This window comes from Mesoplodon densirostris, chromosome X, assembly GCF_025265405.1.
Source record: "Mesoplodon densirostris isolate mMesDen1 chromosome X, mMesDen1 primary haplotype, whole genome shotgun sequence".
NCBI classification, from domain to species: Eukaryota; Metazoa; Chordata; class Mammalia; order Artiodactyla; family Ziphiidae; genus Mesoplodon; species Mesoplodon densirostris.
In genome coordinates this window covers 88,031,267-88,175,445 of record NC_082681.1, presented here as the reverse complement: position 1 = coordinate 88,175,445, position 144,179 = coordinate 88,031,267, and the positions used below count along the sequence as shown (strand labels likewise).

The 144,179-nt window shown below is 40.5% G+C and overlaps 1 protein-coding gene across 1 annotated transcript in view; it reads right to left on the bottom strand.

The window, feature by feature from the left end:
• The window catches only part of ZXDB (zinc finger X-linked duplicated B), a 5,575-nt gene extending 347 nt beyond the window's left edge, over positions 1–5,228 (bottom strand). The window contains exon 1 of the mRNA XM_060087789.1: positions 1–5,228. This exon is cut by the window's left edge and continues 347 nt beyond it. Coding sequence (XP_059943772.1) covers positions 2,611–5,163 — 2,553 coding nt within the window. The 5' untranslated portion in view covers positions 5,164–5,228 and the 3' untranslated portion in view covers positions 1–2,610.
• Positions 5,229–144,179: the final 138,951 nt, after the last annotated feature.

Here is a 144,179-nt window from a genome sequence, read left to right as displayed (position 1 = left end):
CCCCATACACACAGTACATAAACATTTCAAAGTGACAAGTTTTTAGTGCACTGCCAAAGAGCTACAATAACTGTCATCCATAGGCATTCACATGCAAACACTACTGGGCTAGTACACTACAGCAAACACGAGTTTTAGCTTAACTCCTTGGCAAAAACTTTTAAAAAATGGAAATAATAAAACAGAAATCTACTTCTCATCTGAACAATATAGAAAATAATGTCTTTTACCATCTGAGTCATATATACACACAGTATTATCTAAGCTCAGAAAATAACTTCTTACTATACACACAACTGCAGTGTACACTCAGCAAATGTTATCATTGGAAGAAAATGGGCTATGAGGAGATCTGAGGAATAGTAGCAGGAAGAGATCTATCCATTAAAAAATAAAAAGTAAGGCATGGTAAGGGCTGGAATGCACATACATGGGAGTGGACTGGGGAGAAAGTAAACAGAAAGTAACAGAAACCAATTAAAGTAGAAAACAGCAGCTAGTTATGACACAGGGATAAATCATGAAATTTGGATGGGTGGGACGTGAGAGGTGAAAATAATTTATCTTCTTTGTTTTAAGCTATTGATATATATAGAACTGTCAGTCACTAGCCAAAGTCCATTTAGAATGTGCATTTGCTAAAATGCCATGAGCCACAGAACAAATCTTGCCAAAACTACCACATAGGGTTGCTCTGAACAACAGTTGTGAAGATGTTCCACAAAATTCAAAATGCTACACTCATATAAGACAGACATTTCACACAATATTCAACTCTGGGAAAATGCAAACAATGAGCTCTCCAGACCACAGAGAGTAGGAAACTTTCTCTGCTCCATTATCAGCTTGCTGCAACAGCAGGCTCTGCAGTTACAGCAAAGTCTAACTCTGGAATCAGAGCAAAGACGGTGACAAATTGGTCTAATGAACAGGGATGCAGATATACCTGTGAGCAATGTTTCCACTCCTGGCATTAGGCACAGAAATTCCTGGGGGGAAATAATTCAGCGGATGGAATAAAGAGATTCCCTATCTTGCTACACTCTAACTCTCACAAACCTTGTCTGGACATGAACAGGATTAAATTATCCCAATTTCTTCTTTACAGTAGGAAGGATTGAGATGGTAAAAGGATTATATAAATTTACCAAAATATGTCAAAGCACATAGTATTTTTCTTTACATATTAAAAACTGGAAAAGATTAAAAGTCTCAGGTGTGTTAGTTATGTGTGTGCATTGCTATGATCCTTTGACAGCTAAGAAACTGAGGCTTAGTGAAATTAATGTATTCAAGGCCACTTATCCAACATGAATTTGACCGTGGGTCTGTTTCATGTCAAAGTCCTGGTTGACAATTTCTACAACAGCAAAGCCTCTCATCATCAAAAGAGGTGAGGAAGATAAATGGGGAGCAGTGTCAAAACATTTTTTGCTACTTTTTTCTTTTCTTGTTAGTTCTACCTTTAAGAAACTATTTTGGCATTGAATAATATTTCTAACAAACTTTTATACATGCCTTCAACAGCATTTCTTCCTCCACTAATAGTAACTCTACAAGAAAAATTCATGATATCAGAAGCACAGGTAATCATGAATTAATGCACCAGTCACCAGCAGCTGCAAATATCACAAGAGAGAAAACCAGACATTATGTGCCACCTGCTAAAATAACACAACACGACATATGAAACATTCCTACCCCCCAAATCATATTTCCATTCTGATCAAGTCTCTAGATCCAACTACCAAATTAAGGAAACAAAGGATAGGGGAACTTAACACCACAGGGATGTAATTACCAAAATTTAAGACTGTGGCAAATGCTACATGTGAAACAACTTCCTTTCTTCAATGAGTAAAATTGAAAGAAAAGAGACAACAGGGTAACATACAGATTAAAAAGACAGTTAAGAGGCTTACTGGGACTCTAATTGTTAAAAATATTAAAACAAATAGCATTTATGAGACAATTATAAGTTGGAACCCTGACAGTGTCAAAGAACTACTGTTAACTTTAAGTATGATAATGGAACTGAAGATTTTTCCAAAAGAACCCATGCTTTATAGAAATATATACTGCATATTTATGGTTGAAATGATGTGATATCTGGTATTTATTTCAAAATAATACTGGGAGAGAGTGAGAATGGAGATTATATAAACAAAAATGTTCATGAATTGACAATAGCTGAAGTTGGGTGTCAAATACATGAATGTTCATTCTACTATTATGTGTATTTTATGCAGGTTTGAAAAAAAGCACATGCAACATCACTGAAAAATGTCCTAATTTTTTTCAAGGAAAGAAGCATATTATCAACGAATCATAGAGTTGAAAAGACCTTAGAAACAATCTATTCAAACCACCTCATTTTATAAATAAGGAAATTAAGGCTCAGATAGGATAAGTGACTTGCTCAAGGTCACACAACCTGTCAGTTCCAGACTCAAGATCAGAATTTAAATCTCCAAACTTGTAGCCCAGGGCTCTGTTCTTTTTCAAACCTATAAGAAATGACTGCATTTAAACATTTAGTCCAGAATACTCTTAAAATTGAGTGTCATCAATAAAAGTAAGCCATGTGGCAAGGAATGAATAGAGTTTAGTTCATACCAAAAATGAGCTGCCAGTCACTGTGATAAGTTCTGTTTCTTTCTGAGACCCATGGTTTCCTGCTGGACTGGAGAATGCAAACTGGGTTTCTTCCTCCTGTCCAAAGAAGTCAGAGTCAGGATGTACATTCCATTCCGTTTTGGTTGGCGGCAGTAGTTCCGAGACACTGTTTTCACAAAGGGTGCTCGAAGGAGTCAGAGCATCTGTGTCTACTGTTAGCTTACTGCTGGGGGTCAAAGCTTGGGGCTCTTGACTCGAGGTTTTCATAGCCAAAGAGCTCAGAGATCCCAATGGCCCCGCACTTAGACTTGAGACATCATCCGTATCTAAGGGACTCTGCTGAAAACCAGCGGCTGTCGTTCCAAAGAAGAGTGAGGTATCCAGACTTTGAGGAAGGTCACTGGTGGCCATCAAGGCCTGAGGGTCCACCGCCTGCCCTAAGGAATTATTATTATTATTAGCAGGGAGGTTCCCTGCCAGAGTTGAGTTCACAGAAGCCACATCAATAGTCAAGATCCCAGAGTTCACCAATGCGGTGTCCAATACTGCAGCAGAACTATTACCGGGCACATCAGAGAAGAGAGACACAAGCTCCGCATCACCGAGGTCATTCTGCCCCTGGCTGGTAAGTTCACTGCTGGGCGTAAGAGAATTTGCAGCTCCTAGCTGAGCTAAGAGATCCTGGCGAAGGTTGTGCCTTTTGGCCATGTGGGTCTTCATGCTGTGCTTGGATGTGAAGAGTTTATTACAAGTGGAGACTGGGCATCGGCTTTTCCCAGTGTCCACATCCTGCAAGTGTTTCTTGGAGTGAATGTAGAGACTACTTCGAGCAGAGAACCTGGCACAGCAGCCTTCCACAGGGCACACAAAAGGCTTTGTGCCCAGGTGGGTTATGCTGTGGCCTTTCAGATGTTCAGCCCTCGTGAAAGATTTCCCACAGCCTTCTACAGGACACATGAACCTCCGGTCATCGTCGTGCTTCCTTTTGTGCCTAAGGAGTTTGGACATGCTGGTGAAGTTCCAGCCACAGCCCTCAAAGTCACAAAGGAAAGGTCTCTCACCAGTGTGGCTCCGAAGGTGAATTTTCAACCTACAAGCCTTGTCGTACTGTTTGCTGCAGCCAGGAAAGGAGCAGGAAAAGAGTTCCTGTTCCCTGAAGTGGGCGCGGTTATGGGAAAACAGGGCACTCACTGTGATAAACGTCTTCTTGCAGCCCGAAAACGCGCACTGGTAGGGTCTCTCAGGCTCGAAGTGGCTGCGCTGGTGGGCGCTGAGTTTGGCCTGCGTGGGGAAGGTCTCCTCACACACTTCGCATTTGAATGAGTTCTCCTGCTCATGGCCCTTCATGTGTGCTTTGAGGTTATACACCGTGGTGAAGCTCTTGCCACAGCCCTCTGCCGGGCAGCCAAAGGGCCTCAGTTTGTCGTGTGACTGCAGGTGCCTCTTGAGCTTGTACGAGGTGGTGAAGGTCCAGCCGCAACCACCCAGGGGGCACTTGAAGGGCCGCTGGCCCTGGCTGCTGCTGTGCGTCAGCAGGTGCACCTTCAGCTGGTGCTTCTTGGCAAAGGTTTGTCCGCACTGCGCCTCAGGACACAGGTACAGCACCACGCCCTGGCCCGGGCCTAGCGGCCCGCGGGGGCTCTCAGCAGCAACCGGGCCCTCCGCCTCCTCCTCGGGCGCTGGGGCGGGCGCGGGTTCAGCCCGCTCGGCCAGCAGGAGGTCGGGCGGCAGCTCGGGACAGTCGCCAGGCTGCGCGGCGTGCGGGATCCCCGCTTGCGGGGCGATCAGACCCCCGGGCTGCGGGGCAGGGGCGACCCCAGGCGCCCAGGCTGGCGGCGGGGGCGTGGCCAGGGTGAGGACGCCGTTCTCGAAGCGCAACAGCAGGTTTTGGTTGTGAATGGTGACGGTGCCCGCGAAGGCCGCGGCGGGGCCCAGGCCTGGGGCGGGGATCGGGGCCAGGGCCGGGACTGGGGCGCGGAGAGCGGACAGGCAGCTGGGGCCCAGCGCAGGGCGGCCCTCGGGGTTCGCGCCGCTTTCGTGCCCCTGGAACCGTGGGCCCAGCCCGGCCTCCTCCCTCCATAGGGGCCCTGCGGCCTGGCTGGCGCCCGTGGAATCTACGTCTCCACCCACCGGGTCCAGCAGCACCAGGAAGAAGTCATCGCCATCGCCGCCGCCGCCGCCGCCGCCGCCGCCGCCGCCGCCGCCGCCGCCGCCGCCGCCGCCGCCATCGCCGCCTCCGCCGCCTCCGCCGCCTCCGCCGCCTCTGCCGCCTCCGCCGACTCCGCCGACTCCGCCAGCGTTATCGGGCCTCGGCACCAACGGGCTAGGGCCCGAGCCCGGGGAGGCCGCACGGGCCACCTCACGCTGCCGCCCGGGCCCGCCATCTTGAGGGCCCCGGAGCAGCAGGAGGCGGCGCGCGGGGGCCTGGCCGGCCCGCGGGTCAGGACCTCTGTGGATCCGGCCGCCGCCCCCGGGGCTGCCAGCGCCGCCGCCCTGTCGCGACCCGCGAGCCGGGAGCAGCCTCGGGATTTCCATCTCCGCGTCCATGAGGCCCCGCTGGAACCAGAGTCGCGGAGGAGGCGCGACCCCGCCCCCTGCCGCGGGCCCGAACACGTTCCTGAAAGGAAAAAAAAAAAATGTGCAATGCGCAGAAACTGGCCCTATCAGATATTAAAACGTGTTTAACGCCACCGTGATTTAAATATTCTGGTACTGGGTCTCTAGAACAGAATAGAAAGCCCAGGGGCAGAGCCTCGTATACATAAATAAATTCCACAGTTAATATTAGTAGGAAATCAAGGAGGTCTTCCCAGATACAGGGGAAATGGTGCTGGAATGAATACCTTAGGTATCTATCTGCTAAATGCAACATAAATCGGTACCTCACTACCGATTTATGTACCAAAATAAACACACCCCCAGCCCCTCCCAGTGCTAAACATGGTGGTTAGCACTTATCCTGTATTAAACATTGTTTTCTGGATGGATGGCTGGATTAATGGATGACAGAAAATTCCTGAGAGAATACGCTATGTGTCGAGATTAAACAACCATAGTGCTACTAATTCCTACTGAAAAGGTTGTCTTTTAAAAAAAATTCCTGGAAAGCTTCCATATCCAGAACTGTCTTGAGCAATGTCTTCAGGAAAATTTGTCGCATAGTTAAATTTTTTGCCCTGCTGGTGCAGAGACTAGATTGAATAAGAGGTGGGGCCAAAGCAGATTAGCACTGTTCAGCGTAGAAATGCAAAGCCTGGAGGATGAAACAATTTATATTGAAATCTGGAGAACCCAACCCACTCCTGGGTTCTCCCTATAAGGTACACAACCTAAACCAACTCTTTGCTCTTCCACCATTGGTTGCACCATGGTAAATTTTATGTCCAGTCTCACAGCATGATGAGGACATTCCTCAGCTTACTCTAGATTCTCCAGCACATAGCGGTCTCTGGATAAGAGTACTAGTTAAATGTGATAAGGTTAAATCCTAAATTACTGCAGTGGACTCTCCCGAGAACAAGGCACAGATGCCTTTTGCATGCCCAATAGCCCCAATGTGCCTGCTTGCATTTAAGTGTGGTGGCCTAGTCTCACTGTAATGGATTTGGCCTGAGATGCCTAATGATCTTATTAATGTTGATGATGATCCTTCAATTTGTCTGTCATCAGTGAGTTGGGAATTGATATAAATACAGGGTGAATTAATCTGGCAAGAGAAAGGTTTAGAGTGATGACTGGATTATGGGATACCTATAGTTAAAGTAATCCCTTCTTTCCCCTCTTTTAATGATAATGGATACTTGCTTATCTCTTGATTAAAAGATCAAGTTTTTCATCCATAACAATTCAAACCTCATCAAAATTTCTACATCACATATTTTTCTTTCTATTACATTTTTTGGAGGAAACATCTTTTTTCAAATATGAGGTATAGAGGAATGCATCAAACATATCTTCCAGGTTTAGATAATTTATAAAAGCAAACACCCCTGTAACCAGGACGAAGGTCAAGAAATAGACCATTGCCAGCCTTCCAGAATACATCCACCGTATTCCTCCCAATTACAAACCATACCCTCCCCTATGGATATAGTCGTTATCTTGACTTTGTGATAATCATTTCAGTGCTTTTTTTTAAAATATGACTTTACAACTTTTGTATGCATCCCTAAGCAATACAGTTTATATGAAGTTATATGAGCAGAATCATGCTGCATGCTCCCTTTTATGGCCTGCTTCTTTCACTGTGTATCATATTTATTTGAGAGACTCATCCATGTTGTTCCTAGTAGCCGTAGATCTTTTGTCTCCATTGTTGACTAGCATTCCAGTGCATGATTTTAGCAAAGTGATTATGATATGATTATTTCATTCTACACTGGATGAACACTGGGTTCATCCAGGGTTGTTTTTAGCTTTTTATTATGAACAATGGTGCAAAGAACATTCTTGGGCATTTTTCATGGGACTCATCTTTAAAAGTCTGTTGGGTATACATGCAAGAACAGAAGCACTGGCCCACAGAGTATGCGTATCTTCAGCTTTTCTACACGATGCCAAATTGTTTTCTATAGTGGTTGTACCAATTTACAATCCCACCAATAACACAGAGAGTTCCTGCTCCTGCACATCTTCATCTACACCAAGTATTGCCAGAATTTAATTTACTGGTTTTTTTTTACCACTACTATTAAGTTTGGGCACATTCTCATGTTTATGAACCTCTTGGATTTTCTCTTCTGTGAAAAGCCTGTTCATGTTCAACTCTTTCACCATTTTTCTGTTCTATTTTACATCTTTTCCTTACTGATCCAATGAGTTTTTTATGTGTTTTAAATACCAGTCCATTGGTAGTTATATGTGTGGCCAAAATAGTCCTTTGCTTTGTTGTTTGTTTTTTCTCTTGCTTTATGCTGTGCTTTGTGAACAAATCTTAATTATAACATAGTCAAATTTATCATTCTTTTCCTTGTGGTTAGTGCTTTTCTGTTTCAAGAAACCTGTCCCTGCCCTGGGGCCATGAAAATATTCTCTATATTTCCTTCTGAAATATGTGTGGTTTTGCCTTTTACAGTTAGGTCATAATCCACCTACAAGTGATGTTTGTGTATAGTGTTGAGTAGGGTTTCATTTTTTTTCTTCATGTGGATATCTGATTGTCTCAGTGAACCACTTATTGAAAAGTCTGCCCTTTTACTCTTGATTTGCAGTGCCACATGTGTCATAAATCAAGCATCTACCTATGTATGGGCTAGTTTGTGTACTCTTTATTAAGTACCATGGCTCTATTTATCTGTCCATTTTAAATACCACATATCAATATTAATTACTACAGATCTATAAACAATTCTGACCTTTGGATAAGGCCACTCAATTCTGCCTTGTTCTTCAAGAATGTCTAGGTTATTTTTGGCCTGTCTCAACTCCACTTAAATTATCAATTCATCAGAAAAGGTTCAACCAAAATCTTGTTTGAGGTTCTAATTAGGATTGCATTGAACTTTTAGATTTGACTCCTTGTCAATAATATGGAATGCTATTGAATAGATATGGTCTATTTATCCTTTTAATAAGAACTTCCTTAATGTGTCCCAATAATACTTCATATTTTTCCTATAAGAGGACATTTTATCCTAGGTACTTCATATTTTGCAAATACTGCCTTTGAAACTTTCATTTTGTAAATTTGTTGCTGGTAAATAGAATACAGTTGGCTTCTGTATGTTGATATTTTATCCTACAAACAGCTATCTAAACTCTTTTATTGATTCTACCAATTTGTAAATACCTGTAGAATATGGTGTACACAATCATGTCATCTGCAAACAATTCCAGTCTTACTTTTTCCTTTCCGAGCATTTTATTCCTTCTTTTTCCCCTTACTACTCTTTCTGGGTGTTAGTGGACATTCTTACTTGATGCAGCTCTCAAAAGAAGGCTTTCAGTAATTCCAGGAATGGTATTTGCTGTAGGAGTTGTGTTCTGTAGCAATCTGGATCCAATCAGGAGATGGAAAGTACACAGTGGACAGGGGAATTTTAACATAAAGTGAAGCATAATGTTTAACATAAAGAATTGTTAAACTATAACAAATCTAGAATATATAAGATATAGGAAAACTCTATATGGTATCCTGGGCCTGAGGGAGCGTACCCAAGGAAAGACAAACTTGGAATGCGGGTCCCTCCCCAAGACTGGAGGTCACACCTCATTGGAGAAGGTGTAGGAGAACCTACTGCATGGCAGAGAAGTTTGCTGGTTTGCCAGCACCAGAACAGGTCTGCAGAACCAGAGCTGGTCTACAGTTGCAAGGTAAGCAGGAAGGTACCCTCTGGAGCACATCAGTGTGGACAAGCCACTGCTGGTGCCCAGCATGTAGACGTGTAGTAGGAGCAAGGGTCTTGGTGGAGTTGGAGGACTGGAGCTAACAATGGCCTATACAGAGGATCCGGAGGGCCTTGGTGTTGTAAGGGCTGCAGCCTTGGGAGAAGTACAGGAGGTAACGTTAGCGGTGAGGTGGGGTGGGTCGGGAGAGCAATCAAGTAGAGGAAATCAGCGGGTAGGTGGCTGGCTTGGAGCACAGGATGTCCCTATGAAGAGGGTCACAGAAAGCCAATGACCAGGCCACACGGGGATGGCACACTCGATAGGACAGTTGTTCTGGTTACATGCTTGGGGCCGAGCACCTAGGATATCCTTACACCCACACTCCTGACAGCCAGAAGTCACAGGAGAGCCACTTTCTCCTTCAGTAACATTGTGATCACTTTTTTTTAATTTTTTTATTACTTTCTGCTTTATAACAAAGTGAATCAGTCATACATATACATCTGTTCCCACATCCCTTCCCTCATGCATCTCCCTCCCTCCCACCCTCCCCATCCCACCCCTCCAGGCGGTCGCAAAGCACCGAGCTGATCTCCCTGTGCTCTGCGGCTGCTTCCCACTATCTATCTACCTTACGTTTGGTAGTGTATATATGTCCATGCCTCTCTTTCGCTTTGTCACAGCTTACACTTCCCCCTCCCCATATCCTCAAGTCCATTCTCAAGTAGGTCTGTGTCTTTATTCCCGTTTTACCCCTAGGTTCTTCATGACATTTTTTTTAATTCCATATATATGTGTTAGCATATGGTATTTGTCTTTCTCTTTCTGACTTACTTCACTCTGTATGACAGACTCTAGGTCTATCCACCTCATTACAAATAGCTCAGTTTCGTTTCTTTTTATGGCTGAGTAATATTCCATTGTACATATGTGCCACATCTTCTTTATCCATTCATCCAATGATGGACACTTAGGTTGTTTCCAGCTCCGGGCCATTGTGAATAGAGCTGCAATGAACATTTTGGTACATGTCTCTTTTTGAATTATGGTTTTCTCTGGGTATATGCCTAGTAGTGGGATTGCTGGGTCATATGGTAGTTCTATTTTTAGTTTTTTAAGGAACCTCCATACTGTTCTCCATAGTGGCTGTACCAATTCACATTCCCACCAGCAGTGCAAGAGTGTTCCCATTTTTCCACACCCTCTCCAGCATTTATTGTTTCTAGATTTCTTGATGGCCATTCTGACTGGTGTGAGATGATATCTCATTGTAGTTTTGATTTGCATTTCTCTAATGATTAATGATGTTGAGCATTCTTTCATGTGTTTGTTGGCAGTCTGTATATCTTCTTTGGAGAAATGCCTATTTAAGTCTTCTGCCCATTTTTGGATTGGGCTGTTTGTTTTTTTGCTATTGAGCTGCACAAGCTGCTTATAAATTTTGGAGATTAATCCTTTGTCAGTTGCTTCATTTGCAAATATTTTCTCCCATTCTGAGGGTTGTCTTTTGGTCTTGTTTATGGTTTCCTTTGCTGTGCAAAAGATTTGAAGTTTCATTAGGTCCCATTTGTTTATCTTTGTTTTTATTTCCATTTCTCTAGGAGGTGGGTCCAAAAGGATCTTGCTGTGATTTATGTCATAGAGTGTTCTGCCTATGTTTTCCTCTAAGAGTTTGATAGTGTCTGGTCTTACATTTAGGTCTTTAATCCATTTTGAGCTTATTTTTGTGTATGGCGTTAGGGAATGATCTAATCTCAAACTTTTACATGTCCCTGTCCAGTTTTCCCAGCACCATTTACTGAAGAGGCTGTCCTTTCTCCACTGTACATTCCTGCCTCCTTTATCAAAGATAAGTTGGCCATATGTGCGTGTGTTTATCTCTGGGCTTTCTATCCTGATCCACTGATCTATCTTTCTGTTTTTATGCCAGTACCACACTGTCTTAATTACTGTAGCTTTGTAGTATAGTCTGAAGTCAGGGAGCCTGATTCCTCCAGCTCCTTTTTTCGTTCTCAAGATTGCTTTGGCTATTCGGGGTCTTTTGTTTTTCCAAACAAATTTTGAAATTTTTTTTCTAGTTCTGTGAAAAATGCCAGTGGTAGTTTGATAGGGATTGCATTGAATCTGTAGATTGCTTTGGGTAGTAGAGTCATTTTCACAATATTGATTCTTCCAATCCAGGAGCATGGGATATCTCTCCATCGATTTCTATCATCTTTAATTTCTTTCATCAGTGTCTTATAATTTTCTGCATACAGGTCTTTTGTCTCCTTAGGTAGGTTTATTCCTGGATATTTTATTCTTTTTGTTGCAATGGTAAATGGGAGTGTTTTCTTGATTCGATTTTCAGATTTTTCATCATTAGTTTACAGGAATGCCAGAGATTTCTGTGCATTAATTTTGTATCCTGCTACTTTACCAAATTCATTGATTAGCTCTAGTAGTTTTTCGGTAGCATCTTTAGGATTCTCTATGTACAGTATCATGTCATCTGCAAACAGTGACAGCTTTACTCCTTCTTTTCCAATTTGGATTCCTTTTATTTCCTTTTCTTCTCTGATTGCTGTGGCTAAAACTTCCAAAGCTACGTTGAAGAAGAGTGGTGAGAGTGGGCAGCCTCGTCTTGTTCCTGATCTTAGTGGAAATGCTTTCAGTTTTTCACCATTGAGGACAATGTTGGCTGTGGGTTTGTCATATATGGCCTTTATTATGTTGAGGAAAGTTCCCTCTATGCCTACTTTCTGCAGGGTTTTTATCATAAATGGGTGTTAAATTTTGTCGAAAGCTTTCTCTGCATCTATTGAGATGATCATATGGTTTTTCTCCTTCAGTTTGTTAATATGGTGTATCACGTTGATTGATTTGCGTATATTGAAGTATCCTTGCATTCCTGGAATAAACGCCACTTGATCATGGTGTATGATCCTTTTAATGTGCTGTTGGATTCTGTTTGCTAGTATTTTGTTGAGGATTTTTGCATCTATGTTCATCAGTGATATTGGCCTGTAGTTTTCTTTCTTTGTGACATCCTTGCCTGGTTTTGGTATCAAGGTGATGGTGGCCTCGTAAAATGAGTCTGGGAGTGTTCCTTCCTCTGATATTGTTTGGAAGAGTTTGAGAAGGATGGGTGTTAGCTCTTCTCTAAATGTTTGATAAAATTCGCCTGTGAAGCCATCTGGTCCTGGGCTTTTGTTTGATGGAAGATTTTTAATCACAGTTTCAATTTCAGTGCTTGTGATTGGTCTATTCAAATTTTCTATTTCTTCCTGAGTCAGTCTTGGCAGGTTGTGCATTTCTAAGAATTTGTGCATTTCTTCCAGGTTGTCCATTTTATTGGCATAGAGTTGCTTGTAGTAATCTCTCATGATCTTTTGTATTTCTGCAGTGTCAGTTGTTACTTCTCCTTTTTCATTTCTAATTCTTTTGATTTGAGTCTTCTCCCTTCTTTTCTTGATGAGTGTGGCTAATGGTTTGTCAATTTTGTTTATCTTCTCACAGAACCAGCTTTTAGTTTGGTTGATCTTTGCTATCGTTTCCTTCATTTCTTTTTCATTTATTTCTGATCTGATCTTTATGGTTTCTTTCCTTCTGCTAGCTTTGGGGTTTTTTTGTTCTTCTTTCTCTAATTGCTTTAGGTGCAGGGTCAGGTTGTTTACTCGAAATGTTTCCTGTTTCTTAAGGTGGGATTGTATTGCTATAAACTTCCCCCTTAGAACTGCTTTTGCTGCGTCCCATAGGTTTTGGGTCGTCGTGTCTCCATTGTCATTTGTTTCTAGGTATTTTAAAATTTCCTCTTTGATTTCTTCAGTGATCACTTCGTTATTGAGTAGTGTATTGTTTAGCCTCCATGTGTTTGTATTTTTTACAGATCTTTTCCTGTATTTGATGTCTAGTCTCATAGCATTGTGGTCGGAAAAGATACTTGATACAATTTCAATTTTCTTAAATTTACCAAGGCTTGATTTGTGACCCAAGATATGATCTATCCTGGAGAATGTTCCATGAGCACTTGAGAAAAATGTGTATTCTGTTGTTTTTGGATGGAATGTCCTATAAATATCAACTAAGTCCATCTTGTTTGATGTATCATTTAAAGCTTGTGTTTCCTTATTTATTTTCATTTTGGATGATCTGTCCATTGGTGAAAGTGGGGTGTTAAAGTCCCCTACTATGATTGTGTTACTGTCGATTTCCCCTTTTATGGCTGTTAGTATTTGCCTTATGTATTGAGGTGCTCCTATGTTGGGTGCAGAAATATTTACAATTGTTATATCTTCTTCTTGGATCGATCCCTTTATCGTTATGTAGTGTCCTTCTTTGTCTCTTCTAATAGTCTTTATTTTAAAGTCTATTTTGTCTGATATAATAATTGCTACTCCAGCTTTCTTTTGATTTCCATTTGCATGGAATATCTTTTTCCATCCCCTTACTTTCAATCTGTATGTGTCTCTAGGTCTGATGTGGGTCTCTTGTAGACAGCATATATATGGGTCATGTTTTTGTATCCATTCAGCCACTCTGTGTCTTTTGGTGGGAGCATTTAGTCCGTTTACATTTAAGGTAATTATGGATATGTATGTTCCTGTTCCCATTTCCTTAATTGCTTTGGGTTCGTTATTGTAGGTCTTTTCCTTCTGTTGTGTTTCTTGCCTAGAGAAGTTCCTTTAGCATTTGTTGTAAAGCTGGTTTGGTGGTGCTGAACTCTCTCAGCTTTTGCTTGTCTGTAAAGGTTTTAATTTCTCCATCAAATCTGAATGAGATCCTTGCTGGGTAGAGTAATCTTGGTTGCAGGTTTCTTTCCTTCATCACTTTAATTATGTCCTGCCCCTCCCTTCTGGCTTGTAGTGTTTCTGCTGAGAGGTCATCTGTTAACCTGATGGGGATTCCCTTGTGTGTTATTTGTTGTTTTTCCCTTGCTGCTTTTAATATGATTTCTTTGTGTTTAATTTTTGACAGTTTGATTAATATGTGTCTTGGTGTATTTCTCCTTGGATTTATTCTGTATGGGAGTCTCTGTGCCTCCTGGACTTGATTAACTATTTCCTTTCCCATATTAGGGAAGTTTTCAAGTATAATCTCCTCAAATATTTTCTCAGTCCCTTTCTTTTTCTCTTCTTCTTCTGGAACCCCTATAATTCGAATGTTGGTGCGTTTAATGTTGTCCCAGAGGTCTCTGAGACTGTCCTCTGTTCTTTTCATTCTTTTTTATTTATTTTGCTCTGCATCAGTTATTTCCACTATTTTATCTTCCACCTCACTTATCTGTTCTTCTGCCTCAGTTATTCTGCTATTGATCCCATCTAGAGTATTTTTCATTTCATTTATTGTGTTTTTAATCAATGCTTGATTCATCTTTAGTTCTTCTAGGTCCTTGTTAACTGTTTCTTGCATTTTGTGTATTCTATTTCCAAGATTATGGATCTTGGAAATAGAATCTTGGATCAGCTTTACTATCATTATTCTGAATTCTTTTTCAGGTAGACTGCCTATTACCTCTTCATTTGTTAGGTCTGGTAGGTTTTTATCTTGCTCCTTCACCTGCTGTGTGTTTTTCTGTCTTCTCATTTTGCTTATGTTACTGTGTTTGGGGTCTTCTTTTTGCAGGCTGCAGATTCGTAGTTCCCGTTGTTTTTGGTGTCTGTCCCCAGTGGCTAAGGTTGTTTCAGTAGGTTGTGTAGGCTTCCTGGTGGGGTGGACTAATGCCTGTGTTCTGGTGGTTGAGGCTCGATCTTGTCTTTCTGGTGGACAGGTCCACGTCTGGTGGTGTGTTTGGGGGTGCCTATGGCCTTATTATGTTTTTAGGTAGCCTCTCTGCTAATGGGTGGGGTTGTGTTCCTGCCTTGCTAGTTGCTTGGCATAGGGTGACCAGCACTGTAGCTTGCTGGTCGTTGAGTGAAGCTGGGTGCTGGTGTTGAGATGGAGATCTCTGGGAGATTTTCGCTGCTTGATATTATGTGGAGCTGGGAGGTCTCTTGTGGACCCGTGTCCTGAAGTTGGCTCTCCCACTTCAGAGGCGCAGCACTGACTCCTGGCTGCAGCACTCAGAGCCTTTCATCCACCCGGCGCAGAATAACAGGGAGAAAAAGCAGAAAGAAAGAATTAGTAGAAGAAAGAAAGAGAGAGGGAAAGCAAGGAAGAAGGGAAGAAAGGAAGGAAGGAAGGAAAAAAGAAAGAAAGGAGGGAGGGAGGGAGGAATGAAAGCAAAAGGAAGAGTGAATGGAAGAAGGGAGAGAGGGAGGGAGGAAGGAAAGAAAGAAAGAAAGACAGGAGGGAGGGAGGGAGGAAGGAAAGAAAAAGAAAGTGGAAAGAAGAAGGGTGGGAGGGAGGGAGGGAGGAAAGAAAAAGAAAGAAGGAAAGGAGGAGCGGAGGGAGGGAGGGAGGAAGGGAAAGTAGGAAAAAAAGAAAGAGCAGGTAAAGTAAAATAGAATAAAGTATGAAATATAGTAGCGTTATTAAAATTAAAAAGTAATTATTGAAAAAAAAAACGGACCGATAGAACCCTGGGACATATGGTGGAAGCAAAGCTATACAGAGAGAATCTTACACAGAAGATTACACATACACATTCACAAAAAGAGAGCAGGGGGGAAAATCAAAAATCTTGCTCTCCAAGTCCACCTCCTCAATGTGGGATAATTCGTTGTAAAAAGAGGAAAAGGGGGGAACGTCTTAAATCTTGTCCTCAAAGTCCACTTCCTCAATTTGGGATGATTCGCTGTCCATTCATGCACTCCACAGACGCAGGGCACATCAAATGGACCGTGGAGCTTTAATCCGCTGCCTCCGAGGCTGCACAGAGAGATTTCCCTGTCTCTGCTCTCACAGCTCCCGGGTCTCAGCCTTGGACCTGGCCCCGCCTCTGCACGTAGGTCGCCCGAGGGCGTCCGTTCTTCGTTCAGACAGGACGGGTTTAAAGGAGCCGCTGATTCGGGGGCTCTGGCTCTCTCGGGCAGAGGGGAGGGAGGGGCGCGCAGTGTGGGGCGGGCCTGCAGCGGCAGAGGCCGGCGTGACGTTGCAGCAGCCCGTGGCGCTCCGTGCGCTTTCCCGGGAAAGTTGTCCCCGGGTCCCGGGACCCCGGCAGTGGCGGGGTACACAGGCCCCCCGGAAGGCGGGGCGGACAGTGACCCACGCTCGCACACAGGCCCCACGGCGGCGGCGGCGGCGGCGGCAGCAGCCCCAGCGTCCCACGCCCGTCTCCGAGGTCCGCGCCTTACCCGCGGCTCGCGCCTGTCTCCTGCACTTCCCCAAGCAGCCCTCTTAATGCCGGAATCTCTCCACTTTGCCCTCCGCACCCCTGTTGCTGTGCTCTCCTCCGCTACTCCGAAGCTTTCCCCCTCCGCCACCTGCAGTCTCCGCCCGCGAAGGGGCTTGTAGTGTGTAGAAACCTTCCCTCCTTCACGGCTCCCTCCCACTGGTGCAGGTCCCGTCCCTATCCTATTGTCTCTGTTTATTCTTTTTTTCTTTTGCCCTACCCAGGTATGTGGGGAGTTTCTTGCCTTTTGGGGGGTCTGAGGTCTTCTGTCAGCGTTCAGTAGGTGTTCTGTAGGAGTTGTTCCACGTGTAGATGAATTTCTGATGTATCTGTGGGGAGGAAGGTGATCTCCGCGTCTTACTCTTCCGCCATCTTCCTCCGGGGCCCGATCACTTTTTTTTTTATTGGAGTATAATTGCTTTACAATGGTGTGTTAGTTTCTGCTTTATAGCAAAGTGAATCAGTTATACATATACATATGTTCCCATATCTCTTCCCTCTTGCATCTCCCTCCCTCCCACCCTCCCTATCCCACCCCGTTGTGATCACTTTGAAGGAGAGATGCTTAAAGTAATTCATCCATTATCAGAGAGAATATATTAAAGGGTGAATTTAGAACAGGGAGAACATTAACAACTGGCTTCATATCCTTTATCAGTTTGGGGGGGTCCCTTCTATTATTACCTTGCATGAATAGTAGTTACCCTATCTATCATCATAGTGTTTCTCTGGTGAATTAATGATTAAAGCAGCAGGACTGGCCACTTCCAGAGTTTTAATAGACTGCTTACAATTCTTGTTGGACCCACGGTTCCCTGGTCGGAAATGAGTTTTGCTGCAAAACCCAGGCTCTGGCACAAAAGGGTGTCATGGGGGTAGGACAGAGAGCCTGTGAACTCTGCCTTCTAGTCCTACCCAGGGCTTGTCTACTCTACCTGCAAGGAGAGCCTTGGTGTGTGGTGAGATTGCCTCTTCCACCATGAGTGTGAATATCACATGTTCTCCTCAGGAATCTTCCACCATGAGTGTGAATATCACATGATCTCCTCAAGAATAGACTACTTTATACCTGAAATGTTGCCCTACTCTCTTGGTAGCTGTACCTACCAAGATGAAGATGCTTGGATTCCATATAAAGCCATGCTCATCAGAGCCCTGTCCATGGAGGAGCAGGGCAAAAGATTCCTGTGTTAGTCTTACAAAGTGTACGTGTTTACCAGTGTTGGCAATTTGAGTGCTTTAATTGCACTTTTCTCGATTGCCTTTAGGCTCCAAAATGGATGAAAATTGTTGGGGGAAAATGGCACATAATTTTGCTATTCCTGAGTGACAAATGATCTATTCTTTAGTGGTTGAACTGGCATCTTATACTGGGAAGGAGAGACAATTTAATTTTTTAAAAAACTTTTTTCTTTCAGTGTGTCCATATTCAATAGATAGAATAAGACACCACTAAATCCAGAGGAAAAACTACCTTTTTAATAATAATTATTTTTTCTAATAATAGTTGCTCATCCTTGGAATCTTGTTCTCACTTCCTAGTACTTCCAATGTAAAAAGCTTACTCACTTCTGTTCAGAAGCCACACAAGACAAATTAACCCACAGCCTTCTGTTCTGGGCTGGCCTCCTATCCCCAGCACCCTGAGATCTTGAACAGGAGGACCTGAATATGAACAGCAAGTTTATCCTTTAAATGCTGGTTGGACCTGCTGCCCGGGCTCTCTTAACTGCCACCCTGACAATGATGAGACACAAATGTGAAATCTGAAACCTGCTCACTAACAAGAGGAGCAGCTCTCTAGGCCTGCCCCTTGGGAAACTGTCACCACCAGGCATCCAAGCAGGCACTCTCACTTGGTAGAAATCACTGAGAACCAGGTTTTGTGGAGATACACACCTCTAGTCTGTGGTTTCTGAAGGTGGGCTGTGTAGCTGCAGCTGCTGTGTCTCTCCCTGCAGGAGGAAGGTGAACTTGGGAGCTCCCCACGAGGCATAGGCTGGGAGGGACCCATCAAGGCTCACACCTTCCCACTGACAACCAGAATAACCCCACCCCTGAACCCCAGCAAAAGAGTAAAAGTCCCCCTGCTGTGTAACCGTTCAAGGATACATTCTTATTCGCTTTGTCCCTTGATTCAACCTGCCATGCTCTGGCTGAGGATGCAGAGCGAGAGCTGAGTTTTAGTAGTTCCTGAAAATTCACGTAGTTGTTTCTCCCTGGTTCAACTGAGAGAAGAGAGGACGGTGCCAGGGTAAACTCTGTGTTTACTCCTGGGGGCCAGCTGTGCTTTGGGCGAACTTGACAACTACTTAACCACAGAAACCTTCCCCATGCCCTGCATCTGCTCTCAGAATATAATACAGTTTCTGAGGATGCCCAGGCTCCCTTACATTAAGCTCCAGTTTCCCCTCAAGAATTGTATGGGTGAGAGAGTTTTCATTCACTCTCCCTTTCTTCTTACTACAAACACCCCAAACCACACTCAGGGATTGCACGGCCACTCCAAGACTTCGCCCAGGTCCCGATTCTCTGCCATCTGCAAGCTTGGCGCATTCTGACTAGCTCAGAGGAATTTGATCTCAAGAAAAGTACTCATGGGGGCAATCCTCTCCCTAGAGAGGATCTCCCTGGGACCAGAAAATGAACCAGGGACTGATGGCCTGAGTGCTCCTCTGAAAAAATTTTCACTGTCTGCCAACAGAGGACATGGCTGAGAGGGACTGTCCTAGTTATCTACTCAGCAGGGAACATTGAGGACCTGACCCTCTGTCTTCCTTATCTGTTGGAAGTTTAACCCTCTTCATATCCTGACGATGATTTAGCTTCTCAGAACGATACATGTTATATTTCACTCGTGATCTAGTGACGATAGGAAAAAAAAAAAAGAAATCGCCATCTATCCACATTTATTTTCAACTTCTGTTCATTTCACTGTTGTCCTCACCTCCCTCATCCCTCTTTTAGGAGTTTGTTCCCCAGGGCCCCACGCCACAGTTAGACAGCCTCACATGGGTCTGGGCTTTGGCTTTGAGTTCTCTGTGAGGTAAACTTTGGACTCAGGCTCAGCACAGAGGGCAGGGCCTAGAGTGAAAAGAGGTTCACAAGCCAGATTACTACTTTGGTCAAAGGAATTCTTTTCCTTGTAGTCTGCTCAGCAGGAGGGTCACTGGTTTCCGCATCATTTATCCCTCACATGCAGACGTAACGTGCTTGCTCCAAAGCCCAGTGGACTCATATAGTGAATCTCCAGAGTAACATATGACAATTTTACTGAGGCTAGAGCTGCCACTGACCATCTTTGACACAACAGGGAGCAAACCTGTCTTACCATATATAGGTGTACCTTGGAGGTATTGCAGGTTCTGTTCCAGACTACCACAATAAAGCAAATATTGATAAAGTGAGTCACACGAATTTGTTGGTTTCCCTGTGCTTATAAAAGTTATGTTTACGCTATACTGTAGTCTATTAGGCGTGCAATAGCATTATGCCTTAAAAAATATACATACCTTAAATAAAAAGTACTTTATTGCTAAAAAAAAATGCTAAAATAAATGTTTTATTTCTCCCAGGCTCTCCATGCCCAGGCCGAGGATTGTTCCCAACCGCTGGCTGCATCTTGCCTCAGCAAGTCTTGCACATGACTTACCTTTCCAAGAAAGAAGCACTTCCCCAAAGTCTACTCTGGGCTGCTATGCAACCTTAGAGTGGAATCTCAAGGGATGAAGAAGTATTGGGAAAAAGAACTGAGGACAGGAATTGGTTGAAATTTTCTGGTAACAGAACCCAGTTAGTGTGTTTGAGTAGTTGACTTATCAAGTGATATTTGCAATAACTGCTCATCGCTTTTACATTTTCCCAACAGCAGGTTCCTAGTCCAGAGTGTTCCTTAAATATCAGACTTCTGACCCATAATTGTGCCTAGAAGTGGTTCACATCAGAATCGAACAGGCTCCTGGGCCATCAAACTGAAAAGCAGGACCGTACTCGAGATGCACATTACTAATAGTGAAAAAAACGTGTATTTGTAGTGTATTTATTTATTTATATTTGTCAAATTTGACTGAGAATGCAAAAAAAAAATCACATTAATACAAATAGAAAAAAAATCTTGAATATTTTGATTTTTTATTCACTTTAGAGGAAAGCTAATTGGCTAAAAATTTGACAAGCGCTTTGCAGGCCTTAAATTATTTGAAGGTTCTTTGACTCCAAACATGATTTTACATTCCTTAAGTTTGAAAATAATCCCTAAAGGATTTGAGGAAATATGGCAGAATCAAAGGACCTTGAGCTCACCTCCTCTCATAAGAACACCAAAATCAAAACTAACTGCTGACCAACCATCAATAAAAAGACTGGAACCTACCAAAAATTATCTTCTACAACCAAAGACATAAAGAAGATACCCAATGAGATGGTAGGAGGGGTGCACTCGCAATATAATCAAATACCATACCCCCTGGATAGGTGACCCCCAAAACAGGAAAATGATTATATCACAGAAATTCTCTCAGTCTTCCCAGGCTGGTGGGACTGGCATCAAGAAGAGAAGCTCCCAGAGCATTTGCCTTTGAAGGCCAGTATTGCCTCATTGCAGGACCTCCATAGGAATGGGAGAAACAGAGACTCCACTCTTGGAGGGTGCACACAAGGTCTCATGTGCACTGGGACTCAGGGCAAATGCAGTGACTTCATAGGTCCCTGGGCCAGACCTACCTACTGGTCTTGGAGGGGCTCCTGGGGAGACAGTGGGTAGCTGTGGTTCTCTCTAGGGTCATAAATGCTGGTGGTGGAAGTATTGGGGAGTGTTCATCTACTTGAACTCTGCTGGAGGCAGACATCTTGCTTGGATAATTAACACCTAGACCTGGCCCCACCCAATGGCCTGTAAGTGCCACTGCTGGGACTCCTCAGACCAAACAACTGACAGGACAGGAACACAACCCCACCCATCAGAAGACAGGCTGCCGAAGGACTTACTGAGCCTACAGCCACCTTTAGACACACCCCTTGACAAAGCCCTGCCCACCAGAGGGCCAAGAACCAACTCCACCCACCTGTGTGCAGGCACCGGACCCTTCCACCAAGAAACCTGCACAAGCCTCCAGACACACCTCACCCACCAGGGGGCAGACACCAAAAGCACGAAAACTATGATCCAGCAGCCTGCAGAACCAAGGACACAAATGTATGTCAGAACCTAACCTCAGGCCATCTGGTCCCTGGCCCTTGGGTGACGAGGGGGCAGTGTACTGCTGGGACACATAGGGCATCTCCTATATAGGGCCACTTCACCAATGTCAAGAAACATAACTAATCTTCCACATACATAAAAATACAAATAGAAATTTAGACAAAATGAGACAGCAGGTGAAGATGTTCAAGATGGAGGAGCAAGATAAAACCCCAGAAGAACAGCCAAGTGACATGGAGATAGGCAATCTACTGGAGAAACAGTCCAGAGTAATGATCATAATGATGATCCAAGAACTTGGGAAAAGAATGGATGCACAGAGAGAGAAGTTACAAGAAGTTTTCAACAAAGAGTTACAAGATATAAAGAACAAGCAAACAAAATTGATGAATACAATAACTGAAATGAAAAATACACCAGAAGGAATCAATAGCAGTATAAACGAGGCAGAAGAACAGATAAGTGAGCTGGAAGACAGAGTGGTGGAAATCACTGCCGCAACACAGAATAAATGAAAAAAAGATGATGAGAAATGAGAACAGTTTAAGAGACCTCTGGAACAATGTCAAATCCTCCAACATTCGCATTATAGGGGTCCCAGGAAGAGAAGAGATAGAGAAAGGTCCTGAGAAAACGTATTTGAAATGATAATAGACGAAAACTTCCATAACATGGGAAAGGAAATAGTCATCCAAGTCCAAGAAGCACAGAGAGTCCCAGGCAGCATTAACCCAAGGAGTAAAACACTGAGACATATAGTAATCAAATTGACAAAAATTAAAGACAAAGAGAAAATATTAAAAGCAGCAAGGGAAAAGCAATGAATAATATACAATGGAATCCCCATAACGTTATCAGCTGATTTTTCAGCAGTAACTCTGCAGGCCAGAAGGGGGTGGCACAATATATTTAAAGTGATAAGAGGAAAAAAAAACCTACAACCAAGAAATATAGATGAATGGAACAGGATAGAAAGCACAGAAATACACCCACACACCTGTGGTCAATTAATCTATGACAAAGGAGGCAAGGATATACAGTGGAGAAAAGACAGTCTCTTCAATAAGTGGTACTGGGAAAACTAGACCGCTACAAGTAAAAGAATGAAATTAGAACATCTTCTAACACCATACACAAAAGTAAACTCAAAATGGATTAATGACCTAAATGTAAGACCAGATACTATAAAACTCCTGGAGGAAAACATAGTCAGAACACTCTTTGACATCAATCACAGTGATATCTTTTTGAATCCATCTCCTTGAGTAATGGAAATAAAAACAAAAGTAAACAAATGGGACCTAATTAAACTTAAAAGCTTCTTGCACAGCAAAGGAAACCATAAACAAAATGAAAAGACAACCTGCAGAATGAGAGAAAATATTTGCAAATGATGTGACTGGCAAGGGATTAATCTCCAAAATATAAAAACAGCTCATGCAGATCAATAGGAAAAAAACTAATCAAATAAAATGGGCAGGGGGCTTCCCTAGTGGCGCAGTGGTTGAGAGTCTGACTGCTGATGCAGGGGACACGGGTTCGTGCCCCAGTCCGGGAAGATCCCATGTGCCGTGGGGTGGCTGGGCCCGTGAGCCATGGCTGCTGAGCCTGCGCGTCCGGAGCCTGTGCTCTGCAACGGGAGAGGCCACAACAGTGAGAGGCCCTCATACCGCAAAAAAAAAAAAAAAAAAAAAAAAAAAAAAATGGGCAGAAGACCTAAATAGGCATTCCTCCAAGGAAGACATACAGATGGCCAAGAGACAAATAAACAGGTGCTCAATACCACTAATAATTAGACAAATGCAAATCAAAACTACAACGAGGTATTACGTCACACTGGTTAGAATGGCCATTATGAAAAATTCTACAAATAATAAATGCTGTAGAGGGTGTTCAGAAAAAGGAACCTTCCTGCACTGTTGATGGGAATGTAAATTGGTACAGCCACTATGGAGAACAGCATGTAAGTTCCTTAAAAATTCTAAAAATAGAGCTACCATATGATCCTGCAATCCCACTCCTGGGCATATATCCAGAGAAAACAAAAGTATCATGTGCCCCAATGTTCATTGCAGCAATATTTACCATAGCCAAGGCATGGAAGCAACCTAAATGTCCACCAACAGATAAATGGCTAAAGAAGATGTGGTACATATATATGATGGAATATTACTCCGCCATATAAAAGAATGAAATAATGCCATTTGCAGCAACATGGATGAACCCAGAGATAATCATACTGAGTGAAGTAAGCCAGACAAAGACAAATATCATTTGACATCACATATGTGGAATCTACAAAAAAAATGATACAAATGTACTTATGTACAAAACAGAAATAGACCCACAGACATAGAAAACAAACTTATGGTTACCAAAGAGGAAAGGGGGAAGAGAAAAATTAGGGGTTTCACAGTAACATATGCACACTACTATATATGAAATAACCAACAAGGACCTACTGTGTAGCACAGGGAACTATACTCAATATTTTGTAATAACCTATAAGGGAAAAGAATCTGAAAAGTAATATATATACATATACATATATATATGTATATATATATGTATATATATATATATCTATATATAACTGAATCACTTTTCTATACACCTGAAATTAACACAACTTTGTAAATCAACTATACTTCACTTTTAAAAATTAAATAAACAAATACATATATAAATAAATAAAATAAAGACAATCCTTATGTAAATTTTCATGAAGCCCTAACCACAATCATAAGAGTGACCATATCTATCACCTCCAAAAGTTTCTTTATACCCCTTTTTATTGCTTTCCTCTCTACACCTCCCCATCTCTATACCTAGGCAACCACTGATCTGCTTTCTCTCACTATAAAGTAGTTTGAATTTTATTGAACTTTATATAAATAGAATCATACACCATACACTCGTTTTGTCTTTTTTAACTCAGCATAATTATTTTGAGATATTTTTCATGCTGTTATTTAAAGCAACGAACATGTTTTTTTCTTGTTGTGTAGTGTTTCTTTGTATGGCTATTTGGGATGTTTTCAGTTCTTGACTATTACATATAAAACTGCTATTAATAGTGATATACAAGTCTTTGTGTGAAGCTATGCTTTCATGTCTCTTAGTTAAAATCTTAAGAGTAGCAATATGGTAAGTATATGTTTAACGTTAAAAGAAACTGCCCAACTGTTTCCAAATATCTGTAACCAAATGTACTCCCATCACATGTTCAGGAAGCCTTCATATTGTCAGTCTTTTAAATATGTTTTAACGTTTATTTTTAATAGGAATATAGATGATTTAAATATTATATTAGTTTCAGGTATACAGCACAGTAATTCAGTATTTTGCAGATTATACTCCATTATAGGTAATTAGAAGATAATGGCTATAATTCCTTGTGCTATACAGTGTATCCTTCTTGCTTATCAATTTTATATTATACATTTTAGTTTATATCTGTAATCCCATATTCGTGATTTGTCCCTCCCACCTCCACTCACCCCTTGGATGACCACAAGTTTGTTTCCTATGTCTGTGAGTCTCTTTCTGTTTTGCATATACATTCACTTGTGTTATCTTTTAGATTCCACATGTAAGTGATACATACAGTTTTTGCTTTACTTTGACTTATTTCAGTAAGCATAATCTCTAGTTCCATCCAGGTTGCTGCAAATCGCAGAATTTCATTCTTTTTTTTTTTTTTTTTTTCGATACATGGGCCTCTCACTGTTGTGGCCTCTCCCGTTGCTGAGCACAGGCTCTGGACGCACAGGCACAGCAGCCATGGCTCATGGGCCTAGCCGCTCCGCGGCATGTGGTATCTTCCCGGACCGGGGCACGAACCCACGTCCCCTGCATCGGGAGGTGGAATCTCAACCACTTCGCCACCAGGGAAACCCTTCATTCTATTTTTATGGTTGAATAATATTCCATTGTGTGTATGCATGTGTGTGTGTGTATATATATATATACATATATATATATATATATATATATATATATATCAACAGATGTTTGGATTAAGAAATGTGGTATATATATATACCACATTATATACATATATATTTAATTTATATATCACATCATATCTATATATAATATATCTACCACATTATATATATATATATATATATATATATATATATATATATATATATATATATATATATATATATATATATATATACCACATTTCTTAATCCAAACATCTGTTGATAGGCACTTGGGTTGTTTGCAGTCTTGGTTATTTTAAATAGTGCTGTTATGAACACTGGGGGTCATGTAACTTTTCAAAGTAGTTTTTTCATTTTTTCAAAGTATGTACACAGGAGTGGAATTGTTGGATCATATGGTAGTTCTATTTTTAGTTTTTTGAGGAACCTCCATACTGTTTTCCATAGTGTCTGCACCAATTTGCATTACCACCAACAGTGTGCAAGTATGGTTTTTTCTCCACGTCCTCTCTGACATTTGCTATTTGTAGACATTTTGATGATAGCCATTCTGAAAGGTATGAGATGATATCTCATTTGTTGTTTTGATTTGCATTTATCTAATCATTAGTGATACTGAGCATCTTTTCATGTGCCTCTTAGCCATCTGTACAACTTACTGGAAAAAAAATGTCTACTCAGGTCTTTTGCCCATTGTTTTATCATTTTTGTTTTGTTTTGTTTTGTTTTTTACATTGAGTTGTAGGAGCTATTTGTATATTTTGGATATTAACCACTTGTTGGTCACATCATTTGCAAACATTTTCTCCCAGTCTGTAGGTTTTCTTTTTTTTTTTTTTGTCAATGGGTTCCTTTGATGTACAAAAGTTTTTTAATTTTCATTATATCTGGCATGTTTATTTTTGATTTTGGTTCTTGATGGCAGTGCTTTTTCCTTCCTTTCAGCACTTTGAATATATCACCACACTCTTGGCTTGCGAGATTTCTGCTGAGAAGTATACTTATGGCTTATGGGGTTATCTATATGTAAACATTTTTTTTCTTGCTGCTTTCACAATTCTTTTTATATTACGCAGTTTTTGTATAGTTTGTCCTGGAAAATATTGCTTTGGGTTGAAATTTTGAGAGGACCTATTGGCTGCATGAACTTGGATGTTCACATCTTTCCCTAGATTTAGGAAGGTCTTAGCCATTTTTTTTTAATAAGCTTTCTGTCCCATTCCCCCTCTCTTCTCCTTCTGGGACTCCAAAAATGAGCAGATTGTTCCTTTTTATGGTGTCCCATAATTCACATAAGTTTCCTTTACTCTTTTCATTCTTTTATTTTCTTTCTTTTTGCTCCTAAGACTGGATAATTCCAGTGACCCATCCGCTACTTCACTAATTCTTTTCCTTCTTTGATTGAGCCTGCTGTTGAAGTTCTCTATTGAATTCTTCCATCCTTTTATTCTTCAACTTTAGTATTTAATTATTTTTAACGTTTTACTATTTCTGTTTTGAACACTAAGTTTTTTTCATGCATTGTTTTTCTAATTTTATTTAATTGCCAGAGTTTTCTGGTAATTAACTGAATTTTTTAAAGACGATTATTATGAATTCTTTTTCTCACAGTTCATAGATCTCCATTTCTTTAAGACTTCGTCATTGGAGTTTTACTATTTTCCTTTGGTGATGTCACGTGTCATTGATTATCCATGATCTGTTTGGCCCTTTGTAGATATCTGCACACTTGAGAAAGTAGGCACTTCTTCCAGTCTTTACACACTGGTTTGGCAGGCAAAGCCCTTCACCAGTCAGCCTGTCCAGAAATCCTGAGAGGACCATCTAATGGTGTCTTCAAGCAAAAATACTGCCAGTCTTTTGATGGGGAGGCCTGGTGCTTGGGCACATGAGGATCAACCTGCTGCTTATGTCCACAAGGTTGGGCCTGTAGCCTTGGTTCACTGGAGGTGAGCCTGGCACTTGGTCTGCATTAATGAGCCTAGGACCTGGTTCTGCATGGGCAAACCTGGATCCTGAGTCTACAGAGGCCAACCCAGTGCCACAGACCACTGGAGTGGGCCTGGCATCTGGTTCTTAAAGCTTAAAGGGCCAGTCTGTTAGTGGGATGGGACAGGAGCCTGATTTGGTAGGAGCAGGCCTGGATGCTGGGCCTATGGGAGTTGGTGGTAGGGTGAGCCTGGAGGCTGGAGCTACAGAAGTTAACTTGTAACCTGGGGCCTCAGGGGACAGCCTAGAGGTTGGATCTCTTGAGGCTGGTCTGATGCCATGGCAGGTTGAGAACCTGGTTATTTGGGATCTAGCCTCAAGTCTGGGGCCTTGGAAGCTAGCTTAATGCTGGGGCATGATGGGAGCCTGATTCCATGGGAGCTAGTCTGGAGTCTTGGCCCACAGTGGCCAGCTTGGTACTGGAGTGTACTAGGGTCCCAGGGTTGCCTGGTACTGAGATAGGTCAAAAGATTGGGTCTGTGGTAGTCATCTTGTTGCTGGGCTCAGCTAGGAGCCTGGATTCAAGGGTTTCCACCTAGAGTCTACTGCCATAAGAGTACCTAATGGCCATGGGAGCTTACAGGAAATAGGTTGAACCAAAAACCTGGGTTCTTGAGAGCCTTCCTTGAGCCTGGTGCCTTGGGAACTGCCCAGGGCTGTGAGAGCCAGCAAGCATCAGGGTGGGTCCAGAGCCTGGGGCTGTGGGAATCCACTAAGAGACTGGTCCCACAGGAGTTGCCTGGTGCCATGAGAGCCATCTGGAGCTGTAGGAGATGCCTGGGACTGCCAGAGTCAGCAGGTACCAAACTCAGCTGAGAGGCTGCGTTCATAGAGACTACCAGGAGCCTGGTGCTGCAGTAGCCAGGTAGGGCCATGGAACTGCTTAGAGCTGCTGAAGCCAGAGGGTGCTGAGGTGAGCTAGGAACCTTGTTTAACAGGAACCCACAGGGAGCTACCTAGGATTGCAGGAATTAACAAAGTGTTGTGGCAGATGGGCTCCGTCATCCATGGTGAAGCTGGGTGCTCACTTCCCTCTCCTCCCATAGGGAAGGTGCCTCTCTCTGCACTGGATTGCTGGGGCTTGGGGCAGGGCTAAAGGGGGACAGTGAATCTATATTTCTTACTCTCTTCTATGCATCTTTTATTTTCTTATTTCTGTGCCTCACCCAGGTACTGTAACCTGTCGAGTCTTTTAAAGGTATTGTTATGCATGGATAGTTGTTCAAATTGATGTTTCTTGGAAGGGGGCAAAGAGAGCTAGAAATTCCTATGTCACCATTTTGCTCTACTGTGCAAATTTTAAATATCAGCCAGGTTTTGCTAAAATGATGCTGCTATCCTGGTTGCCCCTCCCCAGGAGTATCCATTTTCTTATTATTTGGATGGACTTCCTCAATAGGAGGTAAATTCATGGAGCAAAATTAAGGCTTTTATACTACTGGTGAGCACTTCCTGTTGGGAACCAGTTAACCTTCCTCTACTAGTACTGGTGATAAATACACCACAGTACCAGCTAAGGCAAGTCACTAAAAATGTACAGTCTGTCATAGGAGACTTAGATAAAGAAGGAGTACTGATTCCCACCATCTCACCTTTCAACTCCCCTCTACGGCCTGTGCTAAAAGTCACCAATAATAAGTGAAACCTAACTACAGACTATAGAGACTTCAGTAATGCTGTTCCCTTTGTTAGAACACCTTTATCAGATATTGTTGCCTTAATGGATGCCATTAAAAACAGCAATAAAATTTTATTAAATCCAGGGCATCTATGGCCTCTTGAATTTGGAGTTATAAACTTAGCTAGCATATGCTATTCTGTAAAATGTGTCGGTGACTAAACCACACATTGTCTTCACCTTTGAGCATCAATAATACTCCTTTACCCAATTGCTTTTTAGATACTTCAATAGCCCTCCAATTGCACATGGGCTTTGTGGACAGACAAAGACAGCTGCCCTGCAATTTCATCAGAAACTAGGTTTTGGAATTATGTCAGTGACCTCCTCCTCATTAGACCTGACCAAGAATATTTCAGAGGCTATCACTAATGTGTTGGAGAGCCCTGAGATGGTATCTTAAGAATATGTAGATTACATGAAGCTGTTCAAAATGTTGATATAGGAAGATTTTGAACTCACTGCCTCCCATGTACATACCAAATCTACAGATACACATGGAACAATTTCTTCTGAGAAAGAGCTGAAAAGTAGCTGAGCGGCTCCTTCACATGAGCAAATGAGAAAAGTGCCACATTGAGATGGGTAGGGGAGGCTGGGTGTTTTCTTGCCATAAACCCCATCCCCAGTGTAACAATCCCCAATTAGGAGGGAATTCACAAATTCTAAGGATCTCTGAAGACTGAAGGGTTTGTGTCCCACATCAGACACCCCAAATGTGAAGACCTGCACCTGAAAGACAAGCACCCAAAACATTTGACTTTGAAAACCAATGAGGATCCTGTCCAAGAGACCCGGAGAGTTGTAGGGAACTGGAAAACAGCTCTTAAAAAGCTTGCATGTAGACTAACTCACCCCAGGCCCCAAAACTGAAGCAACCTTTTGAAAAGATCCCTGACTTTATGTGAAGATATTTATTCGCTAGTATTAAATCATCACCTGGAAGGGCAGGGGCTGTAGGGATACTCTCTGAGGGTGGAAGTGATGGCAGACTCAATTTTTTCTGCCCTCCCTCTGCCTTCCAACAGCTTTCTTTAATTCTACATTTTTCCACCCTGGGTGGGTGACATCTTCACACTCTCCTTCTGCCATGTTTCACGTTGCCAGTATCTCCCAGAGGAAAGGTCTTACACACATCTGCTGCTTTGGTTTTTTTATTTATTTTTTATTTATTTTTTTATTAGTCTCTGTTTTACAACAAAGTGAATCAGTCATACATATACATCTGTTCCCACATCCCCTCCCTCCTGCGTCTCCCTCCCTCCCACCCTCCCCATCCCACCCCTCCAGGCGGCCACAAAGCACTGAGCCAATCCCCCCGCGCCACGCGGCCACCCCCCACCATCCATCCACCCCACGTCCGGCAGTATACACACGTCCATGCCTCTCCCCCGCCCCGTCACAGCCCCCCCCCAATGTCCCCAAGCCCACCCCCAGTAGGTCTGTGTCTCTATTCCTGTTTTACCCCTAAGTTCTTCATGACATTGCTGCTTTGGTTTTTAATGACTGGTGCCCTGGTTTTTGTGACTGCTACCCAAGGTACACATCCTTAATGCCTGGGTCTGATGGTCAGTGCGGCTTGTGTTCCTGTGTCCCACAGTACTCTAACAATTGAAGAGACAGTTCTTGTCAGGTTACTACCCCCAGGGTACTACACAGACAACAGACTGAAATACACCCCACAGTTTTTCTGTGACAGAGGCCTATTTGCTTGTCCTGATGTTTTTGGCCTGAGGGGCAGGCTTCAGAATTAGCACAAATCTAGAGTCCTAAAGATATGCTCTTCGGGAATGAAAGTCAGAGGACACTGTCTCTGCACTATACATATGCCTAGCTATAACTCATTGGTATCTCCCAGAAAGGAGCTTATACACTCATCTGCAGCCACAGATGACACGTACCGATCACCTGGTCTGGTGGTCAGCAGAACTTGTGCTTGTGGTCTCAGAGGACTATATATATTTTCATACTTTAAAAGTTGCCTCATGAGAGTCTAGCTTCCATAAAGCCTGAAATTAAGTTTTGACAGAAATCCCTCCCTTTGGGACTCTGACAGTCTTGGAACACCCTCAACAGCTGAGATATACTAAAAACAAAATAGGCTACTTGGACAAGCACCAAGGTTTGAAAGACAACAAATACTTGGGCAAGGTTGAATGATACATTTTATATCCTATACAAGGTCACCCTTCCAATACTGGGAGAAGTAGCTCTTTTATCTAACACATAGAGACAAACACAGAGAGTCAAGAAAAATGAGAAAACCTAGGGATATGTCCCCAAAAAAGAACATGATAAAACCTCATAAAAAAACTTAATTCCATAGAGGAAAGTAATTATCTGATAAAAAGTTTAAAGTAATGGTCATAAAAATGTTCATCGAACTTGAGAGTAGAATGGATGAACACAGGGAGAACTTCAAGAACGAGAAAGAAAATATAAGAAAGTACCAAATAGAAGTCACAGAGCTGGAGAATATAGTAACTGAACTGAAAAATATACAATACGGAGAAGACCTTCAAGATGGCAAAGATTGAGAAGTGGAGATCACCTTCCTCCCCACAAATACATCTGAAATACATCTTCATGTGGAATAACTCCTACAGAACACCTACTGAACGCTGGCAGAAGACCTCAGACTTCACTAAAGGCAAGAAACTCCCCATGTACCTGGGTAGGGCAAAAGAAAGAAGAAAAAAAAAACAAAGACAAAAGAATACGGACGGGACCTGCACATTGGGGAGGGAGCTGTGAAGGAGGAAATGTTTCCACACACTAGAAAGCTCCTTCACTGGAGGAGACTGGGGTGACGGGGGAAGTTTCGGAGCCACAGAGTAGAGGACAGCAATACGGGTGCAGAGGGCAAAGCGGAGAGATTCCCGCAGAGAGGATCAGGCCGACCAGCACTCACCAGCCCAAGAGGCTTGTCTGCTCATCCGCCGGGGTGGGTGTGGACTGTGGGCTGAGACTCGGGGTTCAGAGTTCAGAACCCAGGGAGAGGACCAGGGTTGGCTGCGTGAACACAGCCTGAAGGGGGTTAATGCACCACAGCTAGCTGGGAGGGAGACCAGGAAAAAGTCTGGAACTGCCAAAGAGGCAGGAGAACGTTGTTTCGGGGTGCGTGAGGAGAGGCGATTCAGAGAAAAGTCTAAAGGAGCTCCACAGACGGGCGTGAGCCTCAGATATCAGCGGAGACACCAGAGTCATCCATGAAACACTAAGGTTACTGTTGCAGACACCAAGAAACCTGTTTGCAAACAAAGGTCACTGTCCACACCTCCACGCCTGGGACCCTGTGCAGCCCACCACTGCCAGGGTCCCGTGGTCCAGGGACACCTTCCGCGGGAGAACACAAGGCCCACCACAGGCTGGTGCAACGTCATTCCAGCCTCTGCTGTCGCACGCTACCCCTGCATTCCGTACCCCTCCCTCCCCAAACGTGAGCGAGCCAGAGCCACCTATTCAGCTGCTACTTTAACCACGTCATGTCTAAGTGAAGAACAGACACCCTCAGGCAACCTACATGCAGAGGAGTGCCAAATCCAAAGCTGAACTCCAGGAATGGTACAAACAAAGAAGAGAAAGGGAAATTTCTCCCAGCAGGCTCAGAAGCAGCAGATTATATCTCCACAGTCAACTTGATGTACCATGAATCTGTGGAATACCTGAATAGGCAAGAAATCATCCCAAAACTGAGGTGGTGGACTTTGGAAGCAAATATATATATATAATTTCCTTTTTCTCTTTTTGTGAGTGTGTATGTGTATGTTCCTTTGTGTACTTTTGTCTGTAGAGCATTGCTTTTACCATTTGTCCTAGGTTTCTTTCTGTCCTTTTTTTTTTTTTTTTTGCATTTTTTACTTTTTTTTTTTTTTAGTATACATATTGGAACCTGTTATCTTTCCTGGATTTGTTTTTTGGGTTGGCTGCTCCCTTTTTCCTTTCTTTCTTTCTTTCTTTCTGTTCCATTTTTTCTTTTTTATTACTTTTTAATTTTTTTCATTTTTAATTACTTTACTTTATTTATTGATTGAGTGAGTGAGTGAGTGAGTGAGTGATTTTCTCACTGTTCTCCTGAGCTGTGTGGCTGACAGGGTCTTGGTGCTCCAGCCAGTTTTCAGACCTGTGCTTCTGATGTGGGAGAGTTGATATCAGGACATTGGTCCACCAGAGACCTCCAAGCTCCACATAATATCAAAGAGCAAAAGCTCTCCCAGAGATCTGATCTCAACGCTAAGACCCAGGTCCACTCAATGACGAGCAAGTTACAGTGCTGGACACCCTATCCCAAACAACTAGCAAGACACTAACACAATGCCACCCATTAACAGAGAGGCTGCCTAAAATCATAAAAAGATCACAGAAACCGTAGAGCACACCACCAGAGGTGCTCATGCTCAAAAGAAAGAAAAGATCCAGCCTCATCCACCAGAACAGAGACACCAGTCCCCTCAACCAGGAAGCCTATACAACCCAATGAACCAATCTTAGCTACTGGGGGCAGACACCAGAAGCAACAGGAACTACAAACCTGCAGCCTGCAAAAAGGAGACCCCAAACACAGTAAGTTAAGAAAAATGAGAAGATGGAGAAATGCACAACAGAAGAAGGAGCAAGATAAAAAGACACCAGACCAAACAAATGAAGTGGAAATAGACAGTCTACTTGAAAAAGAATTCAGAGTAATGATAGTAAAGACGATCGAAACCTTGGGAACAGAATAGAGAAAATACAAGAAACATTTAACAAGGACCTAGAAGAACTAAACTGCAAACAAAGAGTGATGAACAACACAATAAATGAAATTAAAATTTCTCTAGAAGGAATCAAAAGCAGAAAAACTGAGGCAGAAGAACGGATAAATGACCTGGAAGATAAAATAGTGGAAATTACTGCAGTGCAGAATAAAGAAAGAAAAATGAAAAAAACGGAGGACAGTCTCAGAGAGCTCTGGGACAACATTAAACGCACCAACATTCAAATTATAGGGGTCCCAGAAGAAGAAGAGAAAAAGAAACGGACTGAGAAAATATTCAAAGAGATTATAGTTGAAAACTTCCCTAATATGGCAAAGGAAATAGTTAATCAAATCCAGGAGGCACAGAGAGTCCCATACAGGAAGAATCCAAGGAGAAAACGGCAAGACACATATTAATCAAACTATCAAAAATTAAATACAAAGAAAAATATTAAAAACAGCAAGGGGAAAGCAACAAATAATATACAAGGGAATACCCATAAGGTTAAGTGCTTATCTTTCAGCAGAAACTCTTCAAGCCAGAAGGAAGTGGCAGGACATATTTAAAGTGATGAAAGGGAAAAATGTACAATGAAGATTACTCTACCTGGCAAGGATCTCATTCAGATTCGATGGAGAAATTAAAATATTTACACACAAACAAAAGCTAAGGTAATTGAACACCACCAAAACAGCTTTACAACAAATGCTAAAGGAACTTCTCTGGTAAGGAAACACAATGGAAGGTAAAGACCTAAAATATCAAACCCAAAACAATTAAGAAAATGGTATTAGGAACATATATGTCAATAATTATCTTAAATATAAATGGTTAAATTAATTATCTTAAATATAAATGGATTAAATGCTCCAACAAAAAGACATAGACTGGCTGAATGGATACAAGAAGAAGACCCATATATATGCTGTCTACAAGATCCACTTCATACCTAGTGACACATAGAGTCTGAAAGTGAAGCGATGGAAAAAGATATTCCAGGCAAATGGAAATCAAAAGAAAGCTGGAGTAGTAAATCTAATATCAGAAAAATTAGACTTCAAAATAAAGACTATTACAAGAGACAAAGAAGGACACTACATAATGATCAAGGGATCAATCTAAGAAGGAGATATAACAATTGTAAATATTTATGCAACCTCCATAAGAGCCCCACAATACATAAGGCAAATGCTAACAGCCATACAAGGGGAAGTCTATCATAACACAAAAATAGTAGGGAATTTTAACACTCCAATTTCACCAATGGACAGATCATCCAAAATTAAAATAAATAAAGAAACACAAGTTTTAAATGATACATTAAAGAAGATGGACTTACTTAATATTTATAGGACATTCCATCCAAAAACAACAGAATACACTATTTTCTCAAGTGCTCCTGGAACATTCTGCAGGATAGATCATATATTGGGCCACAAATCAAGCCTTGGTAAATTTAAGAACATTGAAATTGTATCAAGTATCTTTTCTGATCACAACGCTATCAGACTCCATATCAATTACAGGAAAACATCTGTAAAAAATACAAACACATGGAGGCTAAACAGTACACTGCTAAATAACCAAGAGATCTCTGAAGAAATCAAAGAGGAAATCAAAAAGTACCTATCGATCAATGAAAGAGGATCAAAAGCCCAGAGATAAACCCATGCACATATGGTCACCTTATTTTTGGTAAAGGCGGCAAGAATATACAATGGAGACAGCCTCTTCAGTAAGTGGGCTGGGAAAACTGGGCAGCTACATGGAAAATAATGAAATTATAACACTCCCTAGCACCATACACACACAAAAAAACCCCTCAAAATGGATTAAAGCCCTAAATATAATGCCAGGCAGTATAAGACTCTTAGAGGAAATCATTGGCAGAACACTCTATGACATAAATCACAGCAAGATCATTTTTGACCCACCTCCTAGAGAACTTGAAATTAACACAAAAAAAAACCCAAATGGGATGGTAATGAAACTTAAAAACTTTTGCACAGCAAAGGAAACCTTAAAAAAGATGAAATGACAGTACTCAGAATGGGAGAAAATATTTGCAAATGTAGCAAATGACAAAGGATTAATCTCCAAAATTTACAAGCAGCTCATGCAGATCAATACAAAAAAAAACAAACAACCCAATCCAAAAAGGGGCATAAGACCTAAATAGACATTTCTCCAAAGAAGATATGCAGATTGCCAGGAAACACATGATAGGATGCTCAGCATCACTTTTCATTAGGGAAATGCAAAGCAAATCTACAATGAGCTCCTCTAGGAAGATGGTGGAAGAGTAAGATGCAGAGATCACCTTCCTCCCAACAGATACATCAGAAATACATCTACACGTGGAACTTCTTCTATAGAATACCCACTGAATGCTGGCAGAAGACCTCAGACCTCCCAAAAGGCAAGAAACTCCCCACATACCAGGGTAGGGAAAAAGAAAAAAGAAAAAACAGAGACAGAAAGATAGGGATGGGACCTGCACCAGTGGGAGGGAGCTGTGAAGCAAGAAAAGTTTCCACACACTAGGAAGCCTCTTCATGGGAGGAGACTGCAGGTGGTGCAGGGTGGGGGAGCTTCTGAACCACGGAGGAGAGCACAGCAACAGGAGTGCAGAGGGCAAAGCGGAGAGATTCCTGCACAGTGGATCAGTGCAGACCAGCACTCACCAGCCGGAGAGGCTTGTCTGCTCACCTGCAGGGGCGGGCCGGGGCTGGGAGCTGAGGCTCAGGCTTCAGTCGGATTGCAGGGAGAGGACTGTTGGTGTGAACACAGCCTGCAGGGGGTTAGTGCACCATGGCTAGCCGGGAGGGAGTCTGAAAAAATGTCTGGACCTGCCGAAGAGTCAAGAGACTTTTTCTTCCCTCTTTGTTCCCTGGTGCATGAGGAGAGGGGATTAAGAGTGCTCCTTAAAGGAGCTCCAGAGACGGCCGTGAGCCGTGGCTAACAGCACAGACCCCAGAGACGGACATGAGTCGCTAAGGCTGCTGATGCCACCACCAAGAAGCCTGTGTGTGAGTACAGGTCACTATCCACACCTCCCATCCCGGGAGCCTGTGAAGCCTGCCAATGCCAGGGTCCGGTGATCCAGAGACAACTTTAGAGGGAGAAAACATGGCACACCTCAGGGTGGTGCAACATCATGTTGGCCTCTGCTGCCGCAGGCTTGCATGAACTCCGTGCCTTTCCCTCCCCCCTGCCTGAGTGATCAAGAGCCCCTGAATCAGCTCCTCCTTTAACCCTGTCCTGTCTGAGCGAACAACAGATGCCCTCAGGCGACCTACACGCGTAGGCGGGGACAAATCCAAAGCTGAACCCCTGGATCTGTGTGAACAAAGAAGAGAAAGGGAAATTTCTCCCAGCAGCCTCAGGGGCAGTGGATTAAATCTCCACAATCAACTTGATGTACCCTGCATCTGTGGAATACCTGAATAGACAATGAATCATCTCAAATTGAGGAGGTGGACTTTGAGAGCAAGGCATATTATTTTTTCCTCTTTTCATCTTTTTTGAGTGCGTACATGTATGTTTCTGATGAGACTTTGTCTGTATAGCTTTGCTTTCACCATTTAGCATAGGGTTGTGTCCGTCCATTTCCTTTTATGTTTTTTTTTTACTTATTAAAAAACTTTTTTCTTAATAACTAGTTTTTATTTCTTATTTTAATAAATTTAATTTATTTTATTTTATCCCATTTCTTTCTTTCTTTCTTTCTTTTTCTTTCTTTCTTTCTTTCTTTTTCTTTTTTCTTTCTTTCTTCCTTTCTTACTTTCTTTCTTTCTCCTTTTTCTCTCTTTCATTCTAAGCCATGTGGATGAAAGGCTCTTGGTGCTCCGGCCAGGAGTCAGTGCTGTGCCTATGATGTGTGAGAGCCAACTTCAAGTCACTGGTGCACAAGAGACCTCCAAGCTCCATGTAATATCAAATGGCGAAAATCTCCCAGAGATCTCCATCTCAACACCAGGACCCAGTTTCACCCAACGACCAGCAAGCTACAGTGCGGCACACCCCATGCCAAACAACTAACAAGACAGGAACACAACCCCACCCATTAGCAGAGAGGCTGCCTAAAATCATAATAAGGCCACAGACACCCCAAAACACACCACCAGACGGGGACCTGCCCACCAGAAGGACGAGATCCAGACTCATCCTCCAGAACACAGGCACTAGTCCCCTCCACCAGAAAGCATACACAACACACTGTACCAAACTTATCCACTGGGGACAGACACAAAAGAATCGGGAATTATGAAGCTGCAGCCTGCAAAAAGGAGACCCAAACACAATAAGGTAAGCAAAATGAGAAGACAGAAAACCACACAGCAGATAAAGCAGCAAGGTAAAAACTCACCAGATCTAACAAGTGGAAATACGCAGACTACCTGAAAAATAATTCAGAATAATAATAGTAAAGATGACCCAAAACCATGGAAATAGAACAGAGAAAATGTGAGAAACATTTAACAAGGATCTAGAAGAACTAAAGAGGAAACAAGCAACAATGAACGACAAAATAAATGAAATTAAAAATAATATAGAAGGGATCAATAGCAGAATAACTGAGGCAGAAGAACGGATAAGTGACCTGGAAGACAAAATAGTGGAAAATCTACTGCAGAGCAGAATAAAGAAAAAAGGATGAAAAGAACTGATGACAGTCTCAAAGACTTCTGGGACAACATTAAACGCACCAGCATTCGAATTATAGGGGTCCCAGGAAAAGAAGAGAAAAAGAAAGGGAATAAGAAAATATTTGAAGAGATTATAGTTGAAAACTTCTGTAATATGGGAAAGGAAATAGTTAATCACGTCCACGAGGCACAGATAGTCCCATACAGGATAAATCCAAGGAGAAACACGCCAAGACATACTTTAATCAAACTCTCAAAAATTAAATACAAAGAAAACATATTAAAAGCAGCAAGGGAAAAACAACAAATAACACACAAGGGAATCCCCATAAGGTTAACAGCTAATCTTTGAGCACAAACTCTGCAAGCCAGAAGTGAGGTGGCAGGACATATTTAAAGGGATGAAGGAGAAAATCCTACCACCAAGAATACTCTACTGAGCAAGGATCTCATTCAGATTTGAAGGAGAAATTAAAACCTTTACAGACAAGCAAAAGCTGACAGAGTTCAGCACCACCAAACCAGCTTTACAAAAAATGCTAAAGGACAGGGAGATCAGCTCGGTGCTTTGTGACTGCCTGGAGGGGAGGGATGGGGAGGGTGGGAGGGAGGGAGATGCATGAGGGAGGGGATGTGGGAACAGATGTATATGTATGACTGATTCACTTTGTTATAAAGCAGAAACTAATAAAAACAATGGAAAAAAAATGCTAAAGGAACTTCTCTAGGCAAGAAACAAAAGAGGAGGAAAAGACCGACAATAACAAACTCAAAACAATTAAGAAAATGGGAATAGTTACATATAGATAATTACCTTAAATGTAAATGGATTAAATGCTCCCACCAGAAGACACACACTGGCTGAATGGATACAAAAACAAGACCCATATATATGCTGTCTACAGGAGACACACATCAGACCTCGGGACACATACTGACTGAAAGTGAGGGGATGGAATAAGTTATTCCATGCAAATGGAAATCAAAAGAAAGATGGAGTATCAATTCTCATATTAGAAAAAATGGACTTTAAAATGAAGTCTATTACAAGAGACAAAGAAGGACACAACATAATGATGAAGGGGTCGGTCCAAGAAGAAGATATAACAGTTATAAATTTTTATGCACACAACATAGGAGCACCACAATACATAAGGCAAATACTAACAGCCATAAAAGGGGAAATCGAAAGTAACACCATCATAGTAGGGGTATTTAACACCCACTTTCACCAATGGACATATCATCCAAAATGAAAATAAACAAGGAAACACAAGCTTTAAATGATACATTAAACAAGATGGGCTTAATTGATATTTATAGGACATTCCATCCAAAAACATCAGAATACACATTTTTCTCAAGTGCTCATGGAACATTCTCCAGGATAGATCATATCTTGTGTCACAAGTCAAGCCTTGGTAAATTTAAGAAAATTGAAATTGTATCAAGTAGGTTTTCTGACCACAACACTATGAGACTAGATAGAAACTACAGGAAAAGATCTGTAAAAAGTACAAAGACATGGAGGCGAAACAGTACACTACTTAATAAGCAAGTGATCAATGAAGAAATCAAAGAGGAAATTAAAATATACCTAGAAACAAATGACAATGGAGACACGACGACCCAAAACCTATGGGATGCAGCAAAAGCAGTTCTAAGAGGGAAGTTTATAGCAATACAATCCTACCTTAAGAAATAGGAAACATCTCAAATAAACAACCTAACCTTGCCCCTAAAGCAATTACAGAAAGGAGAAAAAAAAAACCCCAAAGTTAGCAGAAAAGAAATCATAAAGATCAGATCAGAAATAAATGAAAAAGAAATGAAGGAAACGATAGCAAAGATCAATAAAACTAAAAGCTGGTCCTTTGAGAAGATAAACAAAATTGATAAACCATTAGCCAGACTCATCAAGAAAAAAAGGGAGAAGACTCAAATCAATAAAATTAGAAATGAAAAACGACAAGTAACAACTGACACTGCAGAAATACAAAGGGTCATGGGAGATTATTAAAAGCAACTCTACGTCAATGAAATGGACAACCTGGAAGAAATGGACAAATTTTTAGAAATGCAGAACCTGCCGAGACTGAACCAGGAAGAAATAGAAAATATGAACAGACCAATCACAAGCACTGAAATTGAAAGTTTGTTTAAAAATCTTCCAACAAACAAAAGCCCAGGACCAGATGGCTTCACAGGCGAATTCTATCAAAAATTTAGAGATAGCTAACACCTGTCTTTCTCAAAATCTTCCAAAATATATCAGAGGGAGGAACACCCCCAAACTCATTCTACGAGGCCACCATCACCCTGATACCAAAACCAGACAAAGATGTCAAAAAGAAAGAGAACTACAGGGCAATATCACTGATGAACATAGATGCAAAAACCCTCAACAAAATACTAGCAAACAGAATCCAACAGCACATCAAAAGGATCATACCCCATGATCAAGTGGGGTTTATTCCAGGAATGCAAGGATTCTTAAATATATGCAAATCAATCAACGTGATACACCATATTAACAAACTGAAGGAGAAGAATCATATGATCATCTCAATAGATGCAGAGAAAGCTTTCAACAAAATTCAACAACCATTTATGATAAAAACCCTGCAGGAAGTAGGCATAGAGGGAACTTTCCTCAACATAATAAAGGCCGTATATGAAAAACCTCAGCCAACATCGTCCTCAATGATGAAAAACTGAAATCATTTCCACTAAGATCAGCATCAAGACAAGCTTGCCCACTCTCACCACTCTTATTCAACATAGTTTTGGAAGTTTTAGCCACAGCCATCAGAGAAGAAAAGGAAATAAAAGGAATCCAAATCGGAAAAGAAGAAGTAAAGCTGTCACTGTTTGCAGATGACATGATACTATACATAGAGGATCCTAAAGATGCTACCAGAAAACTACTAGAGCTAATCAATGAATTTGGTAAAGTAGCAGGATACAAAGTTAATCCACAGAAATCTCTGGCATTCCTATACACTAACGATGAAAACTCTGAAAGTGAAATTAAGAAAACACTCCCATTTACCATTGCAACAAAAGGAATAAAATATCTAGGAATAAACCTACCTAAGGATAAAAATGATCTGTATGCAGAAAATTGTAAGACACTGATGAAAGAAATTAAAGATGATAGAAATCGATGTAGAGATATACCACGTTCTTGTATTGGAAGAATCAACATTGTGAAAATGACTCTAGTACCCAGAGCAATCTACAGATTCAATGGAATCCCTATGAAACTACGACTGGCATATTTCACAGAACTAGAACAAAAAATTTCACAATTTGCTTGGAAACACAAAAGACCCCGAATAGCCAAAGCAATCTTGAGAACAAGAAACAGAGCTGGAGGAATCAGGCTCTCTAACTTCAGACTATACTACAAAGCTACAGTAATCAAGACAGTATGGTACTGGCACAAAAACAGAAAGATAGATCAATGGAACAGGATAGAAAGCCCAGAGATAAACCCACGGACATATGGTCACCTTATCTTTGATAAAGGAGGCAGGAATGTACAGTGGAGAAAGGACAGTCTCTTCAATAAGTGGTGCTGGGAAAACTGGACAGGGACATGTAAAAGTATGAGATTAGATCACTCCCTAACACCATACACAAAAATTAGCTCAAAATGGATTAAAGACCTAAATGTAAGGCCAGACACTATCAAACTCCTAGAGGAAAACATAGGCAGAACACTCTATGAAATAAATCACAGCAAGATCCTTTTTGACCCACCTCCTAGAGAAATGGAAATAAAGACAAAAATAAACACATGGGACCTAATGAAACTTCAAAGCTTTTGCACAGCAAAGGAAACCATAAACAAGACCAAAAGACAACCCTCAGAATGGGAGAAAATATTTGCAAATGAAGCAACTGACAAAGGATTAATCTCCAAAATTTATAAGCAGCTCATGCAGCTCAATAGCAAAAAAACAAACAACCCAATCCTAAAATGGGCAGAAGACCTAAATAGACATTTCTCCACAGAAGATATACAGACAGCCAACAAACACATGAAAGGATGCTCAACATCTTTACTCATTAGAGAAATGCAAATCAAAACTACAATGAGATATCATCTCACACCAGTCAGAATGGCCATCATCAAAAAATCTAGAAACAATAAATGCTGGAGAGGGTGTGGAAAAAAGGGAACACTCTTGCACTGCTGGTGGGAATGTGAATTGGTACAGCCACTATGGAGAACAGTATGGAGGTTCCTTAAAAAACTACAAATAGAACTACCATATGACCCAGCAATCCCACTACTGGGCATATACCCTGAGAAAACCATAATTCAAAAAGAGACATGTACCAAAATGTTCATAGCAGCCCTATTTACAATAGCCCGGAGATGGAAACAACCTAAGTGTCCATCATCGGATGAATGGATAAAGAAGATGTGGCACATATATACAATGGAATATTACTCAGCCATAAAAAGAAATGAAATTGAGCTATTTGTAATGAGGTGGATGGACCTAGAGTCTGTCATACAGAGTGAAGTAAGTCAGAAAGAGAAAGACAAATACTGTATGCTGACACATATATATGGAATTTAAGAAAAAAATGTCATCAAGAACATAGGGGTAAGACAGGAATAAAGACACAGACCTACTAGAGCATGGACTTGAGGATATGGGGAGGCTGAAGGGTAAGCTGTGACAAAGTGAAAGAGCGGCATGGACATATATACACTACCAAATGTAAGGTAGATAGCTAGTGGGAAGCAGCCGCATAGCACAGGGAGATCAGCTCGGTTCTTTGTGACCGCCTGGAGGGGTGGGATAGGGAGGGTGGGAGGGAGACGCAAAAGGGAGGGGATATGGGAACATATGTATATGTATAACTGATTAAATTTGTAAAATAAAAAAAATTAAAAAAAATTAAAAAAAAAGATTAAAAAAAAAAAAAGACAGTATGGTACTGGCACAAAAACAGAAATATAGATCTATGGAACAAAATAGAAAGCCCAGAGATAAACCCATGCACATATGGTCACCTTATCTTTGATAAAGCATGCAGGAATGTACAGTGGAGAAAAGACAGCCTCTTCAATAAGTGGTGCTGGGAGAACTGGACAGGTACATGTTAAAGTATGAGATTAGAACACTCCCTAACACCATACACAAAAATAAGGTCAAAATGGATTAAGGACCTAAATGTGAGGCCAGAAACTATCAAACTCTTAGAGAAAAACATAGGCAGAGCACTCTGTTACATAAATCATAGCAAGATCCTTTTGGACCCACCTCCTAGAGAAATGGAAATAGAAACAAAACTAAACAAATGGGACCTAATGAATCTTAAAATGTTTTACACAGCAAAAGAAACCTTAAACAAGACGAAAAGACAACCCTCAGAATGGGAGAAAATATTTGCACATGAAGCAACTGACAAAGGTTTAATCTCCAAAATTTACAGGCAGCTCATGCAGCTCAATAACAACAACAACATAAAACAAACAACCCAATCCAAAAATGGGCAGAAGACCTAAATAGACATTTCTCCCTTGCTGCTTTTAATATTTTTTCTTTGAATTTAGTTTTTATTAGTTTGGTTAATATGTGTCTCAGCATGTTTCTCTTTGGGTTTGTCCTGTATGGGACACTCTGCTTCCTGTACTTGGGTGGCTATTTCTTTTCCCATGTTAGGGAGGTTTTTGACTATAATCTCTTGAAATATTATCTCAGGCTCTTTCTCTTTCTCTTCTTCTTCTGGGCCCTGTACAATTCAAATGTTGCTGCATTTAATGTTGTCCCAGAAGTGTCTGAATCTGTCCTCGTTTCTTTTCATTCTTTTTTCTTTATTCTGCTCCTCAGCAGTTATTTCCACCACTCTATCTTCCAGCTCACATATTCATTCTACTCTCCTGCTATTCTGCTATTGATTCCTTCTCTTGTATTTTTCATTTCAGTTATTGTGTTGTTCATCACTGTTTGTTCTTTAGTTCTTCTATGTCCTTGTTAAACATTTCTTGTATCTTCTTGATCCGTGCCTCAGTTCTATTTCTGAGATTTTGGATATCTTTACTATCACTACTCTGAGTTCTTTTTCATGTACATTGCTTATTTTCTCTTCATTTATTTGGTCTTCTTGGTTTTTACCTTGCTCCTTCACCTGTAACATATTTTTTGTCATATCATTTTTTTAATGTGTGGTGTTGTATTCCTGTTTTGCTGGTTATTTTGCCTGAGGCAACCAGCACTGTAGTTTGCAGTCAGTGGGTGGAGTCAGGTGTTGGTGATGAGACGAGCACCTCTGGGGAATTTCACACCGATTAATATTCCCTGGGACCTGAAGTTCTTTGTTAGTCTAACAGCTTTGACTTAGCGCTCCCACCACAGGAGCTCAGGCCCAGTCCCTGGCCTGGGAACCAAGACTCTGCAAGCTGCAAGTTGTGGCAAAAAAAAAAAAAAAAGCAACACACAGAACAGAGCAGAACAATAACAAAGAAGAAAAAATAAAATAAAATTAGAAAAATAAAAAATATATTAGAAAAAAATAACAGTAAAAATGAAATAACAAAACAACAGCAAAATAAAATAAAAATAAAAATTAAAATAAAGAAAAAAGAATACAAATAAAAGATAAATAAAAATTGAAAAAAATAATTAAGAAAATAAAAGAATAAATATTCCCTGGTGCCTCCTCTCTCAGTGTCTTTACCCCCAGTGGTGAGCTACAGCCTACCCCCACCTCCCCAGTAGGCATCCAAGACCTCTAGGTAGGTCTCTGGACTTGCTGTGTCAGCCCCACCTCTGCGTGATTTCCTCTCACCAGCATCTATTTCTTTAGCTGGCCTACAGCACACGTGCCCATGCAGGTCAGCTGGGGCAAAGGCCTCCACAAGTACAACCTCAGAGGCCAGCATAGCTGGAGGAGGTTTTGGAGAGGAGCAGCGCTCAGCCTGCCTGGACCCACATGGTCAGAAGTGGCCCTGTCTGGGACAGCACTCTGGCTGCCAAGACCCGTGTGGTCAGAGTAGGTTTTGGCAGAGGGAGAGTTCAGGGTAGGGACCCGGGTGGCCCACAGAGGCCTTGTGGTGTGTGGTACTCATGTCTGCTGGGACCTGCATGGTGGAGGAGGCCTTGACTGGGGCGGGGCTCAGGCCCAGGAACCATCTAGCTGGAAGAGGCCTTGGTGGGGTGGTGGAAGGTGGGTCTCAGGCCCTGGGACCCATGTGGCCGGAGAGGGCCCCAGGGGCTGTGTGTTCAGGTATGGGACCCCAGAAGACCCCCGAGGCCCAAGAAGGAGTGGGAGATGCTGGCTGTGCTCCCTTCTGATCCCCCAAGCTCCCCAAGGTCCCTCTCCATCCCCACTGATCCACCCAACATGTGTGGGCCCCTCTGAGCAAGGGAACCTCTCCCTTCCCCCACATCCCCTCAGGGTCCCTTGTCCCTTCCCACCTCCATTTTTTTTCCTCCCTCTTTCCCTCCCACATTCTACCAGGTCACTTGGGGATTCCTCCCATCTCACTAAGTGTCCAAGGACCCCCAACAAGGGTCCCAGTTGTGAGGAGACACCATCTCTGAATCCTCCTACTCCACCACCTTGACTCTGCCCCCCCCCCAGCTAATGTTTATCATAGATTTTTGGTTTGTGGTTACCATAAGGTTTATATATAGCAATCCATATACCTATGTGTTTAAGTTGCCGATTGCTTAATTTCAAATGCATTTCAACAACCCTGCATTTGCACTAACCTTCCCACATGATTTGAAATCATATTTTAAATCTAATTGTTTTGTGTATCCTTTAACTGCTTATTGTGGGTATAGGTGATTTTACTAATCTTGTCTTTTAATCTTCTGACTAGCTTTGTGTGTAGTTGATTTACTATTTTTGCTAAATATTTTCCTTTACTGATGAGTTTTATCCCTTCATAATTTTCATATATCTAGTTGTGGCCTTTTCATTTTCACTTAGACATTCCTTTAACATTTCTTGTAAAGGTGGGTTGATGGTGCTGAACTCTTTCAGCTTTTGTTTGTCTGTAAAATTTTGATACCTCCATCAACTCCAATTATGAGTTTTGCTGGATAGAGCATTCTTGATTGTAGATTTCTCCCTTTCATCACTTTAAATATATCCTACCAATCCCTTCTGGCCTGCAGAGTTTCTGCTGAAAAGACAGCTGATAGCCTTATGGGAGTTCCCTTGTATGTAACTTGTTGCTTTTCCCTTGCTGCTTTGAATATTCCCCCTTTATCCTTATTTTTTTCCATTTTAATAACAATGTGTCTTGGTGTGATCCTCTTTGGGTCAATCCTGATTGGTGCTATCTTATCTTCCTGAACTTGGATGTCCATTTCTTTCCCACCATAGGGAATTTTTTAGCTGTTATGGCTTCAAACATATTTTTCAGCAACTTTCTCTCTTCTCCATCTGTGAACTCTATCATGTGAATATTAATGCATTTGATGTTATCCCAGATGTCTCAAACTGTCATCATTTCTTTCCATTGTATTTTGGTTTTTTGTTCAGAATCAGTGATTTCTACCACTCTGTCTTCCAGCTCACTAATCTGTTCCTCTATACATTTAGTCTACTATTGATTCCTTCTAGTGTATAAAACTGTACTCAGAAAACAATGAGACACTGATGAAAGAAACTGAAGATGACACAAACAGATGGAAAGATTCACTGTGTTCATGAATTGGAAGAATTAATATTATTAAAATGACAATACTATTCAAAGCATTCAACAGATTCAACGCAATTCCTATCAAAATAGTAATGGCATTTTCCACAGAACTAGAAGAAATAATCCTAAAGTTTATATGAAAACACAAAGACCATGAATAGCCAAAACGATCTTGATAAAGAAGATCAGAGCTGGAGGAATCACACGTCCTGACTTCAGACTATACCACAAAGCTACAGTAAGCTAAACAGTATGGTACTGGCACAAAAATGGACACATAGATCAGTGGAACAAAATAGAGAGCCCAGAAAGAAATCCACACACTTATGGTCAATTAATCTATGACAAAGGAGACAAGAATATACAATAGAGAAATAACAGTCTCTAACAAGTGGTGCTAGGAAAACTGGACAGCTACATGTAAAAAAATAAATTAGAATATTTTCACACACCATATACAGAAATAAAGGCAAAATGGCTTAAAAACCTAAATGTACAACTGGTAACCATGAAAATCCTATTAGAAACATAACAGAACACCCTTTGACATAAATCATAGTAATATTTTGGGAGAATCTATCTCCTAAGTCAAAGGAAACAAAGGCAAAAATAATCAAATGGGGCTGAATTAAACTTAAAAGCTTTTTCACAGCAAAGGAAAACACTGACAGAATGAAAACACAATATAAGTACTGGGAGAAAATACTTTGCAAATGATATGACAAATAAGAGGTTAATATCCAAAATATATAAACAGGACATAAAACTCAACATGAAAAAAACTAACAACCTTATTAAAAATGAGCAGAAGACCTGAATAGATGTTTTTCCCAAGAAGACATAAGGATGGCTAACTGGCACATGTAAAGATGCTTAACATCTCTAATCAACAGGGAAATGCAATCACAACCACAATGAGATATACCTTCATACTTGCCAGAATGGCTACCATCAAAAAGGCCATAAATAACAAATTGTTGGCAAGGATATGGAGAAATCAAAATCCTTGTACACTGTTGGTGGGAATGTAAATTGGTGCAGTCACTCACTGTGGAAAAAAGTATGGTGGTCCTTAAAACACTAAAAATAAAATTATTATCCAGTAATTCCATTCTTGTGTATATATATATAAGAAAATAAAAACATTAACTGAAAAAGGAATATGCGCCCCAGTGTCATAGAAATATTATTCACAGTAGCCAAGATATGGAAGTAACCTAAGTGTCCATCAACAGATGAATGGGTAAAGGAGATGTGGTATATATATATATATATATATATATATATATATATATATATATATATATATATATATATATATATATATATATATATATATATATTAGAATATTACTCATCCATAAAAAGGGATGAAATATTGCCATTTGCGGCAACATGGATGGCCTTGGAGGGCATTATTCTAAATGAAACAAGTCATACAGAGAAAGACAAATACTGTATGGTATCACGTATACATGAAATCTAAGAAATATAACAAACTAGTGAATATTTTGAAAAGATGCAGACTCACAGATATGGAGAAAAACTAGTGGTTAGCAGAGGAAAGAGCGAAGTGGGGAGGGACAAAATAGAGGTAGGTGATAAAAGACACAAACTACTATGTATAAAATAATAAGTAACCTACAAGAATATATTGTAGAGTACAGGAAATATAGTCAATATTTTAAAATAACTATAAAAGGCGTATAGCCATTAAAAATTACCGTATGCTAACACATATATATGGAATTTTAAAAAAAATGTCATGAAGAACCTAGGGGTAAAACAGGAATAAAGACACAGACCTACTTGAGAATGGACTTGAGGATATGGGGAGGGGGAAAGGTAAGCTGTGACAAAGCGAAAGAGAGGCATGGACATATATACACTACCAAACGTAAGGTAGGTAGATAGTGGGAAGCAGCCGCAGAGCACAGGGAGATCAGCTCAGTGCTTTGTGACCGCCTGGAGGGGTGGGATGGGGAGGGTGGGAGGGAGGGAGATGCATGAGGGAAGGGATCTAGGAACAGATGTATATGTATGACTGATTCACTTTGTTATAAAGCAGAAACTAATTTTAAAAAATAAATAAAAAATAAAAAAAAAATTTAAAAATTGAAAAAAAAATGTCAATCAACAATAAAAAAAAACAATAAAGAAAGAAAGAAAAAAAGGGTTCTGGAGATGGATGATAGTCATAGTTGCCCAACAATGTGAATATACTTAGTGCTACTGAACTGTCCACTTAAAAATAGTTAAAATGGTAATTTTTATAAGTATATCTTACCACAATAAAATATCCATATATCCACATAGAATATTGCCACAACCCGCTATTTTTTACTCAAGAATCTATTGTGAAAATATTTTTTAAGACACACAAGAAGTTAAGATGGCGGAGGAGTAGGAAGACGTGGAGTTCAGCTCTCTCCACGGATGTATCAGGAATACATCTATAGATGCAACAATTCTCACAGAACACTGGCTGAACACTAGCAGGAGTCCTTGGACAGTGGAAAGAACTATAAAGTTCCCTGCATAACTGGGTAGGATGAAAAAAAAGAAGGGAAAAGGAGAAGGAGAGGAAGCAAGACAAGACCTGTACCCTGGGACAAGGGAGCTGAAACAGGAGAGATTCCCGAATCTGGGGAAACGCCCTCTCCAATGTGGAAATCACTTGGGACAGAAGTGAAGCATTTGAGGCTGTCAGAGGAGGGTGAAGTGGCCTATCTGTGGCAGATGGGACAGAGTGAGAACTACACAGATGGTCCGTACCACGGCCCTATATGCTCCGGACGGAGAGGTGTGTTCACAGGTGTGCAAGGAAGCTGGGAGCTGGAGTGTGGGGATTGGAGAACAGTCCCGGGCAAGAACTGCTACTGGCTGTGGGAAGACAGTCTGAGGTGACTGGGAGGAAATCCACAGCAAGGAATACCTACGGGGGAAGACAGGACTGTCATGGAAGCAAGGTGCTACTGCTGAGTTACTTGCAGTGGGTGGAGCCACTACTGTAGCCTCTCTCTCCCCACACACCAGCGCCTGCCGATGGACGATAAAGGAATCCCTCTCAGCGCTGACCCTCACACGCTGGTCGCTGGGCAATAAAAAATAAGCCCTCTCAGGGCTGGCTTTGCGTGCCTGCTGCCTGGCACCAGAAAAAGCCCAGCTAGGGCTGGCCCTCATGCGCCTTACGCCAGGCGCCAGAAAAGGCCCTCACTAGGGCCATATCTCTTGTGCCCGTGACCTCCAGCTTCCCTGCACATTTGGCACGACTGGGGCTCCTTCGATCCAAGCAGTCATACCACCTCTGCACCCTGTTCTCACTGGGGCAGACGCAACACCTCCAAGGCAGCCTCAGGACCAGACTCCTGTGGGAGGACCACATGTAGAGGTGGGTATAAAACCAAAGCTGAACCCCAGGGATGGGGCGACAAAGGAAGAGGATTAAAAATCTTTCCATCAGCTGCACAAGCTAGAAATTAAATCCCCATGATCAGCTAGGTAGACCCTGCGTCTATGGAATATCTGAGTAGACAATGAGTGTTCCCACAAATGAAAACAGTCTAGTTTAGCTCTGGCAGCTGTGGACTTTGGGGATAAGCACACGCAGGAATTGTGCCAGATCAGAGTCTGAGTGCTCCCCACAGGGCTCACACACGTCCAGAGACCAGCCCAGAGGCAGGGGAGGGCCTCTTGCGGAGGCAGAGGTGGGCTGTGGCTCAGGGCATGTGCAAGGACACTAACAACTGAGACCCCAGGAAAACATAATTATTGCTATTATTTTTATTATGTTTTGACTCATTCTGTTGTCGGTTACGGGTTTTTGCTGTTGTTGAAGTTTTAGTATTTTTCTTTTAATTCCAAAGACTAAAGTCTTTTGGAATCTTCGTGTTTTATAGTATATTTTTTATTTTTATTTTTTAAAGTATATTTCTATTTTTACTTTGTTTTTCTGTTGTTCTCTGTTCTTTTCCCAGCTACATCACTGCTGCTTTTATGCTTGCTTCCAGACATCCTTGGCTTGAAATAAAGGTACTTGACTACTGTACTCTATACACTACTGCACCATACACAAAAGCACAACCCCTTGTAGAGGCTGCACTCATGTGACAATATATGCCAGACACATGAACTAACTTATGTGATCGGACAAGCAAATGCACATTCACATCTTCGAAAGTTTGCAACTTAAAGGTTTTCTTGTAGGGGGTTTACCTTATATTTTGCCTGGTATGAGTTTTGTTACCCCAAGATTCCTTGCCATTTCCACTTGTATTAACTTTCTTTTTCATCTCCTCACTCTCAGTCTGTGTGTGTCATTAGCTCTGAAGTGCATTTCTTATAAGCAGCATATCAGTGGGTCTTTTTTAATCCTTTCAACTACCAGATATTTCCAATATCTGTCATATATGAGTCTGGTTCTGATGCTTGCTCAAGCTTTTAAAACTATATATTTTATCTTTTTATATATTTTAAATATTTTAAAACTATATATTTTATCTTTAATATGCCTTCCAATTTTTGTATAAAACAATGCACTACATACTAGGCAAAAGGAACTGAAGTAAATAGAATTTTAGTGTGAGGTTTTATGTTTATCTGGCTGGAAGTTAGTCTGTGTTTAGTGTTTGTAGTAGTGTTAGATATTAAAATTTCCTCTCATGTCTTATATATTTTTTGGCATTTGTTATTTTTACTTTTACCTAGAGATTTCTTCCTAAATAAGGCTTACAATGTGCAGTTCTATCAGTTTTAACTCCCTATGATTACACAGGAGTCCTGCTGATTTGGGGGAAGAGAAAAATATTCTATAGTTCTTTCATTTGGTGTCAATCTTTTAGTGCCCCTGGACTAAGAACTTTGCAGGTACTTAGTTTTTTTGTTTTGTTTTGTTTTGCTTTGTTTTTGTGGTACACGGGCCTCTCACTGTTGTGGCCTATCCCATTGCAGAGCACAGGCTCCAGACGTGCAGGCTCAGCAGCCATGGCTCACGGGCCCAGCCGCTCTGTGGCATGTGGGATCTTCCTGGACCGGGGCACGAACCCACGTCCCCTGCATCAGCAAGCGGACTCTCAACCACTATGTCACCAGGGAAGCATGGTACTTAGTTTTTTATAACTTTGATGACATAGGAAAGCTAGAGGGGCCTGGAATTTGGTACTTTTCTTATCCCATGTAGAAAGCCAGAAGGGGCTGGAGTTGGGTATTTCTCTTTAGGAAAATTAAACTCTGTTAAAACCTGAATAGGAAAATTAAACTCTGTTAATACCCCAGTATGCTAGGTTCTGGTAAAACAGTTCACTTGAGAGAAGGCTTAGGTAAAAAGAATGGAATATTCAGCATATACTTCAAAATGGCTGCTTTTCCCCTCACCTTGCCAGGAGCACAGGATTTGTTTCCTATTCTTCTCTGTGAGAACCTGATAGGGCTGCTGAAGGTGAAACCAACAAATGTGTGGGACCTCTCTAAAGCTGGACCCTGATGGAGTTTTGAAATCTCAAAATTGCCCACACTGAGCTTCCTTCAATTTGTCAACTGTAGCTTAAGTTTTGCTACCTTGGTACTGGTTTCTGCAGAGGTTTTTTCTCCTGGGTTTCTACCCTGGTAAGTTGTACTTCTGTGTGTCTGCCTGTCTCTCCTCCTAATTTGGAGGGCTATGATTATCCATACAAACACACTTCTCTGATGTATCAAAGGGTTGTCTATTTTCAGTTTGCTTAGCTTTTACTTTTTGTGAGGACAAGAGCAATGACATCAAAGTTCCTTACATGCTGGACTGGAACCTGGATGCCTTCTATTTGCCTATGTAGAGTTACCATCATTTCTTTCCTTTCCCCCCATATTTAACTCCTGGAAATCACTAATATGTTTATTTTCTGTTCATAGAATGTCCTTTGACCATTTTTATGGTAGGTCTACTGGTAACATATTCTCTTACTTTCCCTTCTTCTGAAAATGTATTGAATTCCTCTTCACTTATGAAGGATATAGGATTCTGGGTTGACAGTTATTTTCTTTTTGCTCATGAAATATATTGTGCCTTTTAATTCTAGCTTCCATGATTTCTCATGAGAAATCTTTCATTCAATATTTTTTTCCTCTAGGTCTGAGCAGATGAATGGATAAAGAAGATGTGGTATGTATTTTCAATGGAGTATTACTCAGCCATAAAAAATAATGAAATAATGCTATTTTCAGCAACATGGATGTACCTAGAGATTATCAGACTAAGTGACATAAGTCAGACAGAGAAAGGCAAATATCACATGATATCACTTATATGTGTAATCTAAAAACAATAATACAAATGAGCTTATTTACAAAACAGAAACAGACTCACAGACTTTGAAAACAAACTTATGATTACCAAAGGGGAAACATGGGAGGGGATGGATAAATTGAGTTTGGAATAAACATATGCACACTACTATATGTAAAATAGATAATCAACAAGGACGTGCTGTATAACACAGGACACTCCACTCAATACTCTGTAATAACCTATATGAGAAAAGAATCTGAAAAAATAAATATATGTATATGTATAACTGAATCACTTTGCTGTACACCTGAAACTAACACAACATTGTAAATCAACTACATACAATATAAAATAAATTTTAAAAAAAGAAAAAAAGGAAAAATTAAAAAATATTTTTCTTTCCAATTTTTATTTCTTTTCTTTTTTTTTTGCTGATTATTTCTTGGCTGTGGCTTTCTATTGTTTACTTTTTGAAGGGTGTTTATAACTGCTCTTTGAAATTTTGTTATAATGTCTGCTGTATAATCCTTTTCTGATAATTCTCACATCTCTGATATCTTATCTCAGTGTTAGCATCTGTTGATTTTCTTTTCTCATTCAAATTATTATTGTCTTCCTTCTTGGTATGGCAAATAATTTTCAATTGATATTTTCAATGGATGTTGTGATGGATATTTTCATATTATGTTTGTTATAATAGTGCAAAACTATTTAAACATTATATTATAGTTGGCTTTCTTTGACACTGCTTGTCAGGGGAATGGGGATGCCAATTTGTTACTGCTATTTGGAGATTGAAGAAGTCCAAGTTCCCATATCTACCTTTGTAGACATAAACGGATGGTCCTCATTAGTGCTTGGTGGTGATAGGAGTTCTCTCTCACCACATGGTATCCACTGACTACAATGAGACTGGCCTTATAACCAGTGGGTGATGATGAGAGTCATGACTCTCCACAAGGCATGCTCTTGTATCAACCCCATGTAAAGGAGAACACTTAACTTATAATTAGGTTTCTCTCACTGTCTTCCCTAACACTGTGAGGGGCCTCTTACATTCAGTCAATTAGGATAAAAGTCTTGGCTCCCTTCTTGCTTCCTCTGATACAGCATTAGAAAGAGTGCTGGAGGGCCTCCCTGGTGGCGCAGTGGTTAAGAGTCCGCCTGCCGATGCAGGGGATACGGGTTCGTGCCCCGGTCTGGGAGGATCCCATCTGCCGCGGAGCGGCTGGGCCCGTGAGCCATGGCCGCTGGGCCTGCGCATCCGGAGCCTGTGCGCCGCAACGGGAGAGGCCACAACAGTGAGAGGCCTGCATACCGCAAAAAGAAAAAAAAAAAAAAAAAAAAGAAAGAGTGCTGGAATTTTTCACTATACACTCATGAGGGTGGAATTCTACACTCCCAACTTGGTCTTTGCTTGCATGGGTGAGTGTAACAGCACAGTTTATTGGGGTTGTTTTGGTGGACTACAGTTATCATTCGAACTTTTGTGTTATTCTAGGCTGCCCCTTTCCTGGTACCTTGTCTAGAGATAACAGGGTTTTGTTGGGGGTCCTTTGTCTGTTTCCTTTGATGTTGTCACAGTCTACATCTGGGATATATAAGGCAAAAAAGGAAACCCCAAAACTCACCTACAGGTCATCCTTGGCTGGTTTAACTTCTCTTCATCTTTCAGGATCTTTTAATAGTGGTTTTATGTATAGCATCCAAGATTTTTTGTTGTATTTAATGGGAGGAATGTGGAAAATAGTCTACTGCATTTTTCCAGAAGCAGAAGTCTCCAGTTCCATATTTTTGTTAATTGAAATATAATCTATGTACCATTTAAATTATACAATTCAGTGATTTTTAGTATATTTATAATATGGTGCAAGCATATTGTAAATATACTAAATTTTCACTGAAAATGTACTGAATTTCAGCACATTTAATTACTACAAAAAGAAACTCAATACCCATTATCTATCACTCCCCATTTCTTCTTTCCTCAGACTCTGCAACCACTAATTTACTTTCTATCTCTATGTATTTGTTTATTTTGGACATTTGGAATGAACAGAATCATATAATAGGTGGTCTTTTGTGCCTGGCATTTTTCATGTGGCATGATGTTTTCAATGTTTATCCACATATTAGTGCTACATTGAGCTGAAAAATTGAAAAAACAAGGAGGTTAAATACCTATACTTTGAAAACTATAAGATATTTTAGAAGGAAATTGAGATGACACAAATAAATGGAAACATCTGGTGTGCATGGATTAGAAGAAATAATGTTAAAATGGCCATACTACCCAAAACTACCCAAAATATTTAATGCAATCCATATCAAAATACCCATGGCATTTTTCACAGAACTAGAACAAATAATCCCATAATTTATATGGAACCACAGAAGACCCCGAATTGCCAAACAGTCTTGAGAAAAAAGAACAAAGCTGCAGATACCATGTTTCCTGACTTCAGACTATTCTACAAAGTTAAAATAAACAAAAGAGTATGCTACTTGTTCAAAACAGACACACAGCTCAAAGGAACAGAAAAGAGAGCCCAGAAATAAGTCTATGCATATATGGTCACTCTCTGACAAAGGAGGCAATAATGTACAATGGGGAAATGACAGTATCTTCACCAAGCAGTGTTGGGAAAACTAGACAGCTGCATACAAAAGAATGAGATTAGAACATTTTCTCAAACCATCTTCAAAAACAAACACAAATTGGATTACAGGCCTAAGTATAAGACTGGAAACCATAAAAATCTTAAAAGAAAGCATAGACAGTATACTCATTGACATGTTTTAGCAATATTTTATTCAATATGTCTCCTTGGGCAAGGAAAACAAAAAATAAATGAGAGCTAAGCAAACTTAAAATCTTTTGCACAGTGAAGGAAATCACCCACACACAAAAAAAACTACAATAGGAAAAGATATATACAAATATGACGTATGATAAGGGGTTAATATCTAAGATACATAAAGAGATTATTCAACTAAGTATTTTAAAAATCAGCCTAAACAAAAAATGGCAGAGGAATTGAATAGACATTTTACAAAAGAAGACATACAGGTGGCCAACAGGCACATGAAAAGATGTTCAAAATCACTAATCATCATCTAATGCACATCAAAACTACTATATCTACCCAAATCTGTCAGAATAGCTATGGTTAAAAAGACAGGAAATAATAAATTTTGGCAAGAATGTGAGGAAAAGTCTACTCTTTTGGGGGGAATATAAATTGGTACAGGCACCATGGAAAAAATAGTATGGAGGTTCCTCAAAAAAATTAAAAATAGAGGATATAAAGGCAAGCTAAAGAGTAAGAAAAAATATTTGCAAACCACATACCCAACAAAAGTCTAGTGTCTAGAAAATATAAAAAATTTCAAAACTCAAAAGTAGAAAAAAAACCCCAAGTGATCAAAATAGAACATGGACAAAAGACATGAATAGACATTCATTAAAGAGAATATACAGATCATTAAATAGCACATGGAAAGATGTTCATAATCATTAGGCATCAGAGAAATGCAAATTAAGACTGCAGTGAGATATTAGTACACGTATATCAGAATGGTTAAAATAAAAAAAATAGTGATAACACTGAATGCTGGAGGAGATGCAGAGAAACTGGATCATTCATATATTTGCTGATGGAAATGTAAAATGTTGCAGCTACTCTGTAAAACAGTTTCTTAAAAAGCTAAACATGCAACTACTATATGACCCAGCAATTATACACAGAAACATTCATCCCAGAAAAATGAGGACGTATGTTCATGCCAAAACCTGTACATGAATGTTTCACAGCAGTTTTATTCATAATAGCCAAAAACTGGAAACAGGCCAAGTGACCTTCAGTGGATGAATGACTAAATAAACTATGGGAGGGAGAGGGGGAAGATGGCAGAAGTGTAAGACGCGGAAATCAACTTCCTCCCCACAGATACATCAGAAATACATCTACACGTGGAATAACTCCTACAGAACACCCACTGAATGCTGGCAGAAGACCTCAGACCTCCCAAAAGGCAAGAAAATCCCCAAGTACCTGAGTAGGGAAAAAGAAAAAAGAATAAAGAGAGACAAGAGAATAGGGATGGGACCTGCACAAGTGGGAGGGAGCTGTGAAGGAGGAAAGGTTTCCACACACTAGGAAGCCCCTTCACAGGCGGAGACTGTGGGTGGCGGAGGGGGGAAGCTTCAGAGACACGGAGGAGTGCACAGCACCAGTGCAGAGGGCAAAGCGGAGAGATTCCCGCACAGAGGATCAGTGCTCACTGGCACTCACCAGCCCAAGAGGCTTGTCTGCTCACCCGCCGGGACGGGCTGGGGCTGGGAGCTGAGGCTCGGGCTTCGGTTGGATCGCAGGGAGAGGACTGGGGGCGTGAACACAACCTGAAGGGGTTAGTGCACCACAGCTAGCAGGGAGGGAGTGGGGGGAAACGTCTGGACCTGCCGAAGAGGCAAGAGACTTTTTCTTCTCTCTTTGTTTCCTGGTGCGCGAGGAGAGGGGATTAAGAGCGCTGCTTAAAGGAGCTTCAGACACGGGGATGAGCTGCAGGTGTCAGCGTGGACCACAGAGAAGGGCATGAGATGCTAAGGATGCTGCTGCCGCCACCAAGAAGCCTGTGTGCGAGCACACGTCACTATCCAAACCACCCTTCTGGGGAGCCTGTGCAGCCTGCCACTGCCAGGGTCCCGGGACCCAGGGACAACTTCCCCGGGAGAACGCACGGTGTGCCTCAGGCTGGTGAAAAGTCCTGCTGGCCTCTGCCACCACAGGCTCACCCCACACGCTGTGTCTCTCCCTCCCTCTGGCCTGAGTGAGCTGGAGCCCATGAATCAGCTGCTCCTTTAACTCCATCTTGTCTCAGCGAAGAACAGATGCCCTCCGGCGACCTACACGCACAAACGGGGCCAAATCCAAAGGTGAGCAATGGGAGCTGGGCGAACAAAGAAGAGAAAGGGAAGTTTCTCTCAGCAGCCTCAGGAGCAGTGGACTAAATGTCCACAATCAACTTGATATACCCTGCATCGGTGTAATACCTGAATAGACAACGAATCATCCCAAATTGAGGACGTGCACTTTAAGAGCAAGATTTATTATTTTTTCCCCTTTTCCTATTTTTGTGAGTGTGTATGTCTATGCTTCTGTGTGAGATTTTGTCTGTATAGCTTTGCTTTCACCATTTGTCCTAAGGTTCTCTCCATGTGTTTTTTTAAAATTGTTTTCTTAATAATTATATTTATTTTAAGAGGTTTATTTTACTTGTTTCTTACTTTATTTTATTTTATTTTATCCTCTTTCTTTCCTTCTTTCTTTCTAATTTTTCTCCCTTTTATTCTGAGCCGTGCGGATGAATGGCTCTTGGTGCTGCAGCCAGGAGTCAGTGCTGTGCCTCTGAAGGGGGAGAGTCAAATTCAGGACACTGGTCCACAAGAGACCACCCAACTCCACATAATATCAAACAGCAAAAATCTTCCAGAGATCTCCATCTCAACACCAGCACCAAGCTTCACTCAACGAGCAGCAAGAAACAGTGATGGACACTTTATGCCAAAAAACAAGCAACACAGGAACACAACACCACGCATTAGCAGAGAGGATGCCAAAAATCATAATAAGTCCACAGACACCCCAAAACACAACACCAGACGTGGACCTGCCCACCAGAAAGACAAGATCCAGCCTCATATACCAGAACATAGCACTAGTCCCCTCCACCAGGAAGCCTACACAACCAACTGAACCAACTTTAGCCACTGGGGACTGACACCAAAAATAATGGGAACTACGAAGCTGCAGCCTGCAAAAAGGAGACCCCAAACACCGTAAGATAAGCAAAATAAGAAGACATAAAAACACACAACAGATGAAGGAGCAAGATAAAAACCCACCAGACCTAGCAAATGACGAGTTAAATAGGCAGTCTACCTGAAAAAGAATTCAGAATAATGATAGTAAAGATGATCCAAAATCTTGGAAATAGAATAGAGAAAATGGAAGAAACATTTAACAAGGACATAGAAGAAGTAAAGAGGAAAAAAGCAGTGATGAACAACAAAATAAATCAAATTAAAAATACTCTAGATGGGATCAAAAGCAGAATAACTAAGACAGAAGAATGGATAAGTGACCTGGAAGAAAAAACAGTGGAAATAACTACTGCAGAGCAGAATAAAGAAAAAAGAATGAAAAGAATTGAGGAAAGCCTCAGAAACCTCTGGGACAACATTAAACACATCAACATTCAAATTATAGGGATTCCAGAAGAAGAAGAGAAAAAGAAAGGGACTGAGAAAATATTTGAAGAGATTATAGATGAAAACTTCCCTAACATGGGAAAGGAAATAATTAGTCAAGTGAAGGAAGAACAGAGAGTCCCATACAGGATAAATCCAAGGAGAAACGTGCCAAGACACATATTAATCAAACTGTCAAAAATTAAATACAAAGAAATTATATTAAAAGCAGCAAGGGAAAAACAACAAATAACACACAAGGGAATCCCCATAAGGTTAACCCCATAAGGTTATTTTTCAGCAGAAACTCTGCAAGCCAGAAGGGACTGGCAGGACATATTTAAAGTGATGAAGGAGAAAAACCTACAACCAAGATTACTCTACCGAGCAAGGATCTCATTCAGATTTGATGGAGAAATTAAAACCTTTACAGGCAAGCAAAAGCTGAGAGAGTTCAGCACAACCAATCCAGCTTCACAACAAATGCTAAAGGAAATTCCCTAGGCAAGAAACACAAGACAAGGAAAAGACCTACAACAACAAACCCAAAACAATTAAGAAAATGGGAATAGGAACATATATACATATATAATTACCTTAAATGTAAATGCATTAAATGCTCCCACCAAAAGACACAGAGTGGCTGAATGGATACAAAAACAAGACCCATATACATGCGGTCTACAAGAGACCCATTTCAGACCTACAGACACATACAGACTGAAAGTGAGGGGATGGGAAAAGATATTCCATGTAAATAGAAACCAAACAAAAGCTGGAGTAGCAATTCTCATATCAGGAAAAACAGACTTTAAAATAAAGACTATTAGAAGAGAAAAAGAAGGACACTACATAATGATCAAGGGATTGATCCACGAAGAAGATAAAACAATTGTAAATATTTATGCACCCAACATAGCATCACCTCAATACATAAGGGAAATACTAACAGCCATAAAAGGGGAAATTGACAGTAACACATTCATACTAGGGGATTTTAACACCCCACTTTCACCAATGGACAGATCATCCAAAATGAAAATAAATAAGAAAACACAAGCTTTAAATGATACATTAAACAAGATGAACTTAATTGATATTTATAGGACATTCCATCCAAAAACAACACAATACATATTTTTCTAAAGTGCTCGTGGAACATTCTCCAGAATAGATCATATCTTGGGTCACAAATCAAGGCTTGGTTAATTTCAGAAAATTGAAATTGTATCAAGTATCTTTTCTGACAGCAACATTATGAGACTAGATAGCAATTACAGGAAAACATCTGTAAAAAATACAAAAATATGGAGGCTAAACAATAGATTACTTAATAACAAAGTGATCACTGAAGAAATCAAAAAGCAAATCAAAAAATACCTAGAAACAAATGACAATGGAGAAACGACGACCAAAAACCTATGGCATGCAGCAAAAACATTTCTAAGAGGGAAGTTTACAGCAATAAAATCCTACCTTAAGAAACAGGAAACATCTCGAATAAACAAGCTAACTGTGCAGCTAAAGCAATTAGAGCAAGAAGAACCAAAAAACCCCAAAGTTAGCTGAGGGAAAGAAATCATAAACATCAGATCAGAAATAAATGAAAAAGAAGTGAAGGAAACAATAGCAAAGACCAATAAAACTAAAAGCTAGTTCTTTGAGAAGATAAACAAAATTGACAAACCATTAGCCAGATTCATCAAAAAAATGGGAGAAGACTCAAATCAATAGAATTAGAAATGAAAAAGGAGAAGTAACAAGTGACACTGCAGAAATACAAAAGATTATGAGAGACTACTACAAGCAACTCTAGGCCAATAAAATGGACAACCTGGAAGAAATGGACAAACTCTTAGAAATACACAACCTGCCAAGACTGAATCAGGAAGAAATAGAAAATATGAACAGACCAATCACAAGCACTGAAATTGAAACTGTGATTAAAAATCATCCAACAAACAAAAGCCCAGCACCCGATGGCTTCACAGGCGAATTCTATCAAACATATAAAGAAGAGCTAACACCTATCCTTCTCAAACTCTTCCAAATTATAGCAGAGGGAGGAACACTCCTATACTCATTCTACAAGGCCACCATCACCCTGATACGAAAACCAGAAAAGGATGTCACAAAGAAAGAGAACTACAGGGCAATATCACTGATGAACATAGATGCAAAAATGCTCAACCATATATTAGCAAACAGAATGCAACAGCACATTAAAAGGATCATACTCCATGATCAAGTGTGGTTTATTCCAAGAATGTAAGGATTCTCCAATATACGCAAATCAATCAACGTGATATACCATATTAACATATTGAAGGAGAAAAAAAATATGATCATCTCAATACATGCAGAGAAAGATTTCGATAAAATTTAACACATTAATGATAAAAGCTCTCCAGAGAGTAGGCACAGTGGGAACTTCCCTCAATATAATAAAGGCCATATATGACAAACCCACAGCCAACATCGTCCTCAAGGGTGAAAAACTGAAAACATTTCCCCTAAGATCAGGAACAAAACAAGCTTGTCCACTGTCACCACTCATATTCAACATAGTTTTGGAAGTTTTAGCCACAGAAATCAGAGAAGAAAAGGAAATAAAGGAAGCCAAATCGGAAAAGAAGAAGAAAAGCCGTCACTGTTTTCAGATGACATGATATTATATGTAGAGAATCCTAAAGATGCTACCAGAAAACTACTAGAACTAATAACTGAATTTGGTAAAGTAGCAGGATAAAAAATTAATGCGCAGAAATCTCTGGCATTCCTATACACTACTGATGAAATATCGGAAAGTGAAATTAGGAAAACACTCCCATTTATCACTGAAACAAAAAGAATAAAATATCTAGGAGTTAACCTACCTAAGGAGACAAAAGACCTGTATACAGTAAATTATAAGACTCTGAAGAAAGAAATTAAAGATGATACAAATAGACCAAGAGTTATGCCACGTTCTTGGATTGGAAGAATCAATATTGTCAAAATGACTCTATTACCCAAAGCAACCTACAGATTCAGTGCAATCCCTATCAAACAATGACTGCCATTTTTCACAGAACTAGAACAAAAAATCTCACAATTTGTATGGAAACACAAAAGACCCCGAATAGCCAAAGCAATCTTGAGAACGAAAAACGGAGCGGGAAGAATCAGGCTCCCTGACATCAGGCTATACTACAAAGCTACAATAATCAAGACAGTATGGTACTGGCACAAAAACAGAAAGATAGATCAATGGAACAGGATACAAAGGCCAGAGATAAGCCCACACACATATTGTCACCTTAACTTTGATAAACGAGGCAGGAATATACAGTGGAGAAAGGAAAGCCTCTTCAATACGTGATGCTGAGAAAACAGCACAGGTACATGTAAAAGTATGAGATTAGAACTATCTCTAACACCAGACACAAAAATAAGATAAAAATGGATTAAAGACATAATGTAAGGCCAGAAACTATCAAACCGTTAGAGGGAAACATAAGCAGAACGCTCTATGACATAAATCACAGCAAGATCCTTTTTGACCCACCTCCTGAGAAATGGAAATAAAAACAAAAATAAACAAATGGGACCTAATGAAACTTCCAAGAATTTGCACAGCAAAGGAAACCATAAACAAGACCAAAAGACAACCCTCAGAATGGGAGAAAATATTTGCAAATGAAGCAACTGACAAAAGATTAATCTCCAAAATTTACAAGCAGCTCATGCTGCACAATAACAACAACAACAAAAAAAACCGAATCCAAAAATGGGCAAAATACCTAAATACACATTTCTCCAAATAAGATATATAGATTGCGAATGAACACATGAAAGAATGCTCAACATCATTAATCATTAGAGAAATGCAAATCAAAACTACAATGAGATATCATCTCACACCAGTCAGAATGGCCATCATCAAAATATCTAGAAAGAATAAATGCTGGAGAGGGTGTGGAGAAAAGGGAACACTCTTGCACTGCTGGTGGGAATGTGAATTGGTACAGACACTATGGAGAACAATATGAAGGTTCCTTAAAATCTACAAGTAGAACTATCATATGGCCAAACAATCCCACTACTGGGCATATAACCTGAGAAAACCATAATTCTAAAAGTGTCATGTACCAAAATGTTTATTGCAGTTCTACTTTCAATAACCAGGAGATGGAAACAAACTAAGTGTCCATCATCGGATGAATGGATAAAGAAGATATGGCACATATATAGAGAAAGGAATATTACTCAGCAATAAAAAGAAATGAAATTGAGCTCTTTCTAATGAGGTGGATGGATCTAGAGTCTGTCACACAGAGTGAAGTCAGTCAGAAAGAGAGAGACAAATAGCGCATGCTAACACATATATATGGAATATAAGGGAAAAAATGTCATGAAGTACCTCGGGGTAAGACAGGAATAAAGACACAGACCTACTAGACCATGGACTTGCGGATATGGGGAGGGGTAAGTGTAAGCTGTGACAAAGTGAGAGAGTGCATTGGACATATATACACTATGATACGTAAAATAGATAGCTACTGGGAAGCAGCCGCATAGCATAGGGAGATCAGCTCAGTGCTGTGTGACCACCTAGAAGGGTGGGATATGGAGGGTGGTAGGGAATGAGACACAAGAGGAAAGAGACATGGGAACATATGTATATGTATAACTGATTCACTTTGTTATAAAGCAGAAACAAACACACCATTGTAAATTAATTATACTCCAATAGAGATGTTTAAAAAAAAAGAAAGAGAAAGACAAATACTGTATGCTAACACATATATATGGAATCTAAGAAAAAAAAATGTCATGAAGAACCTAGGGGTAAGACGGGAACAAAGACATAGACCTAATAGAGAGTGGACTTGAGGATATGGGGAGGGGGAAGGGTAAGCTGTGACAAAGTGAAAGATTGCCATGGACATATATAGACTACCAAACGTAAAATAGATAGCTACTGGGAAGCAGCTGCATAGCACAGGGAGATAAGCTCGGTGCTTTGTTACCAACTGAACGGGTGGCATAGGGAGGGTGGGAGGGAGGGAGACGCAAGAGGGAGGAGATATGGGAACATCTGTATATGTATAACTGATTCACTTTGTTATAAAGCAGAAACTAACACAACATTGTAAAGTAATTATACTACAATAAAGATGTAAAAAAAAAAAAACCACCAGACCTAACAAATGAAGAGGAAATACACAGTCTACCTGAAAAAGAATTCAGAATAATGATAGTAAAGGTGATCCAAAATCTTGGAAACAGAATAGACAAAATGCAAGATACATTTAACAAGGACCTAGAAGAACTAGAGAGGAAGCACGCAACAATGAACAACACAATAAATGAAATGTAAAATACTCTAGATTGGATCAATAGCAGAATAACTGAGGCAGAAGAACGGATAAGTGACCTGCAAGATAAAATATTGGGAATAACTACTGCTGAGCAGAATAAAGAAAAAAGAATGAAAAGAACTGAGGAAAGTCCCAGAGACCTCTAGGACAACATTAAACACACCGACATTCTCATTATAGGGGTCCCAGAAGAAGAAGAGGAAACGAAAGGGACTCAGAAAATATTTGAAGAGATTATAGTTGAAAATTTCCCTAATATGGGAAAGGAAATAATTAATCAAGTCCAGGAAGCACAGAGACTCCCATACAGGATAAATCCAAGGAGAAACATGCCAAGACACATATTAATCAAATTCCCAAAAATTAAACACAAAGAAAACATATTAAAAGCAGCAAGGGAAAAACACCAAATAACACACAAGGGAATCCCCATAAGGTTAACAGCTGATCTTTCAGCAGAAACTCTGCAAGCCAGAAGGGACTGGCAGGACATATTTAAAATGATGAAGGAGAAAAACCTACAACCAAGATTACTCTACCGAGCAAGGATCTCATTCAGATTTGATGGAGAAATTAAAATCTTTACAGAGAAGCAAAAGCTGAGAGAGTTAAGAACCACCAAAGCAGCTTTACAACAAATTCTAAAGAAACTTCTCTAGGCAAAAACACAAGACAAGGAAAAGACCTACAATAACATACCCAAAACAATTAAGAAAATGGGAATAGGAATATATATATTGATAACTACCTTAAATGTAAATGGATCAAATGCTCCCACCAAAAGACACAGAGTAGCTGAATGGATACAAAAACAAGACCCATATATATGCTGTCTACAAGAGACCCACTTCAGACCTACAGACACATCCAGACTGAAAGTGAGGGAATGGAAAAAGATATTCCATGCAAATGGAAACCAAAAGAAAGCTGGAGTAACAATTCTCATATCAAACAAAATAGACTTTAAAATAAAGGTTATTGCAAGAGACAAAGAATGACACTACATAATGATCAACGGGTCCATCCAGGAAGATATATAACAATAGTAAATATTTATGCACCCAACACAGGAGCACCTCAATACATAAGACAAATACTAACAGCCATAAAGGAGAAATCGACAGTAACATATTCATAGTAGGGGACTTTAACACCCTACTTTCCCCAATGGAGAGATCATCCAAAATGAAAATAAATAAGGAAACAAAAGCTTTAAATGATGCATTAAACAAGATGGACTTAATTGATATTTATAGGACATTCCATCCAAAAACTACAGAATACACATTTTTCTCATGTGCTCATGGAACGTTCTCCAGGATAGATTGTATCTTGGGTCACAAATCAAGCCTTGATAAATTTGAGAAAATTGAAATTGTATCAAGTATCTTTTCTGACAACAATGCTATGAGACTAGATATCAATTACAGGAAAAGATCTGTAAAAAATACAAGCACATGGAGGCTAAACCATACACTACTTAATAACGAAGTGATCACTGAAGAAATCAAAGAGGAAATCACAAAATAACTAGACACAAAGGAAAATGGAGACACGACGACCCAAAACGTATGGGATGCAGCAAAAGCAGTTCTAAGGGGGAAGTTTATAGCAATACAAACCTACCTTAAGAAACAGGAAACATCTCGAATAAACAAGCTAAACTTGCACCTAAAGCAATTAGAGAAAGAAGAACAAAAACCTCCAAAGTTAGCAGAAGGAAAGAAATCATAAACATCCAATCAGAAATAAATGAAAAAGAAATGAAGGAAACGATAGCAAAGATCAATAAAACGAAAAGTTGGTTCTTTGAGAAGATAAACAAAATTGATAAACCATTAGCCAGACTCATCAAGAAAAAAATGGAGAAGACTCATATCAGTAGAATTAGAAATGAAAAAGGAGAAGTAACAACTGACACTGCAGAAATACAAAAGATCATGAGAGATTACTACAAGCAACTCTATGCCAATAAAATGGACAACCTGGAAGAAATGGACAAATTCTTAGAAATGCACAAACTGCCGAGACTGAATCAGGAAGAAATAGAAAATATGAACAGACAAATCACAAGCACTGAAATTGAAACTGTGATTTAAAATTGTCCAACAAACCAAAGCCCAGGACCAGATGGCTTGACAGGCGAATTGGACCAAACATTTACAGGAGAGCTAACACCTGTCCTTCTCAAATTCTTCCAAAATATAGCAGAGGGAGGAACACTCCCAAACTCATTCTATGAGGCCACCATCTCCTTGATACCAAAACCAGACAAACGTGTCACAAGGAAAGAAAAATACAGGGCAACATCACTGATTAACATATATGCAAAAATCCTCAACAAAATACTAGCAAACACAATCCAACAGCACATTAAAATGATCATACACCATGATCAAGTGGGGTTTATTCCAGGAATTAAAGTATTCTTCAATATACACAAATCAATCGTGATACGCCATATTAACAAATAGAAGGAGAAAAACCATATGGTCATCTCAGTAGATGCAGAGAAAGCTTCCAACAAAATTCAACACTCATTTATGATAAAAACCCTGCAGAAAGTAGTAATAGAGGGAACATTCCTCAACATAATAAAGCCCATATATGAGAAACCTACAGCCAACATTGTACTCAATGGTGAGAAACTGAAACAATTTCCACTAAGATCAGGAACAAGACAAGCTTGCCCAGTTTCCCCACGCTTATTCAACATAGTTTTGGAAGGTTTAACCTTAGCAATCAGAGAATAAAAGGAAATAAAAGGAATCCAAATTGGAAAAGAAGAAGTAAAGCTGTCACTGTTTGCAGATGACATGATACTATACATAGAGAATCCTACAGATGCTACAAGAAAACTACTAAAGCTAATCAATGAATTTGGTAAAGTAGCAGGAAAAAAAACCAATGCACAGAAATCTGTGGCATTCCTATACACTGATGATGAAAAATCCGAAAGTGAATTTAAGGAAGCACTCGCGTTTACCACTGCAACGAAAAGAATAAAACACTTAGGAATAAACATACCTAAGGAGACAAAAGACCTTTATGCAGAAAATTATAAGACACTGATGAAAGTAATTAAAGATGATACAAATAGATGGAGAGATATACCATGTTCTTGGATTGGAAGGATCAACATTGTGAAAATGACTCTACTACTCAAAGCAATCTACAGATTCAATGCAATCCCTATCAAATTATGACTGCCATTTTTCACAGAAGTAGAACAAAAATTTCACAATTTGTATGGAAACACAAAAGACTCCGAATAGCCAAAGCTCTCTTGAGAACGAAAATGGAGCTGGAGGAATTAGGCTCCCTGACTTCAGACTATAGTACAAAGCTACAGTAATCGAGACAGTATGGTACTGGCACAAAAACAGAAATATATATCCATGGAATAGGATAGAAAGCCCAGAAATATACTGACGCACATATGGTCACCTTATCTTTGATAAAGGAGGCAGGAATGTACAGTGGAGAAAGGACAGTCTCTTCAATAAGTGGTGCTGGGAAAACTGGACAGGTACATGTAAAAGTATGAGATTAGAACACTGCCTAACCCCATACACAAAAATAAGCCCATAATGGATTATAGACCTAAATGTAAGGCCAGAAACTATCAAACACTTAGAGGAAAACATAGTGAAAACACTCTATGACATAAATTACAGAAAGATCCTTTTTGACTCACCTCCTAGAGAAATGGAAATAAAAACAAAAATAAACCAATGGGACCTAATGAAACTTAAAACTTTTTCACAGCAAAGGAAACCACAAACAAGACCAAAACGCAACCCTCAGAATGGGAGAAACTATTTGAAAATGAAGCAACTGACAAAGGATTAATCTCCAAAATTTACAAGAAGGTCATGCAGCTCAATAACAACAACAACAAAAAAAACATCAACCCAATCCAAAAATGGGCAGAAGACCTAAATAGAGATTTCTCCAAAGAAGATATACATATTGCCAACAAACTCATGAAAGAATGCTCAACATTATTGCTCATTAGAGAAATGCAAATCAAAACTACAATGAGATACCATCTCACGCCGGTCAGAATGACCATCATCAAAAAATCTAGAAACAATAAATGATGGAGAGGGTGTGGAGAAAAGGGAACACTCTTGCATTGCTGGTGGGAATGTGAATTGGTACAGCCACTATGGAGAACAGTATGGAGGTGCGTTAAAAAAACTACAAATAGAACTACCATATGACACAGCAATCCCACTACTGTGCAGATACCCTGAGAAAACCATAATTCAAAAATTGATGTACCAAAATGTTCATTGCAGCTCTATTTACAATAACCAGGAAATGGAAACAACCTAAGTGTCCATCATTGGATGTATGGATAAAGAAGATGTGGCACATATACACAATGGAGTATTACTAAGCCATAAGAAGAAGCAAAATTGGGCTTCCCTGGTGGCGCAGTATTTGAGAGTCTGCCTGCCAATTCTGGGGACACGGTTTCATGCTGCAGTCTGGGACAATCCTTCATGCCGAAGAGCGGCTGGGCTCGTGAGCCATGGCTGCTCAGCCTGTGCGTCCGGAGCCTGTGCTCTGCAATGGGAGAGACAGCAACAGTGAGAGGCCCATGTACCACACACACACAAAAAAAGAAAAAACGAAATTGAGTTATTTTTAGTGAGGTGGATGGACCTCAAATCTGTCATACAGAGTGAAGTAAGTCAGAAAGAGAAAGACAAATACCATATGCTAACACATGTATATGGAATCTAAGAAAAAATATTGTCATGAAAACCTAGAAGTAATATGGGAATAAAGATACAGACCTACTAGAGAATGGACTTGAGGATATGGGGAGGAGGAAGAGTAAGCTGTGGCAAAGTGAGAGAGTGTCATGGACATATATACACTACCAAACGTAAAATAGATAGCTAGTGGGAAGGAACCACATAGCACAGGGAGATCAGCTTGGTGCTTTGTGACCACCTAGAAGGGTGGGATAGGGAGGGTGGGAGGGAGGGAGACGCAAGAGGGAACAGATATGGGAACATATGTATATGTATAACTGATTCACTTTTTTATAAACCAGAAACTAACACACCATTGTAAAGCAATTATACTCCAATAAAATGTAAAAAATAAAATAAAATAAAAATTATAAACTGTGGTACATCCATATTATGGAATACTGCTCAGCAATAAAAAGGAATGGCCAGTGAATAATGCTGTGTGAAAAAAAAAAGCCAATAGCCAAATGTTACATACTGTACAGTTCCAGTTATTTAACATTTTTGAGATGACAATACTACAGAAATGGAAAACAGATTATGTAGTGGTTGCCGGATGGGGCTTAAAGAGAGGCTCTGGGTGGGAGGTGAGGGGTTTGGCTATAATAAGTCAACATGAGGGATCCTTGAGGAGATGGAAATTGTTCTCTGTCTTGACTGTAGCAGTGTCAAACTCCTGGTTTTGATATTGTGCTACAGTTTTGCACAATACGATAAATTGGTAAAGGACAGTGGGCAAAGGATACGTGGAATCTCTTTGTATTTTTTCTTACAAATTCATATGAGCCTACAATTATTTCAAAATAAAAAGTTTAATTAAAAAAGGAACTGCTATATGATCCATGTATTCCACTCCTGGAAATATAACTAAAGAAAATGAAAGCACTAATTTGAGAAAATATATGCAAACCATGTTCATAGCAGCATAGAAGCATTGTTAAAAAATAGTCAATGTATTGAAGCCAAATAAGGGTCCATAAACAGATGAATGGAGAAATAATTCTACACAATGGAATATCACTCAGACATTAAAAAGAATGAAGTCTCCATTTGGGCCAACATTGATGGAGCTAGAGGTTATTAATGTTAGTGAAATAAGTCAGACATAGAAATACAAATAATGTATGTTTTAACCTATATGTGAATTTAAAAAAATAAAACAAATGAATGAATATAACAAAAGACAAAGAGACTCACAGAAATAGAGGACAAACTAGTGGTTATTAGTGAGAAGAGGGGTTCGTACAGGGCAAGATAGGAGAAGGGGGTTAGGACGCACAAACAAGTAGGTATAAAATTGGACAACTGAGCAGGAATGGACAGATTTCTGGAAACATACAACCTGCCAAGACTGAATCAGCAAGAAATAGACAATGTGAACAGACTAATCAATAAAATGAAATTGTATTTGTAATAATAATAAAAACTTCCCTCAAACAGAAGTTCAGGATGGCACAGCTTCACTGGGAATATTACCAAATATATAAAGAAATGTTAATACTTATGTTTCTCAAACTATTGCAAAAAATGGAGAGGAGGAAACAATCCCAAATTCATACTATGAGAACACAATTACTCTGAAATGAAAACCAGAAGCAGACAAAGACACTATAAAAAATAAAATTATAGGAAAATATCTCTGATGAATATAGACAAACAAATCCTCAAGAGCAAACTGAACAAAACAATATATAGAAATGATCATACAACATGATCAAGTGACATTCACTCTAGGGATACAAGGATAGTTCAATAGTTAAAAATCAATCAATGGGATGGGGGACCCTCAAGATGGCAGAAGACGAAGACGTGGATATCAACTTCCTCACCACAAAGACATCAAAAATGCATCTACATGTGGAACAACTACTACAGAACACCTACTGAACGCTGGCAGAAGACCTCAGTCTTCCGAAAACGCAAGAAATTCCCCATGTAACTGAGAAAAATATATGAAGAGATTATAGTTGAAAACTTCCCTAATATGGGAGAGGAAATAGTTAATCAAGTCCAGGAAGCACAGAGACTCCTATACAGGATAAATCTAAGGAGAAACATGCCAAGACACATATTAATCAAATACCCAAAAATTAAATACAAAGAAAACATATTAAAAGCAGCAAGGGAAAAACAACAAATAACACACAAGGGAATCCCCATAAGGTTAACAGCTGATCTTTCAGCAGAAACCCTGGAAGCCAGATGGGAGTGGCAGGACATATTTAAAATGATGAAGGAGGAAATCCTACAACCAAGATTACTCTACCCAGCAAGGATCTCATTCAGATTTGATGGAGAAATTAAAGTCTTTACAGACAGTCAAAAGCTGAGAGAGTTCAGCATCACCAAACCAGCTATACAACAAATGCTAAAGGAATTTCTCTAGGCAAGAAACACAAGAGAAGGAGAAGACCTACAATAAGAAACCCAAAACAATTAAGAAAATGGGAATAGGAACATACATATTGATAATTACCTTAAATGTAAATGGATTAAATGCTCCAACCAAAGGACACAGAGTGGCTGAATGGATGTAAAAACAAGACCTGTATATATGCTGTCTACAAGAGACTCACTTCAGACCTAGGAACACATACAGACTAAAAGTGAGGGAATGTAAAAAGATATTCCATGTAAATGGAAATCAAAAGAAAGCTGGAGTTGCAATTCTCATATCAGAAAATATAGTCTTTAAAATAAAGACTATTACAGGAGACAAAGAAGGACACTGCATAATGATCAAGGGATCAATCGAAGGAGAAGGTACAACAATTGTTAATATGTACGCACGCAACACAGGAGAACCTCAATACATAAGGTAAATGCTAACAACCATAAAAGGGGAAATTGACATAATGCAAAAATAGTGGGGGACTTTAACACCCCACTTTCACCAATGGACAGATCATCCAAAAGGAAAATAAATAAGGAAACACAAGGTTTAAATGGCACATTTAACAAAATGGGCTTAATTGATATTTATAGGACCATCTATCCAAAAACAACAGAATACACTTTCTTCTTAAGTGCTCATGGAACATTCTCAGGAAATATCATATCATGGGTTGCAAACCAAGCCTTGGTAAATTTAGGAAAATTCAAATTGAAATTGTGTCAAGTATCATTTCCAACCACAATGCTATAAGACTAGGTATCAATTACAGGAAAAAAATGTAAAAAATACAGACACATGGAAGCTAAACAATACCCTACTAAATAACCAAGAGATCACTGAAGAAATCAAAGAGAAAATCAAAAAAATACCTACAGGGCTTCCCTGGTCGTGAAGTGGTTTAGAGTCCACCTTCCGGTGCAGGGGACACGGGTTCATGCTCCGGTCCGGGAGGATCCCACATGCCGTGGAGCGGCTGGGTCCGTGAGCCATGGCAGCTTGGCCTGCACGTCCAGAGCCTGTGCTCCACAACAGTAGAGGCCACAGTGGCTTGAGGCCCGCGTACTGAAAAAAAAAACAACCTACAAACAAATGACAATAAAAACACGATGACCCAAAACCTATGGGAAGCAGCAAAAGCAGTTCAAAGAGGGAAGTTTATAGCAATACTTTCCTTCCTCAAGAAAGGAGAAACATCTCAAATAAACAACCTAACCCTACACCTAAAGCAATTAGACAAAGAAGAACCAAAAATAAAAACAAAACAAAAACAACCCCAAAGTTAGCAGAAGGAAATAAATCATAAAGATCACATCAGAAATAATTGAAAAAGAAATGAAGGAAGCAAAAGCAAAGAATACAAGAAAAAGCTGGTTCGTTGAAAAGACAAAAAAAAATTTGATAAAGCATTAGCCAGACTCATGAAGAAAACAAGGGAAAAGATGCATGAACAGAATTAGAAACGAAAAAGAAGTAAAAAGTGACACTGAAGAAATACATAGAATAATGAGAGATTATTACAAGCAGTTGTATGAGAATAAAATGGAAAACCTGGAAGAAATGGACAAATTCTTAGAAAACCACAACCTTCCGAGACCAAACCCGGAAGAAATAGAAAAGATAAACAGATGAATCACAAGCACTGTAATTGAAACTGCAATTAAAAATCTTCCAACAAACAAAAGCCCAGGACCAAATGGCTTCACAGGAGAATTCTAACAAACATGTTGAGAAAAGCTAACATTTATCCTTCTCAAACTCTTCCAAAATACAGCAGAGGGAGGAACACTCCCAAACTCATTCTATGAGGCCACCATCACCCATATAACAAAACCAGGGAAAGATGTCACAGAAAAAGAAAACTGCAGACCATTATCTGTGATGAACATAGAAGAAAAAATCATCAAAAAATATTAGCAAACAGAAGCCAACAACACATTAAAAGGATCATACACCATCATCAAGTGTGGATTATCCCAGGAATATAAGGATTCTGCAATATAAACAAATCAATCAATGTGATACACCGTATTAACCAATTGAAGGATAAAAACCATATGATCATCTCAATAATTCAGAAAGAGCATTCAACAAAATCCAACACCCATTTATGACATAAATCCTCCAGTAAATAGGCATAGCGGGAACTTACTGTAACATAATTAAGGCCATATATGACAAACCCAAAGCCAACGTTCTCAGTGGTGAAACACTGAAAATATTTCCACTATGATCAGGAACAAGACAAGGTTGCCCACTCTCACCACTTTTATTCAACATAGTTTTGAAAGTTTTAGCCATAGCAATCAGAGAAGAAAAAGAAATAAAAGAATGCAAATCAGAAAAGAAGTAAAACTGTCAGTGTCTACAGATGACATAACAGTATACATACAGAATCCTAAAGATGCTACCAGAAAACTACTAGAGCTAATCAATTAATTTTTAAAGTGGCAGGATAGGATACAAAATTAATGCACAGAAATCTTTTGCATTCCTATACAGCATTGATGAAAAATCTGAAAGAGAAATTAAGGAAACACTCCCATTTACCAATGCAACAAAAATATTAAAATACCTAGAAATAAACCTACCTAAGGAGACAAAAATTCTGTGTGTAGAGATCTATAAGGCACTGATGAAAGAAATTAAAGACGATACAAAGAGATGGAGAAATATACCATGTTCTTGGATTGGAAGAATCAAATTTGTGAAAATGACTCTACTACCCCAAAAATCAACAGATTCCATGCACTCCCTATCAATTTATCAATGGCATTTTTCACAGAACTAGAATTTTAAAATTTCAAAACTTGTATGTAAATACAAAAGACCCCATATAGCCAAAGCAATATTGAGAAGGAAAAATGGAGCTGGAGGAATCAGGCATCCAGACTTCAGACTATATTACAAAGCTATAGTAATCCAGACAGTATGGTACTTGCACAAAAACAGAAATATAGATCAATGGAACAGGATAGAAAGTCCAGAGATAAACCTACACACATACGGTCACCTTATCTTTGATAAAGGAGACAGGAATATACAGTGGAGAAAAGACAGCCTCTTCAATAAGTGGTGCTGGGAAAACTGGATAGCTACATGTAAAAGAATGAAATTAGAATACTCCTTAACACCACACAGAAAAATAATCTCATAATAGATTAAAGATCCAAATGTAAGGCCAGACACTCTAAAAATCATAGAGGAAAACATAGGCAGAACACTCTGTGACATAAATCACAGCAAGATCCTTTTTCAGCCACTGCCTAGGGAATTGGAAATAAAAACAAAAATTAAAAAATGGGACCTAATGAAACTTAAAAGCTTTTGCACAACAAAGGAAACCATAAACAAGACCAAAACACAACCCTCAGAATGGGAGAAAATATTTGCAAATGAAGTAACTGACAAAGGATAAATCTCCAAAATTTACAAGCAGCTCATGCAGATCAATATCAAAAAACAAGCCCAATCCAAAACTGGGCAGAAGACCTAAATAGACATTTCTCCAAATAAGATATACAGATTGCCAACAAACACATGAAGGGATGCTCAACCTCCCTAGTCATTAGAGAAATGCAAATCAAAACTAAAATGAGGTGTCACCTCACACTAATCAGAACGGCCATGATAAAGAAATCCATCAACAATAAATGCTGGAGAGGGTGCGGAGAAAAGGGAATGCTCTTTCACTGTTGGAGAGAATGTGAATTGATACTTCCACTATGGAGGACAGTATGCAGGTCCCTGAAAAAACTTAAAGTAGAACTACCATACGACCCAGCAATCCTACTACTGGGCATTTACCCTGAGAAAACCATAATTCAAAAAGAGTCATGTTGCTTCCACGTCCTGCAACATGACTCTTTTTGAATTATGGTTTTCTCAGGGTAAATGCCCTGTAGTGGGATTGCTGGGTCATAGGGTAGTTCTATTTTTAGGTTTTCAAGGGACCTGTATACTGTCCTCCAGAGTGGCTGTATCAATTCACATTCCCACCAACAGTGAAAGAGCATTCCCTGGAGGGTGGGAGGGAGGAAGACGCAAGAGGGTAGAGATATGGGGACATATGTTTGTGTATAACTGATTCACTTTGTTATAAAGCAGAAACTAACACACCATTGTAAAGCAATTATACTCCAATAAAGATGTTAAAAAAAAGAAGAGTCATGTACCACAATGTTCATTGCAGCACTATTTACAATAGCCAGGACATGGAAGCAACCTAAGTGTCCATAGACAGATGAATGGATGAAGATGTGGCACATATATACAATGGAATATTATTCAGCCATAAAAAGAAACGAAATTGAGTTATTTGTAGTGATTTTGGTGGACCTGGAGTCTGCCATACAGAATGAAGTAAGTCAGAAAGAGGAAAACAAATACCGTATGCTAACAGATATATATGGAATTAAAAAAAATTGTTCTAATGTACCTAGAGGCAGGACCAGAATAGAGACACATAGAGAATGTACTTGAGCACACAGAGAGGTGGAAGGGCAAGCTGGGACAAAGTGAGAGAGTGGTATAGACATATATACACTACAAAATATGAAATAGATAGCTAGTGGGAAGCAGCTCCATAGCACAGGGAGATCAGCTCTGTGCTTTGTGACCACCTAGAGGGGTGGGATAGGGAGGGTGTGAAGGAGACACTAGAGGGAGTGGATATGGGGATATATGTATACATACTGTTGGTTCACTTTCTTATACAACAGAGATTATCACAACAATATAAAGCAATTATCTCCAATAAGGATGTTAAAAATAATCAATCAATGTTATACGCTACATTAACAAAGGAAGCATAAAAAATTACATGATCATCTGAATGGTACAGAAAAATCCTTTTCCAAAATCGAACATCTATTTATAATTAAAACTGTCATCAAAGTTACTATATTGGGAACATATCTCAACAGAATAATAGCCAAGAAAAATAATCTCTTCAGTAGGAGGTGCTGGCGAAACTGGAGAGCTACCTGTAAAAGAATTAAATTAGAACATTTTCTCACACCATATGCAAACATTAATTCAAAATGGATTAAAAATCTAAATGTAAGACCTGATAACATAAAACTCCTAGAAGAGAAAATAGGGAGGGCATTCTTTGACATAAATTGTGGCAGTATATTTTTGGATCTATCTCCTAAGGCAAAGGAAATAAAAGCAAAAATAACAAATGTGATCTAATTAAATTTAAGAACTTTTGCACAGCAAAATAAACCATCAACAAAAGGAAAAGATAACATACTGGACATGAGATGATATTTGCAAATGATATAACTGATGAGGGTTTAATATCCAAAATATATAAACGATCATACAACTGAATATAAAAAAATTTAAATGGGAAGACTTGAACAGACATTTTTCCAAAGAAGTCATACAGATGTGTAACAGGCACATGTAAAGATGCTCAGCATCGCTAATCATAAGAGAAATGTTAACCAAAACCACAATGACCTATTACCTCACAACTGTCAGAATGGCTATTATCAAAAAGTTTACAAATAACAAACGTTGGCAAGGATATGGAGAAAAGGAAACCCTTGTACGCTGTTGGTGGAAAGGTAAATTGGTGCAAATTATGGAAAACAGTTTGGAGTTCCTCACAAAACTAAAAATAGAGCTACCAAATTATCCAGCAATTCTACTCCTGTGTGTATATCCAAAGAAAATGAAAATACTAATACATACCCTCACTGTGGTTAATATATAACCTCATTGTTGTTGAGTATTATGTAAGCTTTGGGCTTGTCATATATGGCCTCTATTACATTGAGGTATGTTCCCTCTATACATGATATGGCAAATATATGTCATAAATGGATGTTGAATTTTGTCAAAAACTTTTTCTTCATCTATTGGGATGATCATATGATTTTTAAAACTTGTTGATGTGATATAACAATATTTTCAGATATTGAAACTTCCTTACATCCCTGGGATAAATCTCACTTGATCTTTGTGTATCACCCATTTAATATAATTTTGAATTTGGTTGCTAATAATTTTTTGATAATTTTCCATCTATTTTCATCAGATATATTGGCCACTAATTTTAGTTTCTTTCCTTTTTTGTTTTGTTTTTGGTTCTTTTGTCTTTTTTTTGATATCAGGGTGATGCTGCTTTTGTAGAATATGTTTGGAAAGGTTCATACTGCTGCAATTTTTTGTAGTCTTTTGAGAAGGATAGTTTTTAACTGCTCTTTAACTGTTTAGTAGAACTCCCCTGTGAAGCTGTCTGATTCTGGCATTTTGTTTGTTGGGGATTTTGATTACTGATTCAATTTTATTACTGGTAATAAGTCGGTTTATATTTTTAATTTCTTCCTGATTCATTATTGGGAGTATATACATTTATAGGAATTTGTCCATTTATTCTAGGTTGTCTATTTTATTGCAGTATAATTGTTCATATTAATCTCTCATGATCCTTTTTATTTATGTAGTGTTGTTTTCAAATTCTCCTTTTTCATTTCTGATATTATTTATTTGGTCCTTCTTTTTATTTCTTGATGAGTCTAGCTAAATATTTATCATTTTGTTTATCTTTTTAATAACCAGATTCAAGTTTCATTGATCTTTTCCATTTTATAAATCTTTATTTCATTTATTTCTGCTCTGATCTTTATTTTCTTCCAGTAATTTTTTTTCTAGTTCCCTCAGGTGTAAGGTTAGGTTGTTCGAGATTTCTCTTATTTTCTGAACTAGGATTTTATTGATATAAACTTCTCTCTTAGAACTATTTTTCCTGTGTCCCATAAATCTTTGACCATTATTTTGATTTCATTTGCCTCCAGGTATTTTTAATTTCGTCTTTGATTTATTCAGTGATGTATTTGTTGTTTACCACCATATTGTTTAGCCTCCACGTGTTTGTAAGTTTTGCTTTCTTTTTTTTTTCTCTCCTTCATTTTTTCGAACATCTTTATTGGAGTATAATTGCTTTACAATGGTGTGTTAGTTTCTCCTTTATAACAAAGTGAATCAGCCATACATATACATATATCCACATATCTTCTCCCACCCGCCCTATCCCACCCCTCTAGGTGGTCACAAAGCACCAAGCTGATCTCCCTGTGCTATGTGGCTGCTTCCAACTAGCTATCTATTTTACATTCAGTAGTGTACATATGTCCATGCCAGTCTCTCACTTTGTCCCAGCTTACCTTTCCCCCTCCCCATATCCTCAAGTCCATTCTCTAGTAGGTCTGCGTCTTTATTCCTGTCTTGCCCCTAGGTTCTTCATGACCTTTTTTTTTCCCTTAGATTCCATATATATGTGTTAGCATATGGTATTTTTCTCTTTCTAACTTACTTCACTCTGTAGGACAGATTCTAGGTCCATCCCCCTTACTACAAGTAACTCAATTTCCGTTCCTTTTATGGCTGAGTAATATTCCGTTGTATATATGTGCCACATCTTCTTTATCCATTCATCTGTTGATGGACACTTAGCTTGCTTCCAAGTCCTGACTATTGTAAATGGAGCTGCAATGAACATTGTGGTGCATTACCCTTTTTGAATTATGGTTTTTTCAGGGTATATGCCCAGTAGTAGGATTGCTGGGTAGTATGGCAGTTCTATGTTTAGTTTTTTAAGGAACCTCCATAATGTTCTCCATAGTGGTTGTATCAGTTTACATTCCCACCAACAGTGCAAGAGGGCTCCCTTTTCTCCACACCCTCTCCAGCATTTATTGTTTGCAGATTTTTTGATGAAGGCCATTCTGACCGGTGTGAGATGATATCTCATTGTAGTTTTGATTTGCATTTCTCTAATGATTAATGATGCTGAGCATTCTTTCATGGGTTTGTTGGCAATCTGTATATCTTCTTTGGAAAAATGTCTATCTAGGTTTTCTGCCCATTTTTGGATTGGGTTGTTTGTTTTTTTGATACTGAGTTGCATGGACTGCTTGTAAATTTTGGAGATTAATCCTTTGTCAGTCGCTTCATTTGAAAATATTTGCTCCCATTCTGAGGTTTGTCTTTTCATGTTGTTTATGGTTTCCTTTGCTGTGCAATAGCTTTTCAGTTTCATTTGATCCCATTTGTTTATTTTTGTTTTTATTTCCATTTCTCTGGGAGGTGGGTCAAAAAAGATATTGCTGTGATTTATGTCATAGAGTGTTCTGCCTTTATTTTCCTCTAAGAGTTTTATAGTGTCTGACCTTACATTTAGTTCATTAATCCACTTAGAGTTTATATTTGTATACAGTGTTAGGGATCATTCTAATTTCATTATTTTCAATGTAGCTGTCCAGTTTTCCCAGCACCACTTTTTGAAGAGGCTGTCTTTTCACCAATGTATACTATTGCCTCCTTTATCAAAGGTAAGGTGACCATATCTGTGTGAGTCTATCTCTGGACTTTCTATCCTGTTCAATTGATCTATATTTCTCTTTTTGTGGCAGTACCATACTCTCTTGATTACTGTAGCTTTATAGTGTAGCCTGAAGTCGGGGAGCCTGATTCCTCCAGCTCTACTTTTTCTTTCTCAGGATTCCTTTGGCTAATCGGGGTCTTTTGAGTTTCCATACAAATTGTGAAATTTTTTGTTCTAGTTCTGTGAAAAATGCCAGTGGTAGTTCGATAGGGATTGCATTGAATCTGTAGACTGCTTTGCGTGGTATAGTCATTTTCACAATGTTGATTGTTCCATTCAAAGAACGTGGTATATCTCTCCATCTGTTTGTATCATCTTTAGTTTCTTTCATCAGTGTCTTATAGTTTTCTGCATACAGGTCTTTTTTCTCCTTAGGTAGGTTTATTCCCAGTTATTTTACTCTTTTTGTTGCAATGATAAATGGGAGTGTTTCTTTAATTTCTATTTCAGATATTTCATCATTAGTGTATAGGAATGCAAGAGATTTCTGTGCATTAATTTGCATCCTGCTACTTTACCAAATTCATTGATTAGTTCTAGTATTTTTCTGGTAACATCTTTAGGATTCTGTATGTACAGTATCATGTCATCTGCAAACAGTGACAGCTTTACTTCTTCTTTTCCAATTTGGATTCCTTTGATTTCCTTTTCTTCTCTGATTGCTGGTGCTAAAACTTCCAAAACTATGTTGAATAAGAGTGGTGGGAGCCGGCAACCTTGTCTTGTTCCTGATCTCAGCAGAAATGGTTTCAGTTTTCCCCCATTGAGAACGATCTTGGCTGTGGGTTTTTCATATATGGTTTCATTATGTTGAGGTAAGTTCCCTCTTTGCCCACTTTCTGGAGGGTTTTTATCATAAATGGGTGTTGAATTTTGTCACAAGTTTTGCTGCATCTATTGAGATGCTATATTTTTACTCCTTTAATTTGTTAATATTGTTTTTCACATTGATTGATTTGCATATATTGAAGAATTCTTGCATTCCTGTGATAAACCTCACTTTACCATTGTGTATGATCCTTTCAGTGTGCTGTTGGATTCTGTTTGCTAGTATTTTGTTGAGGATTTTTGCATCTATGTTCATCAGTGATAGTGGCCTATAATTTTCTTTTTTGTGACATCTTTGTCTGGTTTTGGCATCAGGGTGTTGGTGGCCTCGTAGAATGAGTTTGGGTGTGCTCCTCCCTCTGCTATATTTTGGAGGAGTTTGAGAAGGATATTTGTTACATCTTCTCTAAATGTTTGATAGAATTCACCTGTGAAGCCATCTGGTCCTGCCCTTTTGTTTGTTGGAAGGCTTTGAATCATAGTTTCAATTTCAGTGCTTGTGATTGGTCTATTCATATTTTCTATTTCTTCCTGGTTCTGTCTTGGAAGGTTGTGCTTTTCTAAGAATTTGTCCATTTCTTCCAGGTTGTCCATTTTATTGGCATATTGTTGCTTGTAGTAATCTCTCATGATCCTTTGTATTTCTTCAGTGTTGGTTTTTACTTCTTTTTCATTTCTAATTCTACTGATTTGAGTCTTCTCCCTTTTTATCTTGATGAGTCTGGCTAATGGTTTATCAAGCTTGTTTATCTTCTCGAAGAACCGGCTTTTCATTTTATTGATCTTTGCTATCATTTCCTTCATTTGTTTTTCATTTATTTGTGATCTGATCTTTATGATTTCCTTCCTTCTGCTAACTTTGGGGTTTTTTGTTCTTCTTTCCCTAATTGCTTTATGTGTAAGGTTAGGTTGTTTATTTGAGATGTTTCTTATTTCCTGAAATAGGATTGTATTGATATAAACTTCCCTCTTAGAACTTCTTTTGCTGCATCCCATAGGTTTTGGGTGATTATATTTTCATTTTCATTACACAAATTTTCTTTGGGTATGTACAGTATTTAATGATTTAAAGAAAAAATTGTAAGATATAAAGGTAAACTAAATGATAAATGCTCTCATCATGGTACCTTAGGATATCACAGATAAGAAAATAATATATGTTTAAAAAAATTAAAAGCTGCCCTTTAACAGAAATCATTCAGTTATCATTTCTACTTACTCATCCTTCTCTGTTTGCCATATTCCTTATTTTTTAAAAGCAATTTTTTGTGAATGTAACAGATATACAGAAAAATGATTAAAATAGAAATATAACCACCACCCAGGTCAAGAAATAGTGTATTGACAACACTAGAAGCCTTCTCCATATTTGTTTATTTCCAATGACACCTGTCTCTCACCTAATTTAGACATATCCTCTATCGTAAATTTTATGGTAATCATTTTCTTGTGTTTTTAATGGGGTTACCACCTATTTATGAATCCTTATCTAATAAAAATATTTATCTATTTTTGAGATTTATAAAAATGGCCCCACAATGTATGTATTTTTCTGATCTTTCACTTACCATTAACTTCTTAAGAGTAAACCAAGAAGCTGCACTGAAGTTGTTTCAGGTTAATTCCTGTAAAATAGTTCATTATATGACGATAATACAAGAAATTTATCCATTGTAATATTTTTGGACATTTGGGTTATTTAAATTTTTCAGATGTTCTGAATTAAACTGTTATAAACATCCATGTACCAGTATCCCAGGGCTTGAGGGTATATACCTACCAACAGAGTGGTTTCATCATAAGTATCTTTAAATATCAAAGATAATACCAAACTGTTTTCCAGAGCAGTTTTACTGATTTGCATTCACACCAGATGTTTTTCAGAGTTGCCTTTGTACCACATCTTTGACAAAACATGGCATTGCAACACTTTAAGTTCAGTTAACATGGCTATCTATAAATGATAATCCCTTCTGCTTTAAATTTCTGCTTCTCTGATTATTAACGCTGTTGAGCACTTTCTCATATGTTTATACATTGCTGGAATCCCTTCCTTTGTGAATTCTCTGTCCAAGTCTTTTTGTCCATCTTCTTATTGAATTGTCTGTTTTTTCTTATAATTGTGGAAATTTATATATTCTCAATAACAGTCTTTTGTAACATATGTGTCATGGTCCCTTTTCTAATTTATAGCTGTTTCACTTTCTTACATCATTTAATAAATAGGATTTTATAACTTTAAAATAACATAATGTAAAACAACATTTTTCTTTATAATTAGTGATTTTATTGAAACTTATAAAGGATTATTTCCTTACTATGAGGTCATAATGTATTTTCTCCTGTACCAACTTATTTAGCCATTAAATTTTTTTTTGGTGGTATGCGGGCCTCTCACTGCTGTGGCCTCTCCCATTGTGGAGCACAGGCACTGGACGCGCAGGCCCAGCGGCCATGGCTCACGGGCCCAGTTGCTCCGCGGTATGTGGGATCTTCCCGGACCGGGGCACGAACCCGTGTCCCCTGCATTGGCAGGCGGACTCCAAACCACTGCGCCACCAGGGAAGCCAGCCATTAAATTTCTGACTATCATATTTAAAACTATAATTTGCTAGGAGTTAATTTTTGGGTGAGTGGTGTGATTTAGCCTTTTTAATCATGTGAATTTTCATCTTCTCTAATACCATACACTAAAAAAGGCTATCTTTTCCAACTGTTCTGTGCTGTCACCTTTGTCATAAACCAAATGGTTATATACACACAGGTCAAAATCTGGGATCTCTATTTTGTTCAATTTTTTATATGTATTTTTATGAAACTATAATCACAGAATTAGTACAGGTACCTAAGTTTTGCTACCTAGCAACATAAGTGTGATCGCTAATTCTTCTTTAAGAATGTCTTAAATGAGATTGTTTCCTTTATTTGTACTTCTTTTATTACTGATTTTCCTTATTACTGTTTTATTTATTTTACTTTTTGCCGATAGTGTATGCAAATGCAGCTATTTTTATGTTGATTTTGAACTTTGCAACTTTCCTGAGTTTATTGATTAGTTCTAGCAGTTTTTTTGTGAAGTCTTTAGGATTTTCTATACATCAGATTATATCTGCAAACAGGCAATTTTACTTCTTACTTTCCTATTTGGGTGTCTTTTATTTCTTTTCTTTGCCTGATTGTTCTGGCTAGGATTTCCAGTAATATGTTGAATAAGGGTGGTGATATTGAGCACCCTTGTCTTGCTCCTGGTATTAAAGGAAAAGTATTCAACCCTTCAATATTGATTATGAATGATGTTGGTTATGAGCTTGTCATATATGGCCTTTATTGTGTTGAGGTATGTTCCTTTTATAACCATTTGTTGACTTTTTTTATCATGAAAGGATGTTGTATTTTGTCAAATGTTTTTTCTGCATCTATTGAGATGATCATATAATTTTATCTTTCATTCTGTTAATGTGGTAGATCACATTTGTTGATTTGTGTATGTGAAACCTTCCTTACATCCAAGGAATAAATCACACCAATCATGGTAACTGATCCTTTTTGTGCTGCTGAATTCAGTTTGCTAATATTTAGTTGAGAATTTTTGCATCTGTGTTCATCAGGGATGTTCATCCTTAATTTTCTTTTCTTAATATGTCCTTATCTGGCTTTGGTATCAGAGTAATGCTAGCCCCATGAAATGAGTTTGGGAGTGTTCTCTCCTCTTCAATTTTTTGGAAAAGTTTGAGAATTGACATTAATTCTTCTTTAATTGTTTGACTGAATTCACCAGTAAAACCATCTTATCCTGGGCTTTACTGTCTTAGGAAGTTTTGTATTACTGATTCAATCAATATCCTTATTCATTATTAGTCTGTTCAGATTTCCTATTTCTTCATGATTCAGTCTTGGTAAATTGTATGATACAAGGTATTTATCCATTTCTTCTATGTTATCCAGTTTTTGATGTTCATAGTAGTCTCTCATAATCCTTTGTATTTCTGTGGTATCATTTTTAATGTCTCCCCCATCATTTCTGATTTTATTTGAGTTTTCTCTCTTTTTCTGAGTTAGACTAGCTAAAGGTTTGTCAAATTGGTTTATCTTTTCATGTTTTCAAAACACCAGCTCTTAGTTTCATTGATATTTTCTATTCTTTTTCTGGTATCTGTGCCATTTATTTCCACTCTGATCTTTGTTATCTCCTTACTTCTTTGAACTTTGGGCCTAGTTTGTTCTTTTCCTAGCTCCTTGAGCTGTAAAGTGAGACTGTTTAATTGAGATCTCTCTTCTTTTATAATGTAAGTGTTTATCACTCTAAACTTCCTTCTTAGAAATGCTTTTTCAGAATCTCATAGGCTTTGATATGTTGTACTTCCATTTTCATTTGTTTCAAGTTATTTCTTGATCTGCCTTTTGATTTCTTCTTCGACCCACTTTTGTGAAGAGTGTTATGCTATTCCCACATATTCGTGAATTTTACAGCTCTGCTCCCATTAATAAATTCTAGTTTCATATCATTTGGCCAGAAAATTTACTTGACATCACTTTATTTTTTTTATTTTTTTATGTTTTTTAGGAAGTCAAAAAATTTAAAGCCATTTTTTAATGAGTAGAGTTGAAATTGACCCAAACTCAGGGCTAACTTATTTAGAGGTGACAGAGATGTTAAAATCAAGAAACGTACTGAAAACCAGGCGCATTAAGGTGGGAGAGGACAGACTGATTATGTGAGGAATGGCTGAAGGAACTAAGGGTGTTTTGTTAACAGAGACAGGAAGAAACAGAAAGGATAACATTGCTCTTTGCAAAAATATGAAAGGCTGCCCTGTGGAAGAGGTGCTAGACTAATTCTGAGTGCAACCAATTGGTGGGACTTGCGCCAGGAGAGATGCATTTACTTTTTATCTTTTTTTTTATTAGTTTCTGCTTTATAACAAAGTGAATAAGTTATACATATACATCTTTTCCCATATCCCTTCCCTCTTGCATCTCCCTCCTTCCAACCGTCCCTATCCCAGCCCTCCAGGCGGTCACAAAGCACCAAGATGATTTACCTGTGCTATGCGGCTGCTTCCCACTATCTATATACCTTATGTTTGGTAGTGTATATATGTCCATGCCTCTCTCTCACTTTGTCAGAGCTTACCCTTCCCCCTCCCCATATCCTCAACTCCATTCTCAAGTAGGTCTGTGTTTTTATTCCTGTTTTACCCTAGGTTCTTCATGACATTTTTTTTCTTAAATTCCATATATATGTGTTAGCATACGGTATTTGTCTTTCTCTTTCTGACTTACTTCACTCTGTATGACAGACTCTAGGTCTATCCACCTCAGTTCAAATAGCTCAATTTCGTTTCATTTTATGGCTGAGTATTATTCCATTGTATATATGTGCCACATCTTCTTTATCCATTCATCCGATGATGGACACTTAGGTTGTTTCCAGCTCCGGGCTATTGTGAATAGAGCTGCAATGAACATTTTGGTACATGTCTCTTTTTGAATTATGGTTTTCTCAGGGTATATGCCTAGTAGTGGGATTGCTGGGTCATATGGTAGTTCTATTTTTAGTTTTCTAAGGAACCTCCATACTGTTCTCCATAGTGGCTGTACCAATTCACATTCCCACCAGCAATGCAAGAGTGTTCCCTTTTCTCCACACCCTCTCCAGGCTTTATTGTTTCTACATTTTTTGATGATGGACATTCTGACTGGTGAGAGATGATATCTCATTGTAGTTTTGATTTGCATTTCTTTAATGATTAATGATATTGAGCATTCTTTCATGTGTTTGTTGGCAGTCTGTATATCTTCTTTGGAGAAATGCCTATTTAAGTCTTCTGCCCATTTTTGGATTGGGTTGTTTGTTTTTTTGCTATTGAGCTGCATGAGCTGCTTATAAATTTTGGAGATTAATCCTTTGTCAGTTGCTTCATTTGAGAATATTTTCTCCCATTCTGAGGGTTGTCTTTTGGCCTTGTTTATGGTTTCCTTTGCTGTGCAAAAGCTTTGAAGTTTCATTAGGTCCCATTTGTTAATTTATATTTTTATTTCCACTTCTCTAGGAGGTGGGTCCAAAAGGATCTTGCTGTGATTTATGTCATAGAGTGTTCTGCCTATGTTTTCCTCTAAGGGTTTGATCGTTTCTGGCCTTACATTTAGGTGTTTAATCCATTTTGAGCTTATGTTTGTGTATGGTGTTAGGGAGTGATCTAATCTCATACTTTTACATGTCCCTGTCCAGTTGTCCCAGCACCACTTATTGAACAGGCTGTCCTTTTTCCACTGTATATTCCTGCAAACTTTAGCAAAGATAACGTGACCATATGTGCATGGGTTTATCTCTGGGCTTTCTATCCTGTTCCATGGATCTATCTTTCTGTCTTTGTGCCAGTACCATACTGTCTTGATTACTGTAGCTTTGTAGTATCTTCTGAAGTCAGGGAGCCTGATTCCTCCATCTCCGTTTTTCATTCTCCAGATTGCTTTGGCTATTCGGGGTCTTTTGTTTTTCCAAACAAATTTTGAAATCTTTTGTTCTAGTTCTGTGAAAATACCAGTGGTAGTTTGGTTGGGATTGCATTGAATATGTAGATTGCTTTGGGTAGTAGAGTCATTTTCACAATGTTGATTCTTCCAATCCAAGAACATGGTATATCTCTCCATCTATTTGTATCATCTTTAATTTCTTTCATCAGTGTCTTATAATTTTCTGTATAAAGGTTTTTTGTCTCCCTAGGTAGGTTTATTCCTAGATATTTTATTCTTTTTGTTCCAATGGTGAACGGGAGTGTTTTCTTGATTTCACTTTCAGATTTTTCATCACTAGTGTACAGCAATGCCAGAGATTTCTGTGCATAAATTTTGTATCCTGCTACTTTACCAAATTCATTGATTAGCTCTAGTAGTTTTCTGGTAGCATCTTTAGGATTCTCTATGTATAGTATCATGTCATCTGCAAACAGTGACAGCATTACTTCTTCTTTTCCAATTTGGATTACTTTTATTACCTTTTCTTCTCTGATTGCTGTGGCTAAAACTTCCAAAACTATGTTGAGTAAGAGTGGTGACAGTGCGCAGCCTTCTCTTGTTCCTGATCTTAGTGGAAATGGTTTCAGTTTTTCAACATTGAGGATGATGATGGCTGTGGGTTTGTCATATATGGCCTTTATTATATTGAGGAAAGGTCTCTCTATGCCTACTTTCTGCAGGGTTTTTATCATAAATTGGTGTTGAATTTTGTCGTAAGGTTTTTCTGCGTCTATTGAGGTGATCATATGGTATTTCTTCTTCAATTTGTTAATATGGTGTATCACGTTGACTTATTTGTGTATATTGAAGTATCCTTGCATTCCTGGGATAAGCTCAACTTCATCATGGAGTATGATCCTTTTAATGTGCTGTTGGATTCTGTTTGCTAGGATTTTGTTGAGGATTTTTGCATCTATGTTCATCAGTGATATTGGCCTGTAGTTTTCTTTCTTTGTGACATCCTTGCCTGGTTTTGGTATCAAGGTGATGGTGGCCTCATAGATTGAGTTTGGGAGTGTTCCTTCCTCTGAAATTGTTTGGAAGAGTTTGAGAAGGATGGGTGTTAGCTCTTCTGTAAATGTTTGATAGAATTCGCTTGTGAAGCCATCTGGTCCTGGGCTTTTGTTTGTTGGAAGCTTTTTTATCACAGTTTCAATTTCAGTGCTTGTGATTGGTCTATTCATATTTTCTATTTCTTCCTGATTCAGTCTTGGCAGGTTGTGCATTTCTAAGAATTTGTCCATTTCTTCCAGGTTGTCCATTTTATTGGCATTGAGTTTCTTGTAGTAATCTCTCATCATCTTTGTATTTCTGCAGTATCAGTTGTTACTTCTCCTTTTTCATTTCTAATTCTATTAACTTGAGTCTTCTCCCTTTTTTTCGTGATGAGTCTGGCTAATGTTTTATCAATTTTGCTCATCTTCTCAAAGAACCAGCTTTTAGTTTTATTTCTGATCTGATCTTTATGATTTCATTCCTTCTGTTAACTTTGGGGGTTTTTTGTTCTTCTTTGTCTAATTGCTTTTGTTGCAGGGTCAGGTTGTTTACTCGAGATGTTACCTGTTTCTTAAGGTGGGATCGTATTGCTATAAACTTCCCCCTTAGAACTGCTTTTGCTGCATCCCATAGGTTTTGGGTCATCGTGTCTCCATTGTCATCTGTTTCTAGGTATTTTTTCATTTCCTCTTTGATTTCCTCAGTGATCACTTCGTTATTAACTAGTGTATTGTTTAGCCTCCATGTGTTTGTATTTTTTACAGATCTTTTCCTGTAATTGATGTCTAGTCTCATAGCATTGTGGTCGGAAAAGATACTTGATACAATTTCAATGTTCTTAAATTTACCAAGGCTTGCTTTGTGACCCAAGATATGATCTATCCTGGAGAATGTTCCATGAGCACTTGAGAAAAATGTGTTTTCTGTTGTTTTTGGATGGAATGTCCTATAAATATCAATTAATTCCATCTTGTTTAATGTATCAATTAATGTTTGTGTTTTCTTATTTATTTTCATTTTGTATGATCTGTCCATTGGTGAAAGTAGGGTGTTGAAGTCCCCTATTATGTGTGTGTTCCTGCCGTTTCCCTTTTCATGGCTGTTAGTATTTGCCTTATGTATTGAGGTGCTCCTATGTTGGGTGCATAAATATTTTCAATTGTTATATCTTCTTCTTGGATCGATCCCTTTATCATTATGTAGTGTCCTTCTTTGTCTCTTCTAGAAGTCTTTTTTTTAAAGTCTATTTTATCTGATATGAGAATTGCGACTTCAGCTTTCTTTTGATTTCCATTTGCATGGAATATCTTTTCCCATCCCCTTACTTTCAGTCTGTATGTGTCTCTAGGTCTGAAGTGGGTCTCTTGTAGACAGCATATATATGGGTCTTGTTTTTGTATCCATTCAGCCAATCTGTGTCTTTTGGTGGGAGCATTTAGTCCATTTACATTTAAGGTAATTATCGATATGTATGTTCCTATTCCCATTTTCTTAATTGTTTTGGGTTCGTTATTGTAGGTCTTTTCCTTCTGTTGTGTTTCTTGCCTAGAGAAGTTCCTTTAGCATTTGTTGTAAAGCTGGTTTGGTGGTGCTGAACTCTCTCAGCTTTTGCTTGTCTGTAAAGGTTTTAATTTCTCCATCAAATCTGAATGAGATCCTTGCTGGGTAGAGTAATCTTGGTTGCAGGTTTTTTCTCCTTCATCCCTTTAAATATGTGCTGCCACTTCCTTCTGTCTTGTAGAGTTTCTGCTGAGAGATCAGCTGTTAACCTGATGGGGATTCCCTTGTGTGTTATTTGTTGTTTTTCCCTTGCTGCTTTTAATATGTTTTCTTTGTGTAAATTTTTGACAGTTTGCTTAATATGTGTTTTGGTGTATTTCTCCTTGGATTTATTCTGTATGAGACTCTCTGTGCTCCTGGACTTGATTAACTATTTCCTTTCCCATATTAGGGAAATTTTCAACTACAATCTCTTCAAATATTTTCTCAGTCCTTTTCTTTTACTCTTCATCTTCTGGAACCCCTATAATTCGAATGTTGGTACGCTTAATGTTGTCCCAGAGGTCTCTGAGACTGTCCTCAGTTCTTTTCATTCTTTTTTCTTTATTCTGATCTTCAGCAGTTATTTCCACTATTTTATCATCCACGTCATTTTCCCGTTCTTCTGCCTCAATTATTCTGCTATTGATCCCATCAAGAGTATTTTTCATTTCATTTATTGTGTTTTTAATCATTGCTTGATTCATCTTTAGTTCTTCTAGGTCCTTGTTAACTGTTTCTTGCATTTTGTCTATTCTATTTCCAAGATGTTGGATCATCTTTACCATCATTATTCTGAGTTCTTTTTCAGGTAGACTGCCTAGTTCCTCTTCATTTATTAGGTCTGGTGGGGTTTTGTCTTGCTCCTTCACCTGCTGTGTGTTTTTCTGTCTCATTTTGCTTATCTTACTGTGTTTGGGGTCTCCTTTTTGCAGGCTGCAGCTCCATAGTTCCCGTTGCTTTTGGTGTCTGTCTGCAGTGGCTAAGTTTGTTTTAGTGTGTTGTGTACCTTTCTCATGGAGGGGACTAGTGACTGTGTTCTGGTGGATGAGTCTCGATCTTGTCTTTCTGGTGGACAGGTCCATGTCTGGTGGTGTGTTTTGGGGTGTCTGCGGCCTTATTATGATTTTAGGCAGCCTCTCTGCTGATGGGTGGAGTTGTGTTCCTGTCTTGCTGGTTGCTTGGCATAGGGTGACCAGCACTGTAGCTTGCTGGTCGTTGAGTGAAGCTGGGTGCTGTTGTTGAGATGGAGATCTCTGGGAGATGTTCGCCGTTTGATATTATGTGGAGCTGTGAGGTATCTTGTGGACCAGTGTCCTGAAGTTTGCTCTCACACTTCAAAGGTACAGCACTGACTCCTGGCTGCAGCATCAAGAGCCTTTCATCCACCTGGCTCAGAAAAAAAGGGAGAAAATGTAGAAAGAAAGAATTAGTAGAAGAAAGAAAGAGATAAAGAAAGAAAGAAAGGTTGGAGGGAGGGAGGGAGGGAGGGAGGAACAAAAGAAAGAAAGAAAGAAAGGATGGAGGGAGGAAGGAAAGAAAGAAACAAGGAAAGAAAGAAAGAAAGAAGGGAGGGAGGAGGGACAGAAATAAAGAAAGACAGAAAGAAGGGAGGGAGGGAGGAAGGAAAGAAAGGAGGGGGGAGAGAGGGAGGGAGGAAAGAAGGAAAGAAAGAAAGAAAGGAGGGGGGAGAGAGGGAGGGAGGAAGGAGGGAAGATAGGAAAAAGAGAAAGAGAGAAGATAAAGTAAAATAGAATAAAGTATGATAAAATATAATAGCATTATTAAAATAAAAATGTAATTATTAAAAAAAATTTTTTTCAAAAATGGACGGATAGAATCCTGGGACAAATGGTGGAAGCAAAGCTATACAGAGAAAATCTCACACAGAAGCATACACATACAAATTCACCAAAAGAGAACAAGGGGAAAAAAATTGTAAATCTTGCTCTCAAAGTCCACCTCCTCAATTTGGGATAATTTGTTGTAAAAAGAGGAAAAGGGGAAAAATCTTAAATCTTGTTCTCAAAGTCCACCTCCTCAATTTGGGATGATTTGTTGTCTATTCATGTATTCCACAGATGCAGGGTACATCAAGTTGATTGTGAAACTTTAATCCACTGCTTCTGAGGCTGCTTGGAGAGATTTCCCTTTCTCTTCTTTATTCTCACAGCTCCCGGGTCTCAGCCTTGCGTTTGGCCCCGCCTCTGCGTGTATGTTGCCGGAGGGCGTCTGTTCTTTGCTCAGACAGGACGGGGTTAAAGGCGCAGCTGCTTCGGGGGTTCTGGATCACTCTGGCCAGGGGGAGGGAGGGGCACAGAGTGCGGGGTGAGCCTGTGGCGGCAGAGGCCGGCGTGACGTTGCAGCAGCCCGAGGCGCGCCGTGCGCTCTCCCGGGGAATCCATCCCTGGATCCTGGGACGCTGGCAGTGGCGGGCTGCACAGGCTCCCCAGAAAGGGGGCGTGGACAGTGACCTGCGCTCACACACAGGCCTCTTGGCGGTGGCAGCAGCAGCCCCAGCGTCTCACGCCCATCTCTGTGGTCCACGCTTTTCTGGTGAGTGCCGGTCGGCACCGATGCTCTGTGCAGGAATCTCTCCGCCTTGCCCTCCACACCCCTGTTGCTGTGCTCTCCTCCGCTACTCCGAAGCTGTCCCCCTCTGCCACCCGCAGTCTCCACCCGCGAAGAGGCTTCTTAGTGTGTGGAAACCTTTCCTCCTTCATGGCTCCCTCCCACTGGTGCCGGTCCCATCCCTATCCTTTTTTCTCTGTTTATTCTTTTTTCTTTTGCCCTACCCAAGTACGTGGGGAGTTTCTTGCCTTTTGGGGGGTCTGAGGTCTTCTGCCAGCGTTCAGTAGGTGATCTGTAGGAGTTATTCCACGTGTAGATGAATTTCTGATGTATCTGTGGGGAGGAAGTCGATCTCCACGTCTTACTCTTCCGCCATCTTCCCTGAATCTTGAGTCACTTTTTGTCCTTTTCTGTCTCTCTAGGAATCTTTCCACTTCACTTACATTATATAATTTGTTTACATGAACTTCCTCATATTACTAATTTATAATCTCTTTAATACGATTAAATAGTGTACTTGTGCCACCTTTTCCTTTATTGATTTTATTGATTTTTGTTTTCTCTCTTTATTGGTTAATGTAGATAAAAATTTGAAAATTTTATTAATATTTTCAAACAAACTTTTGGTTTCATTGATTTTATCTATTGTTTTAGTGTTTTCTATTTCACTGATTTCCACTTTAATCTTTACAATCTCCTTGCCTTCTACTTGGTTTAAGCTTAGTTTGCCCACATTTTCCAAGTTTGCTAAGGTGTAAACTTAGATTTTTGATCTAAATCTTTTCTTCAATTTTACTTATCCAAAGATATAAATTTCCCTCTAAGTACTTCTTTAGCTGCATCCCATAAGTTTTGTTATATTGTTCTTTCATTTCCCTTCAGTTCAAAAGTTCCCTTTTGAATTTTTTCATTGACTCATCAGTTATTTAGAAGTATGTTGTTTAATTTCCAAAAATTGGGGATTTTCATTTACTTTTGAGGTTAGCCAGAAGTTATTAAATAAGAATTGCATTATATAGAGAGAACACAGGTTTTTATCAGAGTTACAGCTTGGCTTTTTTTCTAGCTACTTTGGGTTCACGAGTCTCAATTTATTTATGTGAAAAATGAGATAATACTATTCTTACAGTTCTTATAGTCTGCTTTGAGGATTAACGGGCACTGAGCATAGCCCCTCATATGCTATACAGATGATGGTCATTATTATCTCTCATCCCAATGGAATTTTCAGAATAATTTCCCTCATTTCAAAACTGATGAAGAAGTTTAGTTTTCCACTTTGATGGAAATCAAATCTCCTTTTCAGTTTATAAGTTCAGAAAATATATGGCATTTGTGAGTTCAAACCATGTGTCTAAGGAAAGAATATACAAAGAACAATACCTTTTAGCTGTAAAGTTTCCTTGTCTTTCAAAGGAACCCCAAGGAAAGGCCATTTCTTTTCCAGGATGGCTTCATCTTCCTGCTTCTCTTCAAGCTTTTTATCTACAGCATGACCTCCTTCTTAGCTGCCTCAAACCTAGAAAGAAATGAAACAGAGCTACATAAAGCAAAAAAGTAGCCATCTACTCAACTTTACTAAAATGAAATAGATTGACATGTTGAAATTAATGTCAAGAGCTTTATAAAGCTGACCCTTTGAGCCAGTGGTTCTCCTTTTAGGAATGCATAAAAAGTACAATAATCTAACATGCTAACAAAAATACACACAGAAAGATAGTCAGTACATCATTATTTATACTGGAAAAAGTGTGAAAGCAACCTGACTTCCGCCAAATAAATTATTATAGATATCTATTATGGATAACTGTGTACTCAATAATAATGGTGTTCCTTAAAAGTTTGTACTACCCTTCGGAAATTCTTAGGATATAAACTGATTTAATTTAAATGAAAACAGAAGGTTACAATGTTATATTTCTAGTTTAATTCCAATCTGAAAAATTCACATTACATGTATTATATGTGACATTGTACGTGCACTGTAAACAAAACAAATGCTAACAGTGAATAACCCAATATTATGGTGCTAAGATTCTCGGTAAATTTTTCTGTCTTTTGAAAATAGCCTATGATAAGCATAAATTACAGCAATTCTCAGAAGCATACAATTATATAAAACACCTAAAGTAACACAGTTTAAGTGTATGTGGTAATACAATCACTAAATTATGTGATGCCAATGGAATTTCTCAGTATCTCAAACATTAATTCTTCAAAAGAGGAATTTTAAATCCTGTAAATAAGCAGTCATGTAAGTTAAAAAATAAATTTGTTAAAGAACCTTTGGGCTGAATGGAAGTATTAATGTTGTTTATTAATTACTTCAAAAATATTCAAAGTATTCAAACAAAAATAAGTCTATGCCTTCAAGTCGAAGAAAAATTCTAGAGCTCTCATTTAGTACTTCTGTGATCTATGCAAGTTCTTTTATTTCATTGAGTTTCCATTGCCTAAATTGTAAAATTGGGATATCTACTTAGAAGAGTGGTTATGAGGATGCAGGGAGAATATTGATGCAAAGTACTGTTAGGAGTCCCTAAAGAAGATTTATGAGTGCCAGATGTGTTAGACAATATGCCAGAATAAGAAGAAATATAAATTCTAGAGTGTGCTCGGATAATAAATGATAATGATGATGATGATAGTTAACAATCATTGATATGTTCTCAGCACTACTCTAAACACTGTATAATCACTCAATCTTAGCAATCATGTGAAGTATGTATCATTATTATGCACAATTTACACATGAGGAAGCAGGCTCTGAGACATTCAGAATTGTGCTGAAGATCACACAGATAATAAATGACAGAACCATGACTTTGTACTAATTTTATTTGGTTCTGAAGCCTAAGAACACAGACTCTAGAGTTAAGCTGTCCAACATAGTAGATATAAGCCATATATTTCTACTGAGCATTTGAAAAGTGACTAGTAAAACATGTTGAAATTATAATATTTTAAACACTGTTAAATAATACATATTATTAAAATTAATTTCACCCATTCTTTTTTATTTTTTAAATGTGGCTATTAGACTATTCAAAATTACATGTGTGGCTCACATTTACTTATATTATACAGTGCTAATCTACAGATAGAATACATAGATTTGTATCCTAGCTCCACTATTTACTGTGTCTCCTTAGTCATGTTACCTAAACTTTCTGTATTTCTGTTTCCTTATACGAATAACAAAACTAATAATACCTACCTCACAAGATTGTTGTTATGATTTAAACACTAATAGCAGTACCTGGAACATGGCAAGCATTGAAATATTAATGATTATAGGTATTATTAATGCTTCTTATTAAAGAGAAAAAGAACCCCAAACAGAAGGTATAAAAAGATGAGGAGAAAGGGCCCATTTTAGTGAAATTCTATTGAGGTATTTGTCTAGCTTTTGTTTAATGAGAATTACTAACTCACCAACATGGGTAAGAAGGCAGCTACGAACAAAGGAGGACAGGGTTTATCTGCATCAACCATGCAGGAGATGCCAAGGTGGTCCCCAATGGCCTGCTTTCTGTGGAGTACTCCAGCAGTCTTTTCCACTGAGAACCTCAACAACCCCCACAACAGCCATGGACTCCATGAAGGTTTCACAAAGGAAACCCTGTACTGTTTGTCACCACAGACCCGAACAGACTGCTCTGTAGGGGACACCAGGAGCTTTTGGCACTGAGGTAACTGACACTCATCACCATCTTGAAACCACCAGAGAGGGAAACACTTCTGTACCCTCCCCAAAAGAAAGCTGTTGTTGTACTTCTCTGGAATCAGGACTGCTAATTCCCCAACCCCACACATCTCAGACTGCATAGCAATGGCTGCTCCATATAAACTCACTTCAGACACCAACTCCACAACCACCCCATACACAGCTGTGATCCAGACCTCAGCTCTGTCGCCACTCTTCATGTGCCTGCCTTCCAAATCGCCGTTCCACAGCTTGATCTATGAGCACCTATATCTCAGGCATGGGAGTCACCACTGCTACAGGCTAGCCAGAGACTTGGACCACAGAGGCACTGTCTATCCACATGTGCCCACACTCCTAGGTTTCGTGACTGGTCTGCATGCATCCATGTGTCAGGCACCAAATTTACCGCCACTGTGTGGTGCCATTGCCGCAGAACCCTGAGTCACTATCCTTCCATGAGCATCCATGCTTGAGTATCTGACTCTGTGGTGGCTCCATGTGTGCTCATACATCAGAGCCACTATGATTGCAGGCAAACCAGTGTCCAGGACACTATAGCTGCTGTCACTCTGAAAGCACCTACAATTCAGCCACTGACGTCATGGCTGCTCCACAAGCACTTGTACATCAGACCCCAGTGCCACCACCACTGTGAGAAAGCCTGAGAGCCAGAAGCAGTTCTAAGACAGATCCCTCAGCTAGAACAAAAAGAGAAAAAGAAATCAAGATGTCCACATCAGCCCTCACCACCACTGCAGACACTTACCGCCTTGGCCACTGAGGATCCCTGAAATCTTCACTGACAATAACCTCAGCTAAGCAGAGCCACACAAAGACTATGCTACTGCGATCTCCCAAGAGCCAAAACACCTCACTGCACACAGCTGGATCTCTCAAACTCACCAACAGGCGAAGGTCTTAACCCAACAAAACCAGTCCATAAAGTCAGGAAGAGGTGACCACACTATCAAATGTGCACATATCAATAAAAGGAACACTAAAAATCAAAGAAACATAACACCTCCAAATGTACACAATAATTTTCCAGGAGCTGATGGCATAGAAATGAAGACATATTAATTGCCTGAAAAATATTTTAAGGAAGGTCAGTGAGCTACAAGAAAACACAAACATCAAAGTCAGGAAAACAGTATATGCACAAAATGAGAGATTCAAAGAGAGGTAAAAATCATAAAAAGAACCAAACAGAAATTGTTAATATAAAGAATACAATAAATGAAATGAAAAATGAAATAGAGAGCATCAACAGAACACTCAATCATCAGAAAAAATAATTTGTAAACTTGAAGATGGGTCATTTGAAATTATATAGTTAATGAAGAAAAATAATGAAAAAGAGTGAACAAAACTTACATGAATTAAGGGACACCATCAGATAAAATAATATTCTTATTATAAGATTCTCAGAAGGAGAAGGGAGAGAGAAAAAAGCAGAAGATTATTTAAAGAATAATGGCTGAAAACTTCCCAAATCAGGGAAGAGATATGGATAGCAAGATACATGAAACTCATAGATTCCCTTACAAATTGAATGCAAAGACAACTTCATAGATACACATTATAATGAAACAGAAAAATAAAAAACAATTAAAAATTTTAGAAGCAGCTAAAGAAAAAAAAATCTCATCTCATACAAGAGAATTCCCATAAGGCTATCATTGCCTTTTCAGCAAAAACCTTAAAGGCCAAGAAAGAGTACGGTGATAAATACAGAGTCCTAAGATTAAAAAAAAACTGCCAAGGAAGAATACATTACCCCCCAAATAGCTGTCCATCAAAAATAGAGAGTTAGGGCGAGGGAGAAGATGGTGGAAGAGTAAGATGTGGAGATTACCTTCCTCCCCACAAATACATCAGAAATGCATCTACACGTGGATCTGCTCCTATAGGACACCTACTGAACAATGGCAGAAGTCAGACAGCCCAAAAGGCAAGAAACTCCCCACGTACCTGGGTATGGCAAAAGAAAAAACTAAAAACAGAGAAAAAAGATTAGGGACGGGACCTGCACCAGTGGGAGGGAACCGTGAAAGAGGAAAGGTTTCCACACATTAGGAAGCCCCTTCGCAGGCAGAGACTGTGGGTGGCAGAGGGGGCAGATTCGGAGCCACGGAGGAGAGTGCAGCAACAGGGGCGTGGAGGGCAAATCGGACAGATTCCCGCACAGAGAATCAGTGCCGACCAGCACCCACCAGACCGAGATGCTTGTCTGCTCACCTGCCGGGGCTGGAAGGGGCTGGGAGTTGAGGCTCGGGCTTTGGTGGGATCACAGTGAGAGGACTGGGGTTGGCTGTGCAAACATAGCCTGAAGGGGGCTAGTGCACCACAGCTAGGCAGGAGGGAGTCCGGGAAAATGTCTGGACCTGGCAAAGAGGCAAGAGACTTTTTCTTCCCTGTTTGCTTCCTGGTGTGCGAGGAGAAGGGAATAAGAGCACTGTTTAAAGGAGCTCCAGAGATGGGCACAAGCCGGGGCTATCAGTGAGGACCAAGGACATGGGCATGAGATGATAAGGCTGCTGCTGCAGCCACCAAGAAGCCTGTGTGCGAGCACAAGTCACTCTCCACACCTCCCCTCCCGGGAGCCTGTGCAGCCTGCTACTGACAGGGTCCCCTGATCCAGGGACAACTTCCCGGGGAGAACGCACAATGCACCTCAGGCTGGTGCATCATCCCACTGGCCTCTGCTGCTGCAGGCTTGCCCTGCATCCATACTCCTTCCTCCCCACAGCCTGAGTGAGCCAGAGCCACCGAAGCAACTGCTCCTTTTTTTTTTTTTTTTTTTTTTTTTTTTTTTTTTTTTCTTTTTGCGGTATGTGGGCCTCTCACTGTTGTGGCCTCTCCCGTTGCGGAGCACAGGCTCCGGATGCGCAGGCCCAGCGGCCATGGCTCACGGGCCCAGCCGCTCCGCGGCATATGGGATCCTCCCAGACCGGGGCACGAACCCGTATCCCCTGCATCGGCAGGCGGACTCTCAACCACTTGCGCCACCAGGGAGGCCCGCAACTGCTCCTTTAATCCCATCCCATCTGGGCGAAGAAAAGATACCCTCATGTGACCTACACGCAGAGGCGGGGCCAAATCCAAAGCTGAACAATGGGAGCTGTGCGAACAAAGAAGAGAAAGGGAAATCTCTCCCACCAGCATCAGCAGCAGCGGATTAAAGTTCCACAATCAACTTCATGTACCCTGCATCTGTGGAATACCTGAATAGACAACGAATCATCCCAAATTGAGGAGGTGAACTTTGGGAGCAAGATATATTATTTTTTCACATTTTCCTCTTTTTGTCACTGTGATTGTGTATGCTTCTGTGTGAGATTTTCTCCGTATAGCTTTGATTACACCATTTGTCATAGGATTTGGACCGTCCATTATTTTTCTCTCTTTTATTTATTTATTTATTCGTTTGTTTGTTTGTTTGTTTACTTAAAATTTTTATCATAATAATTATTTTTTATTTTTATTTTATTTCAACTTACTTTATTTGATTTTATTATATTTTATCTTCTTTCTTTAGTTCTTTCTATTTTTCCTCCCTTTTATTCTGAGCCGTGTGGATGAAAGGTCCTTGGTGCTCCAGCAAGGAGTCAGTGCTCTGCTTCTGACATGAGAGAGCCAATTTCAGAACACTGGTGCACAAGAGACATCCCAACTCAACGTAATATCAAATGGCAAAAATCTCACAGAGATCTACATCCAACACCAAGACCCAGCTTCACTCACTGACCAGCAAGCTCCAGGGCTGGACACACTATGCCAAACAACTAGCAAGGCAGGAACACAACCCCATCTGTTAGCAGAGAGGCTGCCTAAAATCATAATAAGGTTAGAGACACCCCAAAACACACCACCAGACGTGGACTGGCGCACCAGAAAGACAGAATCCAGCCTCACCCACCAGAACACAGGATATAGTCACCTCCACCAGGGAGCCAACAGAGCCCACTGAACCAACCTCAGCCACTGGGGCCAGACATCAGAAATAATGGCAACTATGAACCTGCAGCCTGTGAAAAGGAGACTCTAAACACAGTAAGACTAGCAAAATGAGAAGACAGAAAAACACACAGCAGATGAAAGAGCAAGATAAACACCCACCAGACCTAACAAATGAGGAGGAAATAGGCAGTCTACCTGAACAAGAATTCAGAATAATGATAGTAAGGATGACCCAAAATTTCGGATATAGAATGGAGAAAATACAACAAACATTTAAAAACGAACTAGAAGAACAAAAAAAGGAAACAAGCAATGATGAGCAACACAATAAATGAAATTAAAAATACTCTAGAAGGGATCAATAGCAGAATAACTGAGGCACGAGAATGGATAAGTGCCCTGGAAGGTAAAACAGTGGAAATAACTACTGCAGAGCAGATTAAAGAAAAAAGAATGAAAAGATCTGAAGACATGCTCAGAGACCTCTTGGACAACATTAAACACACCGACATTCGAATTATAGGGGTCCCAGAAGAAGATGAGGAAAAAAAAAGGACTGACCAAATATTTGAAGAGACTGTAGTTGAAAACTTTCCTAATGTGGGAAAGGAAATAGTTAATCAAGTCCAGTAAGCACAGAGAGTTGTATACAGAATAAGTCCAAGGAGAAGCATACCAAGACACATATAAATCAAACTATCAAAAATTAAATACAAAGAAAACATACTAAAAGCAGCAAGGGAAAAACAACAAATAACACAAGGGAATCCTCAGAAGGTTAACACCTGATCTTTCAGCAGAAACGCTGCAAGCCAGAAGATAGTGGCAGGACATATTTAAAGTGATGAAGAAGAAAAACCTACCACCAAGATTACTCTACCCAGCAAGGATCTCATTCAGATTTGATGGAGAAATTAAAAACTTTACAGACAAGCAAAAGGTGAGAGAGTTCAGCACCACCAAACCAGCTTTACAACAAATGCTAAAGGAACTTCTCTAGGCAAGGAACACGAGAGAAGGAAAACACCTATGATAACAAACCCAAAACAATTAAGGAAATGGGAATAGGAACATACATATCAATAATTACATTAAATGCAAATGGATTAATTGCTCCCACCAAAAGACACGGACTGGATGAATAGATAAAGCAACAAGACCCATATAAATGCTGTCTACAAGAGACCCATTTCTGACCTAGGGACACATACAGACTGAAAGTGAGGGGATGGAAAAGATATTCCACGCAAATGGATATCAAAAGAAAGCTGGAGTAGCAATTCTCATATCAGACAAAATAGACTTTAAAATAAAGACTATTACAAGAGACAAAGAAGGACACAACATAATGATCAAGGAATCGGTCCGAGAAGAATATATAATAATTTCAAATATTTACGCACCCAGCATAAGACTACCTCAATACATAAGGCAAATACTGACAGCCATAAAAGGGGAAATCGACAGTAACACAGTCTTAGTAACAGACTTAACATCTCACTTTCACCAATGGACAGATCATCCAAAATGAAAATAAATAAGGAAACACAAGCTTTAAATCATACATTAAACAAGATGGAATTAATTGATATTTATAGGACATTCCATCCAAAAACAACAGAATACACATTTTTCTCAAGTGCTCATGGAATATTCTCCAGGATAGATCATATCTTGGGTCACAAATCAAGCCTTGATAAATTTAAGAACATTGAAATTCTATCAAGTATCTAACTGACAACAATGCTATGAGACTAGATATCAATTACAGGAAAAGATCTGTAAAAAATACAAGCACATGGAGGCAATACAATACACTACTTAATACCAAAGTGATCACTGAAGAAATCAAAGAGGAAATCAAAAAATACCTAGAAACAAATGACAATGGAGACATGATGACCCAAAACATATGGGATGCAGCAAAAGCAGTTCTAAGGGGGAAGTTTATAGCAATACAATCCTACCTTAAGAAACAGGAAACATCTCGAATAAACAACCTAACCTTGCACCTAAAGCAATTAGAGAAAGAAGAACAAAAAACCCCAAAGTTAGCAAAAGGAGAGAAATCATAAAAATCAGATCAGAAATAAATGAAAAAGAAGTGAAGGAAAAGATAGCAAAGATCAATAAAACTAAAAGCAGGTTCTTAGACAAGATAAACAAAATTAATAAACCATTAACCAGACTGATCAAGAAAAAAGGGGAGAAGACTCAAATCAATAGAATTAGAAATGAAAAAGGAGAAGTAACAACTGACACTGCAGAAATATAAAGGATCATGAGAGATTACTACGAGCAACTCTATGCCAATAAAATGGACAACCTGGAAGAAATGGACAAATTCTAAGAAATGTACAACCTGGTGAGACTGAATCAGTAAGAAATGGAAAATATGAACAAACCAAACACAAGCAGTGAAATTGAAACTGCGATTAAAAATTTTCCAACAAACAAAAGCCCAGGAAGAGGTGGCTTCTCAGGCGAATTCTATCAAACATTTATAGAAGAGCTAACACTGACCCTTTTCAAACTCTTCCAAAATATAGCAGTGGGAGGAACAACCCCAAACTCGTTATACTAAGCCACCATCACCCTGATACCAAACCAGACAAACACGTCACGAAGAAAGAAAACTACAGGCCAATATCACTGTTGAAAATAGTTGCAAAAATCCTCAACAAAACACTAGCAAACTGAATCCAACATCACATTAAATGGATCACACAACGTGACCAAGTGGTGTTTATTCCTGGAATGCAAGGATTCTTCCATATATGCAAATCAATCATCGTGATACACCATATTAACAAATTGAAGGACAAAAACCATATGATCTTCTCAATAGATACAGAGAAAGCTTTCGAAAAATTCAACACCCATTTATGATAAAAGCCCTGCAGAAAGCAGGCATAGAGGAAACTCCCCTCAACATAATAAAGGCCATATATGACAAACCCACAGCCAACATCGTCCTCAATGGTTAAAAAAGTGAAACGATTTCCACTAAGACCAGGAACAAGACAAGGTTGCCCACTCTGACCAATATTATTCAACATAGTATTGGAAGTTTCAGCCACAACAATCAGAGAAGAAAAAGAAATAAAAGGAATCCAAATCGGAAAAAAAGTAGTAAAGATTTCACTGTTTGCAGATGACATAATACTATACATAGAGAATCCTAAAGATGCTACCAGAAAACCACTAGAGCTAATCAATGAATTTGGTAAAGTAGCAGAATACAAAACTAATGCACAGAAATCTCTGGCATTCCTGTACACTAATGATGAAAAATCTAAAAATGAAATCGAGAAAACACTCCCATTTACCACTGCAACAAAAAGAATAAAATATCTAGGAATAAACCTATCTAAGGAGACAAAAGACCTGTATGCAGAAAATTATAAGACACTGATGAAAGAAATTAAAGATGATACAAATAGATAGAGAGATGTACCATGCTCCTGGATTGGAAGAATCAATATTGTGAAAATGACTCTACTACCCAAAGCAATCTACAGATTCAATGCAATCCCTATCAAACTACCACTGGCATTTTTCACAGAACTAGAACAAAAAATTTCAAAATTTGTTTGGAAAAACAAAAGACCCCGAATAGCCAAAGCAACCCTGAGAACGAAAAATGGAGCTGGAGGAATCAAGCTCCCTGACTTCAGACTATACTACAAAGCTACAGTAATTAAGACAGTGTGGTACTGGCACAACAACAGAAAGATAGATCAATGGAACAGGATAGAAAGCCCAGAGATAAATCCATGCACAGATGGTCACGTTATCTTTGCTAAAGTTTGCAGGAATATACAGTGGAGAAAGGACAGCCTCTTCAATAAGTGGTGCTGGGAAAACTGGACAGGGACATGTAAAAGTATGAGATTAGATCATTCCCTAACACCATACACAAAAAATAAGCTCAAAATGGATTAAAGACCTAAATGTAAGGCCAGAAACTATCAAACTCTTAGAGGAAAACATAGGCAGAACACTCTATGACATAAATCACAGCAAGATCCTTTTGGACCCACCTCCTAGAGAAATGGAAATAGAAACAAAGATAAACAAATGGGACCTAATGAAACTTCAAAGCTTTTGCACAGCAAAGGAAACCATAAACAAGACCAAAAGACAACCCTCAGAATGGGAGAAAATATTTGCAAATGAAGCAACTGACAAAGGATTAATCTCCAAAATTTATAAGCAGCTCATGCAGCTCAATAGCAAAAAAACAAACAACCCAATCCAAAAAATGGGCAGAAGACTTAAATAGGCATTTCTCCAAAGAAGATATACAGACTGCCAACAAACACATGAAAGAATGCTCAACATCATTAATCATTAGAGAAATGCAAATCAAAACTACAATGAGATATCATCTCACACCAGTCAGAATGGCCATCATCAAGAAATCTAGAAACAATAAATGCTGGAGAGGGTGTGGAGAAAAGGGAACACTCTTGCCCTGCTGGTGGGAATGTGAACTGATACAGCCACTATGGAGAACAGTATGGAGGTTCCTTAAAAAACTAAAAATAGAACTACCATATGACCCAGCAATCCCACTACTGGGCATATACCCTGAGAAAACCATAATTCAAAAAGAGACATGTACCAAAATGTTCATTGCAGCTCTATTCACAATAGCCCGGAGCTGGAAACAACCTAAGTGTCCATCATCGGATGAATGGATAAAGAGGATGTGGCACATATATACAATGGAATATTACTCAGCCATAAAAAGAAACGAAACTGAGCTATTTGTAATGAGGTGGATAGACCTAGAGTCTGTCATACAGAGTGAAGTAAGTCAGAAAGAGAAAGACAAATACCGTATGCTAACACATATGTGGAATTTTTTTAAAATGTCATGAACAACCTAGGGGTAAAACAGGAATAAAGACACAGACCTACTTGAGAATGGACTTGAGGATATGGGGAGGGGGAAGGGTAAGTTGTGACAAAGCGAAAGAGAGACATGGACATATATACACTACCAAAAGTAAGGTAGATAGATAGTGGGAAGCAGCCGCAGGGCACAGGGAGATCAGCTCAGTGCTCTGTGACCGCGTGGAGGGTTGGGATGGGGTGGGTGGGAGGGAGGGAGATGCATGAGGGAAGGGATGTGGGAACAGATGTATATGTATGACTGGTTCACTTTGTTATAAAGCAGAAACTAATAAAAAATAAAAAATATAAAATAAACTTTTACAGACAAACAAAAGCTGAGAGAATTCAGCACCGCCAAATCAGCTTTACAACAAATGCTAAAGGAACTTCTCTAGGCAAGAAACAAGAGAAGGAAAAGACCTACAATAAAAAAAACCCCAAAACAATTAAGAAAATGGGAATAGGAACATACATATCGATGATTACCTTATATGTTAATGGATTAAATGTTCCCCAAAAAAGACACAGACTGGCTGAGTGGATACAACAAAAAACACCCATATATACGCTGTCCACAAGAGACCCACTTCAGACCTAGGGACACATCCAGACTGAAAGTGAGGGCATGGAAAAAGGTATTCCATGCAAATGGAAATCAAAAGAAAGCTGGAGTAGCAATTCCCATATCAGGCAAAATACATTTTAAAATAAAGACTATTAGAAGAGACAAAGAAGGACAGTACATAAGGATCAAGGGACCAATCCACGAAGAAGATAAAACAATTGTAAATATTTATGCACCCAACATAGCATCCCCTCAATACATAAGGGAAATACTAACAGCCATAAAAGGGGAAATCAGCAGTAACACACTCATTGTAGGGGACTTTAACAACCCTCTTTCACCAATGGACAGATCATCCAAAATGAAAATAAATAAGGAAACACAAGCTTTAAATGGTACATTAAACAACATGGACTTAATTGATATTTATAGGACATTCCATCCAGAAACAACAGAATACACATTTTGCTCAATTGCTCATGGAACATTCTCCCGGATAGATCATTCCTTGGTTCACAAAACTAGCCTTGGTAAATTTAAGAAAACTGAAATCTTATCATGTATTTTTTCTGGACACAACGCTTTGAGACTAGATATCAATTACAGGAAAAGATCTGTAAAACATGCAAACACATGGAGGCTAAACAATACACTACTTATTAACGAAGTGATAACTGAAGAAATCAAAGAGGAAATCAAAAATACCTAGAAACAAATGACAATGGAGACACGATGACACAAAATCCATGGGATGCAGCAAAAGCAGTTCGAAGAGGGAAGTTTATAGCAATACAACCCTACCTTAAGAAACAGGAAATATCTCGATTATACAACCTAAACTTTCACCTAAAGCAATTAGAGAAAGAAGAACAAAAAAAGCCCAAAGTTTACATAAGTAAAGAAATCACAAACATCAGATCAGAAATAAATGAAAAAGAAATGAAGGAACTGACAGCAAAGATCATTAAATATAACAGCTGTTTTTTTGTGAAGATAAACAAAATTGATAAACCATTAGCCAGACTCATCAAGAGAAAAAGGGAGAAGACTCAAATCAATAAAATTAGAAATGAAAAAGGAGAAGTAACAACTGACACTGCAGAAATATGAAGGTCATGAGGCATTACTACAAGCAACTCTATGCCAATGAAATGGACAATCTGGAAGAAATGGACAAAGTCTTAAAAATGCAAAACCTGCCAAGGGTGAACCAGGAAGAAATAGAAAAATATGAACAGATCAATCACAAGCACTGAAATTGAAACTGCGATTAAAAATCTTCCAACAAACAAAAGCCCAGGACCAGGTGGCTTCACAGGCGAATTCTATCAAACATTTAGAGAAGAGCTAACACCCATCCTTCTCAAACTCTTCCGAAATATAGCAGCGGGAGGAACACTCCCAAACTCATTCTTTTAGGCCACCATCACGCTGATACCAAAACCAGATAAAGATGTCACAAAGAAAGAATACTTCAGGCCAATATCACTGATGAACATAGATGCAAAAATCCTCAACAGAATACAAGCAAACGAAATCCAACAGCACATTAAAAGGATCATACACCATGATCAAGGGGCGTTTATTGCAGGAATGCAAAGATTCTTCAATCAATCAGCATGATACACCATATTAAAAACTTGAAGGAAAAAGTACATATGATCATGTAAATAGATGCAGGGAAAGTTTTTGACAAAATTCAACACCAATTTATGATAAAAACCCTCAAGAAAGTAGGCAGAGAGGGAACTTTCCTCAACATAATAAAGGCCATATATGAAAACCCCACAGCCAACATTGTCCTCAATGGTGAACAACTGAAACCCTTTCCACTAAGATCAGGAACAAGGCAAGGTTGCCCACTCTCACCACTCTTATTCAACATAGTTTTGGAAGTTTCAGCAACAGCAATCAGAGAAGAAAAGGAAATAAAATGTATCCAAATCGGAAAAGAAGTTAAGCTGTCACTGTTTTCAGATGATATGATACTCTACATAGAGAGTCCTAAATATGCTACCAGAATATTACTATAGCTAATTAATGAATTTGCCAAAGTAGCAGGATACCAAATTAATGCACAGAAATCTCTGGCATTCTTATACACTAATGATGAGAAATCTGAAAGTGAAATTAAGAAAACACTCCCATTTACCATTGCAACAAAAAGAATAAAATATCTAGGAATAAACCTACCTATGGAGACAAAAGACTGGTATGCAGAAAATTATAAGACACTGATGAAAGAAATTAAAGATGATACAAACAGATGGAAAGATATGCCATGTTCTTCGGTTGGAAGAATCAACTTTGTGAAAATGACCCTAGTATCCAAATCACCCTACAGATTCAATGCAATCCCTATCAAACTACCAGTGGCATTTTTCACAGAACGAGAACAAAAAATTTCACAATTTGTATGGAAACAAAAAATACCCCGAATAGCCAAAGCAATCTTGAGAACGAAAAATGGAGCTGGAGGAATCAGGCTCCCTGACTTCAGACTATACAACAAAGCTGCAGTAATCAAGGCAGTATGGTATTGCCACAGAAACAGAAATATAGATAAATGGAACCGATAGAAAGCCCAGATACACCTGCACACATATGTTCAACTTATCCTTGATAAAGGAGGCAAGAATATACAGTGGAGAAAAGACAGCCTCTTCAATAAGTGGTGCTGGGAAAACTGGACAGGTACATGTATGAAATTAGAACACTCCCTAACACCATACACAAAAATAAACTCAAAATGGATTAAAGACCTAAATGTAATGCCAAAACTATCAAACTGTTAGAAGAAAACATAGGCAGAGCACTCTATGACATAAATCACAGCACAATCCTTTTTGCCCCATGTCCTAGAGAAATGGAAATAAAAACAAAAATAAACAAATGGGACCTAATGAATCTTAAAAGCCTTTGCACAGCATAGGAAACCATAAGCAAGACCAAAAGACAACCCTCAGAATGGGAGAAAATATTTGCAAATGCAGCAACTGACAAAGGATTAATCTCCAATATTAACCAGCAGCTCATGCAGCTCAATAACCAAAAAAAAAAACAAACAAACAACCCAATCCAAAAATGGGCAGAAGAGCTAAACAGACATTTCTCCAAAGAAGATATACAGATTGCCAACAAACACATGAAAGAATGGTCAACATCACAAATCTTTAGATAAATGCAAATCAAAACTACAATGAGATATCATCTCACACCAGTCAGAATGGCCATCATCAAAAAATCTAGAAACAATAAATGCTGGAGAGGGTGTGGAGAAAAGAGAACACTCTTGCACTGCTGGTGGGATTGTAAATTGATACAGCCACTATGGAGAACAGTATGGAGGTTCCTTTAAAAACTCCAAATAGAGCTACCATACGACCCAGCAATCCCACTACTGGACATATACCCTGAGAAAACTATAATTCAAAAAGAGTCATGTACCAGAATATTCATTACAGCTCTATTTACAATAACCAGATGGAAACAACCTAAGTGACCATCATCGGATGAATGGATAAAGAAGATGTGACATATATATACAATGGAATATTACTCAGCCATAAAAAGAAACGTAATTGAGTTATTTGTAGTGTTGGATGAACCTCGAGTCTGTCATACAGAGTGAAGCAAATCAGAAAATGAAAAACAAATACGGTATGCTAACACATGTATATGGAATCCAAGAAAAGAAAAAAAGGTCATGAAGAACCTATGTGTAAGATGGGAATAAACACACAGACCTACTAGAGAATGGACTTGAGGATATGGGGAGGGGGAAGGGAAAGCTGTGGCAAAGTGAGAGAGTGGCATGGACATATATACACTACCAAACGTAAAATAGATTGCTAGTGGGAAGCAGCCGCATAGCACAGGGATATCAGCTCAGTGCGTTGTGACCACCTAGAGGGGTGGGATCAGGAGGGTCGGAGGGAGGGAGACACAAGAGGGAAGAGATATGGGAACATATGTATATGTATAATTGATTCACTTTGTTATAAAGCAGAAACTAATACACCATTGTAAAGCAATTATACTCCAATAAAGATGTTTAAAAAATAGCTAACACTGAGTGATTGATTTAAGTTTCTATGCTAGGTGCTTTATGTATATTGTTTTCAGTTTATTGCCAATTTTCTTAATTTCAACTACAATAGAAACATTATAATTAGCAATTTTTGGGTGTTCTAAGAGATACAGGAGAAAACAATGGTATTACACCTAGCATGAATAAACTTCATAAAATTATTTCTGAACATCTCTCCTAGAGCCATCCTTGTCTTATCTGTGTCCAAATCTTCAATTTTTTAAAATTAGTTTTTACTGGAGTATAGTTGCTTTACAATGTTGTGTTAATTTGTACTGTACAGCAAAATGAGTCAGCTATACATATTCATATATCCCCTCTTTTTTGGATTTCCTTCCCATTTAGGTCACTGCAGTGCATTAAGTGGAGTTCCCTGTGCGATAGACTATGTTCTCATTTGCGCTCTGTTAATATGTAATATCAATATTGTATATGGGTGAATCCCAATCTCCCAATTCCTCCCATCCCCCATTTCCCTCTTGGTATCCATACATTTGTTCTCTGTGTCTGTGTCTCTATTTCTGCTTTGCAAAGAAGATCATCTATACCATTTTTCTAGATTCAACGTATATGTTAATATGTGATATTTGTTTTTCTCTTTCCGACTTCCTTCACTCTGTATGACACTCGGTAGGTCCATCCATGTCTCTAAAAAGGATCCAATTTCATTCCTTTTAATGTGTGAGTAATATTCCTTTGTATATATGCACCACATTTTCTTTGTCCATTCATCTTTCGATGGGCATTTAGGTTGCTTCCATTTCCTGGCTATTGTAAATAGTGCTGCAATGAACGTTGGGGTGCATGTGACTATTTCAGTTATGGTTGTCTCAGGGTATATGCCCAGTAATTGGATTGCTGGGTCATATGGGAGTTCTATTTTTAGGCTTTTAAGGAATCTCCATACTGTTCTCCATAGTGGCTGTATCAATTTATATTCCTTCCAACAGTGTTGGAGGGTTCCCTTTTCTCCACACCCTCTCCAGCATTTATTGTTTGTAGATTTTTTGATGATGGCCAATCTGACAGATGTGAGGTGATACCTCATTGTAGTTTTGATTTCCGTTTCTCTAATAATTAGTGATATTGAGCATCTTTTCATGTGTTTGTTGTCAATCTGTATATCTTTTTTGGAGAAATGTCTATTTAGGTCTTCTGTCCGTTTTTTGATTGGGTTTGTTTCTTTGATATTGTGCTGATTGAGCTGCTTATATATTTTGGAGATTAATCCTTTGTCTGTTGCTTCTTTTGCAAATATTTTCTCCCATTTTGAGGGTTGTATTTTAGTCTTGTTTATGGTTTTCTTTGCTGTGGAAAAGCTTTTAAGTTTCATTTGGTCCCATTTGTTTATTATTGGTTTTATTTTCATTACTCTAAGAGATGGGTCAAAAAGATTTTGTTACAATTTATGTCAAAGGGTATTCTGCCTATGTTTTGCACTAAGAGTTTTAGTGTCTCAGCTTCCATATAGGCCTTTAATCCATTGCGAGTTAATATTTTTGTATGGTGTTAGGGAGTGTTCTAAATTCATTCTTTTACATGTAGCTGTCCAGTTTTCCCAGCACCACTTATTGAAGAGGCTGTCTATTCTTCACTGTATATTCTTGCCTCCTTTATCAAAGGTAAGATGACCATATGTGTGTGAGTTTATCTCTGGGCTTTCTATCCTGTTCCATTGATCTATATTACTGTTTTTGTGCCAATATCATACTGTTTTGATTACTGTAGATTTGTAGTATAGTCTGAGGTAGGGAGCTTGTTTCCTCCAGTTCCGTCTTTCTTTCTTAAGATTGCTTTGGCATTTCATGGTCTTTTATGTTTCCTTACAAATTGTAAATTTTTTTGTTCTAGTTCTGTGAAAAATGCCATTGGTAATTTGATAGGGATTGCACTGAACCTGTAGATTGTTTTCAGTAGTAGAATCATTTAGACAATATTGATTCTTCCAATCCAAGAACATGGCATGTCTCTCCATCTGTTTGTGTCATCTTTGACTCCTTTCATCAGTATCTTACAGTTTTGTGCTTACAGGTCTTTAGCCTCTGTCGGTAGGTATATTCCTAAGTATTTTAGTTTTTTTGTTGCAGTGGTGAATGTGATTTTCTCCTTAATTTCTCTTTCTGATCTTTCATTGATAGTGTATAGGAATACAAGAGATTTCTGTGCATTAATTTTGTATCCTTCAACTTTCCCAGATTAATTGATGAGCTCTAGTAGTTTTCTGGTGGGCTCTTTAGGATTTTCTCTGTAGAGTATCATGTCATCTTCCAACAGTGACAGTTTTACTTCTTCTTTTCCAATTTGTATTCCTTGTATTTCTTTTTCTTCTCTGATTGCTGTGGTTAGGACTTCCAAAACTATGTTGAATTAAAATGGTGAGAGTGGACACCTTTGCCTTCTTCCTGATCTTAGAGGAAATGCTTTCAGTTTTTCACCATTGAGAATAAATTTTGCTGTTGGTGTGTCATATATGGCCTTTATTATGTTGAGGGAGGTTCCCTCTATGTCCACTTTATGGAGAGGTTTTTTAAAATCATAAATTGGTGTTGAATTTTGTCAAAAGCTTTCTCTGCATCTATTGAGATGATCAAATGGTTTGAATTCCTTACTTTGTTAATACGGCGTATCACATTGATTGATTTGCATATAGTGAAGAATCCTTGCATTCCTGGGGTAAACCACACTTGATCCTTTTAATATGCTTTTGGATTCTGTTTGCTAGTATTTTGTTGAGGATATTTGCATCAATGCTCATCAGTGATATTGACCTGTAATTTTCTTTCTTTGTAACATCTTTGTCTGCTTTTGGTATCAGGGTGATGGTGGCCTCGTAGAATGAGTTTGGGAGTGTTCCTCCCTCTGCAATTTTTTGGAAGAGTTTGAGAAGGATAGGCGTTAACTCTTCTCCAAATATTTGATAGCATTTGCCTGTGAAGCCATCTGGTCCTGGACCTATGTTTGTTGGAAGATTTTTAAGCACAGTTTCAATTTCATTACTTGTGATTTGTCTGTTCATATTTTCTGTTTCTTCCTGGTTCCCTCTTGGAAGAAATAGAAAATAATTTTCTAATAATTTGTATACTTCTTCCAGGTAGTTCATTTTAATGGCACATAGTTGCTTGCAGTAGTCTCTTATGATCCTTTTTATTTCTGTGGTGTCCATTGTAACTTCTCCTTTTTCATTTCTAATTTTATTGCTTTGTGTCCTCTCCGTTTTTTTCTTGATGTGTGTGGCGAACGTTTTATAATTTTGTTTATCTTCTCAAAGAACCAGCTTTTTTAAACATCTTTATTGGAGTATACTTGCTTTACAGTGGTGTGTTAGTTTCTGCTGTGTAACAAAGTGAATCAGCTATAGATATACATGTATCTCCATATAGTTTTTTTTTATTTTGCTATTATTTTCTTTGCTTCTACTTTGTTCATTTCTACTCTGATCTTTATGAGTTCTTTCCTTCTACTAAGTTTGGGTTTTGTTTGTCTTCTTTCTCTAGTTGCTTTAGGTGTAAGGTGAGGTTGTTGATTTGAGATTTTTCTTGTTTCTTGTGGTAGGATCATATTGCTATAAATTTCCCTATTAGCACTGCTTTTCCTGCATTCCATAGGTTTTGAGTCATTGTGTTTTCATTGTCATTTATTTCTAGGTATTTTTTTATTTCCTCTTTTATTTATTCAGTGATCTCTTGCTTATTTAGCAGCATATTGTTTAAGCTCCATGTGTTTGTACTTTTTACAGTTTTTGTTTTCTGTATTTGATTTCTAACCTCATAGGATTGTGCTTGGAAAAGATGCTTGATATGATTTCAATATTCTTAAATTTACTGAGGCTTGATTTGTGATCCAAGATGTGATCTATCTTGGAAAATATTCTGTGTGCACTTGAGAAGAAAGTGTATTGTCACTTTCTGGTGGAATGTCCTATAAATATCAGTTAAGACCCTTTTGTCTATTTTGTCTTTTAAAGCTTGTTTTTCCTTATTTATTTTCTGTCTGGATGATCTGTCCATTGGTGTAAGTGGGGTGTTAATGTCCCCCACAATTATTGTGTTAATGTCTATTTTGCCTTTTATGACTGTTAATATTTGCCTTATGTATTGAAGTGCTTTTATGTTGGGTGCATACATATTTACAATTGTTATACCTTCTTCTTGAATGGATCCCTTAATCATTATGTAGTGTCCTTCCTTGTCTCCTGTAATAGTGTTTATTTTAAAGTCTATCTTTTCTGATATGAGTATTGATACTTCAGCTTTCTTTTGATCCCCATTTGCATGGAGTATCTTTTTCCATCCTCTCAGTTTCAGTCTGTATGAGTCCCTAGGTCTGAAGTGGATCTCTTGTAGAGAGTATATATATGGGTCTCATATTTGCATCCATTCAGTCAGTCTGTGTCTTTTGGTTACAGCATTTCATCCATTTACTTTTAAGGTTATTGATATGTATGTTCCTATTACCATCTTCTTAACTGTTTTAGGTTTGTCTTTGTAAGTCTTTTTCTTCTCTTGTGTTTCCCACTTAGAGAAATTCCTTTAGCATTTGTTTCAAAGCTGGTTTTGTGGTGGTGAATCCTCTTAGTTTTGCTTGTCTGCAAATCTTTTGATTTCTCCATCAAATCTGAATGAGGTTCTCGCTGGGTAAAGTGATCTTCATTGTAGCTTTTTCCCTTTTGTCACCTTAAATATATCCTGCCACTGCTTTCTGGCCTGAAGAGCTTCTGGTGAAAAATCAACTGATAACCTTATGGAGATTCCCTTGTATGTTATTATTTGATTTTCCCTTGTTGCTTTTAATATTTTTTGTTTGTATTTAATTTTTGATAGTTTGATTAATATGTGTCTCAGCATGTATTTTTTTGGGTTTTTCCTGTGTGGGACTCTCTGTGCTTCCTGCACTTGATTGTCTATTTCCCTTCCCATATTACAGAAGTTTTCAATTACAATCTCTTCAAATATTTTCTCAGGCCCTTCCCCTGTCTCTTCTTCTTCTGGGACCATTATAACTCAAATGTTGGTGTGTTTAATGTTGTCCCAATTGTCTCTGAGACTATCCTCATTCCTTTTCATTGTTTTTTCTTTACTCTGGTCCTTGGCAATTATTTCTCCCCATTCTATCCTCCAGCTCACTTATCCGTTCTTTTGCCTCAGTTATTCTACTATTGATTCCTTCTAGTGTATTTTTCACTTAGTTATCGTGTTTTTCATCACTGATTGTTTTTTAGTTTTTCTAGGTCCTTGTTAAATATTTCTTGTATCTTCTCGATCTGTGCCTCCCTTCTATTTGAAAGATCTTGGATCATCTTTACTATCATTACTCTGAATTCTTTTTCAGATAGATTGCCTATTTACTCTTCATTTATTTGATCTTTTTGGATTTTACGATGCTCTTTTTTCTGCAACATATTTCTCTGTCATTTCATTTTGTGTAACTTACTGTGTTTATTGTCACCTTTCCACAGGCTGCAAGGTCGTAGTTCCTCTTGCTTCTGTTGTCTGCCCCCTAGTGAGTGAGGTTGGTCCAAGGGCTTGTGTATGTTGCCTCGTGGGACGGACTGGTGCCTGCGACCTGGTGGGTAGAGCTGACGCTTTTTCCTCTGAAGGACAAGGCTGCATCATGTGTTCTGTTTTGGGGTATCTTTGAGCTTAGTACGACTTTAGGAAGCCTGTCTGCTGATGAGTGGGGCTGTGTTCATGTCTTGTTGGTTGTTTGGCATGAGGTTTCCGGCACTGGAGTCTACAGGCAGTTTTGTGGGGCTGGGTCTTTGTGTTGATATAGATATCTCCAAGAGCACACATGCATACCAATTAGTATTCCCTGGGCCCAGGAATTCTCTGGCAGTCCATCTTCCTGGACTCAGTGCTCCCACCCCAGCAGCCCAGGCCTGACTCCTGACCAGGGAACCAAGAGCCCACAAGCTGCACAATTTGGCCAGAGAAAAAAGAAAGGAAAGGAAAGAAAACAAACAAACAAAACCTAAGGCAAATAGCAAAAACAACAGCAAACAAACAGCAGCAACAGCAACACAACACACACACACATAGAAAAAAGAAAAAAGAGAAAACAAAACAAAACAAGAGAACAAACAAACAAAATAATTCAAAAATGAGGACTAAACTAACAAAAACAAAAATGAAAAATACAACAAAAACAGAAAACAAACACACAACAGAAAGTGAAGAAAACATAAAATATGCACTTAAAAACAATCAAAAAAGAAAAAATAAATAAATAAAATAAACAAGAGCAAAAAACAAGAATAAAAACACAAAACAACAAAAAAGTAAAGTTATATATATATATATATATATATATATATATAAAGGAAAAGTAAATGATAAAAAGTAATAAAAGCAACAACATCAACAACTGAACAAAATGAAACAAACAAAAAAAGAATAATAGTAATAAATATTTTTCTGGGACCTCCTCTGTCAGTGTCCTTGCTCCCACAGTGTGCCAGATTCAATCCACCCCTCCCAAGGAGGCCTTCCAATACCTCTAGGTAAGTCTCTGCACCTGCTGCAGGCACTGTAAGACCAGCTCAGGCACTGACCTGGCCCAATTCCCACATGTACTTACACCCAAAGTCCACTTCTGCAAATGCTAGACTGCTCTCAATTGTGGGAACACTCATTGTCTACTCAGGTATTCCAGAGATGCAGGATTTACCAAGCCAATCTCAGGGATTTTATCCATGGCTTGGGCAGCTGCAGGGAAAGATTTTCATTCCTCTTCCTTAGTCACACCACCTGTGGGGCTGAGCTTTGGTTTTGACCCCACCTCTGTGTGTGCACCACTCCCTCAGGCTTCTTTTCCTTGTCTAGTTGAGAGTGAGGGAAAGCAGCAACTGCATGGGGCATGCTTACTCACTTAATCCAGGGAGGAGGACGGTGGCCACAATTCGGGTGTGTGTAAGTTGCCTGTGGTGGTGGAACCAGCAGGCACTTGTAACAGACTGTGGTGCACTTGCTTTGGTGGGAGTGCCTCTCAGTGTCTGTGGAGGCAGGAGCTGTCATGTGTGGACAGGTGGCAGCCCTGCCCCCACCGTGTACCTCTCAATAAAGGGGCCTCATTTCTAGGCAGACCACACTTCCTCTAGGAATATTCCTGGCCACACATGCCCTCACTCTCATGCCCTCTGCTGTATCCATGCAGTCAACAGCACTCCTCTCCCCAGATCCATTCTCCCAACCCCATGCTTTAGCACTCATCCCCTGCCACCATCAGTGGGCTGTCATCCCAGATAGGGGTGCCCAGTGCTGATTCCCAAGGAGGCTTTAGGAAGAGTGGCACTCAGACCCCCAGAGCCCATGGAAAGAGGAGACCCCCGCCTGAGGGATGGGCAGGCCTGCTCAAATGAGAGCCACTCCCAGTGCCCACAGAGGCCCAAGAAGGCAAAGGGAAAGGGGTTGTAATGGCAGCTCCACCCTTTGTGCACCACTCAACAATGACACCTTGCTTCTATGGTGTCCCAAGCATTTTCTGCAGACTTTCCTGGTTGTGGAGCTCCTTATTCCTTTCCCTTTAGGCTGTCTTTTCACAGCCAACAGCTGTCCCCTCCATGGGTCCATGTTCTAAACCCCACTTTCCAGCACCCAGTCCCTTGCACGACAGTAGACTCATGACTCAGACTGGAATGCGCAGAGCTGTGGTGTAGAGAGCATGCATGCAGTTCTTACTTTGTCCTGCCTTCCACAGACCATCTGCTGCATTCTCCTTAGATCCCCGAAAGGTCCTTTGCTGTCCCAGCTGATTTCCCCATCATGAGGGAGTTTTTCGGAGTGTGGGGACCTCCCCTCACTTTCAGCTTCCTGCCAGAGTTGCTGGTCCCTTTTTTGATTCCTCTTTTCTTTTTCTCTCCTTTCTTTCATCCTACCCAGTTGTGTGGGGATTTCTCTTGTCCTTTTAAGTGTGTGAAGTCTTCTGCTAATGTTCAGCAGGTGCTCTATGAGATTTTTTCCATTTCTAGATGTACTTTTTAAGAGTGATGAATTCCACCTCCTCCTATTCCGCCATCTTCCTTTGCCCTTAAAAATCTTCAATTTCTTTTTTTTTTCTATTTTTTTTATTAGTTTCTGCTTTATAAAAAATCTTCAATTTCTGATAGCCCAATCCCTCCTTTCTACCCACCAGCAACCTCTCCACTCTATTTTTAAGTCCAAACCCTTATTTTCAACAGGGGCAATAATTTAAATCTGTCAAAACTTTATTAATATCCTCACACACGTAAACAAGCCCTGCAACAAAACACCTCCCTCCTTATGACTCATACTACTTAAATGGTAATAGAGAAATAAAAATAGTGGAATTTCCCTCTATTTCTCAAATGTTTAAAGACATATTCTGTCAACAAATTAACCCTAAACTACATGTCAAATAAAAAACCCAGTGCAAAATCTGGGGAAAGATCTCTGGTCTGAGGAGCTGCTGAGAGTGTTGGAAGATGGGACCAGTGGAATGCTGGTCCATAGAAAAAGGAAAGGGACAAGGAAGAATTCCTGGAACATAAGGACTTTATGTACTTTGGTTTTTGGCATTGGATGTCTGTATATTTGGATCATGACTCTGTCACATACCAGCTGTGTGACCATAGGAAAATAACTTAATTTCTCTGGGTCACACTATTCACATTTATAACACTGGAATCATTAATTTTTGTAAAAGCAGTTGAACTGATTAAATAAGAAAACATGTATAAAGTAATTAGTAGGACACAAATTCATTTGATGTGCTGCTTGTACTTCATAAATATGTTTTAAATATTTATAATTTCACAATACTGGCTATTTTTCATTTTATTTATATATATAAATTAATAAACAGAAATGTCAATCAAATAGAGTGGGGGGACTACAATGGGGAGCTGTCATGCCCTGCAACTATAGCAGAGCCCAAGAGGAAGAAGAAAGACTCCTCTTCTTCCTGGCAAAGACTCAGCCAAAGAAAAGCCATGGACTCTTTGTTCACTATAGCCTTCCCAAATTCCTTTTCCTCTCTGTAAAAGCTTTGTCCTGTGAGGTACTTGCACTTGGCTCACCATGGTTGCAGACCTTGAATTGCAATTCTCTCCTGGTCCCAACTAAACCCATCTTTGCTGGAGAAATATCTGGCTGTCTGTTTTTTTTTTTTAGGTCAATATACAGCAACCATGTATGGCAAGTGATTACAGTTTTCAATTTTTTGTAGCAATATAAATTTTCATTCAAAAATGATTAAGTTAATGTAAGTGATTCAATTGTATTAAGTATATTAATTAACAACAACAGAGTTGCTGTGCAAACAAGACAAAAATCCTAAAGATTGTATATGAATGACTGAGACCCAGAAAACGCCTCACAACGTCATGATATGATAGGAACTGTTCTAGTCACTGTGTAGGATGTCATAGAAAACAAATCCACGTTTTGTGCCCTTAATACCTCATAGCTCTCAAAAAGGGTTGACTTGGTAACTAAAAATGTAAAAGTCACATATAATACCTTTTCAAAATACCATCTACTATACTAAATACAATTGGAAAGTGTGGGGTGAAGAGAGGGTTTTCTTATTAGAGTCACTATCAAAGACTCATTAATTCAGTGAGCTTTCAATGATGAAGGATTTTTCTGGATGTTAGATATGTAAAATCCAATGTAATTTATTCTTTGCCATCAAACATGTTACAGTCAATAAGAGACTGGAGGAAGCAGACATATAAATAGAAAAGCTCAACAAAGAGTAGGAAGTGCTGAATTAGAAGTCAGAGCAGGGCTTCCCTGGTGGCGCAGTGGTTGAGAGTCTGCCTGACGATACAGGGGACATGGGTTTGTGCCCTGGTCTGGGAGAATCCTACATGCTGTGGAGCGGCTGGGTCCGTGAGCCATGGCCGCTGAGCCTGTGCGTCCGGAGTCTGTACTCTGCAATGGGAGAAGTCACAACAGTGAGAGGCCCGCGTACCAAAAAAAAAAAAGAAGAAGAAGAAGAAGAAGAAGAAGTCAGGGCAGGTCCCAGTGGGAAATCAAAGGAAGGAAATGCAAGAAAATGAGTCCAGAAAATACACCAAGATGGCATGGCAATAACAATAAATGAAAACCATGAGAGAGTAAAAATGTTCACCTATACTTGATAATTCCATTGATCATTGGGTTCACATCCTTGATTCTGTTGATAAAAGTCTGAACAACATCTATGCATTTCACCTGAAAAATACAATAATTTAGTTAGTGGGTGTTTATTTACTGAATAATTCATCCATTCAACAAGTATTTAATGAAAGTCTGGTATGTGCATCAATCACTTTGCATTTGGGACATCTTCAGTGAATTAACCAGTGCAGTCCACTGTGAGGGGGTAAAAGATGTCTATTTTGAAGCTAAGAAATCAGGAGTACACCAGTACTAGAAGGCTCTGAACAATGAGTAGAGATAAAAAGCATAAACTCCCCTCTATATTGATGACATATTTAAGATCATTTAAAAATCAAAATTGAGTAACTATGTTTCCAGCAGCCAAAATGGAGTAGGGTAAGCATTGTAGATGTCATTTCAGACATCTCTGCAACACTGAGATCTTGAGCTTTCTGAGCTGTATCAAACTCAAGGACACCACCAACCACCAGCCATTTTCAAAACAGCAGCTGCTAGTTGCAATCATGTAGTTTTGAAATTCCCACCCACGGGTTTCCCTGGTGGTGCAGTGGCTGAGAATCTGCCTGCTAATGCAGGGGACACAGGTTTGAGACCTGGTCTAGGAGGATCCCATGTGCCGTGGAGCAACTAAGCCCGTGAGCCACAACTACTGAGCGTGTGCATCTGGAGCCTGTGCTCCGCAACGAGAGAGGCTGCGATAGGGAAAGGCCCACACACTGTGATGAAGAGTGGCCCCCGCTTGCCACAATTAGAGAAAGCCCTTGCACAGAAATGAAGACCCAACACAACAAAAATAAATAAAATAAATTAATAAACTCCTACGCCCAACATCTAAAAAAAGAAAAAATTCCCACCCTCGTTTCACAACTATGTAATCATTATTGCTTCAAAAGCTCAACCAACACTTGCTTAACAAGCACCCTTACTTCTTGTGAGTTCCAACTATCATTCTTTTTGTGTGTGTGTGTGGTACATGGGCCTCTCACTGTTGTGGCCTCTCCCATTGTGGAGCACAGGCTCCAGACGCACAGGCTCAGTGGCCATGGTTCACGGGCCCAGCCGCTCTACAGCATGTGGGATCCTCCCAGACTGGGGCAGGAACCCGTGTCCCATGCATGGGCAGGCGGACTCTCAACCACTGTGCCACCAGGGGAGCCCCCAATTGTCATTCCTGAGAAACGATTTATGTAACTAAATGTGACCTTGCAGTTTTTGACTTTATAAGCTTCCTCCATTTTGTAGTATGGCAGAACACTATTCAAATGCTTTCTTGGATTTGTGCTTCCCCAGCTGTGGTCTTAACAAACCCTAAATAAAAGTGCTTTGTTTTTGCTTCAGCCAGGTCTCTATTCTAGGAATTCTTGGTTAACAAAGTAAATAGAAATTGGAGTTCATAGATATTATATATATATATATATATATATATATATATATATATATATATATAATCAATTAGTGAGTATTTTTTCTAGTAAATAAACAGTAATAGACATCATGTTATAGTAATACCCTGAATCTCAACATTATATATCACCTTTGCAAATCCAGGAGTTGAGTAGCAGAAACATAAAGCACATTAAGGCACAATTTCTAGATAAAATAAAGGATACTAAGTTAAATTTGAATTTCAGATAACTAGTGTATAATTTTTAGTATAAGTATGTCCTAAATATGGCATGGGGATAATTATACTAAAAATCATGTGTTGTTTTCCTGAAACTGAAATTTAACTGTGTGTCCTATATTTTTATTTGCTAAATCTGACAAACCTATGCCAAGGGTTAAGAATGTGAGCAGGGGAGAGATTGGTTCAAGATGATGAAGTAGAAGGACGTGCGTTCACTCCCTCTTGTGAGAGCACCAGAATCACAATCATTGAAAGCAAGACACTGGAAATCACCAAAAAATATACCCCACATCCAAAGACAAAGGAGAAGCCAAAATGAGATGGTAGGAGGGGCACAATCACAATAAAATCAATTCCCATAACTGCGGGGTGGGTGACTCACAAACTGGACAACACTTATACCACAGAGGTCCACACACAGGAGTAAAGGTTCTGAGCCCCATGTCAGGCTTCCCAACCTAGGGGTCCAGAAATAGGAGGAGGAATTCCTAGAGAATTAGACTTTGAAGGTTAGTGGGATTTTATTGCAGACTTCAACAGGACTGGGGGAAAGAGAGACACCACTCTTGGAGGGCACACACAAAATAGTGTTCACATCAGGACCCAGGGAAAGGAACAGAGACCCCATAGGAGATTGAACCAGACCTACCTGTTAGTGTTGGAGCATCTCCTGCAGAGGCAAGGGGTGGCTGTGGCTCACCGTGAGGACAAGGACACAGGCAGCAGAAGTTCTGGGAAGAATTCTTTGGCGTGGGGCATCCCAGAGTCCAACATTAGCCCCACCAAATAGCCAGGTAAGCTGCAGTGTTGTGTCACCTCAGGCCAAACAATCAACAGGGAGGGAACCCAGAACCACTCATCAGCAGACAAGTGGATTAAAGTTTTACTGAGCTCTGCCCACCACAGAAAAACCCAGCTCTAACCACCACCAGTCCCTCCAATCAGAAAACTTGCAGAAGCCTCTCAGATAGCCTGGTGGATACCAGAAGGCAAATAGCAGAAGCAAGAAGAACTACAATCCTGCAGCCTGTAGAACAAAAACCACATTCACAGAAAGATAGAGAAGAGGAAAAGGCACAGGGCTATGTACTAGATAAAGGAAGAAGATAAAACCCCAGAAAAACAACTAAATGAAGTGGAGATAGGGAACTGTCCAGAAAAATAATTCAGAATAATAATAGGGAAGATGATCCAGGACCTCAGAAAAAGAATGGAGGCAATGATCGAGAAGATGCAAGAAATGATTAACAAAGACCTAGAAGAATTAAAGAACAAACACCTAGAAGAATTAAAGAACAAACAAACAGGGATGAACGTTACAATAACTGAAATAGAAAATACATTAGAAGGGGGACTTCCCTGGTGGCACAGTGGTTAAGAATCCACCGTCCAATGTAGGGGACATTGGTTTGAGTGCTGGTCCGGGAAGATCCCACATGCTGTGGAGCAATTAACCCTGTGAGCCACAACTACAGAGCCTGCACTCTAGAGTGCTTGAGCCACAACTACTGAGCCTGAGTGCCACAACTACTGAAACCCATATGCTTAGAGCACATGCTCCACAACAAGAGAAGCCAATGTAGTGAGAAGACATGCACCACAACAAAGAGTAGCCCACACTCGATGCAACCAGAGAAAACCCACAAGTAGCAATGAAGACCCAACGCAGCCAAAAATAAAACAATTAATTAATTAATTAAAAAAATACACTACAAGGAATCAATAGCAGAAAAACTGAGGCAAAAGAACGGATAAGTAAACGAAGACAGAATGGTGGAATTCACTGCTGCAGAAAAGAAAAAAAGAATGAAAAGAAGTGAAGACAACCTAACGAACTTCTGGGACAACATTAAACACAACAACATTCTCATTATAGCGGTCCCAGAAGGAGAAGAGAAAGAGAAAGGACCCAACAAAATATTTGAAGAGATTATAGTCGAAAATTTCCCTAACATGCAAAAGGAAATAGCCACCGAAGTCCAGCAGGTGCAGAGAGTCCCAGGCAAGATAAACCCAAGGAGAAACATGCCAAGACACATAGTAATCAAATTGAAAAAAAATTAAAGACAAAGAAAAATTATTGAAAGTAACAAGAGAAAAATGACAAATAACATACAAGAGAACTCCCATAAGGTTAACAGCTGATTTCTCAGCAGAAACTCTGCAAGCCAGAAGGGAGTGACATGATATAGTTAAAGTGGTGAAAGGGAAGAACCTACAACCAAGAGTACTCTACCCAACAAGGATCTCATTCAGATTTGATGGAGAAATCAAAAGCCTTACAGACAAGCAAAAGCTAAGAGAATTCAGCACCACAGAACCAGCTCTACAACAAATGCTAAAGGAATATCTCTAAGTGGGAACCACAAGAGAAGAAAAGAACCTACAGAAACAAACCCATGGGCTTCCCTGGTGGCGCAGTGGTTGAGGGTCCGCCTGCCGATGCAGGGGACATGGGTTCGTGCCCTGGTCCAGGAGGATCCCACATGGTGCAGAGCAGCTGGGCCCATGAGCCATGGCAGCTGAGCCTGCGTGTCCGGAGCCTGTGCTCCACAACGGGAGAGGTCACAACAGTGGGAGGCCTGCATACAGAAAAAACAAACAAACAAAACAAACCCATGACAATTCAGAAAATGGTAATAGAAGCATACATATCAATAATTACCTTAAACGTGCATTGATTAAATGTTCCAACCAAAAGACACAGGCTCACTGAATGGAAACAAAAACCAGACCCATATATATGCTGTCTACAAGAGACCAACTTCAGACCTAGTGACACATACAGACTGAAAGTGAGGGAATGGAAAATGATATTCCATGCAAATGGAAATCAAAGGAAAGCTGGAGTAGCAATACTCATATCAGATAAAATAGAATTTAAAATAAAGAATATTACAAGAGACAATGAAGGACACTACATAATGATCAAGGAATGAATCCAAGAAGAAGGTATAACAATTATAAATGTATATGCACCCAACACAGTGGCACCTCAAAACATAAGGCAATGTCTAACACTTAAAAAGCAGGAAATCGACAGTAACACAATAATAGTGTGGAACTTTAACACCTCACTTACACCAAAGGACAGATCATCCAAAAAGAAAATAAATAAGAAAACACAAGCTTTAAATGACACAAAAGACCTGATAGATTTAATTGATATTTAGAGGACATTCCATGCCAAAACATCAGATTACACTTTCTTCTCAAGTGCACATGGAACATTCTCCAGGATAGATCCCATCTTGGGTCACAAATCAAGCCTCAGTAAATTTAAGGACACTGAAATCATATCAAGAAACTATTCTGGCCACAATGATATGAGATTAGAAATCAAATATGGGGGGAAAAACGTAAAAAACCACAAACACATGGAAGGTAAACAATATGTTACTAAATAACCAAGAGATCACTGAAGAAATCAAAGAGGAAATCAAAAAATATCTAGAGACAAATTACAATGAAAATACGATGATTGAAAACCTATGGAATGCAGCAAAAGCATTTCTAAGAGGGAAGTTTATAGCAATACAAACCTACCTCAAGTAACAAGAAAAATCTCACTTAAACAATCTAACCTTACACCTATAGGAAATAGAGAAACAAGAACAAAAAACCCTCGAAGTTTGTAGAAGGAAAAAAAATTGTAAAGATCAGAGCAGAGGTAAATGTAATAGAAACAAAGAAAATAATAGCAAAGATCAATAAAATTAAAAGCTGGTTCTTTGAGAAGATAATCTAAATCAATAAACCATTAGCCAGACTCATAAAGAAAAAGACGGAGAGGACTCAAATCAGTAAAATTAGAAATAAAAAAAGGAGCAGTTAAAACAGCCATGCAGAAATACAACAAATCCTAAGAGATTACTAAAAGCAACTCAGGCCCCGGAGGAAGATGGCGGAAGAGTAAGACGCGGAGATCACCTTCCTCCCCACAGATACATCAGAAATTCATCTACACGTGGAACAACTCCTACAGAACACCTACTGAACGCTGACAGAAGACCTCAGACCCCCCCAAAAGGCAAGAAACTTCCCACATACCTGGGTAGGGCAAAAGAAACAAGAATAAACAGAGACAATAGGATAGGGACGGGACCTGCACCAGTGGGAGGGAGCCGTGAAGGAGGAAAGGTTTCCACACACTACAAGCCCCTTCGCAGGCGGAGGGGGAAAGCTTTGGAGTAGCGGAGGAGAGCACAGCAACAGGGGTGTGGAGGGCAAAGCGGAGAGATTCCGGCACAAAGGATCAGTGCCCTCAGGCACACACCAGCCCGAGAGGCTTGTCTGCTCGGCCGCCAGGGCGGGCGGGGCTGGGAGCTGAGGCTCGGGTATCGGCTATCAGTCGGAGCGCAGGGAGAGGACTGGGGCTGGCGGCAGGAAGAGAGACTGAAGGGGTTAGTGCACCACGGCTAGCCCGGAGGGAGTCCCGGGAAAGGGTCTGGAGCTGCCGAAGAAGCAAGAGACTTTTTTCCCTTTTGTTTCCTGGTGCGCGAGGAGAGGGCATTAAGAGGGCTGCTTGGGGAAGCGCCGGAGACAGGCGTGGACCTCGGAGACGGGCGTGGGACGCTGGGGCTGCTGCTGCCGCCGCGGCCGCGGGGCCTGTGTGCGAGCGCAGGTCACTGTCCACCCCGCCTTCCGGGGGGCCTGGGCACCCCGCCACTGCCGGGGTTCCGGGACCCGGGGACGGCTTTCCCGGGAAAGCGCACGGAGTGCCACGGGCTGCTGCAACGTCACGCCGGCCTCTGCCGCCGCAGGCCCGCCCCACACTGCGCGCCCCTCCCTCCCCTCTGCCCAAGAGAGCCAGAGCCCCCGATTCAGCGGCTCCTTTAAACCCGTCCTGTCTGAGTGAAGAACTGACGCCCTCCAGCGACCTACGCACAGAGTAGGGGCCAGGTCCAAGGCTGAGACCCGGGAGCTGTGAGAGCAGAGACAGGAAAATCTCTCTGTGCAGCCTCGGAGGCAGTGGATTAAAGCTCCACGGCCCATTTGATGGGCCCTGCGTCTGTGGAGTGCATGAATGGACAGCGAATCATCCCAAATTGAGGAAGTGGACTTTGAGGACAAGATTTAAGACGTTCCCCCTTTTTCCTCTTTTTACAACGAATTATCCCAAATTAAGGAGTTGGACTTAGAGAGCAAGATTTCAGACTTCTCGCCCTTTTCCTCTTTTTACAACGAATTATCCCAAATTGAGGAGGTGGACTTGGAGAGCAAGATTTTTGATTTTTTCCCCTGCTCTCTTTTTGTGAATGTGTATGTGTAATCTTCTGTGTAAGATTCTCTCTGTATAGCTTTGCTTCCACTATATGTCCAAGGGTTCTATCTGTCCTTTTTTTTCAATAATTACATTTTAATTTTAATAACACTACTATATTTCATACTTTATTCTATTTTACTTTACCTGCTCTTTCTTTTTTTTGCTACCTTCCCTTCTTCCCTCCCTCCCTCCACTCCTCCTTTCCTTCTTTCTTTTTCTTTCCTCCCTCCCTCCCTCCCTCCCACCCTTCTTCTTTCCACTTTCTTTTTCTTTCCTTCCTCCCTCCCTCCCTCCTGTCTTTCTTTCTTTCTTTCCTTCCTCCCTCCCTCTCTTCTTCCATTCACTTTTGCTTTTGCTTTCATTCCTCCCTCCCTCCTTTCTTTCTTTCTTTCCATCCTCCCTCCCTCCTTTCTTTCTTTCTTCCTTCCTTCCTTCCTTTCTTCCCTTCTTCCTTTCTTTCCCTCTCTCTTTCTTTCTTCTACGAATTCTTTCTTTCTACTTTTGCTCCCTGTTATTCTGAGCCGGGTGGATGAAAGGCTCTTGGTGCTACAGCCAGGAGTCAGTGCTGTGCCTCTGAAGTGGGAAAGCCAACTACAGGACACGGGTCCACAAGAGACCTCACAGCTCCACATAATATCAAGCAGCGAAAATCTCCCAGAGTTCTCCATCTCAACACCAGCACCCAGCTTCAGTCAACGACCAGCAAGCTACAGTGCTGGTCACCCTATGCCAAGCAACTAGCAAGGCAGGAACACAACCCCACCCATTAGCAGAGAGGCTACCTAAAAACATAATAAGGCCACAGGCACCCCAAAACACACCACCAGACGTGGACCTGTCCACCAGAAAGAGGAGATCAAGCCTCAACCACCAGAACACAGGCATTAGTCCCCCCCACCAGGAAGCCTACACAACCTACTGAAACAACCTTAGCCACTGGGGACAGACACCAAAAACAACGGGAACTACGAATCTGCAGCCTGCAAAAAAAAAAGGAGACCCCAAAAACAGTAACATAACAAAATGAGAAGGCAGAAAAACACACAGCAGGTGAAGGAGCAAGATAAAAACCTACCAGACCTAACAAATGAAGAGGTAATAGGCAGTCTACCTGAAAAAGAATTCAGAATAATGATAGTAAAGCTGATCCAAGATTCTATTTCCAAGATCCAAAATCTTGGAAGTAGAATAGACAAAATGCAAGAAACAGTGAACAAGGACCTAGAAGAACTAAAGATAAATCAAGCATCGATTAAAAACACAGTAAATGAAATGAAAAATACTCTAGATGGGATCAATAGCAGAATAACTGAGGCAGAAGAACGGATAAGTGAGGTGGAAGATAAAATAGTGGAAATAACTGATGCAGAGCAAAATAAAGAAAAAAGAATGAAAAGAACAGAGGACAGTCTCAGAGACCTCTGGGACAACATTAAACGCACCAACATTCGAATTATAGGGGTTCCAGAAGAAGAAGAGAAAAAGAAAGGGACTGAGAAAATATTTAAAGAGATTATAGTTGAAAACTTCCCTAATATGGGAAAGGAAATAGTTAATCAAGTCCAGGAGGCACAGAGAGTCCCATACAGAATAAATCCAAGGAGAAATACGCCAAGACACATATTAATCAAACTGTCAAAAATTAAACACAAAGAAATCATATTAAAAGCAGCAAGGGAAAAAAAACAAATAACACACAAGGGAATCCCCATCAGGTTAACAGCTGATCTCTCAGCAGAAACTCTACAAGCCAGAAGGGAGTGGCAGGACATAATTAAAGTGATGAAGGAGAGAAACCTGCAACCAAGATTACTCTACCCAGCAAGGATCTCATTCAGAATTGATGGAGAAATTAAAATATTTACAGACAAACAAAAGCTGAGAGAGTTCAGCACCACTAAACCAGCTTTACAACAAATGCTAAAGGAACTTCTCTAGGCAAGAAACACAACAGAAGGAATATACCTACAATAAAGAACCCAAAGCAATTAAGGAAATGGGAATAGGAATATACATATCAATAATTACCTTAAATGTAAATGGACTAAATGCTCCAACCAAAAGACACAGATTGGCTGAATGGATACAAAGACAAGACCTGTCTACAAGAGACCCACTTCAGACCTAGAGACACATACAGATTGAAAGTAAGGGGATGGAAAAAGATATTCCATGCAAATGGAAATCAAAAGAAAGCTGAAGTAGCAATTCTCATATCAGACAAAATAGACTTTAAAATAAAGACTATTAGAAGAGACAAAGAAGGACACTACATAATGATCAAGGGATCGATCCAAGAAGAAGATATACCAATTGTAAATATTTATGCACCCAACATAGGAGCACCTCAATACATAAGGCAAATACTAACAGCCAAAAAAGGGGAAATCGACAGTAACTCAATCATAGTAGGGGACTTTAACACCCCACTTTCACCAATGGACAGATCATCCAAAATGGAAATAAATAAGGAAGCACAAGTTTTAAATGATACATTAAACAAGATGGACTTAATTGATATTTATAGGACATTCCATCCCAAAACAACAGAATACACATTTTTCTCAAGTGCTCATGGAACATTCTCCAGGATAGATCATATCTTGGGTCACAAATCAAGCCTTGGTAAATTTAAGAAAATTGAAATTGTATCAAGTATCTTTTCTGACCACAATGAGACTAGACATCAATTACAGGGAAAGATCTGTAAAAACTACAAACACATGGAGGATAAACAATACACTACTCAATAACGAAGTAATCACTAAAGAAATCAAAGAGGAAATTAAAATATATCTAGAAACACATGAAAATGGAGACACGACGACCCAAAACCTATGGGACGCAGCAAAAGCAGTTTTAAGAGGGAAGTTTATAGCAATAGAATCCAACCTTAAGAAACAGGAAACATTTCGAGCAAACAACCTAACCCTGCACCTCAAGCAATTAGACAAAGAAAAACGAAAAACACCCAAACCTAGCAGAAGGAAAGAAATCATAAATATCAGATCAGAGATAAATGAAAAAGAAATGAAGGAAATGATAGCAAAGAACAATAAAACTAAAAGCTGGTTCTTTGAGAAGATAAACAAAATTGAAAAAACATTAGCCAGACGCATCAAGAAAAAAAGGGTGAAGACTCAAATCAGTAGAATTAGAAATGAAAAAGGAGAAGTAACAACGACCTTTCTACCGTGTTCTCTCCTGAGGTTGGAACTAACTAGTGAGAACACTGGACATCTCAAGGCTCACGCTCTAAGGACTTCCCGCATGCAACGAACAAACACGAACCAAGGGTTGCTTTGTCGCACAGAGCGAAGAACAAACCCGGGAATCCCATGTAGAACGAGCACCCTGCAACTTGAGCCTGCAAAGCTTTGTCGACCCGTCCCCTTGAGCACCCTTTGCCACACTCCACTACCAAGGAGCATGTACTAACGAAACGTTTTACCCTCAGAGCACTCTACGCCGTAGGACTCCCTGCGCTTGCTATGACCTCTGGTTTTGAAAGAACCGTCTTGGGTGAAACGTTTGCAGACCCATCTGTCTCCACAGGGCTTGGTATTGGAACTCTGCAAGGCTACAGTGTGGTGTGCGTCAAACTGATTTCCACAGCTAATCTATTTATGTGGCCCAATGTTAGCAAAGCCTTTGAAGGGAAGCGATGCAGCACAGTGTCTCAGGATGTATTGGCCCAAAGACACTATGTGCTCGCCTGACATCTATCCTGTGCCCAATCCACTGCATATGAAATTTTCTTCAACTAGCCTGTCAGGTACACATCCTGTTTACCTTGTGAGAAACTCCTTGCCTATGCGGTCTGAAAAGCCGTCCTCCCAAATCCCCTTGAGAACCTCGGAGCGTAGCTCTGTGTGAAGGCCCTTTTGTGTGGCGGGTTGAGAAACGGGACGCAAGCCTTTCAGAGCCTGCTTGGAAGACCCTGGATGAGCACTGAACAATCCCCAAGAATTGTGGGTATGATACTGCTCTCGTCTAGCTCGTCCGTTGCACGTGCACCTCCCATCTAGGCCCAACCATCCGTGCTTTGAACCCCATCCTCCTTTTACTCCCATTATTTATACGGAACCCAGCTCGGGGCAGCATGAAGACCCCTCTGTGAAAGTGATATTCCAGATCTCCAGAAGAGTTGGCTCCTTGTTTTGCACTCCATGGCAAAATTCTCAATCCAGAAAAGGCAGTTCACGTGACATACCTATCACCTACCTGGAAAGGAACCTAACCGTTTCCTATAAGCGGGGCACATTTTCCAGGCCATCCGTAGGGTTTTGCCCCAAACGTGGCGTCACACAGCCTGCCACCCCCAGGGGCACATGTCCGTGACCGATACATGTGGTTTGGTTACGGAGAAGAAACCACCAGGTGCATGACGCTTTCACTACGGACCACTGCAGGCATTTCTATCAGAGGTCATCACGTTTCTATCCTATAGCCAGAAAGAGACTTCTGCATTCTTTCTGCAGCAACAGGAGACACCCTGGCATCTGTTGAGAGGCATGAGACTCTTGTCACGCTTTGGAGTTGAGCCCACTTTGTTACATTCGCAAAGCTTCCAAAGACCACAGAGATAGAGTGTCCTGGTTGGGAAGGTTCACAAGGAACCGCTTCATGTTTGCCACAGGCAGGGTAGATTCTGGTCACTAAAGGAGCACTCTCAGGACATCTTGCTTCCGAGAGCGGACGAGAGGGGTCCCGTTACTAAGGAAATGTTTCATGTTATGACGGTGCACACAGCATCGTTTTCCCTGGGCCGGAGTTCACTGCTTCTGTGCAGCTTCATGTCAAATGCAAGTGCCTCCGCAAACATTTGGTGGAGCAGCCTGTGAAATGACACAGCTTTGGCCTCTGCCACTAGGCTCATGGTCGAAAGTGTGACCGCAATTTGTGTTTCCAGTGGGAAGACCCACTACAGAGTTCACTTACCGTACATTGCCGAGTTGGGCACCCAGCACATGGCCAAGTGCATGTAAAAGGTTTCCATCGTATGGTTTTCAGAATGAGCCGTAAGCGCCCCGTGTCGAATCGGAGCCCCCGAGCAACCCGGGTACCACACTCTTCCCATAGGTTACACTATGTTCAAGAACCTAGGAATCTATGCTTCCTGCAGGGAAAGCAACCTGGTATACCCATGTTTCCTTGCGACCCACCACATGATGAGACTTTCTGAGCTGGAGAGCAAATCATTTTTCCATGCGGTGGCCAAGGCCTCCTCTGCAATGGACTTGAGGCCACAGTGCCAAGACCTTTTTACCGTGTTCCTTCCTGGGGTCTGAACTGATTAGTGTGAACACTGGACACCTCAAGGCTCACGCTCTAAGGACTTCCTGCATGCAACGAACAAACACGAACCAAGGGTTTCTTTGTCGCACAGAGCGAAGAACAAACCCGGGAATCCCATGTAGAATGAGCACCCTGCAACTTGAGCCTGCAAAGCTTTGTCGTCCCGTCCCCTTGAGCACCCTTTGCCACACTCCACTACCAAGGAGCATGTACTAACGAAACGTTTTACCCTCAGAGCCCTCTACGCCGTAGGACTCCCTGCGCTTGCTATGACCTCTGCTTTTGAAAGAACCGTCTTGGGTGAAACGTTTGCAGACCCATCTGTCTCCACAGGGCTTGGTATTGGAACTCTGCAAGGCTACAGTGTGGTGTGCGTCAAACTGATTTCCACAGCTAATCTATTTATGTGGCCCAATGTTAGCAAAGCCTTTGAAGGGAAGCGATGCAGCACAGTGTCTCAGGATGTATTGGCCCAAAGACACTATGTGCTCGCCTGACATCTATCCTGTGCCCAATCCACTGCATATGAAAATTTCTTCAACTAGCCTGTCAGGTACACATCCTGTTTACCTTGTGAGAAACTCCTTGCCTATGCGGTCTGAAAAGCCGTCCTCCCAAATCCCCTTGAGAACCTCGGAGCGTAGCTCTGTGTGAAGGCCCTTTTGTGTGGCGGGTTGAGAAACGGGACGCAAGCCTTTCAGAGCCTGCTTGGAAGACCCTGGATGAGCACTGAACAATCCCCAAGAATTGTGGGTATGATACTGCTCTCGTCTAGCTCGTCCGTTGCACGTGCACCTCCCGTCTAGGGCCAACCGTCCTTGCTTTGAACCCCATCCTCCTTTTACTCCCATTATTTATACGGAACACAGAGCTCGGGGCAGCATGAAGACCCCTCTGTGAAAGTGATATTCCAGATCTCCAGAAGAGTTGGCTCCTTGTTTTGCACTCCATGGCAAAATTCTCAATCCAGAAAAGGCAGTTCACGTGACATACCTATCACCTACCTGGAAAGGAACCTAACCGTTTCCTATAAGCGGGGCACATTTTCCAGGCCATCCGTAGGGTTTTGCCCCAAACGTGGCGTCACACAGCCTGCCACCCCCAGGGGCACATGTCCGTGACCGATACATGTGGTTTGGTTACGGAGAAGAAACCACCAGGTGCATGACGCTTTCACTACGGACCACTGCAGGCATTTCTATCAGAGGTCATCACGTTTCTATCCTATAGCCAGAAAGAGACTTCTGCATTCTTTCTGCAGCAACAGGAGACACCCTGGCATCTGTTGAGAGGCATGAGACTCTTGTCACGCTTTGGAGTTGAGCCCACTTTGTTACATTCGCAAAGCTTCCAAAGACCACAGAGATAGAGTGTCCTGGTTGGGAAGGTTCACAAGGAACCGCTTCATGTTTGCCACAGGCAGGGTAGATTCTGGTCACTAAAGGAGCACTCTCAGGACATCTTGCTTCCGAGAGCGGACGAGAGGGGTCCCGTTACTAAGGAAATGTTTCATGTTATGACGGTGCACACAGCATCGTTTTCCCTGGGCCGGAGTTCACTGCTTCTGTGCAGCTTCATGTCAAATGCAAGTGCCTCCGCAAACATTTGGTGGAGCAGCCTGTGAAATGACACAGCTTTGGCCTCTGCCACTAGGCTCATGGTCGAAAGTGTGACCGCAATTTGTGTTTCCAGTGGGAAGACCCACTACAGAGTTCACTTACCGTACATTGCCGAGTTGGGCACCCAGCACATGGCCAAGTGCATGTAAAAGGTTTCCATCGTATGGTTTTCAGAATGAGCCGTAAGCGCCCCGTGTCGAATCGGAGCCCCCGAGCAACCCGGGTACCACACTCTTCCCATAGGTTACACTATGTTCAAGAAGCTAGGACTCTATGCTTCCTGCAGGGAAAGCAACCTGGTATACCCATGTTTCCTTGCGACCCACCACATGATGAGACTTTCTGAGCTGGAGAGCAAATCATTTTTCCATGCGGTGGCCAAGGCCTCCTCTGCAATGGACTTGAGTCCACAGTGCCAAGACCTTTTTACCGTGTTCCTTCCTGGGGTCTGAACTGATTAGTGTGAACACTGGACACCTCAAGGCTCACGCTCTAAGGACTTCCTGCATGCAACGAACAAACACGAACCAAGGGTTTCTTTGTCGCACAGAGCGAAGAACAAACCCGGGAATCCCATGTAGAATGAGCACCCTGCAACTTGAGCCTGCAAAGCTTTGTCGTCCCGTCCCCTTGAGCACCCTTTGCCACACTCCACTACCAAGGAGCATGTACTAACGAAACGTTTTACCCTCAGAGCCCTCTACGCCGTAGGACTCCCTGCGCTTGCTATGACCTCTGCTTTTGAAAGAACCGTCTTGGGTGAAACGTTTGCAGACCCATCTGTCTCCACAGGGCTTGGTATTGGAACTCTGCAAGGCTACAGTGTGGTGTGCGTCAAACTGATTTCCACAGCTAATCTATTTATGTGGCCCAATGTTAGCAAAGCCTTTGAAGGGAAGCGATGCAGCACAGTGTCTCAGGATGTATTGGCCCAAAGACACTATGTGCTCGCCTGACATCTATCCTGTGCCCAATCCACTGCATATGAAAATTTCTTCAACTAGCCTGTCAGGTACACATCCTGTTTACCTTGTGAGAAACTCCTTGCCTATGCGGTCTGAAAAGCCGTCCTCCCAAATCCCCTTGAGAACCTCGGAGCGTAGCTCTGTGTGAAGGCCCTTTTGTGTGGCGGGTTGAGAAACGGGACGCAAGCCTTTCAGAGCCTGCTTGGAAGACCCTGGATGAGCACTGAACAATCCCCAAGAATTGTGGGTATGATACTGCTCTCGTCTAGCTCGTCCGTTGCACGTGCACCTCCCGTCTAGGGCCAACCGTCCTTGCTTTGAACCCCATCCTCCTTTTACTCCCATTATTTATACGGAACACAGAGCTCGGGGCAGCATGAAGACCCCTCTGTGAAAGTGATATTCCAGATCTCCAGAAGAGTTGGCTCCTTGTTTTGCACTCCATGGCAAAATTCTCAATCCAGAAAAGGCAGTTCACGTGACATACCTATCACCTACCTGGAAAGGAACCTAACCGTTTCCTATAAGCGGGGCACATTTTCCAGGCCATCCGTAGGGTTTTGCCCCAAACGTGGCGTCACACAGCCTGCCACCCCCAGGGGCACATGTCCGTGACCGATACATGTGGTTTGGTTACGGAGAAGAAACCACCAGGTGCATGACGCTTTCACTACGGACCACTGCAGGCATTTCTATCAGAGGTCATCACGTTTCTATCCTATAGCCAGAAAGAGACTTCTGCATTCTTTCTGCAGCAACAGGAGACACCCTGGCATCTGTTGAGAGGCATGAGACTCTTGTCACGCTTTGGAGTTGAGCCCACTTTGTTACATTCGCAAAGCTTCCAAAGACCACAGAGATAGAGTGTCCTGGTTGGGAAGGTTCACAAGGAACCGCTTCATGTTTGCCACAGGCAGGGTAGATTCTGGTCACTAAAGGAGCACTCTCAGGACATCTTGCTTCCGAGAGCGGACAAGAGAGGGGTCCCGTTACTAAGGAAATGTTTCATGTTATGACGGTGCACACAGCATCGTTTTCCCTGGGCCGGAGTTCACTGCTTCTGTGCAGCTTCATGTCAAATGCAAGTGCCTCCGCAAACATTTGGTGGAGCAGCCTGTGAAATGACACAGCTTTGGCCTCTGCCACTAGGCTCATGGTCGAAAGTGTGACCGCAATTTGTGTTTCCAGTGGGAAGACCCACTACAGAGTTCACTTACCGTACATTGCCGAGTTGGGCACCCAGCACATGGCCAAGTGCATGTAAAAGGTTTCCATCGTATGGTTTTCAGAATGAGCCGTAAGCGCCCCGTGTCGAATCGGAGCCCCCGAGCAACCCGGGTACCACACTCTTCCCATAGGTTACACTATGTTCAAGAAGCTAGGACTCTATGCTTCCTGCAGGGAAAGCAACCTGGTATACCCATGTTTCCTTGCGACCCACCACATGATGAGACTTTCTGAGCTGGAGAGCAAATCATTTTTCCATGCGGTGGCCAAGGCCTCCTCTGCAATGGACTTGAGGCCACCGTGCCAAGACCTTTTTACCGTGTTCCTTCCTGGGGTCTGAACTGATTAGTGTGAACACTGGACACCTCAAGGCTCACGCTCTAAGGACTTCCTGCATGCAACGAACAAACACGAACCAAGGGTTTCTTTGTCGCACAGAGCGAAGAACAAACCCGGGAATCCCATGTAGAATGAGCACCCTGCAACTTGAGCCTGCAAAGCTTTGTCGTCCCGTCCCCTTGAGCACCCTTTGCCACACTCCACTACCAAGGAGCATGTACTAACGAAACGTTTTACCCTCAGAGCCCTCTACGCCGTAGGACTCCCTGCGCTTGCTATGACCTCTGCTTTTGAAAGAACCGTCTTGGGTGAAACGTTTGCAGACCCATCTGTCTCCACAGGGCTTGGTATTGGAACTCTGCAAGGCTACAGTGTGGTGTGCGTCAAACTGATTTCCACAGCTAATCTATTTATGTGGCCCAATGTTAGCAAAGCCTTTGAAGGGAAGCGATGCAGCACAGTGTCTCAGGATGTATTGGCCCAAAGACACTATGTGCTCGCCTGACATCTATCCTGTGCCCAATCCACTGCATATGAAAATTTCTTCAACTAGCCTGTCAGGTACACATCCTGTTTACCTTGTGAGAAACTCCTTGCCTATGCGGTCTGAAAAGCCGTCCTCCCAAATCCCCTTGAGAACCTCGGAGCGTAGCTCTGTGTGAAGGCCCTTTTGTGTGGCGGGTTGAGAAACGGGACGCAAGCCTTTCAGAGCCTGCTTGGAAGACCCTGGATGAGCACTGAACAATCCCCAAGAATTGTGGGTATGATACTGCTCTCGTCTAGCTCGTCCGTTGCACGTGCACCTCCCGTCTAGGGCCAACCGTCCTTGCTTTGAACCCCATCCTCCTTTTACTCCCATTATTTATACGGAACACAGAGCTCGGGGCAGCATGAAGACCCCTCTGTGAAAGTGATATTCCAGATCTCCAGAAGAGTTGGCTCCTTGTTTTGCACTCCATGGCAAAATTCTCAATCCAGAAAAGGCAGTTCACGTGACATACCTATCACCTACCTGGAAAGGAACCTAACCGTTTCCTATAAGCGGGGCACATTTTCCAGGCCATCCGTAGGGTTTTGCCCCAAACGTGGCGTCACACAGCCTGCCACCCCCAGGGGCACATGTCCGTGACCGATACATGTGGTTTGGTTACGGAGAAGAAACCACCAGGTGCATGACGCTTTCACTACGGACCACTGCAGGCATTTCTATCAGAGGTCATCACGTTTCTATCCTATAGCCAGAAAGAGACTTCTGCATTCTTTCTGCAGCAACAGGAGACACCCTGGCATCTGTTGAGAGGCATGAGACTCTTGTCACGCTTTGGAGTTGAGCCCACTTTGTTACATTCGCAAAGCTTCCAAAGACCACAGAGATAGAGTGTCCTGGTTGGGAAGGTTCACAAGGAACCGCTTCATGTTTGCCACAGGCAGGGTAGATTCTGGTCACTAAAGGAGCACTCTCAGGACATCTTGCTTCCGAGAGCGGACAAGAGAGGGGTCCCGTTACTAAGGAAATGTTTCATGTTATGACGGTGCACACAGCATCGTTTTCCCTGGGCCGGAGTTCACTGCTTCTGTGCAGCTTCATGTCAAATGCAAGTGCCTCCGCAAACATTTGGTGGAGCAGCCTGTGAAATGACACAGCTTTGGCCTCTGCCACTAGGCTCATGGTCGAAAGTGTGACCGCAATTTGTGTTTCCAGTGGGAAGACCCACTACAGAGTTCACTTACCGTACATTGCCGAGTTGGGCACCCAGCACATGGCCAAGTGCATGTAAAAGGTTTCCATCGTATGGTTTTCAGAATGAGCCGTAAGCGCCCCGTGTCGAATCGGAGCCCCCGAGCAACCCGGGTACCACACTCTTCCCATAGGTTACACTATGTTCAAGAAGCTAGGACTCTATGCTTCCTGCAGGGAAAGCAACCTGGTATACCCATGTTTCCTTGCGACCCACCACATGATGAGACTTTCTGAGCTGGAGAGCAAATCATTTTTCCATGCGGTGGCCAAGGCCTCCTCTGCAATGGACTTGAGGCCACCGTGCCAAGACCTTTTTACCGTGTTCCTTCCTGGGGTCTGAACTGATTAGTGTGAACACTGGACACCTCAAGGCTCACGCTCTAAGGACTTCCTGCATGCAACGAACAAACACGAACCAAGGGTTTCTTTGTCGCACAGAGCGAAGAACAAACCCGGGAATCCCATGTAGAATGAGCACCCTGCAACTTGAGCCTGCAAAGCTTTGTCGTCCCGTCCCCTTGAGCACCCTTTGCCACACTCCACTACCAAGGAGCATGTACTAACGAAACGTTTTACCCTCAGAGCCCTCTACGCCGTAGGACTCCCTGCGCTTGCTATGACCTCTGCTTTTGAAAGAACCGTCTTGGGTGAAACGTTTGCAGACCCATCTGTCTCCACAGGGCTTGGTATTGGAACTCTGCAAGGCTACAGTGTGGTGTGCGTCAAACTGATTTCCACAGCTAATCTATTTATGTGGCCCAATGTTAGCAAAGCCTTTGAAGGGAAGCGATGCAGCACAGTGTCTCAGGATGTATTGGCCCAAAGACACTATGTGCTCGCCTGACATCTATCCTGTGCCCAATCCACTGCATATGAAAATTTCTTCAACTAGCCTGTCAGGTACACATCCTGTTTACCTTGTGAGAAACTCCTTGCCTATGCGGTCTGAAAAGCCGTCCTCCCAAATCCCCTTGAGAACCTCGGAGCGTAGCTCTGTGTGAAGGCCCTTTTGTGTGGCGGGTTGAGAAACGGGACGCAAGCCTTTCAGAGCCTGCTTGGAAGACCCTGGATGAGCACTGAACAATCCCCAAGAATTGTGGGTATGATACTGCTCTCGTCTAGCTCGTCCGTTGCACGTGCACCTCCCGTCTAGGGCCAACCGTCCTTGCTTTGAACCCCATCCTCCTTTTACTCCCATTATTTATACGGAACACAGAGCTCGGGGCAGCATGAAGACCCCTCTGTGAAAGTGATATTCCAGATCTCCAGAAGAGTTGGCTCCTTGTTTTGCACTCCATGGCAAAATTCTCAATCCAGAAAAGGCAGTTCACGTGACATACCTATCACCTACCTGGAAAGGAACCTAACCGTTTCCTATAAGCGGGGCACATTTTCCAGGCCATCCGTAGGGTTTTGCCCCAAACGTGGCGTCACACAGCCTGCCACCCCCAGGGGCACATGTCCGTGACCGATACATGTGGTTTGGTTACGGAGAAGAAACCACCAGGTGCATGACGCTTTCACTACGGACCACTGCAGGCATTTCTATCAGAGGTCATCACGTTTCTATCCTATAGCCAGAAAGAGACTTCTGCATTCTTTCTGCAGCAACAGGAGACACCCTGGCATCTGTTGAGAGGCATGAGACTCTTGTCACGCTTTGGAGTTGAGCCCACTTTGTTACATTCGCAAAGCTTCCAAAGACCACAGAGATAGAGTGTCCTGGTTGGGAAGGTTCACAAGGAACCGCTTCATGTTTGCCACAGGCAGGGTAGATTCTGGTCACTAAAGGAGCACTCTCAGGACATCTTGCTTCCGAGAGCGGACAAGAGAGGGGTCCCGTTACTAAGGAAATGTTTCATGTTATGACGGTGCACACAGCATCGTTTTCCCTGGGCCGGAGTTCACTGCTTCTGTGCAGCTTCATGTCAAATGCAAGTGCCTCCGCAAACATTTGGTGGAGCAGCCTGTGAAATGACACAGCTTTGGCCTCTGCCACTAGGCTCATGGTCGAAAGTGTGACCGCAATTTGTGTTTCCAGTGGGAAGACCCACTACAGAGTTCACTTACCGTACATTGCCGAGTTGGGCACCCAGCACATGGCCAAGTGCATGTAAAAGGTTTCCATCGTATGGTTTTCAGAATGAGCCGTAAGCGCCCCGTGTCGAATCGGAGCCCCCGAGCAACCCGGGTACCACACTCTTCCCATAGGTTACACTATGTTCAAGAAGCTAGGACTCTATGCTTCCTGCAGGGAAAGCAACCTGGTATACCCATGTTTCCTTGCGACCCACCACATGATGAGACTTTCTGAGCTGGAGAGCAAATCATTTTTCCATGCGGTGGCCAAGGCCTCCTCTGCAATGGACTTGAGGCCACCGTGCCAAGACCTTTTTACCGTGTTCCTTCCTGGGGTCTGAACTGATTAGTGTGAACACTGGACACCTCAAGGCTCACGCTCTAAGGACTTCCTGCATGCAACGAACAAACACGAACCAAGGGTTTCTTTGTCGCACAGAGCGAAGAACAAACCCGGGAATCCCATGTAGAATGAGCACCCTGCAACTTGAGCCTGCAAAGCTTTGTCGTCCCGTCCCCTTGAGCACCCTTTGCCACACTCCACTACCAAGGAGCATGTACTAACGAAACGTTTTACCCTCAGAGCCCTCTACGCCGTAGGACTCCCTGCGCTTGCTATGACCTCTGCTTTTGAAAGAACCGTCTTGGGTGAAACGTTTGCAGACCCATCTGTCTCCACAGGGCTTGGTATTGGAACTCTGCAAGGCTACAGTGTGGTGTGCGTCAAACTGATTTCCACAGCTAATCTATTTATGTGGCCCAAAGTTAGCAAAGCCTTTGAAGGGAAGCGATGCAGCACAGTGTCTCAGGATGTATTGGACCAAAGACACTATGTGCTCGCCTGACATCTATCCTGTGCCCAATCCACTGCATATGAAATTTTCTTCAACTAGCCTGTCAGGTACACATCCTTTTTTCCCTTGTGAGAAACTCCTTGCCTATGCGGTCTGAAAAGCCGTCCTCCCAAATCCCCTTGAGAACCTCGGAGCGTAGCTCTGTGTGAAGGCCCTTTTGTGTGGCGGGTTGAGAAACGGGACGCAAGCCTTTCAGAGCCTGCTTGGAAGACCCTGGATGAGCACTGAACAATCCCCAGGAATTGTGGGTATGATACTGCTCTCGTCTAGCTCGTCCGTTGCACGTGCACCTCCCATCTAGGCCCAACCATCCGTGCTTTGAACCCCATCCTCCTTTTACTCCCATTATTTATACGGAACCCAGCTCGGGGCAGCATGAAGACCCCTCTGTGAAAGTGATATTCCAGATCTCCAGAAGAGTTGGCTCCTTGTTTTGCACTCCATGGCAAAATTCTCAATCCAGAAAAGGCAGTTCACGTGACATACCTATCACCTACCTGGAAAGGAACCTAACCGGTTCCTATAAGCGGGGCACATTTTCCAGGCCATCCGTAGGGTTTTGCCCCAAACGTGGCGTCACACAGCCTGCCACCCCCAGGGGCACATGTCCGTGACCGATACATGTGGTTTGGTTACGGAGAAGAAACCACCAGGTGCATGACGCTTTCACTACGGACCACTGCAGGCATTTCTATCAGAGGTCATCACGTTTCTATCCTATAGCCAGAAAGAGACTTCTGCATTCTTCCTGCAGCAACAGGAGACACCCTGGCATCTGTTGAGAGGCATGAGACTCTTGTCACGCTTTGGAGTTGAGCCCACTTTGTTACATTCGCAAAGCTTCCAAAGACCACAGAGATAGAGTGTCCTGGTTGGGAAGGTTCACAAGGAACCGCTTCATGTTTGCCACAGGCAGGGTAGATTCTGGTCACTAAAGGAGCACTCTCAGGACATCTTGCTTCCGAGAGCGGACAAGAGAGGGGTCCCGTTACTAAGGAAATGCTTCATGTTATGACGGTGCACACAGCATCGTTTTCCCTGGGCCGGAGTTCACTGCTTCTGTGCAGCTTCATGTCAAATGCAAGTGCCTCCGCAAACATTTGGTGGAGCAGCCTGTGAAATGACACAGCTTTGGCCTCTGCCACTAGGCTCATGGTCGAAAGTGTGACCGCAATTTGTGTTTCCAGTGGGAAGACCCACTACAGAGTTCATTTACCGTACATTGCCGAGTTGGGCACCCAGCACATGGCCAAGTGCATGTAAAAGGTTTCCATCGTATGGTTTTCAGAATGAGCCGTAAGCGCCCCATGTCGAATCGGAGCCCCCGAGCAACCCGGGTTCCACACTCTTCCCATAGGTTACACTATGTTCAAGAACCTAGGACTCTATGCTTCCTGCAGGGAAAGCAACCTGGTATACCCATGTTTCCCTGCGACCCACCACATCATGAGACTTTCTGAGCTGGAGAGCAAATCATTTTTCCATGCGGTGGCCAAGGCCTCCTCTGCAATGGACTTGAGGCCACAGTGCCAAGACCTTTTTACCGTGTTCCCTCCTGGGGTCGGAACTGATTAGTGTGAACACTGGACACGTTAAGGCTCACGCTCTAAGGACCTCCCGCATGCAAGGAACAAACACGAACCAAGGGTTTCTTTGTCGCACAGAGCGAAGAACAAACCCGGGAATCCCATGTAGAATGAGCACCCTGCAACTTGAGCCTGCAAAGCTTTGTCGTCCCGTCCCCTTGAGCACCCTTTGCCACACTCCACTACCAAGGAGCATGTACTAACGAAACGTTTTACCCTCAGAGCCCTCTACGCCGTAGGACTCCCTGCGCTTGCTATGACCTCTGGTTTTGAAAGAACCGTCTTGGGTGAAACGTTTGCAGACCCATCTGTCTCCACAGGGCTTGGTATTGGAACTCTGCAAGGCTACAGTGTGGTGTGCGTCAAACTGATTTCCACAGCTAATCTATTTATGTGGCCCAAAGTTAGCAAAGCCTTTGAAGGGAAGCGATGCAGCACAGTGTCTCAGGATGTATTGGACCAAAGACACTATGTGCTCGCCTGACATCTATCCTGTGCCCAATCCACTGCATATGAAATTTTCTTCAACTAGCCTGTCAGGTACACATCCTTTTTTCCCTTGTGAGAAACTCCTTGCCTATGCGGTCTGAAAAGCCGTCCTCCCAAATCCCCTTGAGAACCTCGGAGCGTAGCTCTGTGTGAAGGCCCTTTTGTGTGGCGGGTTGAGAAACGGGACGCAAGCCTTTCAGAGCCTGCTTGGAAGACCCTGGATGAGCACTGAACAATCCCCAAGAATTGTGGGTATGATACTGCTCTCGTCTAGCTCGTCCGTTGCACGTGCACCTCCCATCTAGGCCCAACCATCCGTGCTTTGAACCCCATCCTCCTTTTACTCCCATTATTTATACGGAACCCAGCTCGGGGCAGCATGAAGACCCCTCTGTGAAAGTGATATTCCAGATCTCCAGAAGAGTTGGCTCCTTGTTTTGCACTCCATGGCAAAATTCTCAATCCAGAAAAGGCAGTTCACGTGACATACCTATCACCTACCTGGAAAGGAACCTAACCGTTTCCTATAAGCGGGGCACATTTTCCAGGCCATCCGTAGGGTTTTGCCCCAAACGTGGCGTCACACAGCCTGCCACCCCCAGGGGCACATGTCCGTGACCGATACATGTGGTTTGGTTACGGAGAAGAAACCACCAGGTGCATGACGCTTTCACTACGGACCACTGCAGGCATTTCTATCAGAGGTCATCACGTTTCTATCCTATAGCCAGAAAGAGACTTCTGCATTCTTCCTGCAGCAACAGGAGAC